General features: G+C 35.8%; 1 protein-coding gene across 1 annotated transcript; it reads right to left on the reverse strand.

Moving 5' to 3' along the window:
- Window positions 1–17,456: 17,456 nt before the first annotated feature.
- Window positions 17,457–101,724, reverse strand: GNAI1 (G protein subunit alpha i1). The gene is made up of 8 exons (XM_090287298.1): window positions 101,410–101,724; window positions 55,767–55,809; window positions 55,527–55,668; window positions 36,650–36,807; window positions 33,167–33,295; window positions 27,566–27,695; window positions 26,353–26,506; window positions 17,457–19,543 (listed from the first exon to the last, which is right to left on the reverse strand). Exons 1-8 carry the CDS (start codon window positions 101,525–101,527, stop codon window positions 19,353–19,355), a joined length of 1,065 nt encoding a protein of 354 aa, XP_090143424.1. The 5' UTR covers window positions 101,528–101,724; the 3' UTR covers window positions 17,457–19,352.
- Window positions 101,725–144,179: the final 42,455 nt, after the last annotated feature.

Below are 144,179 nucleotides of genomic sequence, written 5' to 3' on the forward strand. Positions count from 1 at the left end.
TTTGTTTTTTGGACTTCCATGCAGTTGATTTTCTGGAACTTCTGTTTGTCTCAAGTTTTGAGGTAGTTGTATTCCTTCTTAGCTGTGAAGGGAGATGCAGTGTGTCTGTCTAGGTCTCCATATTGGCTGGAAATCCTATAATTCTCTTGTTTCTTAATATAGGCAATTGTTGCTATAAACTTCCCTCTTAGAACTGCTTTTACTGTAGCCCTTAAGTTTTGACATGTGTTTCCTTTTTTGTCTGTCTCAAGATACTATTTTATTTCCCCTTTAATTTCTTCTTTGATCCATTATTTGTTTAGAAAACATTGTTTAATTTCATGTATTCAGGAGTTTTTATTTTCCTCCTGTTATCGATTCCTATTTCATACCATTGTAGTGAGAGAAGATATTTAGTATTATTTCAGTGTTCCAAGTTTATGTGGACTTATATATGGCCTATCCTAGAATATGTTCACATGTGCTTGAGAAAAATACATACTCTGCTGTTGTCAGATAGGATGTTCTGTGTATATCTGTTAGGTCCATTTGTTTCATAGTGTTGTTAAAACCCACTGTTTATTTATTGTTTGGATGATCTATGCATTGTTCAAAGTGGTGTATTAAAGTTTCCAACTATTATTGTAATGCTGTTTATTTCTCCTTTAAGTTTTTGTTTTATATATTTTGTTTTATATATTTATTTTTTCCAATATTTGGTTCATAAATATTTTTAATTGTTATATCTTTTTGATGGACTGATCCCCTTTAGCATTATATAATTAGCTTCTTTTTTGTTTTTTACCACTGTGACTTTAAAGTCTATCTTTTCTGATATAAGTTTAGCAACTCTGGTATTTTGTTGTTGTTGTTGTTGTTGTTATTATTTGCTTGAAATATTTTTCAGTTTTTCACTCTCCACCAATGTGTATGTGCCTTTAAAGCTCAAGCAAATCTCTTGTAGGCAGTACATTGTTGAATGTTGTTTTTATCTGTTCAGATATTGTCTTTTGATTGGAGAATTAATCCATTTAAGTGAGGATTTACTATTGCCTATTTCTTTATTGCTTCTAACTGTTTTTGTAGATCCATTGCTTCTTATTTCTCATCCTGCTGCCTTTTTTAATGTCTACATATAATATCCGACTTTTTAAAAAGAAAGTTTTAGATAGTATTTATTAAATTTGTGCCTCTTCTTATAATTTTTTGATGTCACAGTGACTAATTTATCTTATTGTTTCAGATTATTAAAGTATTATTCATAATCACATGCAATATTTTCACCCATGTTTGTCCCATCTAAAGATCACATTATAAAGGTTTTACTCTATGAGTTTCATAAAGGTGCCAATGCAAGTACAGCAGCAAAGTCTATTCAGAGCACTTATGGGGATGATGCAGTGACTGAAAGAAGTTGCAGGAGGTGGTTTTCCCATTTCCGAAGTGGGGATTTCAGTTTGAAAAATGAGCCAAAAGAGGGTCATCCAAAAAAACTTGATTCTGAAGTGTTAGAAGCTATTGTCAGAGAAAACCCCACCATTACCTCTAGGAAACTTGCAGAACAATTTAATGTAGCCTATTCAACTGTGCTATGCCAACTGAAAAGAATTGGGAAGGTTTCAGTAGTTGGAAAATGGGTTGCACATGAATTGTCTCCAGAGAATCTGCAACAGCATGTTGCTTGTTGTGAATCATTGCTTTCACGACACCTTCAGGCACCATTTTTAGGTAGGTTTGTTACAGGTGCTGAGAAGTGAATCCTTTACTGTAATGTTAAATGCCACGAATCATTGATAAGTCGAGGAGGAAGAAGAGTTTAACAACCAGCAGGAGGACTTCATCCGAAGAAGATCATGTTGACTGTATGGTGGGATATGGAAGAAATTGTCCATTATGAACTGTTAGACAACAATCAAACAATTACTGCTAATCTTTACTGTGAACAACTTCATCATTTGAAATCAACTTTGAACCAAAAGTGACCCTTCTTAGTCAACAGGAAGGGTGTCATCTTCCATCACTATCATGCTCATCCTCACACAGTTTGACTCACCAAAAATTTTTGAAAGAATTTGGTTGGGAAATTTTACTTCATCCTCCATATTCTCCTGACCTTGCTCCTTCTGATTATCACTTGTTTTGGAGACTACAGAACCATTTTGATGGTCTTAGGCTGACATCAAGAGAAGAGGTTGAAAATGAGTTGGATTCATATTTTCTTCAAAACCTAAAGAATTTTATAAGCATGGCATTTATAAGCTAGTTGACAGATGGAATGAAGTTCTAGAAAGCAAAGGAGGTTATGTTAATGAATAAATATTTTCATAATCATGGGCTTTTTCATTTTTAAAATAGAACTTGAAATAGAACATTATTTTTGCACCAACATTATATTTTGGTATCAGTATGCTTTGACCACTTTATCATGTTCATTTTTGTAATTACTACAGTTTTTCCCTTGTTGATACCATGAGGCTTAAATAAAATATCTTACAATTATGACACCCTATTGTAAATTACCAACTTAAACTTCTATAGTGTTTCTAAGCTTTATACTTTTCCTTCCTGCTCCTCAAATTGTAGGTTATTGTTGTTACAATATATATGTGTTATTATATTTTATACAATGACAAAGTATTGTAACTATGTTTATTTTTACTATACTTGTTTTTCAACTTTTATACTAGAGTTGTAAGTGAATTATGCATTACCATTACCATATTCAAGAATCTACCTTTGACTCCATGTTTATTATTACTTGTGAGTTTACAGTACCTTCTTATGTTTTTATCATGTTAGTTAGTGTCCTTTTACTTCCACTCAAAGAGCTCCATTAGCATTTTCTGTTAGACAGCTCTAGTAATGATGAACTCCCTCAGCTTTTGCTTGTTCAGGAGTCTTTATCTCTTTTTCATTTTAGAAGAATGGCATTGCTAGATATAGAATTTTTAGTTGCAGTTTTTTTTCTTGTAATATTTTGAACATATCATTCTATTCTCTCCTGGCCTAAAAAGATTTTTTCTCAAAATCTGCCCATATTCTCATAAGGTTTCCTTTATAAGTAACTTCTCTCTTTTCTGCTTCCTAAATTCTTTCTTTTTCTTGACTTTTGACAACTTAATTATACTGTGCCTTGGTTTAGCCCTATTCAGGTTCCACCTATCATGGTCCTTTGAGCCTCATGGTTCTGGATGTCCTTTTCTTTCCTCAGGTTTGGGATGTTATTTATCAGCCATTATTGTTTTAAATATACTTTCTACCTCTTTCTCTGTCTCTTCTTGTTTTAGAATTTCCATACTGTGGATTTATATATAATTTTCATAGTGTCCCACAAGTCCCATAGACTTTCTTCATGTTTTTCTTTCTTTTTCCTTTTTGCTCCCCTACCTGGGTAATTTCCCATGTCCTACCTTTGAGGTCACTGATGCTTTTTTCTACGTATCAGGTCTGTTTCTGAAGCTCAAGCAAGTAATTCAGTTCAGTCACTGTATTTTTTAAGTCTTGGATTTCTTTTTGCTTGTTTGTTTGTTGATGGTTTCTATTCTTTGTTAAACTCATATTGTCATACATATTTTCCTAATTTTGTTTAGCTTTGTGTTTTTGTAGTTTACTAAACTTAAGAGCATTATTCTGAATTCTCTGGCAGGTCATAAATTTCTATTTCTTGAGTGAGAGCGATTGGAGCTTTATTAGTTTATTTTGGTGGTGTTATGTTTACCTAATTTTTAGTGATCCTTCATTTTTATATTGATGTCTGTGCATTTGTGTTTAGCAACCTTCTCTTCTAGACTTTACAGGTTCACTTTGTAGAGGAGACAGTTCTTCATCACTGAGCTCAGTTTGGTCTTCTGGGTCTGTCTATTTGTAATGTTCTGGGCAGGTGAGGCATGCTATCAGGATTTACTTTTGGGTGAAACCATTGCCTGAGCTCTGGGGTCAGTGGAAGGATGGGGCAGTGGTTGCTGCTGGCTGAGAACAGTCAGATAGGACTGCTGTCTTTGTTCTCTGCCCAACTGAGGCTGTAGGATGTGTTCTACAGTTACCTAGGTTCTTTTTCTGGTCTACCAGATCATTGGGTGTGGGTATTAATTCGATAGTAGTTGATCATATAAATTAGCTTCCCTGGTGTGGAGGACAACAGAACAGGCTGAAGGGCTTAAATGGCTCATTGTTTGTACCTGAATCAAGCAAAACTGTGCACTGAATGCCCTGACCTGATAGGGCTGCCAGTTTTTCTCTGCAAGTGGGGAAACCCCAAACTGTGCTCTCTGTTCAAGTACCATTGTAAACAGGGATGGTGGATGAGCTAACCAGCTTCCTGTGTGCTCTATTTAAGTTCGTTGGTCAGGAGGGCTGTAGGCTGTATTCACCAATAGGCAGTTCTATAAATTAGTTTCTCTCCTTGGGTTAAGTGGGAGAACTGGCTCCAATCCCAGAAAGGCTCTTGGTTTGCGGTCTTGACTCATGCCCCAAGTTCCCTGGTTAAACAGGGCCACTGGCTTTCCTCTGTGGACAATCAGCTTTCCTTGGCAGAGTCTCAGCTTGAATGTGTTGGGCTACACAGCTTTCCAGGAGTTTCAGTCAGGCTTTCTGGTCAAGGAGGACTGGGAGCTACACTTAGTAATGGGCTGGGTTATGACTCAGTTGCCCTGTCTAGGTGAGGCCCCAGCCTTCAGGTCTTAATTTGAGGGACCTACATCAGGCAGACCTATACCCTGACAAGTTCTATGGTCAGACTGCACCACCATTCTGGCTCTGCAGATGAACAAAGCTGCTGGCTGGGACTTCTACTTGGGCACAGGAAGTAGGACCTTGGTCTCCCGAGATCCAAGTGCTTGTTGTTGCAAGCCCATCCCCCTTCTCTGTCACAATCAGATTCTAGTGGTCAAGCCCTATAGTTTCCCCATAATCTCCCTGGGGAAAAACTGGAATGGGGGCTTTCAAGGAGTGACCCACAAACCAGAGGAACTGGATGTCTACCCTGGATGTTTGTTTCTCACTAGAGGAACTATAGGCTCATGGGAGAGCTCTGAGCATGGGGCTGCACTGGCTTGGAGGAGGGGCAGTGCAGTCAGCGTATAGCTCCTGCTCTTACCTTTCTGACACCGTCCGCCTTGGACTCTGTGGTGCAGTGGGTGCTTCAGCATCATCTCCATATTCTAGGATTTTCTCATTGGAGTCTTTTCCATGAATGGTTGTTAGTTGTTCTTCCTGTGAGGAAGAGCATAGTCGTGTATGACCTATGTCACCATATTTGTGACATCACTGCTGCATTTTTAAAAAATGTCTTTTTTATTAGAGATTAACCACAGTGTCTATTAAGTGGGGCTCACAGCTTTGTTTTTCTTAAGAGGTCAAATGCTTGCCAATTCTCTTTTACAATAATTGAAAGGAAGAGCATTTTTGACAAAGTTTTAAGAAAAAGAGGGATAACATTTAATTAGAAAATGTGGAACATTTATCATCTATGCCTTATTGGATAAACTCTTCTGCCAAAGTTGAGACAAGTCATGTTGAGAAGGAACACTGGGCTGGGGCTGTCAGCTGAGTAAGTGAAGTCTTCTGAGCTTAGTAAGCAGAATAACTATCGATTTTGATTAGCAATACACTTTCGCCAAGTAAAGCCACAAGGCTAAAAGATCAAGTTGGAGTTTAAGAAATTAGGTAGCAAGATTGATGCTGCTGCTTCTTCATGGAAAAATACTGCTCCAGCGTGAACCATGGTATACTTAAGTAAAGGTAAGTATATTCTGCTGGTTTGGTGATATAAGGATTAGAAACAGAAACACTGGAATGAATATAGAACTTGTATTAGTATAATCATAATGATTTAATTTTAATATTTGATTCCTTCAGAATTAGATTTTTTGATATAAAAATATGAATATAAATTTACATGACTCTTAATGCCTTTATTAGACAAAACCATTTAATCAAATGATAATCAAGTTGATATAAAACCTAGTCTTAGTCTTCATAATTTGGGCTCTTCTCAGCTTAAAAAAGAAATTGAGCATATTTCTAAAATGTGTCTTGATAATTTCATCTAATTACAAATGAAATTATCAACATAGTTCAATATATTCAATATTTAATTTTTATTTGATGTATACATTTTACCAAGTAGAAAATTATCATATTTCTCCTGGAAAATTTTATATATGTATAGTCTCATAAGAAGTATAGCTAAAATATGTACATAAATAATAACCTTTCTCACACTGATAATGTTAAACTAATGAACTCAAATCCTGAGGGAAGTTCAAGACTCTAGAAAGCTTAAATTATACAGACAAACAGATATGATTTTATTGAGCCTTAAAGAACAGATGTGATTATATTGTGGTCTTCTGTCTTTATCAAAAACGAGAAGATGAATCTAAGGCCTTGGAATATTTGGCATCCTGTCCTGACTTCAGTTCTGCAAAATATAAAATTCCTGTCCTCCTCCACAGCTCCAGGGAACTACTCTTTCTGAAAAAAGTTTGGAGTCTTTTTTAATGCATGGCTATGCTCAGCCAGTCCCGTGGGAGGTATAGAGGAAGAAAGGAATTTCTCTGGGGGAGTTGAAACATATTAAAAAACAAAATACAACACAATAACAACATAAAAAAACAACAACTAATCTTGTGATTTGGCTGAAGAACACTTAAAGAGATGGGATAATAATTTTCTAGTACCCAGATGGATCTACTCTTACTCCATATATTGGAACTAAAAATAAAGATACAGCTTATTTTAAAAACCAGTTTTAGAGTATTTTTTAAAAAGTATATTGCTCTCTGTTATTACAGCTGACATATTTGAAGTAAGAATAAAATAGCCTTGTACCCCCTCCTCCAATAAAGACCATATTATATCAAATCAAAGTATAGCATTTTAGAACTGAAATAGTCTTCAAATATTTCCTTCTCTAAAACTTGGGAACTTTTCCATTAAATGCAAATAAAATTGTAGAAGAAAAAAAGTATTGTGCTTTTCCAATGGAAATATAATGCAAGATGCTTAAGTATTTTATATATTCTAGTAGCCACAATGTAAAAAGATACAGGTGGAATTTTAAAAATTCCAGTTTAACCCAATAAATCCAAAATATTAGTTTAACATGTACATTCTCATTTTGTGTAAGTCTTGAATTCCTCTTGTGCATTTTATACTAGTAGCTCATCTCTATTTGGACTAGTTACATTTCAAAAGCTCTGTAGTCACATGTAGGTAATGGCTGCTCTGTTAGCACAGCTCTAGTTGGTAAGACAGTGGTTTAACACACAGAGGCTTCTTTACTGAAGGACTTTTCGTAGCCATTGACATGCTGACATACACCAGGCACACTTATTAACATCTGCTTAGGCAACACCATTTGGGATCTGCTGAGCTACAACATGTGGCACTCTCAAGTATAATTTCTGTAAGCCACTGGATTTTGAAAACATAGCTAACAAATGATTTATAGCACTGGATTTTACTGCTATCTCTGCCACTAACATCATAACACAAACTTAACATTTCTTAATGTGTCTGCTCATCTGAAAAAATGAAGATTTTACTGATGCCTAAATTAGAGCATTAGTAAAACACCATGGGAAGAGCCTGACACACTGTAGGCACTCAGGAAATGTATTTTGTATGCATTTTCTCTATATAGTTATAATATTAGAAGGGACATAGTATCTATAATATACTTGAAACTATATGAGAGTTTATGGTTTTGAAAAAACTTCAGTACAATTTTTCAAGGGACTCAAGTTAGTACGATGTTTTTTCAAATCTGCATATGTAGGAGATCAGAGGTGGGGTTCTCAGAAAGAGGAAAGGAAGAACAGGCACTTTATACTGGAGCTAAGCTTTCCTCTTCACTTAAAGTCAGAGAAACTCTTTAATTGTTAGACTTTAGATGAGCTTCCCTTTCGAGAAGAAAAGTACATCGTTAAAATTATTTTGTAACCTACTGTAATAGGGAAGTTAAGAATGAAATGAATTGTACACCTAACCTTGAAAAAAAGTTCTATTTATTAGAGGTTATAAAAAAGCTCTATTTATTATTCATAATTGCCTTATGAAATAGGTTGGTATGGGAAATGGTTCCTTTTATTGATAAGTGCTTACGTTTCTTTTTTTTTTTTTAAGAAAAGAGAAAACATGTTTTACTCCAGCGGAGAGCTGCAAAACGAGTCCTGCATAAATAAGATACATTTTTCCTGGAAAGGGCCACATTTTTAAAAATTGATAATACAGAATTATTTGTTCATTTTTTTCTTAAATGAGAACATTTTTATTCATAGGAAAATAGAATTTTAAAACTGAAAGGACCTCAGACATATATTCCTTCTTCCACTTATATTTTTATTGAGATAAATTTGACATACATTAGCTTCCCCTATATAGCATAGAGATTTGAGATTTGTATATATTAACAAATGATTACCAGAAAAAGCCTATTTAACATCCATCACCATGCATAGTTACAAAATTTTTTATTCTTATGATGAGTTCTATTAAAATTTACTCTCTTGTCAACTTTCAATTATGCTGTACAGTATTATTAACTATAGTCACCATGTTGTACCTTGCATACCTAAGACATTTATTTTATAACTGAAAATTTGTACCTTTTGACTACCTTCACTCATTTTTCCCAATCCCCATCCTGACCTCTGGAAATCATATTTTGTTCTCTTTATAAGTTTGTTATTGCATTATTTTTTAAAGATTCTATATTCAAGTGAGGTCATATGGTATTTGTCTTTCTCTCTCTGACTTATTTCACTTAGCATAATGCCCTCAAGATTTGTATTGTCGTAATTGGAAGGATTTCCTTCTTTTACATGGCTAATAGTCATATGAACTTATACATATACTTATATCACATTTTCTTTATTGACTTTTCCATTGATGGACACATAGGTTACTTTCAAGTTTTGGCTATGATAATGCTAAATAATGCTGCAACAAACATGAGAGTGTAGATGGTTTTTTCCACATCGTGTTTTGTTTCCTGCAAATATATATTTAAAGTGGAATTACTGGATCACATGGTAATTCAACTTAGAAAATTTTAAGGAACTGCCATATTGCTTTTCATGGTAGCTGCACAACTCTACATTCTCACCAACAGTGCATCAAGAGTTTTCTTTTCTTCACAACCTCCCCAACACTTGTTATTTGCCTTTTTCAAAAATTGCCATTTTAACAAGTGTGAGGTTGTACCACAGGAGCTCAGCTCCAGGCAGGTTTACTTTGGATTTGGCAAGACTGACAAATGACAGTGGAGCTTTGGGGAGGGAATTCATACCAAGTTCAGTCTTGTGGCAGCGGATGAGAACAGGAACACAGGATTCATCTTTTAACTCTCCTGGCAGTGGCCGAGAACAGCAATCAAATCTTCTGCCCTGCCTGAACAACGGGGGCTCATATATATGTGAAATTAAGCAAAAGTGGCACATGACCAACTGGAACTGTGAGACAGCATAACACTTGTGCACTAAGGCACTCTTTTACATAATGGTGACCTGGCAAAATACATGCGCATGGAGGCGGGACCCTGCCTATGGTCACCCTGACACAACAGAGGTGATATCTCATTGTGGTTTTGATTTGCATTTCCCTGATGCTTAGTGATGTTGAGCACCTTTTCATGAACCTGTTGGCCATTAATATATCTTTAGAAAAATGTTTATTCAGCAATTCTGCCCATTTTTAAATCACATTGTGTGTATGTGTTTTATTAGTTATTATTTGTATTTTTTACTATTGAGTTGTGTGAACTTTTCAATACATTTTGGATATTAATCCCTTAGCAAATGCCATATTTTTCGCTGCATAAGATGCACTTTTTCCCCCTCAAAGTGGGGGGAAATGTCTGTGTGTCTTATGGAGTGAATATTGCATCACAGACCATGATGTGTATTACCTGACCTGTCAGCAGTGGTGACAGCTGTTAGAAGAGGAAGTGGTGGGCCCACATGAAACCCCTGGGGATGTTTAAGTGTCCCACTTTACTGCTGAATCTCAGGGCATCTGTTCAGTATGAAGATAGCGAAGAAAGTGAAATCAGTGATTGTGAGCAACCGAGCTTCATAAATTTTGACACTAGTGATGATGAGTTCTTGGGGTTCCCAGAAAACTAGAAGAGTACTTGAACCTTGAAGTCTCTCCTCATTTGTTAATGACAGTGATGATGGTTCTTAATACCAGTGTTGACTGCTGTTCATTTTACATGGTTGAAATATTATTCTGGTATATTTTATTAAATATTTTAGTACACCATTTGGTTCAGAGAATTTTTTTTCTTGTTTTCCTCCTCTAAACCTAGGTGCATATTATGGTCAGGTGCGTCTTGTAGTGTGAAAAATATGGTATGTAGTTTCCAAATATTTTCTCCCATTTTATAGATTGCCTTTTCACTTTGTTGATTGTTTTTTTTTTTTTTTTTTTTTTTGCTGTTCAGAAGCCTTAAAATTTGATGTAGTCCTACTTTTTTATTTTTGCTTTTATTGCTTTTGCTTTTAGTGTCATTTCAAAAAATCATCACAAAGATTGCTGTCAAGGAGCTTACCACCTACCTATGTTTTATTCTAGGTATTTTATGGTTTCAGGTCTCATGTTTAAATCTTTAACTCAATTTGAATTAATTTTTGTGTGTCATATAAGAGAATAGTCCAGTTTCATTCTTTTGTATGTGGCTGTTCAGTTTCTCCAACAACACTTACTGAAGAAATAGACCTTTCCCAATTGTATATTCCTGGCTCATTTGTCATGAATTAATCAGCCATATATGCATTGATTTATTTCTGGGCTCTTTGTTCTGTTCCATTGATGTATGTGTCTGTGTTTATGCCAGTACCATACTGTTTTGATTGCTATAGCTTGTAATACAGTTTGAAATCAGGGAGCATGGTGCCTCCGGTTTTTTTTTCTTCTTAAGTTTTCTTTGGTCATTCAGGGTCTTTTGTGGTTTCATACAAATTTTAAGATTCTTCTATTTCTGTGAAAAATTTCATTGGAATTTTGATAGGGATTGTATTGAATCAGTAGATTGCTTTCAGTAGTATATATATTTTAATCTTTATCTGAGGACATGTTTATTGATCTTTTATTTTTTTGAGAGAGAGAGAGAAAGATATTGATGTGAGAGAGAGAAATATTGGTCAGTTGCCTCCCATACACTCCCTGACCTGGGATGGAACCCACAATCTAGTTATATGCCCTGACCAGGATATTGTCCCATATGTAGCTATAAAAGGTGTCCATGGGAGGACATGAGGTCAGGATCTTCCTATACTGCCATCTTGAACCAGAACACAATGCTATTTAATTTAATAAAAATTAAAGCCAAAGTTGCCTGGAAGTAACTTTGACCACTCCATTTTGATTTTCAAAAGCAAAAAAAAAAAAGGGGGGTCAAAGCTGAAATTACTGTTACAGAACAGAAAGACTTCACTTTCCTGGCACTAGCGCAGCCAAACACTAGACATGAGAACTGCAGTGGAGAACTGTTGGCTATTCTATTATGAACGGTGCCACCCAGGAGAATGGAAAGCTCAAAAGCCTGAACTCCCCAATGGCCTGTAGGTTACAGATTATATGGGGTAAAAGTCACAAGACACTGTTGGTTAGGGGTTTGGGTTTTGCTGGGAGATGATTGGTTGGAGGTGAGGCAAGGGTAATGAATAATTTCTTCAAGTCTTGAGGACAGTTTAGATGTCGGTTCCAGGTCTCTCTGGTTTCATAGGAAAGGAGCTAGGGGGTTGTTCCTCTTCTGGGCTCAGGAGCTTAAACATAATTTAGGTCAAGATTATATCTTTAGCCTTCCAGAGGTCCAGACCTTGTGATCATTAGTCAGGTCCTGGCTTCTGTCTTCAGTTGCCTTGATGGTTTCTAATCGATTATGCAGGAGAGAGGTTAGATCTTTCTGAGGGGTATAGACGCAGAGAGAGATGATTTCTAGAGATAGCGTGCAAAGCTAAATTTAATCAAACTCATAAAACCCTTCATTTTCATTACTGTAAAGTTTTCACAGGAAATAATTGAAATTCAACAGTGTATAACAGGAAATTCCAGGTAATCATAGCCAATCTTCACAGTGGCTTATTTTTAAGACTAGTTTTACACTAAAATTGCACAAACATCTGTCAATTTAGTAAAAGTTAACTATTATAGATCTAAATTGATTTTTTTAATCCTGGTAAGAGATATATATATTTAGAGTTTGTGCAGGAATAAAGTAATTTTAAGAATCCTTTTATAAATACTGCAGTGGAAAAGGAATTTCTTCGGTTTTTGATTCTTAGGTTCTCAAGAGTCCTACTTCAGGTTCTTCCTTTAGGTGAAGCACTGTGCAATTCAGGAGAAAACAGCACTTTCTTTTAATAAAAGTTGCTCTATCACCTGCTAAAATAGTAGCTAAAATCTGCTTTGGTTGATTTTCTATGCATCCTTGGCTCCTCACATTTTAAATCAATTACAATGCACTCTTTGTTTAAAGAGCTACTTTGCAATGATAGTGTTCCCGTTTACTTTGTTGGTATAGAGACCCAGGAAGATGGCCAGTAAATCAAAGCTGGAAGGGTTCGAACTTACATATGGTGCTTGAGATTTATCATGTGATAGGACTGTCCCAGTCCCCAGGCCTCCTCAGCCCTGGTCTGCATAATTGCAGCAAATCCATAGTTGTGCATATTTGGGTGTCTCTGGACTTGATGAAAATGTGTTTCATAACTTTGAAAGTAACTAAGACAGTCAGAGTAAATAATGGAAGTCACAACAGACACCAAAGCAAGCAATTATTGGTTAAGAGAAAAATGCCCAAGAAATCAGCCAGTGCAGTTGTGAAATATAAAACTCTCGATATAAAAACATTTTAAATAAAGGGTCTTAAAAAGACTCTTCAAAAGAAAATTTCCAAAACTATCTTCAAAATGGCATAAATTTTCCATATTTTTGTTATGTTTAAATAACCCACAAGGGTCTTGATTAAATGGCACAGATTTTCCTCCTTCACATTTTCCTGTATCAGTATTAATGTGAGACACCCAGAAGCTTTAACTAAAAATTATGATGAATATTTTGTTTTTGAGGCATTTCATCTAAAACTCTTATCAACAACTATTGTTTATGCCTGATTATGATTTAAATACTTAAATCATAGTTTTTATAATCAAGTAACAGTAAAAGTTATTGTTTACCACATGCCAGGCTCACTTCTAAGTGCTTTACATACATTGTGAACTTATTAAATAGCCATTAAGATTAACGATCTGATTATTTCCTAATTTTTCAGATAATGAAAGAGGAGGCAGGGCTATAAACAACTTGTCCAAGGTTACTCAATTAATAACATATTAGAGTCAGAATTTGAATCCAGATTGGACGCCAGAGCCTAAGCCATCACCACTATTTTATACTTCTGTTTGAAATAACATACTAAGAAATGACAATGCAAACAGTTGTAATATTGATTACATTAGTCATTAAACTCATTTACGCAAGACACCATGGGTGGTTCTACAGACAATAGATCATGTAAAAATGTTCATGATAGTTTGTCCCTTATGTAACTTAAAATCTAATATGTTTTTTGGATATAATAGATGCCATATGTATTTTTTAAGTTTTTGTTTATTTTTTTAAATTTATTTTTCTAGTTGAGATATAATTAACCTATAACACTATATTAGTTTTGGGTGTATAACATATTAATCCAATATTATATATTACAAAGTGACCACCACAGCAAATCTAGTTAACATATGTCACCATACATGGTTACAAATTTTTTTTTCTGGTGATGAGAACTTTTAAAATTTACTCTTCCAGAAATCTTCAACTATGCAATACAATACTGTTTGTTAACTGTGGTCACCATGCTGTACATTATATCCCTATGACTTGTTTCATAACTGGATATTGTACCTTTTGACTACCTTTACCTACTTTGCCCATTCCCCAACCCCACCCCAGCAACCACCAATTTGTTCTCAGTACCTATGAGGAACTTTTTAAAAAAAGATTCCACATATAAGTAGGATTATACTATACTCATACTTACTCTTCTCTCTTATTTTACTTAGAAAAATGCCCTCAACATTTCCTTCTTTTTAGGCTATATATATAATATATATATATATAAAATATTATATATTTACGTGTGTGTGTGTGTCTGTGTGTGTATGCATGCATGCACATAGTCTCTGTGGAAAAAGTCCAGCCATTGTGAGAATGGTTTGCATGACATGGATGTAACCTGGCAGCCAAGGAAAGTGGTCTGGAATGTGCATGTGTGAACAATGGCTACTTCACTGTACTAGCCCGTGGGGGCAGTAGTTGCTGTTTGTGGCTATCACATTCAAAATTATTGAGGTAGAACAATTAATCTGCATCAAATTTTGCATTAAGCTTGAACATTCCTCCTCAGAAACTATTCAGATGATTCAGAAGGCAATAGCTATGGGCAACTGGTGATTGGCAGCTTCATCACGACAAAACACTCGCGTATGCATCATGTCTTGTACAGAGTTTTTTGGTGAAATAGCAAGTTGCCCAGGTGACTCAGCCTCTCTACAGTCCAAATTTGGTACCCTGCCACTTCTGGCTTTTCCCAAAACTAATATCACCTTTGAAAGGGAAGAGATTTCAGAACATTGACGAGATTCAGGAAAATATGAGAGGGTAGTTGATGGTGATTGGGAGAACTGTGTGAGGTCCCCAGGTGCCCTTTGAAGGGGACTGAGGCATTATGTCTTATATATAATGTTTCTTGTATCTTGCATCTTCTTTAGTAAATGTCTCTTTTTCATATTACATGGCTGGGTACCTTCTGAATAGACCTTGACTAACATGTTCTTTATCAATTCATCCATTCATGGGCACTTACATTGTTTACATGTCTTGGTTATAAATAATGCTGCAATGAATGGGGATGCAGATATTTTCTCCACATAGAGTTTTTGTTTTCTTTGGATATATTCCAAGAAGTGGAATTACTGGATCATATGGTAGCTCAATTTTAATTTTTTTTAATTTTTTTTTTAATTTTCTGTTTTCTGTAATGGCTGCACCTATTTACATTCCCATCAACAGTGAACAAAGGTTCCCTTTTCTCCACATCCTTGCCAACACTTATTTTTTATCTTTATGATAATAGCCACTCTAACAAGTATGAGGTGATAGTTCTTTGTGGTTTTCATTTATATTTTCCTGCTGATTACTCATGTTGAGCATCTATCTTCTCATGAACCTGTTGGACTTCTGTATGTCTTTGGAAAAATGTCTACTCAGATCCTTTGCTAATTTTTAAATCTAATTATTTTTTTGCTGTTGAGTTTCATGAGTTTTTTAGGTATTTTGGATATTAACCCCTTAGCAGATACATGGTTTGCAAAGATATTCTCCCATTTTGTATGTTGACTTAAAATTTTGTTGAAGATTTCCTTTACTGTGCAGAAGTCTTATTAGTTTAATGTAGTCCTGTTTACTTCTGCTTTTGTTGTTTTTGCTTTAAGTGTCATTCCAAAAAAAGTCATCACCGAGACTGATGTCCAGGAGCTTACTGCCTATGCTTTCTTCTAGGAGTTTTATGGTTTCAGGTCTTTTATTCAAGTCTTTAATCCATTTGAATTTATTTTTAATTCTTTAATTTTTGTATAGAAGATAATGGTCATTTTCCCAACAGTATTCATTGAAGAGGCATTACTTTCCCCATTTTTGTTGTTCGCTCATTCATCACAAACTAATTACCATGTGGCTTTATTTCTGGGTTCTTTATTTCATTCCATTGATGTATATGTCCGATTTTATACCAATATCATACAGTTTTAATTACTATAAACTTACAGTATAGTTTGAAATTAGGGCGCTTACTGCCTCCAGCTTTGTTCTATTTTATCTTTACAGTTGGCACTGAATAACATAACGTGGAGCTTCGGGTTACTGACCTGCATCACCTCCTGTGCAAATACCCAAAACTTAAACCTACTAAATTCCTACTGTTGACCCGAAGCCTTAATGGTCATATAAACAGTCAACCCACATTTTGTATTTTATATGTATTATACTATATTCTTACAAGAAAGTAAGCTAGGGAAAAGAAAATATTAAGAAAGTTATAAGGAAGAGAAAATATAGCATTTATTGAAAAAATCCACATATTAGTAGACACCTGCAGTTCAAACCCACATTGTTCAAAGGTTAACTGTAACCTAAAATAGTATTATGGTTGAGATAAACTGAGAAGGTGGGGTTTGGGATAAATGACGACATTTTCTGGGATTAAAGTAGCATTCTTTGGAGTTTTCCAAGTTATAAGGTCACAAGCCATAGGTTTGAATCCTTGATCTGATCTTTCTCCAGTAAATTATCCTCTCTGAGCCTTTTTTGATCGACCTCACAGTTACTGTTGGTTTTCAGTAAGAACACATGCATTTTACCCAGGACTTTTCAGTAAGAGATTGGACCTAAATAATGACACCAAGCACAAAAGGAGTTTTTTAAACCACCACTAAGATTAAGGCAATTTTAGAAACCAGAACAGCTTTATGAACCTTAGGAATGGGAATGGGGACTATGATCACTTATCTTTGGTTACTTGCCGAGAGACAAAGATGCAGGAGTGGTCAGGCCTGAGCCTGTGGACAGGAAGGTGAGAACTGATTGGCAACCTAAGCAGAACTATGTAGTTCCCAAAAGGGCAGACTGAAGGACAGATGCCACTGGAATCTAAAAAAGATATCACAAACAAGTGCTAATACAAACAATATTAATAAATATGAGTGAACATTCCCCCATGTTCTGGGCATTGTTTTAAGCATATCTCAGGTAGTATATAGTATAATGCTTAGGGGTTATGCACAAAGCACTATTAAGATGTAGTACGGGAGATGAGTGGGGAATGTAGGCCCAGGTGATGAAGAGCCTTCAACAGGAGACTTAGATTTGATTTTGACAAGTCAGAGCCTATGCAAGTTAACACACAGAACATACACAGGCACAATTCTGTATTAGAATAACTATCCTGGATTAGAGAATGGAGAAGTGGGAGGCAGGGGATTTCATTAAGAAACTATTCAAGTCAAAGTTATACAAGGACCTGAACTCAGTAGGTGGTCATGGGGATAGAAAAAAATACAACGAACCAACCTACTACGTGTCTGGCAGTGGAAAACCATAACTGAGAAATGGTGGCTGATTAGACAGAGATGAGGGACTAAGAAGAGTTTCCAGTAGCTAAAAAGCTCCACAGTGAGCAATTAAATGAATGATGGTACTGAGTAGGTAAAATGGCAAAGTCAGGGGGTGAGAAGGAGATAGACAGGCAATTCCAAATGTGACACCACGTCTCACGAGAAAACTGGGGGCAGGAAAAAAGTGAATCTTCTAGAATAGATGAAATTGCACAAAGATAAGACAGATATAAAAAGTAATGAATATACTACAGACTGATACTTATATCCTAATGCAAAAACATGTGTTTAGCCAACAGGTTTATAAAATTTTAAAAATGTAAATTTATTAGGATTTATTAGTAACACAATCACACAGAATAAAATTTAGGAATTCATCAATTACAATCATCAATATGTGCTTTTTTGTGGCTTTTTAAACTGTATTTCCCATGATTCGAATTCAGTATAGTTGAATTTCATACATAGTTTCACAATATGGATATTACAGGTCTTCCATTGGTAAAATTAATGAAAACACAGCTTTCATGAAAGGCACATAAAGAATCTAAACTAACACACTTAAGGAATTTTGCTAATTTTGAATTTCTTTACATTACAAAGAAGAAAAATAAATCCCCAAGATGAAACATATAAATGTAGTTTGTGGTTACCCCCCCCCACACACACACATACACATATTTCAACAAATATACCTCAACAAAATTCAACAAAATGACAGCACATAACTAAACTTAGAAACTACTTATCCATGAAGCTTACTGAAAGGCTTTTTCAAGATGAGTGAAAAAAGGCAAGAAGGGTGGGGAATGCTGTTCATTTCAATGAAACGAGGTCACAAGACACATCATGAATAATCAAAAGAAAAACTACTATTGGAGTTCAACATCTAGCTGATAAGTAATACTTATTTGAGCATACATATAATCACTGACTTTATTAAATACTCTTACTCATTTTCTAAGTGTATTTGCCTGTTTCATCCTCAGAAATAATAGCACAATTTAAAAAGAAATAAGATAAACTCCAGTAAGCAAGAAATTTGAATAATCTAAGGGAAAAAGTAATTTTAATATAGTACGATAATCAAATTTGAAACTTGTTACATATATGAATTAAAGGTTTGCATTATTTAAAGATCCTTCTTGTTATCTTCCAAAGAGCTATCATATATGGTAGGTACCAGGGACTTCCCAAAGGAAATACACAAATGAATGTCTCAAAATTCATTATGCTGACACATTGTTTACCCAAAAATGCTCTCATCATCCACCTAAACTTAGTTATAAATAAAAAGGTATTATTTAAAGTGTATAAAAATTAACCTGGCATCATCTTTAAGGCAATGCCTGAATACCATCCAAATATTAAAATTCAAAGTGAAAACAAAACAACTGAATAAAAATTAAGTATGTATAAGTCTAAGATAGTTTATCCTCAAAATATAAAATTTTAGTTTTTCAAACCCAATCTCTTATAGAATCAGATTAGCATGCAATCTCAAAAGAAAAAATAAAATGCATACAATGTTTAAATAATCCAGAGGCAGATATATTCATCCTCTTTAAGAACAATTCAATAAAGCATTAAATTTAAAGAACAAATCATGTTATTAAAATAGTCTGTGCAATGTTTGTACAAATAACATTTTTATGATTACAAGATTACCAAGATAAGGGTTTCAATGTTCCCTATTATTAATTACTGTACTTAAAAACTTACAGGGCATGAACATAAATAAAGCTGTTTAAAACTGAAAAACATGGTAATAGCCTGTCACTGAGTACAAAGTACTTAATATTTGTTATTTCCAAAGCAATCACACTAGAATTGGAAGTTGCCACTCTTAAAACCTAAAAGCAATGTGGAAACCCATAATGTGGAAAACTGAAGTTATAAATACATGTATACATACATTTGCATATTTACACTTATGCAGAAATTATCAATACACTAGAGCCCAGCTTTAACACTGCCCTTAGTTTCACACTGCAGGATCACCTTTCACATTAAGAAAAGTCCTTTTATTTTTTTTAACTTTCAGTTACAAATAAAACAGAACAGAACAATTTTGGTCAGGTCCAGATGTGTTTGCTGTATACTAACTACATTCTGTGTTGCTGCAAGACTCTAGTCTAGAGAGATCCACATGTAAGTATTTGGTTTGAAAATGCATTTAACCATTCACTGCAAAACTTAGAAGAGACCACAATCTTTTAGATTATTTTTTATGATGACATCTGTTACGGCATCAAAAACAAACTGAACATTCTTAGTATCTGTGGCACATGTGAAGTGGGTGTATATTTCCTTTGTGTCCTTTCTTTTATTGAGATCTTCAAACTGACATTGGATATATGCAGCTGCCTCTTCGTATGTGTTTGAGCCTAAGATGGGAAAAAGAAAAAGAAACAAGTTAAAATGAGTATATAGTTAAGAAAAATGGACCTTAAATATTAAAAGCAGTTTCATACATTTAAGATATTTGGACTCCATAATTGTATTTTTCCTTATAGAATAAGAGAAACTACTTTTTCTAAATGAAAAACACACAATGTGAGCTAATTTTTAATATGTTACCCTTAAAAAAACCCTAAATATTGTTCCTGCTTCAATTTCCAAATGCCAGACACCTCCCCCCACCTTTTCTTATTCCTTGATTCTATCCCAACCACTCAGCTCCCTGATAGTGGCATGCTCTATCAGTCATAGCCTAGTGGTTCATCAAAAAATGCTAGCTGATGCTGACCAGTATTTTTATTCCCTTTTTTATATACACATTGAGCATTTCTCACTTATTTTTCCTTATTAAAAACTGTACAAGGGTCTACAAGGCGGTTTACGGCTATGAGGTTACAAAAAGTGAACGAATGATATGTTCCTGCTTTCAGGTAACCGACTAAAGACTTCTGAGTATAAACATTGCAGAAATTGTTTGGCAGTATCTAAACTAATCACACACATACTCTGTGACCCAGTAGTTCAGTTTCTAGATGCACCCTTGACCTAATTATATATATTCACCAGAAAATACATAAAGACTTTTAATAGCAGAACTTCTAGGTTAGGAAACAACCTAGCTAATAAATTCCAGTATATTCATAAAATGAGCCACTGTACAGTAATGAGAAAAATGAAAGTACTATCGCTACCCACAATAACATGAATGAGTTTCATTAACATACTGTTAATGAAGTAATGTCAGAGACAAAAAGACTATATATATTGTATGATTCAACTAATGTTTAGAAAGCGGTCAAAGAAATTTGATAACCATCAAGATTAATCAATGAGGGTAAGTCATAATAATGGTTACTGTGTGTGTGTGGTGGTAGGGGCATGATGGGGCTTCTGGGAATCTTGAAATGTTCTACATCTTGACCTGAGTGGTGAACATATCAGTATTTTCACTTTTGAAAAATTCAATGAGCTTCACATTAGTGTTGAGTGTTTGTGTGGTCTGTGCATATATATTACTTCATTGGAAACAAAATTATTAAACCTCTTTTGCAATAGTAACAACATCAGTTGCCTGGCTTTCAAGGGCCTTTAATATGCAGTCTGATCAGAGCATCTCCATTCTAGGATCCTCTCTTCCGCATCTGAGGCTCACCCTACAGCATGAGAACTCGATATTCCAACTGCCACCCGTGTTACTGCAGACCTTTTCTCCAATTAGTACACCAGCTGTTTCCATATCTTGGCTACAGTAAACATGCTGTAATAAACATGGGTGTGTAGGTATCTTTTTGAGTTGGTGTTTCATTTTCTCCAGATGAATACCCAAAGGTAGAACTGCTGAATTATGTGGTACTTAATATTTTAATTTTTTGAGAACACCTATAATTTTTCCAAAGTGGAGGCACCCATTTACATCCCCACCAACATAACAACGCACAAGGATTCCCTTTTCTCCATATCCTTGCCAACACTTCTTGTCTTTTTGATAACTGGCATTCTAACAGGTATGAAGTGATAGTCCACTATGATTCTGATTTGCATTTCCCTGATGGTTAGTGATGTTGAGCACCTTTTCATAGACCTGTTGTCCAGATATATGTCTTCTTTGGAAAATACCTATTCAGGTCATATGCTCATTTTTAATTCCTTTAAAAAATTTTTTTTTGTGCTGCTGAGTCATATGAGTTCTTTATAGATTTGGGTAAATAACTCCTTAGCAGATATATGCTTTGCAAATATTTTCTCATTCCATAGTTTATTTTTTCATTTTGTTGACAGTTTCCTTTGCTGTGTGGAAGCCTTTTAGTTTGATGTAGTCCTATCTGTTTGCTTCTGTTGCCTTTGCTCTTGGCATCATTCCAAAAAATCATTACCAAGACTGATGTCAAGGTACTCACCACTTGTGTTTTTTTCCAGGAGTTTTATAATTTCAGTTCTTATGTTCAAGTCTTTCATCCATTTGGAGTTAATCTGTGTGTATAGTGTAAGATAATGTTCCAGTTTTCTTTTGCATGTGGCTGTCCAGTTTTTCCAATGCCATTTATTGAAGAAACTGTCCTTTCCCTGTTGTATATTCTTGGCTCCTCTGTCACAAATTAATTGACTATATATGTGTTGGTTTGTTTCTGGGCTTGCTATTCTGCTCCACTGATCTCTGTGTTTGTTTTAGGCCAATACCATACTGTTTTGATTAGTATAGCTTTGTAATATAGTCTGATATCAGGTGGCATTATGGCTCCAGCTGTGTTCTTTCTCAAGACTGCTTTAGCTAGTCAAATACTCTTGTGGTTCCATGAAAGTTTTAAGATTTTTTATTCTCTTTCTGTGAAAAATTCCATTGGAATTTTGATAGAATTCCATTGAATCTATAGATTGCTTTCAGTAGGATGAACATTTTTTAACAATATTCTCCCAATCTATGAGCATATAATATCTTTCCATTTTATTCATGTCTTCAATTTCTCTCCTCATCATCTTACAGTTTTCAGTGTATAGCTCTTTCATGAACTTGGTTAAATTTATTCCTAGGTATTTTGTTCTATTTGATGCAATGTTAAATGGGGTTGTTTTCTTGATTTCTCTGATAGTTCAATACTAGTATAGAAGTGCAACAGACTTTTGCATATTAATTTTGTATCCTGAAATTTTACTGAATTGTTTATTAGTTCTAGTAGTTTTGTAGTAGTGGAATCTTTCTATTTCTTCATGACTCAGTCTTAGGAGGCTGTACATTTTTAGGAATTTATCCATTTTTTCTAGGTTGTCAAAATACATGTTAACTCTTAAGTTGCTAGCAGACAACCATATACTTTTACAAGTAAAATTTATTTCATTAAATCATAATAAGGTTGGTATTCTGAAATTCTAAAGCAAGTCTCTTGTTTACACAGAAGATAATTCAGCCACCATATAAAAAATTTAGGAACAAGCAAAGTTTTACAGTTGTTCATATGGAAAATAATATAATAAATAATACAAAAAATCCCTCTACGTTCTGTATACCCACAACTATAAATCTACTTTTGCCACACACTGTATGTTTTTGGAAAACAGCTTTCACTGAGTGCCTAGCTCAGTTTCATGTACCTATATGATATCTGTCCAGAAAGTATCTGGGCATGTAATATGAAAAATAGAGATATTTATTGAAGAAGATATAAGAAAAATTGTACATAGGACAATGATGCCTCAGTCCCCTTCAAAGCAGGCACCATGGGACCTCACAGAGTTCTTCCAGAGTCTCTTCCACTGTTGAAAACACTCTGCAAAATCTTTTGTTGGAATTGCCATCAGCTGCCCCATTGTATTTTCCTGAATCTCACTGATGGTCTGAAATCTCTTCCATTTCAACGGTAATTTTAGTTTTGGGAAAAACCAGACGTCACAGGGCACCAAATCTGGGCTGTAGGGAGGCTGAGCCTCCTTGGTGATCTGATGTTTTGCCAAAAATCTCTGCACCAGATGTGATGCATGAGTGGTCATGTTGTCGTGGTAAAGCTACCAATCACCAGTTGCCCATAGCTTGTTTTGCTGTATTGCATCTCTCAACTGATGAAGAACATTGATGTAGTGCTCCTTATTTTTTGCCTGGAGGGGCGTATTCATGATGGACAACACCTTATCAATCAAAAAACAAAGTTAACATGGTCTTGATCTTACTTTGACTTTGCCATTCTTTGGGTGGAGAACCAGAAGACTTCCACTGGAATGACTGGGCCTTCATTTCTGGATCATAGCCATAGACCACAATTCATCTCTGGTTATGGCCTTCTTGAGAAAATCTGGTTCACTGGTAGTGGTTTGAATCAAGTCATTAGCAACTGCAGCATGATATTGCTTCTGTTCTGGTAGTGGAAGCCACAGAATAAATTTTGCAATGACATGTTTGATGCCAAGATCCTGTGTCAAAATCTTGGGCACAGTAGTTTTTGGAATCCCAGATAAGCTTCTAGTTCTTGCACTGTCAGTTGTTGATCTTTGTTGACTGCAGCTTGTATACATTCAACATTCTCAGGTGTTCTGCTTGTTGCAGGCCTTCCAGAACGTGGATCACTTTCAAGAAATTCTTGGTCATCTTTGAAGCATTTGGGCCACACTGTTATTTGCGCTGCACTCACTGCATTATACCAAAAGCCTTCTGAATCATCTGAATAGTTTCTGTGGAGGAATGTTCAGCTTCATACAAAATCTAATGCAGATTCGTTGCTCTACTTGCTCAGTCATTTTGAATGTAATTGCCACACAGTACAAATGCTCACTTAAAACAGTGTTGACCACCCCACTGACTAGTACAGTCAAGTTTTCATTGTTTAGTGATGTACATTCCAGTTCACTCTCCTTGGCTGCCAGGTGACATCAATGATGTGTAAACCATTCTCGTTATATTAATAATGGCTGGATTTTTTCTGACAGACCTCTGGATTTGGTTATATTACTTAATCCCAAGAGCAACGAGAAACATGAATGAACTAATAAGCACATTCTCAATCTGATTTTAAATCTTAAGAACTGAATGGTAAGGATGAGGGTTGGGGGAGAATGTGATATTTTCCAATATGTGATAGAAGTATCCCCAATAGAGCTAAGTACAGATAGATGATAATGTGGTTCAAGAATGGAAAATGGAAGGCTGATGATATAATTCAAAGGGAGATAAAGATTTGAGAAAAACAAAATACACTGAGTTTAGTTTGAGTTTCACATGCTAAACAAGTACATGCTCAACAAACCGTTGGAAATGCAAGTCTGATGCTCTAGAGAAAACTTGAGTTGACAACAGAGTTTAACACGGTGAGAATAAATATGACCATGAAAACACTGAGTGCTAAAAGATTAGAGGTCTGCAGCTGTAATGTGGTGAACTGTCAACATAAAGATAAAAAGAAGAGAAGAGAGAAGCAAATAGGAAATAAACTGAGTGTCTGGAGGCTACATTGAGTTCTTCTATAAAAAGCAATAGTCAAAGGAATTAAAGAGTTGAGGTTGAACCAAGAGGCAACTGAGTCAATAATTAGGGCATGCAATGAAGATTAAATTATTATACTGACACTAGGAATGTGAAGGAATTACATGATATCTTTCTGTTCAGAAATTCTGAGATTAGTGATTCCTATTAACTTGATGATATAAGGAAAATTCTCATGTATACCTGGTAAAGAAAGACGTAACAAGTGTATTCCTTGGCACTCTGAAATCCCTGTAGGTATGTGATATTTATGAATTCATTTGGGTACTCTGGTAATATTAGCACAAAATGACTACTTCATAATAGAAAATGACAAAAATAAACTGAAAGGCAGATGAAAGTAAAGGCAAAACTAAGCCACCTTGATTCTGGATAATTTTAACCTTGGAATTAATACTATAAATAATTTTATTCCTAATAAGCACTGAAAATGTTCTGAATAAGGTGACTTAGAATACTATGACTTTCAAAAATAAAACAAGTTTTAAAATAAGAAACTGAAATTATTTGAAGTATACAAAAAAGAACTGTAATAATTGGTGTGCTTATATTTATTGAAGAACTGCCCCAACTCCCTAGTTCTAATGAGAATTTAATTAAAGTTAGCCTGTGGTTAATGATGCCATAGACTTAGGTCTTGGATTGGACTCTGTTATTTCATTAAGTCCTGGTGTTCTCACCTGTATAAATGGGAAATAAGACTACTTGATATCACAGGGGTGTTTTAGCATAACCAATGAAAAGGCAGTAAATACTTATCAAACAATTTACTCAATACAAGACTAAATTTTTGTTTAAAATCAAACAAATTCTTGAGACTTATTTTAAAATGGGAAGAAGGAAGTGAGGGTGATTTGTATAAATTAGTTAAATTAACCAAACTCTTCAGAATATCTAGATTTAGAGATACTACAAACAAATGGTAAACTTTTTTTTTTAAGGCACAGAGTTTTCTTCATTAGAATCAAATCTTATTCAGATGAAAGCTAAGTTATTCTGTTTTAGTGAGAGAAGTTGTGTGTGTGTTGGGGGATAGATATGTATCTCTACTCCTTGCATCCAGTTTCAATAGCAGCAGTCCAGGAGATGTCCAAAAACTAAACTAAACCATGATACTGTTTTAACCCACTTCTGGTTTTAAAGACATGGTGGTGAGACCCAGGTAAATTCACTGCCTTGCTCAAGATCAAAGAGCTAATTATGGAAAAGCCAGGACTGGATCTCAGGTCTCTTCTTCTCACTGTAGACAACCTTCCATAGTAGTAAAATTAAAGTACCATGGATTTCCTGTGAAACGTTCCCTGACTCCTGAATTGTTAGCTAACTCGCAAATTCCTTGTTCATTTTTCCCCTTATGTTTATTGTTCATGTTGCTTTGTAGTAACATGGTGCACTGCTACTGTTGTGGGAGTACATCTGTCTTTGCGATTGGACAGGGAGCAAGACATGTTTTATTTCTTGTGCAACACATTAATACTTGACACGAGATCTATTAACTAGATGAAGAAATCAATATTGTAAGTTTATGAAGACATTAAGTCATCAAAGAAAATTACTTAACAGCTTTTCCATAAAATGAATGTTATTTTCAATAATCTACTACACACCTCAAGTAACTACTTATGCTTGAATGTAGTTTGATAAGTGATTTCTCTTAAAGGTAAGAATTACTAAGGCATGGGATTCAAATCAACAATTGAAATCTTGCCATAGGGGAACTTTCATTTGGAAATTATTGACTTAACGAGTTATTCACAGAAAGTAAAATACCTCCATATTCTGGATAGCATATAGTGAGAGGGCTCTTTTTGATTTTTTCTTCGAAGAGATCCTTCTTGTTTAGAAAAAGTATAATAGATGTTTCTGTAAACCACTTGTTGTTACATATGCTGTCAAACAACTTCATGCTTTCATGCATTCGATTCTATGTAGAAAAGATAGAATCAATTTGTTATAATGACAATGACTCTGAGGAATATTACTTTAAAAAAATAACAAATGTAACAAAACAGAGCTTAACTGAAAAACAAATACCATACTAGAGAAATAAATTTTTGATATTTAAGAACAGGCACACTTTGATATTAGGCGACATGAGCGTCTACATCACTCATTACTTTTGGTATCCAACCAGTCCTCACCAGGTACCCGCTGCGTCACTGTGCCTGGGAATATCCTGCCACAAGACCTTGCTGTTTAGGCATGCCAAGTGTAAATATTTGAAAAAATCTCATTATTACAGAGTTTACTGAATTTTCCATCAATTGATAAGGAGAGATTTCTAAAGGTAAATAAATTAAACTGAATAAGCGAAAACACAATTAGCCCAGACCCTAAATATAAAGGTATGCTAGGGAAGGAAACCTCCATTCCTGTTTCCTGCCTTCTAGTACCTGCGGTTTCAAAGAGGGCACTAATGTATTTCACAGCGTCAGAATGAGAGCAGTGGGTGCATGATGATGCACTGCACCTACTACTCTGTAACTGCATATAAATCATTTAAAAAATAGAAAACTGACATTCTATCTTTTTGCCAGCTTGTACTAAATTTAAAACAACAGAAATTTAAATTTCTACTTAAAAAGATTTTCCCCAGATTAATGGTATACTGAAATAATCTGAAAATTACATGGTAGTGCAAAGTATAAAATGAATCAAAGATTACTGAGCTGGAGCTGGCAGAAGTTAATAAGTTAAGAAAAAATTTTCATTTTCATTTAGTACGTAGATACTACCAGATATAGAAAATGCACAGCTAAGCATATAGGGCTGAGATGAGATTAATTCTGTTTCTCAGGATTCACCTGTACTTCTGTAGTGTAATTCTGATTTATTATGGAAATAGAAAAGTTAAAGAGCCCAAACTTTCAAATAATTCAGACATTAGCAAGAATGTCTCAGGACTTTTTTCAAAGAAAAACCCCTGGCAACATCATAAGCATCTCATATTTCATGCACTATCTTGAAAAGTGGTTGTACTTGCCATTTCTTCATCTTCAGCTAGAACCAGGTCATAGTCACTCAGCGCCACACAGAAAATGATGGCGGTCACTCCTTCAAAGCAATGAATCCATTTCTTCCGTTCAGACCTCTGTCCTCCCACATCAAACATTCTGCAAGAGGAAGCATAATGAGCTAAACATTACATTAAATGTCCAAAAGCTCTGACTTCTACAATTTCAACAAAAATTGCAGAGAGAATGTGGTATGGGAAGGAAGGATAAAATGACTTTATGGGAGGGAAACAATGTCAGAAATTGGTTTTCACAAATAGTCTGTTTTTTTAAAATTTTTGATTAAAGAGAGGGTTATCTTAAAACAAAACAAAACAAAACCCCCCTAAAATGCCTTAAAAAACAATATATTAACATACAAGAATACTTAGAACAGAACATTAAAACAAACAGGTATTAATGGATGCACTATGTGTAAACACTAAGAATTCACATGAAGCAACTAGGAAATGCAGAGTATAATGATTTGACAATGTCACAAAAATATAAAGGCACAGGACATTGTCTCCTCCTTACACTACAAAATGGTGTTTTCTCTTAGAGACAATAAGCAGGACTTTGATGTGAAGGAGAAACCATTCCAGGTAAGAAAAAGCTGAACAAGCAAGTCATATTTAGAGAGGGGCCAACGGGTTGCGTAAATTAAAAAGTAAAACCAGGAATAAAAAGAAAATGTGAGAAGAAATATAACATAAATGGTAGTCCTAATGAATAGCCTTAAAATTTTGAGTAAAAAAAAAAACAAAACTTTTACACAAAATACAATAGTAGACTATTGTTGATTAGTGTACAGGGCAGCAACGTAATCAAACAGTAGAAATACAATAATTCTTTTTTTCTTGTAAGAGTTTATTAAGTTAAGCAAAAGTTGAAATGCGCACAGGGTATGTTATGCAACCTGGCAATAACCACTTATATAATGGAGACACTACGTAAACTGGTACATTTTTAAAGGCTCCATTTATCTAGATGGTGCACTAATTAAAATAGTCCCTATTTAAGTCTCAGACAGCAAAAAGAATTTTCTCTGCAGAGCAGTACTGGCCTAAAAACTAGTATTGTTAATTTTATCATCATTTAAGTGGCCTTCATTCTATTGGTTTAGCTACTAAATTGTTCATTAGGTTTAAGAACGCTACATAGAAAATGATTCTACCACACGATAAACAAAATGGGTATGATACAAAAAGGAGAGCTGGTAATAAAGATCAAATAAGAACAAAATAAAATTAATTAAAACGATCACACATTTGTTAAACTGCCCAGGAACACAACCTAAAAGAACTTTACCAAAAAGATAATATATTTTAGATGACTTCTCTGATCAAATGTCACATTATTTCCTGACCACTCAATATAAAACAATGAATGTATGTCTCTATTTTTCATATTACATGACTGGATATGTTCTGGACAGACCTCTAAACAACATAAAAATGTGGACATGGCTTGGAATTTGATAATAGGCAGAGGTTGGAAGAATTTGAGTTGGCTGACAGAAAAAGCCCAGATTACCTTGAAAAGATGGCTGGATGGAAACATGGACATTCAAGGTGACTTTAATGAGACTTGTATGAAAGTGAAGAGAATGGCAGAAATACTTCTGTCTTAGAAAATTTATATATGTATAATATCATGAATACAATGTTAGAGAAATATGAATGTTGGAGATATTTTTGATGATTCTCTGAAGGAAATGAGAAACATGTTATTAGACACTGGAGAGAGGGTAATTAATTTTTTTATGTGGCAACAGCTTTGCTTAACTATTTTCTAGTGCTGAGTGTAAGGCAGAACTTGTAAGAGATAAACTTGGATATTTAACCAAGGAAATTTCGAAGCAAAGTGTTCAAGGTACAGCTTTGTTTCTCCTGGGTACTACAGTAAAATGCAAAAGGAAAGAGATAAGCCAAAGAATGAACTATTAAGCAAAGAGGAACCAGACAGACACAGAAGAGAAGGCCATGTGACAAAGGCCAAAAATTGGAGTCATGGGGTTACAGGCTAAGGAACACCAAGGATTACCAAGCCCCACCAGAAGCCAGGAAGAGGCGAGGCAGGTTTCTCTCCTAGAGCCTTCAGAAGGCGCAAAGCCCTGCTGACACTGCCTTCAAATGCCTAGCCCTCCAGAACCAAGGAAGAATCAATTTCTGTTGTTTTATGCTGCCTACTTTGTGGTAATTTGTTACTGCAGCGCTAGGAAACTACATCCCCCCACCTTGTTTATTTTTCACTATAGCAGTTATCATCTCCTGAATATTAAATATTTATTTATCTCATTCCCCCTTAACAATGTAAAGACAAAAGTTTATTTTGGTAATTTTATACTTCCTACACTCTATACACACAAATATTTCATAAATATTTATTTCATATACATTTGTTGAATAAATAAATGAACTGTGTCTACAGAATATTTAAAAAACACTTCCAAATAATAATAGACTAACTTTACCATATTAAAGATCCAGGTCTTCCAGTTACGCTATGGGAATATTAAATATTAAAGAGCTTTAACTTGAAAATTAGGTCATCTGACAACAGAATTTTCTTCAATTTACTTAAATTAGAAATAAATGAGGGTCATTCACACACTGGTCATAAAGAAAGGACCTTTCCTCTAAGTCAGTGCTTGTCAAACTTGAGTGAGTGCACAGTAGAAATACTGCTGGATGATGTCAATGCTGCTCATCTGAGGGCCGTACTCTGAAAGTCACCAGTCTAATTCTTAAGCAAGGAGCAAAAAATGACTAAGAACTGATACTACAAATGATAGGACTGTGCACAGAGCATTATTCATTGTTTCACACATACATTAAAATTACCTTCAAATTTCAAACTTCCGATTTAAAAAACATTAACGCCAGAACAAAATTATAGTACGTTCTTCATATGAAAATATGAGACTTCTGATCAGCATCAAACAGGGCTTGAAGTTGAGTTTTCTTTGGAGTCTTTTTTAGGAGTGGTGTAAGGTGTAAGGAAATACTGGAGATCTTGAGATGTGCTTGCTGGCTTATCCTCAGACTGTGATCTGATACCACTAGGACTGAGACTGACTGGTACAGAGCTAGTTGGCCATATATGGATATCAACCCAAAATATGACACTGGAATCCAAAATCTATTATACATTTATATTATTATAGAAAATAAATAGGAATTTGTCTTATATCATGATGATCATTTTATAGTAGAACGGAAGCTTTAATTCTATATTTGGCAAAAATATCCTAGTAAAATAAACCTATTCTTTAAAGCAAAATAATCCATGTATGCCTAGTCACAGAGGTGATAAGATAAATTTTTAAACAATAATATCTTCTTAGTGTTTCATTTTGAATTTAATTCCAATCATTCTACAAAAGAAGTGACATTTAAATTTTACATCAGCAGTTAAAATCTGACAATGGTTTACAACACAAAACACACAAAATGATAAACACACTCAAGAGTTCCCAGTAGAATTACTTTAAGTACATTTCTGTCCTCATTCTTCTGAGACTCATTTAACATATAAAAAGCAAATCTGGAACCATATGTTAGCAATGATAGTAATTTAAAAGAATTTTCAATTCCAAAATAAGACCAAGTTTATCTGAAGTTCTGGACAAACCTATGTTTAAGTCAGCAAGTGAAAACAATAACTAAACACACCCTGGGACATTCTACCTCATCCGAGGAGACTACACAGAGCAAGATAAATGGACTTCCTGGAGGGATCAGGGTGAGAGACAACTGGATTCCAGTACATGCCTGATACTAAAATGACAACTGAGAAACTCATGCTAGCAGGGAAAAGCATGGTCTGAAGTGAATGTTTAAGGTGAATCTAACCAGATTGAAAGGAATTTATAGTTAAGACTGCCTCAAGTACCAAATGACTGACTTAGCATTTACCACTCCCATTTCTCATCATTTATACAGCTCTCACTTCTACAACATTCTATTTATAGGAATTAACTCATTTTATACTTAAACCTCTCACAATGGGCAAGATGGTAACACTCTGTCAAGAATCTTAACCTAGTTTACCCACTTACCTAATAGGAGCCTAAGTCTAGAATTCCTTCTTGCCAACTCAAAACCCATGCATTTTTCTCCTTGAGCTACATGGTTAGATTAAAACCATTATTTGAACATAATTTAAAGTTTGCTACAGAGTATGGTGTTTAAATTGAGATAAATAAAAAGCAAAAAAATTAAAAATCTAAGATGCACTAGGTTTTAAAAAACAAATCTTAAAGCCTCTTTCTAACAGTGAACTTCTTTATAATTACAATTACTTCATAATTTAAAAATAAATATGACAATACTTCACAGATAAGACATTTCAAATTATTTAAAATAACATTTTAATATTCCTGAGTTCGGTCATGTAATATTATAGAAATAGTAAGCAGACCAAGAGAAGGTAATGAATTCAATAAATGATAATGGCAGCAAGAAAAATATCTACTGACAGCTTCTAAAATAGAAAAACAGAAAAAAATGAAAATAAAAGCAGATGCAAAGCCGTACCATGCACAAAGTTTACAAGGTCAGATAAACTAATTATGATTTGTATCTCTGTTTAAGAAGCTGCTATGGAAAACTGAAGTTAAATTTTAGTTTTCTGGAAAACTCAATTATATGAGCCATTGAATGTGGTATAAATTAATGACAAATGATAATAACAAATGTATTTAAAATATTAGAGGGAATCAAAGGTATAGTTGCATATATTTAACTGTGTTTCCCACAACTTGTAATTTTCAACATCCTTAAGAGGTGAGCTGATGATTATTGTTTTGTTTATCTTTGACTTGGAACCTTTTTATAAGATGCTTTCAGAAATTCTGCTTTATTATCATTACTATTTTAGACCATTAGAGTTAAATGAAGTAAAGTCCAGCAGTTTTTTACATACTTTGAAAATTGTTATTGAAAAAAGAAAAATACAGCTCCATAAATTTGAATGTAATGTTTACCTAAACTTCCCTGAGCCTGGTTCATTATAAAATAAGTAAACTAGACAAAATGAGCTCCAAGATCCCTCAATTTCTGAAGGCCAATACAATTCGGTGCCTTTCTGCTTGGACGTCAGTAAGTTAATAATCAGTACACTCTAAATAAACATTTTTCAATCACATCAGGTTGCACGAATAAAAATTTTCAATAAAAATGTTTAAGAGGTTCTCTTCATTTTTAATATTTCCATAAATAAACATATCCTACCAGTAAAACTATCTCTTTCTAACCTAAAAACTGATGGCAGAAATTTCCCCAAATTACAGTATTATAATAGTATTTTCTATTTAGGAAAAAAAGACAAAAGCTATTTTTATTTAAATCACTGTGAAAAATATAAGCAAAAGGAATTTGCAAGGCTATTTGTTCTCTAATAAAAATAAATATTCCTAAAAATGTTTCTTGCCCTCTTTCATCCCAAAATTCTTTTGTGCAATCATCTCAGGAAAATTTTTTATAATTTCCAACTCTCAGTTTTTTAAAACTTTTATAATTATACCCTTTTCCTAAACAATGTGTTTTATATCTTCATTATAAATCATATGGTTTGAAGCTACTCACTTAAAGTGAAGATCTTTGAAAGTAAAATGGGTTTCAACAATTCCTGTTGTTTTCACTCGAGTTCTGAGAACATCTTGTTGAGTTGGGATGTAATTTGGTTGAGCTATTCTGTCCAAGTCATTCAAATAGCTGCAAACATAAACAATAAAACAATATGTTAATAGTTAATACAGTCAATAAAGATCATCTAGATCAGAGTAAAACATTTTGACACATGCAATATCGAAGTTACTGGACGTTTTCATATTTCTAGGTAATGATGTAATACAACATTAAATTAGTTTATATCTTACACAACTCCCATTGAAATGGACATGTTTATATTTTCTAGCCACAAAACTCTTCTAATATGTTTTGAATGTTATGCACTTTGTTCCTGGAGGACAGTAATTAGTAATTCTTGTTGGGAAAGAAAACAGACTAATAATAACTTCTTTAAAAACACCTAAAATAAATGCACACTATGTGTTTGTCTTTAAAAATTCTTCATTTCATTTTTTTTTGATGCAGTGCTGTGTTTACATTCCAGACATTACTGTTTTGTTGAGGATTTAGAAAGTTAGTTTCAGAAACGATACAGTGAGGAAACCTCTGGCCAAAGGCTAAATTCGATGTTGTTCCTTTTCGATCAGCCTTCAGTTACATACAGAAAAGCACTAGACATATCTGAATTGTACTGGCTTTCTAAATCAATATCCAAATTTTACTTACTGATTTTAATCACTCATTCAACACTCTCGGCCAACAATGTTAAATACATTGAGATAAAAATGTGGTGGTGTCATACCATGCAATTATTTTGTATAATTTGTAGTACAGTCCATGTTATATTCATGGATAGTGAGGGGTATGAATAGAAATCTGAATGGTAGGACAGAAAAAAGGAATGTCGTTCACATCGGGACCCGCAGAAAACAGTACAGGGCAGGAATAGTCACATCTTGTTTCTCAGAAAGTAAGGCCACTAATAGGCTATGCACAACCTAAAATGGGAAGTCTGGAATTAATCCTAAGGTCAGCTGAATGTGGAGAGTATCCCTGCAGTGTTCTGCAATAACTAGGACAGAACGTGAAAGACAATTTAGAAAATAAGTTTAGGTACAGATGACAGGCACCAACTATTGCCACTTTAATTGACGTTATCCTCTGAATCTGTTCCTAGCCATGCAGAATGGGGGTCTTTCAAACAAAAAGAGCTCAACAAATGTTTGATTTATTGGGGATGGACCTGAAAAACTATCCAAACACTGAATTAGTAACTAAAAATGCTTTAGACAGTTAAATACATGTATCTGTTGTTGACATACAAGAATACAGAGAGCAATAATAGCTAGAATTATCTGTATTGTATTTACTTAATTTAGAAGAATCTTATTATCTTTTATTGCATTGGTGATAATCCCCTAGTACATTATTTGATTTTTCAATCCCACATACATAATGCTATACCTTATTGTAGAAAAAGCTGATTTAATAAACAAGCTAAACAGTCCATGGCAAGATTTTAATTGTCCCTATGAAATACGGCTCTACTCTTATTTAAAATTTTCTCTGATGGTTCATAAATACATTTACTTGTTTAGAATTGCTGAAATTCTAATAGTTTCTAAAAATAACACACATTTGTATTTCAACAAGACAAAAACAGACACCGTGAAAAATTCCAATTGTTTTAAATGTTCATAAATTTAAAGTGTAAATTGGTGGTTAGTCTTAAATGGGCAACTTTGCAGTGTTCCCCCCATCTCCAGCCATAAACTCAGAAATAAAAATGCCCTGGAATCACTATGAAGAAAAAAATTTCTACGACTTTCTCCATTCTTGAAAAATGACTCTATTATTGCCATCTTAAGGTCAGAGCTACCAGGAATGAAATAACGGGGAGCCAAAGCAATATATTTTTCTCCACATATGTCTAAGCACTGTATACATGAGAGGATCTTGGTGAATAGACTGAGGGTCCAGGAAGACCACCACAGCTGGGGATACATATTTGAACCTCTGTCCCCTAAGTTACTGAAATAGCTCCTCTTGCTGGGCTCAGCTCAGAGCAATCTTGTCACCTTAACAGCGATTCCCATTTAGATTCTTCTTCAGGTACTTGTGGTGCCAAAGCAATATGGTCTGAGAGTTGTGTTCTTGCTCTAAGTAATTTTCTTTCCATTTCTTTTCGCTTCTGTAAAGTTTGGTTTATTAATTCATTCACTACTAAAAAGGGCACATTGAGTGATGACTATGTGTCAGGCAATGGAGATAAGAACGCTGAGCAAGAACAGACTTTCCTGAATTTACAGTATAGTGGCAGAGACAGAAAATAATCAAGTGGTCTAAATATAAGTAAAAATTAGATGAATTAAAAAAATGTAAAATCTGTGAGTGCTATGAAAGAAAATATATTGTATTATAGTACATAAACCAAGGAGGCAAGGATCTACTCAGTGATTCAAGGCCTATTTCTTATTAGAAGTCACACCAATTGGAGAGATGAGCTACATATTTGATAAGAAATGTTATCATTCACACTAAATCTTTCATGTAACACACACTGAGTACTCTGATGTGCAATAAATGATGTGCTACATAATAAGCACTGTCATGTTTTTCCCTGTGGCAAAATGTGTATATTTACGCAGATCCTTTAATGCCTGTTATCATCGCTCTAATCCACACTTGTGTCCCTGAGAGTCAATAGCTCTGTCAAGAAAATGGAGCAAACTTGGAAAGTAAAGTGAGTGCATAGCGCATGTTTTAAGGCCAGTTAATGCTACTCATACCTGATATTTTTGAGTATGTGTGCCAGTTATGTAAACAGATGATATTTTATTCTATGTAGATAACCAAGCAGAATGCTCCCTCACAACTTGCTTTACAAACTTTCTGGGCCACCATCTGGAAAATCAGGGCATATTTTTCTTCCAAAAAGCTACTTAAGGTATCGGTAAGCAACATGTAATGCACAAGGGCACAAACAATTCGCAATTTTCAAGTGTAGAGGTATTTCACTCAGTGAGAAAATATCTTTGAATCACCATGTGTCCCTTCAAAAGGGGTGCATGTTTTCAAGGTGTCTCTCACTGGACAAGTCACTCTTCTTTGGTACCATTAGTATAACAAAAATAACCCAAATCAGTTACTTTCCACTTTGGCTAATCCCAGGCAAAGTAGAGATACACACACATTCAGAATGAACTTTGGGAAGTTCGAATTACTTTCTTGGAAATATACTGGAAACAGTCCCATTCTACATGTTTCAATTAAGAGTTGTAAACATAAGTCTCTTGAGATACTTTTGAACACAAAAGAAGTAACAACATTGCTATCTACAAATATACAGAAAAGAAAGTTTTAAAACATTGTCATTCTGAGTATCTTGAATTGTATAAGAATGTGTCAGCCATTTCTGCAATAAAATTGACTCGGAGGTATATTTGACCTGCAAGTAATTATTCATGGTAGTTTAGTTCTGAAGTTATGATTACTTACTATGCTGCAGAATCATTAAGCTGGTACTCTCGGGATCTGTTGAAACAGGCTTGTACACCACTATCTTTCCACAATCTCTTTATAACTCCAGCCAGTTCTGCAGTCATAAAACCTTCTTCGGCAGCTCCAGCAAGCACAAAGAGTTGACGGGCATCATCCTGAACATTCAAAGTTTATTAAAAAAAAAAAAAAAAGGTAAACAAGGCTATTTTACAGATTAAAAAGTACAAAGGGATCATTATAGATGACAAAAAGTGCAACAATTAATTTATTTAGTTTTTTATATTTTTATTTGATTTTAAAGAGAGAGGAAAGGAAAGAGAGAGAAACATCAATTTGTTGTCCCAGTTATTTATGCATTTATTGGTTGATCCTTGCATGCACCCTGACTAGAGATGGAAGGTGCAACTTCGGCGTATCAGGATGATGCTCTAACCTGCTGAGCAACCTGACCAGGACAAGGATAAAGTTTTCTTCTCTCTCTCTCTCCCTCTCTCTCTCTCTAAAACACCATTTTAAAAAGTTGGCTGCTCCAAAACAACATAATCTTAAATCATGAGAGTACATTTTGTGGTCTTTGTGATAGCTATCAAGGCATTAGGGAGCTGGAAGAATGACTGCCCTTACAGTTATTCACCAACTATCTCCTGACAGTCTGTTGCACACTAAAGAGTATCACTTTTGAGAAAAGAGAAGAAGAATGTATGCTTTGCCACCCCCTCCCAAAAATGTGTCTTATCTAAGAAATATATTAAAACTGTTAGAGGTTATTTTAAGATAGAATCTATATAATGTTAGCTTTATGATATTCCTTATATAAGAAAAATAAGTTCAGAGAAGGGAGAAACTGGCATGGAATAAGCAAGGATAATTTCATAGAATGATTTGAGATTTTCAGAAGACATTCAAGCATGTATACAGTAGTCTCCCTTATCTGCAGTTTCAGTTACCAGCAGTCAACTGTGGCTTGAAAACATTAAAATTTTCCCGTCCACTGACATCATCATGGCTCCATGATCCAGGATCATCTTAAGTAGATGATCCTCCTGAAATATCATCAACAGGTCAGCAGTAGCCTAAAGCCACCTCACAATGCTCACATTATTCGCCTCACTTCATTTCAGCACACAGGCATTTTATCATTTCGCACCATCACAAGAAGGGTGAGTACAGTACAATAAGATTTTGAGAGGCAGAAAGAGACTATATTCACATAACTTTTATTACTATATGTTATTATAATTGTTCTATTTTATTATGAATTATTGTTGTCAATCTCTTACTGTGCCTAATTTACAAGTTAAACTTTATCTCAGGTATGTATGTATAGGAAAAAACATAGTGTATATAGGGTTCGGTTCTATCCATGATTGCAGGTATCCACTGCGAGGGGGTCTTAAAAAGTCTCCCCCATAGATAAGAGAAGACTACTGTACATTAAAATAAATGGGCTAGGAGGTAGGGGTAGGTGTTCACTAATGCAGGTATAGGAAATAAACACAGCTTTGGAAAACAAATAATCATGATGCATATAGAAACAGAATGAAAAATAATTTAAATAAAGGAATACTAGATATAAAGTTAAATAAATGTCCTTAAATTTTGAGATTACAAATATGCACAGTATTCATTATTCACAGGTAATCAACTACACTAGGCCCATGCTATCCAAAAGTAATATAGCACGAGCCACTGATGAAATCCTAAGTTTTGTAGTAGTCACATTTCAAAATGTAAAAAAAGTTGAATTTGATATTATTTTATTTAACCTATACATAAAATATCATTTCAACATGTTGTCAATATAAAATCATTGAGAAAATTCATACCTTTTATACATATCTAGTCTTCAAAATCTGATGTTTATTTTATAGACAGCACATCTCAATTTAGACTAGATACTTTTCAGATACTCAATAGCCACATGTGAGTAGCAGCTATCATGCTGGATAACATGACTATAGTCTTCGGGTAATAACATAGTTAATCTAAAAATAGGGGAGATGTGAAGTTGCTACCTTCACAGAGATTCTCTTTAGCCTGAGACTTGTAGCTTTCTCTCTATATATAACTGGGTGGATGATACTTACTTTTTTTAAGGGACATTTTTTCAAAGTATTATAGTAAATGTTTATAAAGTGATAGCATGCATTATTCTAGGTATATAGAAGAGAAGAATTTGGTGGCACAGACTATCAAAGGATACTAACTGACAATATAAATTCATTTTGTTGCCAATTTGTGATACATTTTCAGATGGAACCATCATGAAAAATAATTGTCTCTCAGCATGGGAACATATTAGTAGAGCATATGTTTCACTTTTTAGTAAATCATAAGAGAAATGCATGTAAGCAACACATGTTATGTAATAAACTCCAACATAACATGGTTTCAAGCCATTCTTAGCACTATTTACTAATTCCAGTAAACAATTATTCACTTTCCCTAATAATTACCTAAAATGAGAAATTTCTAAATTTGGTGGTTTTTATTAAACATCAAACATACTTTTCTCCATCTATTTTAGAAAATTACTTTTCACTTAGTAAGTTTTTAAAGGAGCTTTCATTATGATATGTTTTATTCAATTGCAATAAAATTTCTTGATAGAAAAGACTAATATCCTCTGGTATGGGTTATAAAATCACATTCTCTTCACACTCCGTAGGAGGAAGCCAAAATAAAAGACATGAGAAACTTAGTAAGCTATATTTATGAACTAGGCTTTCTGTGACATTCAAAAATGTCTCTTCTTCATGAAGTGTAAAATATTCTCTTTCCCTTAAAAAACTAATTAGAAACATTCATTTCCATGTAATTAGCAGGACATTTAGATATTTGTAGATGAGTGTAAAAGTAATAAATTTAAGCAGGAAAGTATTTCAGAAATTATTCTACATAATTTTTGATTTTGTATGAAAAGTAATGGACGACAGGGTGGGGAATGACTGTGGGGGCAGACAGAGCAGGGCAAAGGGGGAAAATTGGGACAACTGTAATAAAATAACAGTAAAACATTAAATAAAACCAACCCCAAAACACAGAGAGGTTAGGCAACTCATTTAAAGTTCCACAGCTAATTAGCAATCCAATCACACATATTAGTCAATGATTAGTAAGTGGCTATGGCCTAAGACAGGATAAATTTTAAAACTGCAGAATGTGGACAGTGATTCTATTTTGCCATAAAATGAAGTCTTTTCAAGATTCGTGTAAAATAATGTTACTTAGAAATACTTACAAAGATAAACAAGAGTATACCAGGGCAGTGTGGCATAGGGTAGAAAAAGGATAGGGGTTATTGAAGAAAAGCACATGAATTTAGTCCGAAGGGCTACAGGTTAGTAAAGCTGTTTATAGGGACTTACTTGTGATATTAAAAAGACAGACATGTTACTTGCCAGGCAACTGTGAGTAGCAAGAAGAACCCTTGGATGCATCCAAGTTAATGTCTTCAAATTACTAAGAACTAAATGAAAATAAGGCTCTTTAGAGAATATAAGTTCCAGTTTATATAATGGCATGCTTTGGTAATTCAGCAAAAGAGATATAAAATGCTAGCATGTCAAGAGACATAATATGGCCTCTATTCCCACTGATGGTCAGTGGGAATACTGTATGTATTTAGTGACAGCACATTTTCTTTGAGGCTGTTACACACTTTATAAGAATTCAGAAGAGTATGACCAGGATGGAGAAGAGACTGAGGGATCATGATTGGCTGTCTTCTGACATATTAAGTAAAGATCAATAAAGGTAAGAAAGAGCCAACTTCTGTTTAGAAACAGAGCAGAAAAAGGAGAATGCTTAGGGCAAAATACATCAGATTTCAATTCCATAAGAACAATTAACAATGAAAGCTATCCAAAATAAAGGAGGAGGAGTGAGAGAGAGCAGTTTTTAAGCACAGGCTAAATGATTCTTTACTATAATACAGCAGACAGATTTATGAATGAGATTAAGAGTTTAAATAGAAAACACCAGAAAGCACTTCTATAATAAAAACTAAAAAATATGATGATGGAATCTGAAAAATAGTGATACCCCTGAATTTTTGGACACAAGGATAATATGTTGATATTATGATTGCTATATGTATGGGAATCTTTCTTTCTTTTTCTTTTTCTTTTATTTTTTTTTTTGAATCTTTCATTTTAATGGTTGAGGTCAATTACCTCATTAATAGCATTTGCCAATAATCCTGGACAGCATATATGAAAACTATTTACATATTTCATCTACCATGATTCTATAGCATATAAAAGCTCCTACAGATTGAAGACAGCTATCTGCTTTCCTCAAAGTTAGTGTACCCTTAAGTATATCCTGAGAACTTTAGTAGAGTTGCCATTTCATGGTGACAATCCCAGACTTTAAAGAATTGCTTTACCTAAGGCATGTGTAGGTATAAAATGTTTTTCTCTAAAGCCACAAATGTAATCGAAGTAAAAATGACTGAGGCAAGGAAACAGGAAGCCATTTTTCTTTTTTCCTACAGCATTGCTTAAAAGGGGTGAAAAGCCTAAAACTAAAATAATCTACTTTAATTTTAACTAAATTGAAGATGGCAAAAATTCTAATTAAATTGCAGTGAGTATGAGCTTCATTATGTCAGGAAGAAAAATTATGATAAATGTGTTACTCAAATACCACTTTTATGCATATATTTGTGAATCTTATAAATGTATATTTTTATTTTCAAATTAAGATAAACAATGTTGAAGCATTCTTTATATGGACAATTGAATCTGCTGTTAAAAGATACAGAAATGTGATAATCAGTACATGAATTGCACAAAATAGAAAAATACTGTGCTAGAGGTACATATTACAGTTCAAATGAAAGTTAGTATCACTTTAGCACATGCATCAATCAATATTTTTTAGAATCAAAAACAATATAATCCTATGTCATCTTAGTTCTCAAACATAATCCAGAACACAAAACCAAACACTTACCTGGAAACATAAGTAAAAACAACTAGAAATATTTTGAAAAAGAATATCAGAGAAGGAGGACTAAAATTATCAACATTCAAAGCCTACAATGTGTAGAATAGTCTGATATTCATTTAGTTCAATAGGGAAAAAATCCTAAGTTTAAATTTACTATGATGATAAAGGTGACAAGGTAAATTAGTAAAAAAGAATATGACTATTCAAAAAACCTTAATAATCAGATAGCCATCTGAAGAAAATAATAATGTAGACCATTATTCCATACATACAACAAGTTTCAGAGGGATTAAAGAACAAACACAAGAAATGTTAAAATTCACTTCCCTAAAATACTTTTAAAACAGCATATTTGGTAACTCTCTGGTTGAGAGATTTTCTAAATTTAAACATAATCATAGAAATAATAGAAGATTTAAACAATAAAAACAATAAATTACAGGCAAGCAAAATGCAAGAGAACATATAAATTAGTGGGGAAAAGGCTAATACATATGTACATACAAACAGGCAAATAGATAATTGAAGCACCAAGGCTCCAATAGGTAAATGAATAAGCAATAAAATAGAGCACTAACACAAAAAAAACAAAATATAGTCAATAAGGATATGAAAAACTAGACAACTGTACTAAAACTTGAAAATATAAGTTAAATTGAAATAAAATTTCTTAATAAAATACCCAGTATTTATTAAATGTAACACTCCTAAATGTTGACTACTTAAGAGTGCTAAGAAAAGGCCCTGTCCTAAACTACTGCTGGGAAGGTAAATCGCTGCAACCCTTCTAAAAAGCAGTCTAGAAAATCTGGCAGCCAGACATAAACTAACTGAAGAATTAAATCACAAAATTAGAGGAACAGAAAAGTAGCCATGATGCTGAGGCACTGGGGAGAACAGTAGCTTGCATCAACTCAAGGCAAGGTTTTCCTGCTCCTTAGAGCCTGAGTTATTCCATGTAAGTACTTGTGAAACTATTTGTGATTAAGGACCAATCTTGTGTTTTGATTTATTTTCTTTTGTTTCCAAACTATTTCAAAACTAACAGTATTAGAAAAATAAAATTTAAATGAAAAAGTATAAACCTATTTCCTTAAATTATCAGAGTTAACATATAAATTTCTCTGTCAGTGCTAGAAATCTGTCTGAATACTTACTTTTCACTTCTGCGCTCACCTTGTGCTTAAGGACAGAAACTGGGCCATATTTTGAGCAACATTGTTTTAAGCAATACTGTGCCTTAGACATATTAACATATCCATACGTAAGTCTTTCCTAGTTTCACATTTTTAGAAACAACAATCTAATTTATCAATGCATTATCATCCAGAGATTTAATACACCAATTCTGAGAAAGTTTTGAAAGGGTATTAGGCAAAGAAATTGATTGCTCCAAGTCATGCTTAAAAACAATTTTGTTTCCTCTCATTTTAAATGACGAATGTGTAATATGCTTTGCAGATCTGGTAACTGCCAAATATTAAACAAATCACAGCAAATTAGTCAGCATCTCTTAAAATTTTACTTTTTAGACAATTCCCACCCAATTAACCTACATATTAAGATATAATTTCAATCAAGATACCAACTGGCTTTTTGTGTGTTTTGTCTCAACAGAGATGTGGGGAAGCTGATCCTCAAGTTCATCTGAAATAGAAATGCATAGTAACCTTGATATTTTGCTAAAAGAACAACAATGGGATACATGCTCTTTCCCTATGGAATATCAATAAATTACAAGAAGCAACAAAAACTAAAATAATGTGATTCTGACAAAAATAATAATAGTGGTATAGTTACTACAAATAACCGCACTGGCAGCAACAAACATTTATTGAGCATCTAGTATGACCCAAGACATGTAGTAAAATTTGATGTTCATTATGTCATTACTCTTCACAACCTTCCAAGGTAGATGTTATTATTTCCATCTTATTATGATGAAACAAACTTACAGAGGACAAGTAATTTAATAAATAAATGAATGATCTGGGAAAGAAAAGAATATATCAATAGGAAAAACAAAACAAAACAGTGGAGCCCAGAAATACACCCAATTTAATGCTAATGGTCACATTTTCACATCACTAAGCAATAGAGTATATAATAAACGGTTGTAAAGCAAGAGATGAATAGATTATAAAATATACTTAGATCCCATGATTTCACTTACCAAGAAACACAAATAACATTTTCATGTGGGTGAAGATATAAATCTAAATAAATAAAACTAAACATTCTAGAAAAATAAGAGTAGTTTTAAAATAATTTTAAGTTGAAGTATATCTGCCTAAGAAGACACAACATAGTCTGAATCAATTGCAAAAAATTAAGAGTTCTATAACAAAAAAAGTACTATTTCAAAAAAGTAAAAGAAATATATTGAGAAAAATATATGCAAAATATAAGAAGGATTAATATCCCTAATATTTATAAAGAAACAGAGAGGGAAGATGGCGGAGGAGTGAGGGGAGGCTGCGTTTTCAGGCTCCCGAGACCCGTCTGCAGTTTGGGCTAATTGCAGACAGAACATCTCAGTGAGCAGCTGGACACTGGCAGGAGTCAAGCCAATGCACTTCTGGATTAGAGAAAATCCATCTGGGAACAACCTGTTTAGTGAGGATAGTGGAGGAAAAGGGGACGAAACGGGATTCCTGACTGGGGCGGCTGCCCGAGCTGTGGCTGGAAGTACACAAAGGCTTTTTGGCGACCACAGGCTACCCCGGAGAGGAGTCGGGAGGAGAGCGGATCTCTGCCCGCTGGCAGAGACGGGACTTGACCAAGTGGCATTGGCGCTGAAGGACAGGAGACAGCGTGCTGCCGGGCAAGTGAGAGCATAACTTTCCTTTATATTTTTCTATAGTGGACGGTGGAGAGGGGAGGAAAGTTTGGGGGTGGTAGGCCATACTTGAGGAGTGCAGGTGCAGAGGCGCGCTCATCCACTCCCCAACCCTACCCTTGGGTCGCAGGGGGTGCACATAGGGAAGTGCTCTCACTCACTGGCCCAGGTGCGCGGGGCCATGAGTCCAGGCGTCCCTCGGACACTCCCCAATGGACATAAGATCAGTGCCCCAACGGGCACAGGGAGGGTCCACTGAACACGCAGAGGACCGTGCGCAGACACCCCTACCCAGCTCCCGTGGGCGCTGGGCCCCAGGCCGGAAAGCAGACCACTAGCGCAGGCTCTGTTCGTGCCTGCCCAGACTGGGTGAGGGAAGGTGGGAGGCTGCGGCACAGGAACAGCGGGCGGCAGCGACTCACAGATGCTCACTTCCACTGTGCACAAGTGTCCCGGGCCCCGCCCTAAGAGGCGAGAGACCAACTCCTGGAGCTCGGCTCAGCGGGACTAAGGGCACGAGCATGCGAGTGCGAAAACACCTCAGCCCAGGGACAATAGGCGCCAATCTTGGGGCAAGTTCTCGGGCTGCCCGCGCGTGTGCAGGGACTCGCTCAGGGACACCTCGGAGCGAACGCAATGCGGAAACACCTCGGCCCGGCAACAATAGGCGCCAACCGCAGGGCAAACTCTTGGGCGCCCTGCCCGTGCAGGGGCTCGCTTGCAAGGACACCTCAACTGGCTCCAGCGGGCAGCAAGGGAACGTGCTGTGCCGGCAACCGCGGGCGCACACCAGTGCTACAAGAAACAAGAACCTCTGAACTGCCACACTAGAACAACTGCAAACGCAGAAAAAGAAGGCGACACACCAAGGCTAAAACGGAGTAAAAACATCCCCCCCCCTTTTTTTTTTTCAATTTTTTTCTCTCTTTCTTCTTTCTTTCTTCTTTCTTTTCTTTCTTTCTTCTTTCCTTTCTTCTCTTTTCTTGGAGGTTTTTTTTTTTTTCCCTCCCCTTCCAGAAAGAAAAACAAACTTTATCTCTAACGTGTTGCATATAAGCTCTCCTTCTCATCCTTTCTCTTTAATCGTTATTTGTTTGTGTGTCTAGTTTAGCCCCCTATCACTCTAAATAATAGAATATAATTACTATATAAACCCAATATAATACAATCCCACTTTCTTACTATATTATGCATTTTCCATCCTTTTCTTCTATTTTTATTAACATACAATGTAAATATTACCTACTGGCTTGCACAGTCTCAACTATTATTAATCTATCACCCCCTCTATGAAAAATTATATTTTTCCTCGCCCAAAACAACTCTTATCTATTCTTCTTATAGTATAAAAGCTCTAATCTCTTTACATTTATATTAATACGGGCTCGTTGGCTGACAATAGCGGGATAGAGAGTGGGGGATATTTTTTGAAGGTGTGGGTCTCCTGCCTGGGCTGTGTGTTTATGTCTTTAACAGCATATCCACAAAAGAACTCAAGACAAAGTGGATAGAGTGACTCTCAACCAACTAGCCAGAAGGAAGATCCTACCAAAGAACATCTGAAATATAACCAAACAGCATAAACAAAGGACATAAAGGGTAACTCAAGAACATCAGGCTCAGGATATCAAAGAGACTGCACCACTGAAACCCCCAGATCTCCGATAAAGATTCTCACACCACAAAGGAGGGAAGTCAAAGCAGACCACCCCCCCAAAAACAAACAAACAAACAAATAAATAAATAAATAAAAACAAAAAGAATCCAACATGGTAAGATGCAAAAATAACCCCTCAATGAAGAGAAAAGAGGAATCCTCAGAAAGAGAGATAGATGAAACAGACATAGCCCAAATGTCAGACATGGAATTCAAAACAATGGTGGTAAAGAAGCTCAATATACTTGACATCCTTAAAAACAACTATGACAATCTCCAAGGAAGTTACCAGCAGCTCCAAGAAAATTACAGGGAACTTGCAGAGAACTACACCAGCATAAAAAAAGACATAGAAACTGTTAACAAGAACCAGGAAGAACTTAAGAATGCAATCTCTGAACTGAAAAACACAGTAGAATCAGTCAAAAACAGACTAAACAACGCAGAGGATCGGATTAGTGAGTTAGAAGATACTGTAGAGAAAAACTCCCAGACAATACAGCAAAATGAAAAAAGATTGAAAAAATATGAACAAGATGTAAGGGATTACAGAATAGCATGATAAGAAATAATATCAGGATCATAGGAATTAGAGAGGGAGAAGAAAAGGAGCATGGAATTGAAAAACTGATAGGAGAAATAGTGACAGAAAATTTTCCGAACCTGATGAGAGAAAAAGTTATACAAGTTCAGGAAGCACAGAGAGTTCCAATGAAGAGGAACCCCCAAAAACCCACTCCAAGGCACATCATAATTAAAATGGCAACATTTCAAGACAAAGAGAGAATCCTAAAAGCAGCAAGAGAAAAACAGCAAATAACATACAAGGGAGCTCCAATAAGGCTATCAACTGATTTCTCAACAGAAACATTACAAGCCAGAAGGGAATGGTCAAAAATATTTCAAGCAATGAAAAACAAAGGCCTACAACCAAGAATACTCTACCCAGCAAGGCTCTCATTCAAAATGGAAGGTGAAATAAGGAGTTTCTCAGACAAAGGAAGACTGAAAGAATACATCTCCACCAAACCAGCATTGCAAGAGATGCTAAAGGGAGTGTTCTAAGAAAAAGAAGAACAAGAGAGGAGAGGAACAGAGGTACAAAGGGCAATGAATAAATACACATCAATAATAACCTTAAATGTAAATGGATTAAATGCTCCCATTGAAAAACATAGGGTAACGGAATGGATAAGAAAACAGGACCCACATATTTGCTGTCTACAAGAAACACATCTGAAAACAAAAGATTTACACAGACTGAAAGTAAAGGGATATAAAAAAATATTCCAAGCAAACGGAGCGGAAAAAAAAGCCAGGGTAGCAGTCCTCATATCAGACAAAACGGATTACAAAGCAAGGGCAATAAAAAGAGACAAAGAAGGACATTTCATAATACTTAAAGGAACAATCCATCAAGAAGATATGACTTTGATAAACATATATGCACCCAACATAGGAGCACCCAAATACATAAAGCAAATACTAGAAGACCACAAGAAGGATATCAACAACACCACACTCATAGTAGGGGACTTCAACACTCCATTATCAACAATAGACAGATCATCCAAGCAAAGAAACACCAAGGATATACAGGCATTGAACAACACACTAAACCACATGGATCTAACTGATATATATGGAACTTTCCACCCCAAAGAAGCAAAATATGTATTCTTTTCAAATGCATATGGGACATTTTCAGAGATAGACCACATGATAGGACACAAAACAAGCCTCAACAAATTCAGGAAAATTGAAATCATATCAAGCATCTTTTCAGATCACAATGCCTTGAAACTAGAAATCAACCTCAGAGGAAAAAATCAAAGACACCCAAACACATGGAGATTGAATAACATGCTATTAAATAATGAATGGGTTAAAAATGACATCAAAGAAGAAATCAAGAAATTTTTAGAAACTAATGATAATGAGCACACAACAGCCCCAAACCTGTGGGACACAGCAAAAGAAGTTCTAAGAGGGAAGTTCATAGCAATACAGGCATATCTGAAAAGGATAGAAGAATCAAAATAAAAAACCTAACCATAAAGCTACAAGAACTAGAACAACAACAACAAACAAAGCCTAGGGCAAGAAGAAGGAACGAAATAATCAAGATCAGAGCAGAACTAAATGACATAGAGACTAAACAAACAATCCAAAAGATCAACAAAACTAGGAGCTGGTTCTTCGAAAAAATAAACAAAATCGACAAGCCTCTAGCCAGTTTAATCAAGAAAAAAAGAGAGAAGACACAAATAAACAAAATCAGAAATGAAAGAGGAGAAATCACGACTGATACCACAGAAATACAAATGATAGTTAGAAATTACTACAGACAACTGTATGGCAAGAAATTTGACAATCTAGAACAAATGGACAAATTTCTAGAAACATACAACCTTCCAAAACTGAATCAAGAAGAAGTGGAAAGTCTCAACAGACCAATAACAAAGAAGAAAATTGAAACAGTAATCCAAAATCTCCCTGCACACAAAAGCCCTGGACCGGATGGCTTCACAGGCGAATTCTACAAAACATTCAGGGAAGAACTAACTCCTATCCTCCTCAAACTGTTCCAAAAAATCCAGGAAGAGGGGAAAATCTCAAACTCTTTCTATGAAGCCAGTATTATCCTAATCCCCAAACCAGGTCAAGATACAACAAAGAAAGAAAACTACAGGCCAATATCACTGATGAACATCAATGCTAAAATCCTCAATAAAATATTAGCAAACAAGATCCAGCAATATATAAAAAAGATCATACATCATGATCAAGTGGGCTTCATTCCAGGGATGCAAGGATGGTTTAATATTTGCAAATCAATAAATATAATACATCACCTAAACAAAATGAAAGACAAAAATCACATGATCATATCAATAGATGCAGAAAAAGCATTTGATAAAGTACAACACCCATTTATGATGAAAACACTCAGCAAAATGGGAATAGAGGGAGCATACCTTAACATAATTAAGGCTATATATGAGAAGCCTGAGGCCAACATCATACTCAATGGACAAAAACTGAAAGCATTCCCCCTGAATTCAGGAACTAGACAAAGCTGTCCACTCTCTCCACTCCTTTTCAACATAGTGTTGGAAGTCCTAGTCACAGCAATCAGACAAGAAAAAGAAATAAAAGGCATCCACATTGGGAAAGAGGAAGTAAAACTTTCATTATATGCAGATGACATGATAGTATACCTAGAAAATCCTATAAACTCCACTAAAAGACTACTCGATATAATAAGTGAATTTGGCAAAATTGCAGGGTACAAAATAAATATACAGAAATCCAAGGCATTTCTGTACACCAACAATAAAATATCAGAGACAGAGACAAAAAAGAAAATACCATTTACTATAGCAACAAGAAAAATAAAGTACCTAGGAGTAAACTTAACCAAAGAGATAAAAGACCTGTACTCTGAAAATTACATAACAGTGAAGAAAGAAATTAAGAAGATACAAATAAATGAAAGCAAATACCATGTTCTTGGATGGGAAGAATCAACATCATCAAAATGGCCATACTACCCAAAGCAATTTACAGATTCAATGCAATCCCTATTAAAATACCAATGACATATTTCACAGACCTAGAACAAATACTCCATAAATTCATATGGAACCAAAAAAGACCCCAAATAGCAAAAGCAATCTTGAGACAGAAGAACACAGCAGGAGGAATCACAACACCAGATATCAAACAATACTACAAAGCCACTGTGATCAAAACAGTCTGGTACTGGGATAAGAACAGACATACAGATCAGTGGAACAGAATAGAGAGTCCAGAAATAAACCCAGGCCTCTATGGTCAACTAATATTTGATAAAGGAGGAAGGAACATAAAATGGAGTGAGAAGAGCCTCTTTAACAAATGGTGCTGGGAGAACTGGATAGGGACCTGCAAAAAAATGAAACTAGACCACCAACTTACACCACACACGAGAATAAACTCAAGATGGATCAAAGACTTAAATGTAAGCCGTGACACCATAAAAGTCCTAGAGGAAAACATAGGCAAGAAAATATCAGATATCTCACATAACAATTTCTTCACGGATACATCTCCTAAAGCAAGAGAAATAAGGGAAAAAAATAAGTAAATGGGATTACATCAAACTGAAGAGTTTCTGCTCAGCAAAAGAAAACATCAGCAAGATGAAAAGGAAACCAACCATATGGGAAAACATATTTGCCAATGACATCACAGACAGGGGACTGATTTCCAAAATATATAAAGAGCTTATACGACTCAACATCAAGAAAACAAACCCAATTAAAAAATGGGCAAAGGACCTGAACAAACACTTCTCCGAAGAGGACCTACAGAAGGTCCATAGACACATGAAAAAATGCTCAACATCATTAGCCATCAGGGAGATGCAAATAAAAACCACAATGAGATACCATTTGACACCAGTGAGAATGGCCATCATCAACAAATCAACAAACAACAAGTGCTGGCGAGTACGTGGAGAAACAGGAACCCTACTGCACTGTTGGTGGGAATGCAGACTGGTGCAGCCACTATGGAGAACAGTATGGAATTACCTCAAAAGATTAAAAACGGGGGGACTTCCGGTCAAGATGGAGGCTTAGACGGACACGCTAGGTCTCCCTCTACAACTACAGTGGAATACAACTACTTCAAAACAAAGGATAACTAGAAATTCCAGAAAATAAAGCTACACGGAAGCCCAACATATGAAGTTATAAACCAGCGGTGCCATTTGGGCAGGTAAGAGTTAAAGAAGGCAAAGCTGTTTGCGGAGCGGCGGGGCGGGGCGGCGAAAAATCCTGGAGGCAATCAAGCCCCTGGCGTGCCCGACTCCGGCGCTGGGGAGCAGCCGCAGCATCGCCTTGAACAGTGAGGCCCAGGGGGGCGGGAGGACGGATCCCGGTCTCCTAGCTGAATAACTGTGTGAATTCATCTTGGACCCCCGCCCCCACAGAAAGCACCACAGGGCTGCGAAATAGGTCGCGGACAGGCAGGCGACTCCGATCAAGCCCCTGGCGTGCCCGACTCCGGCGTTGGGGAGCAGCCGCAGCATCGCCTTGAACAGTGAGGCCCAGGGGGGCGGGAGGACGGATCCCGGTCTCCTAGCTGAATAACTGTGTGAATCCATCTTGGACCCCCGCCCCCACAGAAAGCACCACAGGGCTGCGAAATAGGTCGCGGACGGGCAGGCGCCGGCGGTCGCTGATTTGTGACGCCTACGCAGGCACTGCCCCCTGCCCCCGACAGCCGGCCCAGGAAAACAAAACGCATCTGTCAAAATGTGGCAGACAAATATAGAGATCCCGGTGACACAACTCACCAGACAGCAGATAGAGAACCTGACAGATGAACAGATAAGAAACCTGTCAGAGGCTCAGTTCTGGGCCATTGTTATCAGGTGGCTTACAGAATTCACAAAAGAGCAGGAAAAAGATATGAAAGAAGCGAAAAACTTTCATAACGAAAGGAACAAAACCACATACGAGACAGATGGTGAGGAATCCAGAGTCCATTTCAACAAACTGGAATATGGAGAAGGAACAAGCAGTCAACCAATGCAGCGAGAGGAAATGGCAAACAACAATGAGAGGATCAGAAACCTCTGGGACAGCTATAAAAGGCCCAACATAAGAATCATTGGTTTGCCAGAGAATGAGGAAGATGAACTAGAACTTGAAAAATTGAGTGAAAATATAATAAAGGAGAACTTCCCAGACTTGGGGAAGGGAATAGACTTGCAGGTCCAGGAAGCAAGGAGAGTTCCCAAGAGACTGGACCCAGGGAGAACCACTCCAAGACACATTATAATCAAAATGTCAAAAATTAAAGATAAAGAGAGAATCTTAAAAGCAGCAAGAGAGAAGAAAAGAATTATGTACAAAGGGGTCCCAATTAGACTATCAGCTGACTTCTCAAGCGAAACCCTACAGACAAGAAGGGACTGGCAAGAAATATTCAAAGTAATGAAAATCCAAAACCTACAACCACGAATACTCTATCCAGTGAAATTGTCATTCAGAATAGAAGGACAGAGAAAGTGTTTCCAGGACAAAATAAAACTGAAAGAGTTCATTAGATCCAAACCACTGTTATATGAGAAGTTAAAGGGACTGGTTTAAAAAACAGAAGCTAGGGAGATGAAACAAAGGCAAACGAAACAGGCAACGAGAGTGGAAAAGGAACTGTGGGTAAGGGAAACATAGTGGGGGGAGGCCAACAGGGAGGGGGAGTGGGGAGAGGGAGGGAGATGATATAGGAATTGGGGATCATGGTAGGAGGGAATGGAATAGACGGAGAGAGGTTGGGAGGAACTGTAAGCACAACTAATGGATATAATCTAAAAGGGGGGGACAACTGGAGGGAGGGGGCCACCGGGTGGAGGGGAGCAGAGGGAAGGGAAAGTGGCACAAATGTAATATTTTAATCAATAAAACACATTAAATCTAAAAAAAAAAAAAAAAAAGATTAAAAACGGAACTGCCTTTTGAACCAGCAACTCCACTACTAGGATTATACCCGAAGAATCTTGAAACACCAATTCAAAAGAACTTATGCACCCCTATGTTCATTGCAGCACTATTTACAATAGCTAAGTGCTGGAAACAGCCTAAATGCCTCTGGAGATGAGTGGATCAAAAAGCTGTGGTACATTTACACAATGGAATACTATGTAGCAGAAAGAAAGAAGGAACTCCTGCCATTTGCAACAACATGGATGGAACTAGAGAGAATTATGCTTAGTGAAATAAGCCAGGCAAAGAAAGAAAAATACCATATGATATCATCTAATACAGGAAACTAAAGAACAACACAAACAAAGGAACTAAATAGAGCAAAGAGCAGAATAGCAGTCAATAGGGGGGAGGGGAGAGGGAGAGAAGGGGGATAAGTAAGGGAAGGGTTTAGTCAAAGAACCCGTATAAATGACTCATGGATATGGACAACGGGGAGGGATATGATTGCGGGAGAGAGATTGGGGGAGAGAAATTGGGGAAAAGGGGACAACTGTAATTGAAAAACCGAAAATAAAAAATAATAACAAAAAAATAAAAATAAAAAGAAACAATGTAACATAACAACTAATTTAACAGACTTGAGTGAAGATTAAGAGGAGTTCATAAAAGAAATACAAAAAGAAAAAGAGATTCCCTACTTCACTAAAAATCAGGAAAAAAAAAGTAAAAGAAATTTTTCTCTCATGAGATACTAAAAATTAAAATTTTGATAATACGTAAGTTGGTGAGACTCAGTAGACACTGATGCACAATTTCTAGGAAAGACTATTCACATTTCTTTTCTTCTAAAAGCAAGTATGTGGTACGTATCAAAATAAAATATCAGGTTATCCTTCAGCTCAAAGATAATACTCCAGGAATTAATACTTTATAAATGGAAATATATTCACCCTTTGAATGTAGTGTCTCTTATTTGTAGTATGCTTTTCCCCTGTTTTTGTCTAGAAAATTCTCACCCATTTCATTACCAAGCTCCAATGTCCTTTCTTTATGTCCAGGCCATGTTTAATTCGTCTTGGTATTTCTTAGCACAATTCCAAGAGCGTAATAGTATTTGAAAGCTTATGTAGAGGCAAGTCAAGAAAAGACAGAGTAGACTGTTCAAAATCAAAGTGGGAGCACAAATATTTACATGAAGTAATTAATAACTATGGCTAGAGTACACAGAATAGGCTGAAAAGGTAAACAGTTATTAGGGTACAGCTAGAGTCTAGAAAGAGTTGTGTTTTTTTCCCTAAAAAGATGAAAATGACAACATTCTTTGAGAGAAAAATAAAAAATAAGATTTCATAAAAAACTGCTTGCATTGACCTTTCATTACATCCTGGAGACTACAAAACCTTTCTCTCTAATTGCATGTAATATATGAAGGCAGAATACTATATATGTGAATTTGATAAAAGACTTAAATTATCATAATTGGAATTCTTATAAAGTAGAACTTATATAAATCCTTTGACTTTCATCTATAGGTGGTTGTGTTCTGTGTAAGACTAAGAGCTCCAAAAGCATTTGTTGAATGAATATATGATAAAAGTTACAGACTGAATGGATAGTAGATAAGGCAAAAAAATCTTAATATGATCGAATCTTGTTTTTTCAGAAATGACAATGTAGAAGAATGTTATGAATTATTATTAAGAGTAATCTTGAAATTCTACTTGAAAATTTTAATTCATTACACTGTTCTTAAATGTTTGTTTAGAAGGAAAAGCTTAGAAAATTAATATGGCCCCATAACCTATAAATAAATATTAGGTTAATTTATAAATAATAAACCATATTTATTTTGTAGATTTCTCTAATGTATATTTTCTAATGTTGCCTTCATTCATTTCTCCTATTTAGCAGTAATTGGAGCCTCTATGTGAAAAAAAATCAAGCAGACATTAAGAAGACAAAAAAAAGTTTTAGCCTCTATTCAAAATGTCTTTACAGTATTAGTAGGGAGGTGGCACACACACTCGTGTTGAATACATAAAAATACAAAAGAACTATAAGAAAGTAATAACACATCTATTTTGTACAAAAAATTAAAAATTTAGCTGGAGATTCAGTTAAAAGTTTGTGAGAAGGTCAAGTTTCACACTAGTTATTAAAAATAAAAAATCACTGAAGAAGAAACTACACTCAAAAATTGAAACTTGACATAAACAGATGAAGCAAGCAAACAGGGTGGGTGAAAGGAAGAAAAGGGGGTGTCGCATGCATTAGCCCAGGGCTGCTGGGCTGATCCGGCAGCACAGGCACAGGGCCCAGGTCACCACTGACTCGCGGCCATCTTTCTATCACGTACTCTCCTGGGTTCCAGTTTCTTGACTGATACACTGAGGGAGTGGAACTCCTTAGGTCCTGGTCCTTAGCTTTGACATTCTGATATGTGTTTCCCAATAGCCCATACTTTCCTATTCTAAAGACATGCAAACTGTCACTCCGTTTTCATTATATGAGATTAAACTGCTTTCTTGTCTGGGCATGAATACAAATAATTAGATCATTTCAGCATTCCCAGTTATAGAAAACAAATTGTGAAGAAGAGTGCCAGTGTAGGCTGTTTACTAAACTCAGTAATAATGACTAAAAATTGTTATGGAGATACGTAGAAACGCACTGTGATATGATACACAGAAAATATGGCAATGGTTCGAGTTGTCCAAATCATCTGATGGATAAGGAGAATATTCCAGCTATACAGGGAAGATTACACATCCATGTATTCTTATTTCACTCACTTCTAAAGTGTCTGACTTCTCTCACTATCCTTCTGATTCCTTTTATAAAAATGTCCTGAGATAGCTGATAAACCTGTTGTGTGGAATGGTATTATTATGCAAGTTGTTCTTTTTACTCATCAGGCCTGCTCCAAAGAATTTAGGAACTTACCGCCCGAGCTGAGTCACCAAAGTCTATCTTCAACCTCCCCATGGCCCTAATGATAGCAATGATTGACTGAATGGTGTTACTGTAGACCACTGCCTTGTATTGTTTACATTCCTCTTCCGAATAACCAGCTTCATGGATAATTCTAACGAGACAAAATGAAAAAGAAAACACTTACTTCTTTTGATGGAAGGTTACGTTTAAACAGAAAAGAACAAATATAATGTTTTAAAATCTACTTACTTCATTTGCTTCACAATTGTACTTTTTCCAGATTCACCAGCACCTAAAAAAAAGTAAAATAGTATAAAATAAGGGAATTTTACCTTCATCATATGTATATCTGACTCCCAACACAGACACACACATGCACACACATATTTTATTTCTTTTTCTGTCTCTTACAGTTGAGTTTTGTTTTATATCAAAACTATTTTTGTTGTTTTCCAAACACAAAGACAAATTCTCAAAAATAAATCCCATCTGTTTATTGCTTCATAATACTTAAATAAATAAAACTCAGCTGAGAAAAAAGCTTTCATTGTTGTCTGCATATATTCTCCAAATAATTAAAAATTTCAATCTTCTACAACTTAAATTGAAGCATTATAAATTAGTATTTTCAGGATTTTGAGCTCCCAATTGGAAGATGTTTTAACTGTTCGGCCAGTTACCATAATTTAACCTTTGCATCTTGTGATGTAGATGGCAGTGACGCCAAGAAGTCACACAAAATTTTTAAAAATATTATATGTTAAAATACCCACAGATCATGCAATGTATGTTCAACCACTATTATTCAACAACTGACACACAGCCCACATGACGTGCTGCACCAGGGGCAATAGTATACGCAGGACAGAAATTCTCCCCCTATATTTTTCTATCTTCTTTGTCACTCAAGTGACAAGAGTTCCTTAAGCCATTCTCAAGGTTCTTCACTCTCTACATCTCCAGGGTCTCAGCACAATTTGACTCGCTACCAGTATGTCACTATAACATGAAATATTACTAATGAAATATCCTTTATAAAGTAGAGCCCTCTTATCCTTCACACTTAACAGTTGCTGGTATCTTTATATGAATTAGATTAATTATTTTTAGGTTCATGCTGATTGGCAGATATTGAGAATATCTGCACATAGGACATAAAACAAGACACAACAAGTCTACTGTTTAGCTCAGAGATTTTCAACTAGTGTGCCACAAGAATTTTAAAACATGCAATACCTGACTATTTAAGTCGGGTACAAATCTCTTTTTCCTTACATTGTCAAATAAAAAAATAACTACACCCAACCCAACAATAGCCATCCAATATAAATGAATCACAATTACACCTATTTTTGTCATATCGATAAAAAATGTAATATATACTTTTGGTTGTCTCAGAATTTTAGTAATTAGTTTATGTGTGCCATGAGATTAAAAAGGTTGAAAATCACCAGTTCAATTTCATGTAGTCTTTGGCCAGAGCTACAGACATGGACATAACTATTACTATTTGACAGACAGAGCTCAGGATTTTCATTGTTTGGACCATATTCCCATTTTCCCAGCTATGCCTACAGTGCTTTATGCTCCCAGCTTTGCTGAACACAACTTAAGAGTTCCACACTGATCATGCCACAAATCTTCAAAACTTCCCTTATCAAAATCTAACTTGTTCTTCTTCCTCTTGCCACCCTTGTGATCCTCTATCAACCATCAAACTTATCTCCATCAACCTCTCCTGACCCACTCCTCATGTGATCCCCATTGCCTTTCTGCACATATTTCTATTTGAATTAACTTGTGCTAGACACACAATCAATCAACCAAAAATGTATCTGAATCTATTAAAGCTATTTATGGGCTTCAGTCTCTTTGCCCCTTCCCCTGCTCCAGCTACACACAGACACACACATACCCCCAAATCATCAGAGGAATTGAGAACAGGTCTAGTTATATATCCTATTTGAAATTCTGGGTGAAAAATGCTGCTTAAATTTTACTTTTGATAGGTACTCAAAAATTTTCCCAAGATATGAGCATAATAAATAGAAAAGCAGGAGCTGAGAAAGCAATGGGGGCATTCTTCATTTACAGACAGCTTTGAATCTTTCAGGGCATCTTCCAATGAAAATAATTCCAAACTAAACAACCCGTTACTTATTAATCAACAACAGTGTACTGGCTCTGTGAAAAGAACAATTGTAGGCATTATGGCTCACACATTTCTCCTTTGAGTTGTCCACCCAACTAACACACCTAGGCAGTTTCCAGCAGGGCTACCTTCAAGAATGTCCTGTGGGTTTCTAGAGCACTGTAAATTGAGTCAGCAGCAGCCATGCTGTGATAACAGAACATTCTAGATTCCAGTATCCATACACAGAGGTGGTGATTCCATAGGCATAGTGAACATCAATGAACAGCAAGTCACCCATGGTCCATTCTGGCAATAAAACAACTCAAAGGCCTGGAGGAAGACTTACTACATGAGATCAGCTAGTAAGGATTGAGAGCCATACAAGAGGAAAAAATCAGAAATAGTTAAGAACATGGTTATCACCAGTTAAACTACATAAAGCACAGATAACTTTTTAAATCTTAATGAGAAAAAAATCCAAAATTTTCCTAGTGTTAGACATTACCTTTAAATTCAAATTCACTTCATATCTCTTAGAATAACTGGTGCCACGAGACACTAAGCTTACTTTGCCATAAGCACCTGGTCCAGCGGTTCTCAACCTGTGGATCGCAACCCCTTTGGGGGGGTCGAACGACCCTTTCACAGGGGTCACCTAAGACCATCGGAAAACACATATATAATTACATATTGTTTTTGTGATTTATTACTATGCTTTAATTATGTTCAATTTGTAACAATGAAAACACATCCTGCATATCAGATATTTACATTACGATTCATAACAGTAGCAAAATTACAGTTATGAAGTATCAATGAAAATAATTTTATGGTTGGGAGTCACCACAACATGAGGGGACTGTATTAAAGGGTCGCGGCATTAGGAAGGTTGAGAACCACTGATCTAGTCGAAGGCTTGTAATTCAAAAATCCTGAAATCTGTTTAATATTAAAGCATGGAGATAGCTTTCTTATTAATTGGATTTATACCTAATTTCTTGCTAGTCACAGAGTACTAGCAAGATGAGATGAGATTCCTTTCTGTCTCTGAAATCTTTAGTAAACTACCTAGATGCACACCATACTCTGGTTCAATGCTTATTCAATAGTGAAAGTGTTTTCTTCCACTATTATCTCTATAAAGAGAATTTCTGGGTTGGGAGAAGATTTTGTTTCTATTTATAATTCCTAGCAGGGGTAAGAAACTAAAAATATTCTTTATTTAACTACAAGAAGCTCTGAACTTATAGTTAAATGAATATACAGGATGGGGCAAAAATAGGTTTACAGTTAATATGGAAAATACAATAATTAATAAATAATACAAGAATAAACTCTGTGTTTCACATACTTAAAACTGTATACCTACTTTTGCTCCACTCTGTATACATAATTATAGGATATATCTGACATCCTGGGATATAAGAATAATGTAATGACTGTAAACACCAGAATCCATATCCTCCAAATGACCCACTTTTTCCAACATTAACTTCCCATTAAAAAAAACTATCATCTGAGCCATTTATGCCTGAGAAAGGTATCATACTATTAGATGGAGCAAAAATGGATGCACACACAGGCTACTCAAGAAAGGTAGGACTGAACAAAGGAGAATTATGGGCTCTTTCCTGGAAGCCCAAAGAAATCACATACATCAGCTAACTAAACAGAGAAATCAATGTTTCTACAAGTCAAGTCTATAGATTCACAAGGCGAGGGTGAGGGAGGATAGAGGACTGAAGTCCACAAGCATATTCTTGGGGGTCTACAGGTTTTCTGCAAGAATTATTAATTCATTGTTATTACTTGTATAATGATAAATAATTTAAGAAATTCTGAGTCACTTAAAAGAATCCTCCATATGGCTGAACAGAGCCTTTTAGGGTCTATACTTGAATTTGTGTTTACAGGTACCTAAGACACTTAAGTACTAAATATCGTACCTTTCTTGGGAACTCATCCATCCACCACTGTATCTGGTTTGGGTGTCAATCACTGGACTTCTCACCACCAAAGAAGGGGTCCTGTATTTCCAGCTGGCCAATGTAATGTGTATGTCATATGGGATAAAATTCTTTATGCTTATAGATCTTATATAAACCATCAAACAAAACATTTTACATATTTATATATATATCTAAAACTTATAAAATAATCACTTTGAATATGGTGATTCCCCCCAAAAAGGCCTTTTGTGTGAAAGAAAAATCACAGCATTAAAAGGGTGATGTGAAATCTGCCCCACAGAAGCCATCTTCTATGATTACGTCATGAAAGACACCATTTAAGGAAGGAGCCAGAACAGAAGGAACCAGCACTGAAAGACTGACAGAAAGCTAGGATGACAGAAGCCTGATGGCACTACTTGAAATCGTGCACAGGGAGAACACAGTAATTTCCCATCCAAAGTGGAACACTTTTGAGAGTTAAGAGGGGGTACAAGCCAAAACCAGGCCTGACCTGGGCAAAGCAGGAATTTTATCACTCTTCATAATCAAAGACAATTACGCCTTGATTTCCAAGCAATGAGAGTCAGTTACAAGTTTGTTTTCTGTGACTTGGATCCAAAAAGAGTTTGCATTAACCCTGTGCCAAGCAGTATTACTTCAATTATTTTGAGTTAATGAGGGAAAAACAAAGGAGGTTAATGATGCATTGGGGCCAAGTGATGGTCAAAAAATAATCACTGTGTGGTTTACAAAAGTTATAGAAGATAGGGAAAAAAAATGTGGAAAAATTACATATAGCCCAGTGTAAAAGAGGTACATGTACTAAATCCAAAACAATTATACAGCAAGTGTAATTTATTATAACTAATGTAATTATTTATATTAAATTAATATTAATTTTACTTTTAAATTTATATATTTATATATACAGGGTGTGGCAAAAGGAGGTTTACAGTTGTTCCTGTGGAAAGTAATACAATGAGTAAATAGTAATACAAAAAATAAACTGTATTGCACATACAACTGTAAATTACTTTGCCCCACCTTATAAAGTGATAAAACTGTTTTGTTTTATAGTTTACATAAACCCTGTAAACATGAGAAATTTTGCTCCCAATGACAGTTACATGCATTTATGAAAATAATATAGTCATACAGGAGGAGAATGTTCTTCATTAAGGAACCATACAATGCTTCGTCTAAAACTTAAGTCTGTTCTTATGTTTTTTGCTCAGCTGTTTATGATCTATGACTAGCAAATAATTAACATATACAAATTGTTCAACTTTTCCTGTGATGACTTACAATTTTACATGGGTCTCTCTTACGTTTCTGAACACATGTGCGCAGAGGCGCTGAATGACTGCCTTTGTTCTCAACCATCTTTTCAAGGATGTTTCAATAGAGAAGAAACAGTCTTGGAAGACAAAGACAATGTCTCCCTTTGGAGCGGAGGGCAGGTCTGTTTACTGTCCAGTATAATAAAAATGATGTATTCTCTGGGACAAAGATCAGGCACGCTTACTGCACATTATAAAAAAAATTGGGGATCCCTAAGTTAAGGGTTCCTCTATTGCAACATTACCCACTGCTTGCATAGCCATCACCTGGCCCTCACTTTCTTGCCATTAGGGACAGGGCCTCAGTAAATCACCATAATAAATGCTGATTCTCTAGAAACTGCAATTATTGTAATATAGTCCTTTTCGTCTTTGAACCAGAAATCTCATGTCCTCTGACAGCAACCATGAAATTGTTTTAGGTTAAGTTGTTAACTTGTACGTACGTAAAGCCTCACACATGGTATAGTTCATGACATGCTGTTCTGTTCAATTTATAATTAAGTCCCAAATTTCTGGTGACTAAGGACACTTCCAGCCATTGTCTCTATACCTGTACCCAATCTTTTTATTTCTTCCCCCAAATGGCAGTTCAAATAGTTTTGTCCAGTAAATCCAAAGAAACAGAGGAGTGGTTCTCAAAGTATAATGTAAGGACCAGCAGTAATAGCAACACAAAAAATGTACATCATCAGGCCCCACCCAGAACTTACTGAATAAGAAATACTTGGGACTAGAACACAGCAATCTGTGCTTTAACAATCCCTCCAGGTGATTCTGATGAGAACTAGAGATTGAGAACCACTGAGGTAGGAGAAAAGTCAACTCTTTTTTCTTGATTATTGATCAGAATAATTATAATCACTTTGTTGTTGATTAGCTATAAAAACAACATATTACTTTTACGAAATAATTATATTTCCCTCCTTCCCAAAAAAAGTGAGACAGGTAACACTGTTTTCCATTTCTGCAAATATCTTATTGAAAGTCAGTTGGATTCTCACATCTACTCTGCATTTAATATGGTGCAATATATTACTTTGGTTAAAGTATATGAAGAAAATCCAGTTTCACATAATTATGTAGTTAGGATAACAGAGATCATTTCAATAGCATTTACAGATAATTATGAATAGAATTCTTTGATTCTACAACAAAATTTGAAGAGTAGCTTAAAGTTTGGTTATAATACATTTTTATAAACTTTTCATACTTTTGACATTTAAAATCCATTGGTCTATCTTGTATTTGAAATGGATCTTTGACTCATGTTTGATATGGAAATTAGTTTACTAAGCTATGCAGAATTGAATGTTGACGTAATTTCAATATAGAAAAAAAACTTCCTTTTAATATTACCTATAATTACATCACAGAAGAGGCTTTAGGTCTTGGGAGGAATGTAAAGCTCCCAGTATTAGGAATAAGTTTTTAAAACCCCTCAATTTATTTATTCGTTCTTTTTTTTGTTTTTTTGTACAAAAGCTCATATTTTATTATGTGCAACAAACACGGTCAACTGTTTTTCTTGAAGCGACAGACTAATTCCGCCAAATCCTCAGGTTGTACTAACCATAATTTACCTACCCATCATTCTTTCAAGTAAAAATGGTAGTATTTCAGAAAAAGAGCAACTAGTTCAATTCACAACTCAACCACTCAACTGCTTTTCCTCAAGATAACCGGCATACTTTGACATAGAGAAGTAATTAGGCTGTACTTTCCATTTGGTCACATAGAATGCTTAAGTGATCCAGATTTAATAAAAATAATGACTTGGACAACTTCAGCCTTTTAAAATCACAAGCGCATAGAAGCAAAGAACACAATAAGAACTAGTACAACTGGGTGCTACTGACTTGACTCAGCAGTTTGACCCATTATAGGGTACCATCAGAGGGAGTAACGTCATAATAGAAAAGGCAAATACCTTTGTATTATTATGAAAATGGTTATGAGGGAAGAAAGCCCTTGGTTTTTATCACTATAACATGCCCAAAGTTTATTGCTACACTTAGAAGGTAGCATAAGAGCAATAAACATTTATTCACTGGCTGATGACAGAAGGAAGGGAGGGAGTGAGGACCATGAAGAAAGTTTAAGAAAATGTATGTGAATATTTATAAGAACTGTGGAAGGAGAATTCTGTTAACAACCGCGAGAAATAAAGAGAAAGTGTGGTGAAAGCTTGTGACTGCCCATAAAACAGGTTCTCTCCTTCTTCTACTGCAGGAAGAGCAGTGGCTGGGAACATGGCACCTCGGGAATACATTTCTCACCCTCTCTTGCTGCTGGGTGTAAAGCCGCGTGCCCACATTTCTCATCAATGCGGCCTTGGATTATCTCACTCCTGCTACTTCGTGTGAATTGCAAAATAGGTGTGCCTGTGATTTTGTTCCAACAATTCCCAGGAGATGTGGGATGGGACAATGAGAAGGTAAGAACTAGGGTCCCTGAATGCCCATGAGGGGCAGGCAGCTCAGCACTCTTTTATATTAGATTTGTTACACGGGAGAAATAAAGTTATCTGCTTTAGGCCACAGTCAGGTTAGGTTTCTTTGACACAGAGCTTGGCCTTTATGCTGACATTTTTTAAATGTTGTACATATAAGCAAAACAAACTAAAAAGTGCCCAAACCTAAAAATGTTTTTAAAAATCACCATAAATAAAGTGGAAAGACAAACTACAGAAGAGGCAAAAATATTAGTAATTAATGATTATCAGAGTGTAAATTTATTTAATTCATAATGAATTAGGACTAATTGACAATAAAAATACCAATATTCTAAATGGCAAAAGATACAAACATAATTTATAAAGAAAAGCAAATGTATTTAGTATTTGAAACTATATATCTAAAATACAGTTGTTGCCTGTATAAAATGGCATAGTGTTTCCACGTGATCTACATTTGCATACAGGCTACAGCAGGGTGTGCCATACAATACTTCAATCATATGGATTCAGCATAGTGCTCAGTGCATGGGAAATCTAAGTTCTGCTCTGTGGAACTTTCTGGAAATTTTTTTATTTTTCAAATATTCGATCCACAGTGGTTGACTTCATGAACATGAAACCTGCAGGTACAAAGGACTAACTATACACATATATTCATGCAAAAAGTAAATATGAAATATACTGAAAATAAAGTGTTTACATCTGAATTATATACTTTTATGCCTTAAGCATCTCTGTAATTTCCAATTTTTTTTCATTCTACACAAGTTTTATGTAAAATAATACAATTTATTTAGAAATCTTTGGCCATATCTCCCCTATGATTAAAGTTGAATGAAATGATCTTTAATCTCATTTGCTTCAACCCATTTTCTCATCTCATTACTCATTCTAATCACATTCTAATCACAGCAAATTACCATATTTTTCGCTCTATAAGACACACTTTTTCCCCCCCAAAAGTGGGGGGAAACGTCTGTGTGTCTTATGGAGCAAATATTGAGGCAATGACCGTCAGGTATATTACCTGACCTGTCAGCAGTGGCAACAGCTGTTAGAAGAGGAAGTGGTGGGCCCATGCGAAACACCTGGGGACGATTAAATGTCCCACTTTACTGCTGAATCTCAGGGCATCTAGTCAGTTGCCATCCCCCTCTGCCGATCACCCGGGACCTTGGGAGAGTGAAGAGAACCGCCTGACACTCCCAGCTACAATCGCTGACCTGTCGAATCAGCTGAGGCTAATAACGGGTATGAGGCACAGTGCCAACTGCCAACCGTCTTTGACATTGGGTGGGCTCTGTGTCAGTAGAGCCACCTCCAATCACTAATCACTGTGTCTTAAGCTCTGCCAATCACAAGAGGCAGATGGATGGAGCCGAAGTAACATGTTCTCAGGTGGCTACTGGCTTCATCAGATGCTACAGCTGTCTCATCTACCTCCATACTGTTTCCAGAGCATATCAGATTTCTGTGTGAGGAGGCCAGCAATAACTGGGTGAGCAGCCATAAATGCTGAAGTTTGTAGTATATAAAGGGAGTTATGGTGGGGTCACTATTCTAGTAGTAACACAGGCGCTGAGGGGATTAAGGGGTATCAGTAGCCATAACAGGCACTGGGGGTAGTCCGCCAGAACCTGTACTAGGATAGTGATAGTCTCAGTGACTGTTACAACTAGTGACACCTTTTAACTCCCTCAATGTCTGTTATTAAAGGCCCCCATAAATTCTGACACTAGTAATGATGAGTTCTTGTGGTTTCCAGAAAATTAGAAGAGTACTTGAACCTTAAAGACTCTCTTCATTTGTTAATGACAGTGATGATGGTTCTTAATACTGCTGTTGACTGCTGTTCACTTTACATGGTTGAAATGTTATTCTTTTATATTTTATTGAATACTTTAGTACACCATTTGGTTCAGAATTCTTATTTTCTTGTTTTCCTTCTTTAAACCTAGTTGCGTCTTCTGGTCAGGTGCGTTTTATAGTGCAAAAAAATATAGTACTTTCACTCCCCAGAGTTTCATGATCATTCTTGCCTCATTCCTCTCCCCTTACCTTCTCCCAAGTGGAGCCCCTTATCAACATGGGCACTAAAAAGGACCATGCCATGCTTAGGCAGGAGAACTTCTGGGGTTCAAATTTTTCCAACCAACACACCTCCAATTTTCAGGGACTGATTTGACCACTACACAGGTGGGACAACCAGTTAGACCATAAGCATACAGAGACTTAGGTAGTAAGAGATTCCGAGATCGGCACTTAGAGGCAACTCAAGCAGGCTGGCTCAAGCAAGCCATGAGATAAAACACCACAGACATCAACTGTAATGCCAGCAGCACCCATGTGACAGCCATCACCTCCAAGGCCGGAGGAGGCAGAGCACATCACATCTAAGGGAGTAGACTCTGTCACCACCACAAGGAGTTCAGTAAGTCATTCCTCCCTCCCCCCTTCCATCCTCCCACGGTCCCCTGCATCGATTAGGGAGAACAGCAGTAGGGAAGAATAGCAAGCAAGAAACATTTTTATCTGAATACTACATAAAAAGGCTGTTTAAATGACCAGATTGGACCAAGGCTTTAGCAATATTTTATCATTTAGAACATTTTGTAATTTTCCCTACTAAACAGCAGGTAGAGACCCAGCAGGAGGTAGGTTAATTTTAGGCTAAATTAAAATAAAAATAGTGTAGATTAACTCTTGTAACCCTCCCTGTTAATATGTAAGCAGTGGTTTCTAAGCATATTTAAAAAGAGGCATGGATGTTATAATTCCCCTATCAAGCACCCCAAATTTTACATACTATCTCCATAGTCTGCTCCAAGGAATTATCAAACCAGACATGGATGTCCATGTGTTTCAGAACTGATGTGGGCTGATGTTATTCTCTCACTACTTTAAATATTTTCCTTCAGGAAATCTCACATATCGATTGATTCCACTATACTCCATAAGGCTTTTCATTTCTTTCCCTTGCTGTCTACCTTTAAGTTAAAAAAGCTTTAAAAAATGAAATGTTATGCCAATCAACATATACAAAATAAAAGAGTTGGGTTTGTGTTTTGTTATTTAGTTTTGTTTTCCTTCCCAAAACAAAGTTGGGTGCCTGAGAAAGACTCAAAAAGCAAGCTTCTAAAAAAGGCTATTTAATGAGATAAGTGTGAGACATTATTAAACAAAGAGGAGAATGTTTTAAAATTTGTAAAAATTCTTCATTCATATTCGTTTGCAGGTATCTTTAGCTTCTCACGTGAAAGAAAGAGAAACTAGAGATTAGAGGTACATTATGAATATGCAAAAAAAGGCAACTCTGAACTAGTAAATTATAGTAAAAAAAAGAAATCCCTGATCCTATATCAAAAGATTGCTAAATAAAATTATACTTATACATTTTCAACTAAAAGAAAATATTCAAGGTATGTATGCAATATTTCTTTTAGGATTATCCCATTAGGTAGTTTTTAACAGATAAATTCTGATCCCATCAGTACAGAGGAAATTTACCCCTGCATGCCAGCATATTCAAAACATATTCAACCTCCCAATTTTTATACCTCTCCAAGAACTATTTTTCCAAAATCTTTACATGAGTATCAACTCATTATTGCAAACGTTTTAGCATGGCGTTCCAAAGATTCTAGGATGTGGGCCCAAATGCATTTTATCTCTCTTCTTTTCCATACCTGCAAGCATTCCCCAGCCATGTAAATATGCAAATTACCTATCTAATCTAGCAATTTGCAACCTTTTTCATCTCATGACACACATAAGCTAATTTCTAAAATTCTGCGGCATACCAAAAAAAATATATATTTTTTGCTGGTCTGACAAAAATAGGTATAATTTTGATTCATTCACACTTGCCAGTTATTGTTGTGTTGGCTGTTGTCATTTTTTTTTTCTTTTAATTTGACAATTGAGGAAAGAGGTCAGTGCCCCTGACTAAATAGTCAGGTATTGCATGTTTTAAAAATTCTTGCTACATACCAGTTGAAAATCACTGATCTAATCCATACAGCCAGAATTCTAACGTTTCTCTACCAACAACTATGTTAGGCAATCAAATCAAAGTTAAAGACATGGGTCTTGATTCTACAAACAGTATCCAAAAATATAAGGAGACACGGAAATGAACAATCACACTTCTTTCACTTAAAAACTATGTAAGAAGTACCCACTGTATGGCAAGCACAACACTACACACTGGGGACAGAGTGAGTGAGAGTAAGAGTTATCGCCCCTGGTCTCACCAGGGGGAGGAACAGGTGGCAGGAAACACTTCAGATTGGGTGTAAAACATGCAGACAGTTCACTTAAAATATCAACACCTGCTGCTAATGTATCTTTAAAAAGTAATGTACTAATGAAAAGGAGAAAGTGCCAGTAAATGGTGACAGAAAAGTTAATACAAATACAAAAGGTGTACAAGACATAAAACGCCAGCGTTCAAGAACTACAGACCTCTTATACTTTCCATCAGTTCACTAACACTGAAACACCCTATTTAACTACTCTTTTAGGAAGGATATTGGTAAGTGGGATTATGCCCAGAAGGGTGGCACAGAGGACTCATCAACTACAAATACCCTACTTCATTTGAAGAAAGGCTGAGTGAGGGAGGAATGTTAATGAAAGAAAAAAACTAGGAGAAAAAAAGAATGTCTAATAAATAATTGAAGTGCCCTCACACAGGAAGAGAGGTTATACTGTGTGACACTCAAGGTTGAATTAAGATCAATAACAAATCCCACAGAAGCAAATTTGGCTCACCAAAAGGAAAAAAATCTATTAATAATCCAATGCCAGAATCTATAAAACATCATCTGTTAATAGGACTGTTATTCCCCAAGTCCTCTGCTGTAGCAGGTATATATATAGTTTCAATAGATGTCATTTTACATCAGGAAGTAAGTTAAAAAGAAATGGGGTGGCAACACTCCATTTCCCATAGTTAACTATACTTTACCATACAACTGACATTTTGTTAAGGAAAGATCTCTTATTAGGTGCTCTTACCACAATAAAAGGGGGTAGTGAGGGGGGAGAGGAACAGGGGGAGAAGGGAAGGAAGGAGGTGGAGGGGAGGGAGGGTGGGAGGAAATGGGGCAAATACAGAACTCTGGATTATGCTACTAAAAATCATTAAATTTATCTGTATTATCCTGACTCAAGAAGTTGTGTGAAAATGTATGTTTCCTATAAACAATAATAAAAAACTAATGAATTCATACATTCTGGCCATAGGCAGTTTATGCACAGAGTCCAAGTCCCATGAAGATCAATTCAAGACAGGTCTTCACTGGTTTTCTCATCAGCTCTCTTCACCAAACAAGAGTGAGTCCAAAAACAGTAAGTAATGGGGAAGCTTTAACTAAATCCATGCATTTCTTCATGCAAAATTTACACACAAATACCTACAGTTTATAAAGAAGAAAATAGGAAACAATTTTTGAGTAAAAATCAAGTAAATCGAGTTTTCACAAGTAAAGAGAAAATTATCTACTAAAAATGGGGATCAAATAATGCATCAAATTGCTCATGATTGGCTAGGACATGATAAAACAGGTAATTGGGACACTAATCAGAAAAAAAAAATTATGTAAGCAAAGAGGCTCCATGTCATGAGTTCCTTAAAAAGAAGAGGAACTGTTTGGTCCTAATTTGAGAAAACTTTAGTTTCAAGTAAAACTAGTTGCTCTACGACTATGGAACTGGAAACAGTAAACTTCTCAAATGCCACTGGGATTTTTTTTCAAAATATCTTTATTAAAGCCCTATTACATTTTCTATAAGATGTGTAAATTTCAGTGATGTTAAATATATTTATCTTAGAATTTACGAAATACATTTCTCCTTGATTCAGCCTCACTAATGGACCTAAATGCCAGGGTAGGACTTCCATTAGGGATTTTAAAACTTAAGTATATTACACAATGTACTTAAGTTTTAGAAGTTAAGAAGACTTTTAGGTTTCTTCAGATATATTCCCAGAAGTGGAATCACTGGGTCATAAGGCAGCTCCATTTTTAATTGTTTGAGTAATTATAAATTGCTTTCCACAATGACTGCATCAATCTGCATTCACACCAATAGTGCCTGAAGGTTCCCTCTTTTCCACATCCTTGCCATTGTTTGTTGATTATTTTGATGATAGCCATTCTGACAGGTGTGAGTGAGGTCGTATTTCATTGTGGGTTTAATTTGCAATTCTACCCAAAAAACTAATCAAGTGAATACATGCATCCCTATGTTCACTGCAGCACTATTTATAATAGCCAAGATGTAGGAGCAGCCCAAGTATCCATCAGTAGATGAGTGGATTAAAAAGCTGTGGTACATTCATACAATGGAATACTATTTGGCTGTAAAAAAAGGACAGTACGGATGGTTCTGGAGAGCATTATGCTAAATGATATAAGCCAGTCAGAGAAAAAGTACCATATGATTTTGCTTATATGTGGAATCTAATAAACAAAATAAACTAATAAATGAATTAGAAATAGACACATAGATACAAAGAACAGACTGCTGGCTGTCAGAGGGGAATGGGATTGAAGAACTGGGTGAAAAAGGTGAAGGGAGTAAGCAAAAAACAAAACAAAACCTCACAGACACAGATAACAGTATGGTGGTGATCAGAGGGATAGGGGGTGGGGGGAGGGGGAAAGGATAAAGGAGGAATAATTGGTGACGGAAGAAAACTTGACTTGAGGTGATGAACACATGATACACTATAAAGGTGATGCGTTATAGAACTGTACTCCTAAAACCCATATAATTTTATTAACCAGTTATCCCAATAAATTAAAAAAATATATACGAGGGAGAGGAAGGAAAGGGGAAGGGGAAGGGAAGGGAAAGAAGAAAAGAAAGAGTTAAGAAGACTTAATAAGCCTGAAAAGCAACTCACCATCTATAGTCATTTGGGAAGTGCAAATCAAAACAATATTAAAATACTATACTTTACACTTACTAGGATGGCTAGAATCAAAATTTCAGATATTGAGGGGTACAGCATATTTGAGGGGATAATGGAAATGTCCTAAAACTGATTATTGGTAATGACTGCACTACAATGTGAATATACTAAAAAAACTTTGAAATGTGTATACTTTAAATGGGAAAATTGTATGGCTGGTGAATTATATCCCAATAAAAAATGTCTTAAAAAGTAAATAAAAATTTGGTAATCAATAATTATAATTTAAAAAGTAATTTAACTATAAGTTTTGAAAACCTGATTACAGATACTGCATTTACCTCCTTCCCATGAAAGCATCCTGAATCCCTGACTAACACTTGGTTCCTTGCTCAGATAAGACCAAACCTTTCTAAATGGAACTTTCATTCCACTTCTCCTTCTATTGTGTAGAATTTCTGATTGCAGTTTGCTGAAAACCAGAGATTTTTATCTAAAACAGAAGTCCGAAGAGTTTGTACCTAGCTGATAGGTAGTGCTATGAGACAATAATGTATTTCTACTACTTGAGTGGGATTCTAGTACCAGCAAAATATTCCCTCAGGAGGAAATTCTAGCCTGTATAGGTCTTTAGACTTGCAAAGGTTAAAAGCTTCTCAGTCTTTCACATAATCATTTTAGGCTCCATTACAGAGAGCCAAGAGGGCTACTGCTTTGGCAGGTGGATGGAAAAAGCCACCCCAAGCACTAGGTATAGGACATGGGATCTTCCTAACATTGTTATCTCTCAAGTCATGTTTCTTGCTCCCTGTTTTAAATCCAGGAATGTTTTTAAAGAGAAAAATTAATTTTAAATTCTGAAAAATAAAATAGTGGAAATAAAAAAATCAGGTAAAGAAATATGAAAAGAGGAGAATGAGAAAACTATTATTTAAAGTATTTAAAATAGATAAGCTGAAACCAATAAACTGATACAGAATAACAACAATAAACAAAGCACATGAACTACACAAGCCTGTAAACATAAGAAAAAAAAGATAGTCCATCTCACTAATCATCCAAAAACAAAAAACAAAAAACAAAGGTAATAAAATATTTTTAGTCAAACGGGTTGGTAAATTGTAAGAAATGGTGTGGGAGTGTGCGTGCACGGACAGACTGTTACTGAGAGTAGAGTAGTTACAACCCTTCAGATGGCAACGGACAATATATTTCAAAAGCCTTGAACAATATGCTAAATCCAAAAAGTATGATTTTTTTAGAGTTCTGTGCTAAAACATTTATATATTTTAACAGTACAGAAACAAATTATGATAAAGCCATATGAATATATTTTATATAAGCATTAAAACTGTGATTGCTCTGCATGATTCAACACAAAAAAAGGTACAGGATACATTATGTGAAAAAGCAGGCTGTATGAATAGATTAAATATATGCATATGAATATACACATATACAATCATTAATCAGTATCTGGAAGGATATATTCCAAATTGTTACCTGTCCTTGAGGCTAGGATTATGAGTATGTTTTCATTTTCTAATTATATTTACTTTTTTTGTAAGTTCTTTTTATATTATTCATCTTTATAATAAAAATAATCCTACAAAGAAAACCAAGTAAATAATATAACCAAGTCTGCAAGTGCAAAAAGCGATAAGCCATATGATGATTAAAAATAAGAAAGGTTAAAAAAGAGAAAACTACAATAATTTTAAACAATTGAAAAATAAAATGTGCATATTTAAGAATAAAAATGACTAAAACACAAATTAGAAAATAAGTAAAATACTTTAAAAAGTTAAATATCTATTATATTAGGTATCTACATGGAAAAGAAATAAGTTGGATGCTTACCTTACACTATCTACAAAAATTAACTCTAAATGCATCAAGGACCTAAACATAAGGGATACAAGTACGAAACCCTAGAAGAAAACACAGGAGGAAAGCTTCATGGCATTGAGTTTGGCAATGATTTCTTGGATATGACATCAAAACACAAGCAGCAGCAGCAGTAACAACAACAACAAAAACTTAACTGGACTCATCAAAATTTAAAACTAGTGACACAAAAAATAGAAATGAAAGGCAACTCACAGAAGGGAAAAATACTTTCAAATTATATAACTGATCAGAAATTAATATCCAAAATATATACAGAACTCCAACAACTCAACAAAAGACAAATAACCCAATTAAAAACTGGACAACGGACTTAAATAGAGATTTCTCAAAAGAAGATATACAAATGATCAACAAGCACATGAACACATGTTCAACATCAATAAATCATTAGGAAAATGCAAATAAAAACTTCCTTGAGTTACCACTTCTCACTCATTAAGATGGCTACTATTAAAAAAAAAAACCATAAATAACAAAGTTGGAAAGAATGTGGAGAAATTGAAACCCTTGTACACTGTTGATGGGCATGTGAAATGGTACAGCCACTATGGAAAACAGTACAGCAGTTTAAAATTTAAAAAACAGAATTTTTATTCTAAAAATTAAAATTAAAAATAGAATTACCATATGATTCAGCAATTCCACTTCTGGAAATATACCAAAAAAACAAAAACAAAAAAACAACAACACTGAAAACAAAGTCTCTAAGAGATATATATATACCCATATTCACAGCAGCTTTAGTAACAGTAGACAAAAATGAAAACAACTGAAAAGCCTATCAATAGATGAATGGAGAGACAAACTGTGGAACATACAATGGAATATTATTCAGCCTTATAAAGGAAGGAAATTCTGATATAAGCAACAACATGAACAGACCTTGAGGACAGTATGCTAAGCAAAATGAGCCAGACATAAAAGAAAAATATTGTATGAGGTGTACAGAGTAGACACATTTATAGAGACAGAAAGTAGAATGGTGGTTGCCCGGGGCTGGAAATGGGGAGTAACTGTTCATTGGTACAGAATTTCAGTTCGGAGTTCAAGTTCCAATGCTAGATAGTGGTAACGGTTGAACAACAATGTGAACACACTTAACACCACTGAACTGTACACTTAAAATGATTAAAATGGTAAATTCTATACTATGTCTATTTTACCACAGTAAAAAAAAGAAATAGAAGTGTATCTGGTGTTTGTATGCATGGGTGCTTCTTCCTAATGAATATCGCAGTAATCTTAAAATAAAATCTAGTAAATTAGTGAAAAGGGGTTAAATACACATCTAGAGCACATTTCACAAGCACAGGTTCATGTAAGTTTTTTGACCTGACCTAGTTCCTAGGGCTTCCAGTTGCTGGTGAAGTCCCACTGGAGTCGGCACTGGGCAAGGACTCTCAGAAAGGATGCAGCCAGAAACGTAGGAGAACACATTGGCTGTTGGAGGGCTGGGTGTCCTGCTGCGACACACACAATCCTATCAATGAAGTGCTGTCCCATGTTCTGCACAATTTTCTAAACACTTCCCAATATCCCTGTTGTTAAAAAAATGCTTGTAATCTGAGTCTAAAATTTCATAAATACAAAGACCTTTTTCCATGGCTTTAATATATACTGATTTCCCCCCCAGGAATGCATCTACTGCATACATGGAGAGAAGAATGTATCTTGATCATTTAGAAATTTCAGAAAAGATGAGCTCCATTTCTGACAATCCCATTTTCAGTAGCACACCTAGTTGACATGTGCAGCAAACTACAAATTATTGTACATATAGAAACAACTATCTAATTTTCATAGCAACCTTTTACATACTGAAAAGCATATTATAAACTATTTCCTTTTATTTCTTTTAGTACATTACAGTTAGGGTGTTATACTGATTTTTATTTTAATCAAAATTATATGCATTTTTACATTCAATATTATTTTGTATTGGTTTCAAGTGTACAGAACTGTTTTTCCTACATATACAAAGACAGGTTATTATTTACAAATTTGGCTTCAGGATATTATTATGGGGCACATTAAAATTATTTGCTATAAAAGAGGGCATTGGGTCTTATAAGGATGGAAACCCTTGTTCTGGGGCTTGTAAAATAAGGATCTTTTATCCTTTGCCAGATACATGACTCCATCTGCAATTCAGAAACTCAGACCTCTACCTCAAGTATATATGTCTCTTGCTGTACATTATAGATATTTCCCACAGAAGGCCAAGCATTGCAAGGTCTCCTTTCCATCCATCTATGGCAATGTTCAGAGGCTAGATGCCCACCAGCCACAGATATGGAATGACAAAGGTCATCCCTACATTGGCTGCAAGGTTGGACAAAACTCAACTTCAAGTTTCTTTCCAACTCCCAAAAGTCTATGAAACTACCAATGGTCCTCAGATGCCTTTATGTTATGGAACACCCAGGTAAACAGCAATCCACAGCCCACTCACTCATGGCTATTTATAGTGAAGCCATCCACCTCATCAGCTCTCACAGGCAACATGGTGCCCTAGGTGATACGCCCCAAAGATGACAATAAACCTGTCATGACAAGCCTTACAGATGTCGTCAACTTACAAATCTGAAGACTGAAAGGAAAAAGCACCTGAAACCTGCTTGAGAAACTACAGCAGTATCACTTTTAAGAATCACAGATAGAGCATTATCTGTAGATAAAGATCCATCTCCATCCACAACCTGTGACATTAGAAATAGTGAGGGAAATGAAACTAAAAACTTCATAAATTTATATACATAATTATGTATATATATTTATACATGTATATAAGTATATATACATGTATAAACATATACAAATCAAAACTCCACAGTTTAAAAGGACTAAAATTAAATCAAAATATATAAAGTTAAAGAAACAATTAGTATGAGAACTCAATATGAGTAATCATAAAGTCAACCTAGAATACTAAATTAATATCCATATGCAAATATTCACAATGGAATTATCTGTGAGACTCTTCACTTCCTCCAACAGTGCTCTACACATAATCATTTATAGTTAAGCAAATGCAAAATGTGTTTTTACTACTAACACTATGATTATAAGAACAATGCATCAATTCATTTAAGAAAAATGATCTAAATAGAATGCACCTTTAAATAATTTGTAAGTCCTGTTTTTCCCAATGAGCAAGTTATTATCCAACTCAATTTACTGAAAGATCTGCATTTCTATGATCACAAGTACCTGCTTCTACATAATGTTTCCTCTCACGTAAGCATGAAGGTTCCCCCCAGAGCAAGAGCTGAATATTTTCATTCTTACCTGCTCAGTGCCCATTATAACATCCAATGAACAGCAGTAAGCACCATATCTGTTTTTGTTAATGCATAAAACAGTTACCTGGAATAGTTTTTACTATGTGACAAGTACAATACTAAGCATTTCTCATTCATTTTTTCATCAATCTTAATAAGCATTGTGTTATTACTATGTTACATAATAAATGGTGAAACTGAGGCTAACCAAAGATTAAACAAATTGCCCAAGGTCACACCATTTATAATCAGAGATACAGAAGTCAAAGGTTTTATACTAATTTACATTCTGTCTTTAATTCTCAGTAAATTATAAAGTGATAGAGATCAAAGGGGATGACCCTGTTCAAATGGTGAAGTAACTGTTAGAGATATATACACATATTTACTTAAATATTTTAATTATATCAATGATTTACTTCATTTCCAAATCAGGAAAAAATTAGGTATGAAGTCCCCTAATAGTTTTTATTCTTTGGGATATGTAATATGACCTGCTTAATTGTATTCTAGTTTTGAAAAAGTACTTTAGTGAAAAATACCTGCAGTCATAGAATAAATTAGCTAAAAGAACTACTAGTAATGAAATATTTGAAAGAGAAAGTAAATGCATATTCAATTTTATGACAGGGAAAAATACTGCCAAAACTATTAAACTAAAAAATGATTGTCATTAAACATTATTTATCAAGTATCTTCTATCATTAAAATTACTGAAATATATGAAGAATTTGTTTTATATAAACATATATAGAGTTTTATTTTTATACAGAACAGAATACTAAACTGCAAAGTCACTTTTCCATTAGCAGATTCATGATGAGATGTTAACAGCACTTTAAATGACAGAAGAGAAAGAATAAGAGTGACTCTAATTTAACCTATCTGTAGATGTGAGGTAAGATTTGTGAAAAGACATAATCACTCAACAAAAAAGGACTTCTAAAGGTCATCTAGTAGCTCTGTTAGCCTTTGGGAGCACTGTAAGACCACGTAAGCCACTGCTGAGAGATGAAAACCTTTTATTTTTAGACTTTAGAGGGGAGTAAGAAAATCCAACTTCCTCTACAAAGTCCTTCCAGAGATAAACAATATTTAGAATCATAATATTCCTATTTATATTATATACAAATCCTCAACTAGTCCACTTTAAATCCATTTCCTCTTGCTTGGTCTTTGTGGAATATGCAAAACAGTTGGTCATTGTAAATACATCCTCGCATATTTTATAAATTCTTCAGCTTTCTATTTTTATATAACTAAGATGCCATCTTCAGCTTTTCTCATAAGCTTTATTTTCTATCCTCTTATAAATCTTTCTCTCTGATGCCTCTCCATTATTCTTGTAAGTCCAAGTAAAGAAGTAGGTGATACACTAATGCTCTGAAATGTCAACCAGCTATTATTAAGTCTTCATTTTTGCTTCTCCAATTGCCGATATTTTTGTAAAGTCATCCAATGAAAACTGAGAATGTTAGAGAAGAGATGGGCAAGGAACAGTGGGAAAATTAGGTAAGCATAAAATCAATTTATGACGATTTTGAAGACAATTCATTAAGAGGTAAATCGTGAGCACTCAGAAACTAAATCACTGTCATGAAAGAGTAGCACAAGTTCACTAAAAAAGGCCAGTCTGGTTTTGCTATGCTTGTTAGAGAAAAGGGCATGACTATCCCTGAGATCTAAAGTAGCTTAATATCAGCAAGGCTTTAACAATATGTTTCATAACATTCTATGCTCAATAGAAAATACAATGCTGGACTCCAGTTCATTTAGATGGACTTGTATCTGGTATCTATTGATGAATTACTATCATTGTGTGAATAATGTGCTACAAAATGCATACTGCAATCACGAGGTGGGCAAAACGACAGAAGAAAAACCACTATTTCTAAATATTTCAAAACTCAGTAATAATGGACAAGAACAAATTATCTTTACATATGTTAAAATAGATGAAAGATAGAGAACTTAGACTCGAAATATCCAATTTCTCAATTATGTGTTACTGATTTGCCCTAAGCAGTTACATAATGAATTTCAGTGGAATAGAATTTAAAAAACATAAAACAGAATGATGGAGAATTTACCCTAAACAGATCTTAATACTGAGGACATGTAGAGCTCAAGCCACTGGGTATTGTGCAAATATATCTGGGTTTTGTAAATAGGTATTGCCACCCTCCCCCCAAAAGGGATACTAGCATGCTAAGGCATCTGGGAGTAATGTGTTAAAGGTAATTGCAGAACTAACATCATTGAAGTTAAATTAAAGAATGAAGAATTGTAGGGTAATGACCATTCTGTATTTCAAATATCTAAAACCCTTTCAGATGCTCTATTAAAAAAAAAAAAAAAAAAAAAAAAAAAAACAGACACATAAACAGCCAGAGGGAAATAAATACAAGGACCACAGAGACAAATACAATCAAGCTGTTACAGCCTCCCTTGGGTAGTCTCAGTAAGTCAGCTATGAGTCTCCCTTGAAGCTATAGTCAGTACTTGGCCACAATACTTAAAATAAACCCAGCTTCACAAATTATTGTTTTAAGTGTAACAAAGGTTTTGTGGGAAGACAAGGAATAAGTCTTATATCACACCATACAGACCAGAAACGAACAGTATTACCCTCATGCATCCATCTTCCTTCCCTGAACCTCACCTGGCTCTCTTCCATTCTCCTCCCACATGATGTCGCAAAAACTATCAACCATGCTCAGCCACACTAAATCCTAGGATGTAGCTGAATAAGGACCATTTATTATTTCTACCAGGTATCTTAAACATTTCTCCCTCAAGCTCTAGGAGCTGTTAAAAGTATTCATTCAACCCAAGAAGAATTTCTTTCTAGGTGGAGAGATTTCCTACTGCTACTAAAATGATAGCTCCAAGAGGAAAACCTCTTTGAAAACATGAAACTGAAGAGAAGAGAATTCTGCTCATTTTGCTTGTGCATCACCTACTTTGGAAGATGTAGTTCTTTTCCTGCTGTCTATTGTACTATCCTGAGCACACAGGCGTATACCCTCAGTTTGAGTCACATACGAAAAGTAAGTTTCCCATATATAAAATGGGTATAATAATACAAAAACTTCCTCAATGAGTTGCTGTAGAATTTAATTAAATTTTTTAAAGAACCAGGCAAATAACCTGGCACATTAGCAGACCCTCAGCAACTATTAACAAAATAAGATACTTACAGATCCCTTAGGACAGTGCCTGGCAAATAGTAAGCACTGTACAAGTATCTGTTAATAAATAAAACAATTAGGCTCCTTTCCAGTGACTTTCAACCATGCTATACAATTCTGTGATCCAGTAGGAATGTGGCAGGGGTCATTTCAGCTTTCTGAAAATGAGGGTGGGCTAAGGGACATAAAAAGTCTCTTTAGACTCAACTTCCTATCAGTCTATGATTCAGAGTATTTTGGATTGCAGAATTCGCATTTTAGAAACAAACATAAACTGCCTTAACAAATAGTAACATTATAGATTAACTTGTATTTTTAAATTTAATGAGAACCAGAGAATTTATACTGCACAACCATAATGACTCTTAAAAACATATGACATTTAAAGAAATTCTTTCTCGCTGGCACAAACATAATTAAGGAGTGGAAAATTTCACTAGTAAACAGCTGACATTCTTAAACTCTCATTCTCTAAATCAATGTCTTCTAAAAATTTTCTCTTTTATCATCAAGCTGTACTCAACTAACTTCTCAAATACTTCTTAAAACATACTGTTGCTGATTTAAGATCTAATTTCTTGGAGGTTAGGGGGTGGAGGGACTGAGCAAAAAGGAAAAAGGACTCATGGACATGGACATCAGTGTGGTGACTGCTGGGGAAAAGGGATATAAGGGACTAAAAGGAAATGTAAAAACATGCAATGAAGACTAAATTAAAAAACATGAAGTGCAGGCTTAAGTCATAATATATCAATAATTACATTAAATACAAACAGCCCAAGTCCAACAATTAATAGACAGAGACTGGCAGAGTGGATTATAAAGCATGAAAAAAAAGAGATCTATTTTCCTTCTCACCATAAACTAATCTCCAACTAGTGTGCCTTCATAATGTAGACACAGTTTCTTCCCACCTCTCATGTACCTGACCAGTAAAACAATGCCTAACAAGGTTATGAGAATCAAATGAAGTACTAATGCAACAATACTTTATAAATTGCAAAATACCACATATGAATGAAGTTCTTGCAAACTGTATCCTTGGAATACTAATATTTTGAAGAATTCCAATAGGTGTTCTCTGAATACCAGGCTACACAGTATAATAAGGTGTGTACTATACTTTCTTTTTGAGGTTACACAATGCACATTAGCATATTAGAGATTCAGAAGTGCCCTACATTAAAAAATCTTTCAACTTTAACTCAGCACTTCTTCACTGTAATTAACTGGGGAGACATTTCACTTGATTTATGGAAATTCAGTATTCTGGAGAAAACTGTTTGCAAGATATACTACATGAGATCAACTAGTATGTTAGCTATCAAAATATTTGTTCTGAAAAATTGTATTAATAAATGGAAAATATATAAAAATATATATCCTTAAGAAATAGTCAAATTGTTTTACAAAGATATCATTTTTATCAGATTTTTCACATTGCTTTTAAAAATGTAATGCACTATAACGATTCGAGGTAATATTATTCTTCTTAAAAATATTAACTGGTAAAATCACTCCAGATAAAACATTGGCAGATAACTTAAAACCATGATTTACAAACGGGTATCACAAGTATTTATTTTTAAACAGTAATGAAAATCTTTGAGGCCCACAACCAAAAGGGGCTGGAAGCTGTCTGATCAATTTCCAAACACTGTACTTTCTCCTGGACACTTATTTATTCCATGATAGAGAGAGCAGAATAAATCCTACTTATATGCAAACCACCTGTCTAAAACACAAAGTTGAGCACAAACCTGGTCTTACAGAGTAAGACTTTTTTAACCTGAAAAATTCTTAAAAGATTACCTAGTTCATTCCTCTCACTTTTCCTAATAATCAAACTGAGGTCAGGAGACCCACCGAAAGGTTGGGCTCTGTGCACTGTTGTGTTTCTAATCTACAAGTTGCTGACTGTCACATGCTCACACTGGGTGCAAACAGTTCTAATGTGTCCCCCCCAACATTTAAAAAAATGGTCTGCAGTAAGCTAATCTAAAAGAGGGCTACCTATAATTGATAAAAGTCACTTGTGAGGTATTGGTGGGATCCTTTAAAAGAGAAGCAATCATCTACCAGGAAGGCTGCAGGAAAATGATCTGCAACAGAGCTGCCTCTAAGCACGGATCTGTGAAGTCAAGTAATAGAAGGGACTCATTTATGTACTCACAGTTAATGAGTGATCTAACCAACCTAGGGAGGCCAACATTAGCTACCATGTAATGAGCATCTAGTCTGTGCCCAGCACTTGACACCTATCTAATCCTCACAACAATCTCTATGAGACACGTTTTCTGCCAATTTCACCGATGAGGAGATTCAATTCCCCAGAAATTTAGAAATGTGCCATGGTCATCCCACTAGCTGAAGTGTTGAAGTGAAATTCAAACTGAATTCTGTCTGCTGGAAGACCAAAATTTTGTAGCATAGAAAAGTGAAACAGAGAAAACCTACCTAGAGGTAACCACAACTGAAGATTCTTGGCCATCCGAATAGGAAACAAAGCATTTTCAAAATATTAACAGTTAGGTGAAAAAGAAGACAGTAAATAGAAATGTCTCAAGTGTCTTCTATGGGCCACCCACTGAGTGTTATTGCTTGAACTTGAGCTGTGATCATTTATAAGTTAGGCTTTTGTAGGCATTTGGAGACAATATTTCAAAGGAAATAGGAGGGTGAGGAAGAATCAATCCACACAGTCTGGCTCAAAAACAAAGGACTAGCCTCAGAGCTGTGGTTGTTAGTTAGCATGGTGCCACTCAGCCAACCCATCTGGACTTGTGCCAAAATAGGGCACAAGGGCACTGCAATAAACAAGCAAATAAAACCTAAAAAGAACTATTTCACCAAAGTCTCTGGGGGAATGTGAAAACACATGGCACAGGAGACTTTGTGGGGCCATGAGACAGAAACAGCAAACTCAAGTCTGTGCACCAACAACCCAACGTATCAGGGGTGGGCAGTGAGTAGTGGCATCAGTTAGGCCACTTATGCCCTCAACAGCTTTGGAAGACATCACCACTGTGAGCCACAGCAAGGGTGGAGGGAGGGGGCAAAGACAGCTAAGAGATTCTCCCTGACGAATCCCAGGATGGACTGGGAGGAATCTGAAAGAGATGGATTAACAAGGCTGGCAAGAGTAGCTTGATGCATACTGAGAAAATAAGTGTCTTCTCATTTGCACTGTGACTTTATTTAAAAAGCACATTCTTTGGTAAAGAAAAATGTAATTAAAAATCTAGAAATGTTTTCAAATATTAGCATACTGATTAAGCATTCAAACGCCTTGCTAAGAGTTTTAGAAATAGGAAAAATAAAACATGATTTCATTTCAGTACTCAAAAGTCCTCCTTTAGAATAAGTGTACTTACATACTTGGGGGTTTGTTTCCCCTTACAGAAGGATACCTTAAATCTGTCACTCACCACTATATCTAGGGTACAAGAATCTTCTCTTTCCTTGTTTTCTTTCACTTCTTCCAACGGGATGCACGGTAGATGATAAACACACAGTAAGAGCTTACTGAATACAACATATTTACTCAAGACAAGGGGTAAAGTGTTTGGGAGAATCACGGAAACGAATATGGCATCCTCCACAACAAAGGCCTGCTCCAGCAGCTCTTTCTTTTTAACGTCAACAGGAAGACAGTCAGACCTGACTGCTCATGTATACATTCGCTTTCTAATAGTCTGTTCGGTGACACACTAAATTTTTTTCTTAAACATCGACCTGCATAGCTCTGTTATCATTCTTTCTGAATGCCACTGTCACTTGAAATTTCAAAATCTCAACTATAATCACTGATCTTTAATAATAAAGACACCAGCCTACTCACTGACTTTGACACTTTAATGATTAAGAGAGCAAAGTCTTGAAAGCCAGACTACATAAAATATATTTAAAGAAAGTAAGCACATAGGAGTTTTGTTTAAGTATAATGAAATCATTTGATTTCAGAATAAAAATAACACACTTAAAACCATAACTGAAATCACTAAAGCTTTACAAACCTGGCTTAAAAAAAATCATTCTTATATTTTATACACGTATTGTCTGACAGAAATACAGAATTAGAAATTATCTGAAATTAATAATGCTATCAAAGAAAAGTTTGCTTCCTTTTAAAAAACTTAATTATAATTAAAATAGCCAAAAACCCAAAAGAATTCATGTGTTTGATTAATATCAACTCTAAATGGCCTGTCTTTATTCATGTAAGGAGACTCTATTAAAAGCATTGACCTTCTCCTTTTACCAAGAAAAGTTTAGTAATTCAAAAGTTGCATAATCCCACTTAGAGAGTCAATAATTTTGAAAATTCTCCATGCTTTAATTAGAAATACAACATTTACAGACAATCCACTTAAAAATGAATTTAAGGGAAAAATAAAATCAAGAATAACCAACTTATTATTTTATTGTTTCTATAACATGTAAAAGAAATTTTTGCTACAGTGATTATTTCTCACTGAAGATAAAACTGTATTTTATTAAAAAATAACCTACTTTAAATTTTTTTATCTGTAACCTAATAAATTGTAAATCCATGTCTGTCATAATTAGACCCCCTCCACATACAATTATGGAGCACAGCTCAGAAAGCTACTCCTAAGGCCAAATGCTCTCATTACAATCACTGAAATCTAAATCCTTACAACTTGGAGAAAATACCATTTTCAAGAGATAGTAGTTATTGTTTTCTCTTAAATGTAAATGTAGCCATTATTTGCTTTACCTATAAATAAAGCAAGCAAAAACCTAAAAGTGATTTAATATTTGAGCTGTGTTATTTGTCAACCAAGAACCTAAATAAAGTCACTCCAGTAAAGAAAATAAATTATGGTAGAAGGTTGTCTATTTAAATATCCATATAAAAAACAAAAGACCAAAATAACTCCAGCCTGGAATTAATGTATACACAAGAAGTCACAGAACCAGGTTCTGTCACCCTATCCCTGCCATTCTTTCCAAGGCAAAGTCCCAAAGGTCTGGGGACGACTAGGGCTTATTTCAAAGTCCCTGTGCACTGAGTTCAGTACCAGCTTTCTGTACCAAATACAAAATTCACCATAATTGCACACAGGCTTAAAAATACACCCTTAACAAAACATCCACAATCCAGAACTCAAACTGTAACTATAAAAATAACAATTAAAGATGGGCCCCTCTAATTTCTTTCCTAAAAATATCAGTCTAGTAAGTATATAAACCTTATTTCCATAGACTAATGTAAGCTGACTACCTGAAATATTTCTAGCAATTATACTAAAGGAAACAAAATAGAAGTCACAAAAGATTAAGGAAGCTAGACAATCTTCTAAATGCAAGAAAGAAATGTATTACTTTCAGTTCACTAAAATTCTTTTCCTCTCTTACCTGGCCAAGACACAAAGGATATATCTCCTTTTGATGGTTTCTGGAGTAATATATCTAGGGCCCTATTTCAGAATGTTAAGAACATTAATTAATATGATCCCTCAAAGTAAACTGGCTAGAAACACTTCTTTGTATAGTTCACAATATTTCAGCATTTTAAATGGAACAAACACCCTATCCCAAGCACCTCTGACTTGGTTTGTAATCATCTCACTGTTTTTCTTGTACAGTATCAAAGCAAAATAACCCCCAACATAGTCTTACTTAGCATGGAGAAATGGAAAGGTTTCAATTCCAATTCAATAATTAAACATCAGTGTTCTAATACATTTAGAAAGTTATTAGAAAAATATAAGCATTAACTACAACTTACCAATTGTTAAGATACACATTTTATAACCAAAACTTTAAACCATGGTTGTAAAACCATGTATTATGTACATAACAAAGAAAAAAAATAAATTCAAAGTTAAAATGAGTATTTTAATTTTTATTGAAGAGTACATTAGACATGACAAACTTGATTAATCTGCCCTCTTTATCACGTAGGGCCAGTGTGTCATCATCATGCAGGGCCAGCCAGCTTGTCAATGACAAGAATATTTTTACATTGTGACATATTATTGAAAAGTTATTATTTTAATTACCTTGTCCAATGAGAAAGTCATTGATGTAGAAAAAAGGCTTTCCAAAATATAACAGTCCACATTTTTTTCCTTTGGTAAATATGGTTTAGTAAGTATAATTAACTCTTTCTTCAAAGATTCAGGGTACTTAATTACATGAGGTTTTTACATAATAAATTTCTTTTTTCATGTGAAATACTTCAGCCCTAGATACAGAAGATATGAGATGAGAATGAATCTCTACTAATCCCAGGTTATATAACCTGAAGTTGGCTCTTCTTACTCAATTTAAAAAAAAATACTAACACTATTTTAACATATATGTATGGCTTTTGTTTCCCCTTAAAAATCCAGTTAAAATACCTTATTATGTATATCAGTTAACATTGGTGTTTTGTTACTTTTATTAATATTTTCAATATGAGATATAATTCTTAATTAATTTATTCAATCAATATTTACTGAATGTCTACTGTTTACCAGATGCTTTGATTTTAGAGGTGACGTGGGTGATTGTAGGTAAATTAGGAAAAGTGCAGCATACATGGCAGGTTGATCTGTTAGGCAACCCAAAACCATTAGGCCACAGGGGGTAAACTAAGAGGATCAACATGCTCTTAATGTCTAAAGCTAAGGTAATTATATTGAATCTCTCTTCCTAAACCAAATTTTTCCAACTACATCTCTTAAGAAGAAATGGGGACAATCATAGGTTCTCTACCAAGTTTTAGTTTCTTAGCAACCAGCTTAAAATCAACATGCCAAACACAAAACGTTGGTCCTCTTCATTCCCACTTTTGACACTTTAAGTAAGTTTTACATCCACAGGCTAGAGTAGTAGATTTGCTCCTTATTTCATTGACAGCATTACTCAGGTTTATTTCTAAGATTTTACTTATTTATCTTTAGAAAGAGGGGAAGGGAGGGAGAGAAACATCAATGTGAGAAACATCAATCAGTTGCCTCTCACATGCGCAGATGGAACCTGCAACCCAGGCACATGCCCTCACCGGGAATCAAACTGCTGACCCTTCACTTTGTGGGACAACACCCAACCAACTGAACCACACAGGTCAGGGAATAATCATTCAGTTTTGAGAATAAGTTAGTTTAGTTAAATTGTTAAATCTTATTTCAGGAACTGGTGACGTATATGTACTCCCAACAGGGAAAAATACCCTTTAATTTCATAAATACAAACGCTACATGAAATAACATAAGGATAGATGCTCACTTTAGATCCAAGCATGAGGAAGTATTGACAGGCAGTATACCGAGAGAGTTAAGAGCCTGGACTTAGATGAGGAGTTATAAAAGATCAAGCCATTTATTAGTTGTATATCCTTGGGCAAATCATGTATTATTTTCTACTTGGTAACATGAGATTAATATTGCCTACCTTAGTTCCAAGGACATAGAGCCCACAAAAAAGAAATGGGAGAGGTAATAAAAGGAGAAAGAAGAACATAAATATAAAAGTAGAGAAATCAACTCAAAATAAACAGACCAACCTAATATTCTTGCTTGTGCTCATGAAGAGCCAAAGGGCCAAATATTTAACAGCTCTAAACTTTAAACTGCCTCCCTATGTAAGTTCAAATTCCACCCCCAGCATTTATCTTTCCCATAAATGATGTTTCCTTTTGCTTTATTTTGCCACTAAACTTCTTGAGGGAAGGCAGGATCCATGTCTGATGCATGCTGGATCCACACACTTGACACAGCCCATAGCAGAGAGTAGCTAATATGCACTGAATGATACCTGCATTTTTTCCACATATAAAATTAGGCTACTTGGTGGGAACATTATTGAGCCTTATAACTCATCATATCACAAATGACGCCTCAATGACACATTTATTCCAATGAAGGCGGGAACCACAGGAATGAGGGTTTTGCAATAACTCAATTAGCGCAAACGGAGGAGAGACTTGAGGCAGCTCTGACATTTGGTACTATAGGCATGCCAGATGTAGAAGCCGTCCATACCTGACTCATATTACAATCACCACAGAACAAGTTATGCTAGTGAGAACTGTACAGTTTGCAATTTTTTTGGCTTTGTGGTTGCTTGGGAGTAAGAAACATGATTTTTACACCTAATCAGTGTTTGCATAATTGTATATATTTAAGCGATACTGCAATATATTTATTTAAATCGATACTAAGACTCTACAAAAACTGTTTCCTCTTTATTAAGGATCCAAGTATTATTCAATTATGATAAAAACTGTTCCTCATGAACTTACCAAGGGCAGGACTGAAAACAGATGAGAATGGAAGCGTATTCCTGGAAAGAGAAATGGCATGAGCAGGGGTACCATGGAAACTATGGAAAGGCAGGGTGAAAGCCAAACCACAGAGGCTCTTGAATACCATACAGGGTGATACTCTGTAAAAATGGGAACTACTGGAGATTTCTGAGCAGTTACTGATAAGATCAAAGCTGTCATTCAGAAGATTAATTTAGAATGAAGAGCAGAAAGTGTGTAGGTAGGCAGACCAGGTAGGAGGTCACTGCAAGAGACGTGACTGCGTGACAACTGAAGAAAGGGCGTGATGGACAAGGCTTGGGAAATAACCAGATGTGAAAGCACAGCAAAGAACCCTAAATTGACATGAATTAGCCTATAATAACAAAACTTCTGTTTACTTATGAAATATTTCAGTCATACAAAAATATCTAGAAAAAAGAGAATAAACATCTGGTGTTAAGCACCCTGATACCTCTCTCCCTCATCCACTTGTCTCCCTTCTCAGAAATAATCAGCACTTTGAATTGAAAATTTATCCTCCCCACACACTTCTTTCTACTTTTGCTACGTATATTTGGACCTATAAACATCTGGTATAGTTTTGAAGACTTTTGTTAATTTTATATGAATGTGTCACAGAGCATTATCATTCTGCAACCTGCATATTTAACTTAACATTATCACTGAGATTTAGCATTAACATCTGGGGAAAGCAATCAACCTGTACACACCATAAGCCTTAAAACATTTCAAACCTTTACCCCAGGAATTTAAGGAAATAATGGAATACAAACAGTAAGATATACATAAAATATGACCATCACAGCATTATATCAATTATAAAACTGGAAAAATCTCAATTTTCAACATTGGTGTGATTAAATAATGGCAGATCGATAAAGTGGATTATTATGTAGCCACTAAATTTGAAATTTACAGAAAATGTTTAATGATAGCTAAACATTTAAGCCAAAAAAAGTACAGTTACATACATAGACAGTATCATGTCAACTATTCAAAATGCATAGAGAAAAAAAACTTAAAAGATTTATTTTCTCAAATGTCCAAAGTACACACAATTTATAACTAGAGAATCAATATTAGAAAATTAAATACTAAAACAAAAGAGAGCAAATTCTATATTTTGTTCCTATAATAAAATAACGCTGCATAACTAAAGATACCTGTCACATTGAGATGTTAGTAATATTTTGTCTATCAGTCTCAAGACTGAACGACCCAAAAGACGAGACAATGAACATAAATATGTCATCATTGATGGAATAGTTTAATAAAAAGCTATTTCTTTGTTGTTTAAAAGGCAATAAATACACCATTTTCTGAAACCAGATATATAAAGGATTTAGAACATATTTTGTTTGTTTGTTTGTTTTTTGTTTTTTTAACAGTCTCACAGTCCCTTCTCTGGTTTTTCTGAGGAGCCAGCTCAGTGACCCTGCACTACTCTCCCATCACAGCTACTGGAACCAGACAGGAGCGCGTACCTGATCAAAAGGCAGCAAAAGACAGCCAGGTCTTCACCTGCAGAAGCACTAGGATTCTATAGCCTTGGGCAAAAGTGAGATGGGCAGATCAAATTTGTCTGATTTTGGAAAACTAATTAAAGCATTTGAAGCAGTGAGCAGTGTGAACTGAGCTTAAATCTCATGACGGCTGGATGTAATCACTGCAGCGGTAACATGCAGCTCCAAGTCTTGGTTCTTGACCCAACAGCTTCAGTGTCTGCCTCAGGTTTCCTCTAGCTGTCTCTGTAATAATGCCCACCTGGCTAGAGCTAGCTTGGGGAGTATCCCTTCCTAGTACAGAAAGAGCTCGCCCCTAAAAGCACAAGTGCTCTTCATGTACTTAGCATTATTTACCATATCTATCAGCACAGAGGCCAATTTACTTTTATAACAGAATAGATAAAAAAATTAATATAAAATTAGAGAAACAGAGTAACCAATAAAAGAAAAACAATTGTGAATATTTTATGCCCAAGAAAGTTGCAAAATATGTCTTTATTAAGTTTCTATTCTTAAGCTATAACAGTAGATTGCATTAAAGTATGAAACAATCTTGGATCTATATTACAAATGATTGTGAGTAGAATAAATATATTCAGAAGATTACTATAATAACAAATGCTCTGATTGAATGCTTCAATTTAGGGCACAAGCATATCAAGTTTTTGATACTTATAGTAAACTAAACCTTGAAAATGCAACAAATGTGAATGAGATACGCATTATTAAAAACCAACCTTTCCTCAGTCACAGACAACATATACAGGAAAAAAATGACAAGTAAGTTACACCTCTATTTTACACAAAATGTTCTATCAAATAAGCTGGGGATCTTGGTTGCAAACTTACCCACACATTATTTATTAATGAAAGCTATCATAAATCTAAATACCTAATCTTATCTTCCAGAAATCCAGACATACCATTATGACAAATAAATTCTGTACTACTACATAACTGTAAAAATATTAAAGGCCAACTCTCAACTTATTCCCGTATGTATATGGATCCATCGTAAAAATTTCTCATGGCATTTTCTACCTCTATTCAGAAAAAAACAAGTTGCTCATCTGACAGACTTATTCTAATACTTAAATTCTCTGATGTTTTCTTTTTGTTTTTTTTTTAATAACATTTACTCACAGATAAACAAAAACTTCCACATACACTTAAATATATCGTCCAAAATCTACACAAGTCGATGAATTATAAAGCATAAGTCTTACTAATTCTCTAAAGGTAACTACTATTAAAATCTGTTAAAGAGTTTCATAATTTTCAGAATCACTGTTTTATACTAGTTACTTTTATATTAGAGCCTAAGTTATTTCAGATGTGACTGCTAAAACTACAATGGACCACATTTTTTGGTTGATAAGTTTTCAGAATATTAGTTCTGAAATACTAAGCATCACCATGTGCACAGTATAAATTACTGTGCAGCTCATTACTTTTTCTTTGCCCTGAAAGGTTTTAAATAGCTTTTGGCAAAAAGCAATAAAATTCAACCTGATGTATAAAATGCAATCATTCAAAACAAAGTTAAAATGATCTACTACAAAGGCATACTAAGACAAACGGGAGAGAGAAGAAACCCAGAATCCATTTTTATACTTAAACTTATAACTAAACAAGCCAAAATAACCATATTGTTTTTATTTAATGGTTACATGCTTAAAGAACATCTTTTCTACTTTAATTAATATCAGCTTCCCTAAGATTGTTCCATTCCCAGATACCTAGATAATGCAGACCATAGGACTGGCATTCTACAAATAGTTGTTGAATGAACTTACACATGTTTCATAAGAACCAGATGTCATAACTAACTTAAAGTAAATCCAAGCGGCAAATGATAGTACAATGAAAGCGGAAGTTATGGAACATTTATGCTATATTTAATCACAAGATAAGGCACTTGTCAGTAACAATTAATGTGAAGGATAGGTTCCTAAGATCAGAAATTGCTTTAAAGGCAATGGAAATTCTGTTATATGTGCATATAGATTAGAACTGAGGTTATATAAAAATAGTATGATCAATTATTTCAAGTCCAATAACTATAAACTTTCTCAGAGTTTGCAATCACTTTTTATTTACTTCTGACAAAGGAATTTCATCATGAACATTACCAGAGGAAAACGGTCATAATAAGGTCATATTCAACATAACCTTAATAATCATGCCATCAAAAGAAGAAATTCACTTAAAAAATTCTTGCTAAACACACAGAAGATTCATTATCACCAATTATAGTTTTTGATCTCTCTCCAGGAAGCACATGTTTCCATGCAAGATAATATCAAATTGTTTTTCTCAAAATGCACTATAAAACAAGGCTCCAGATTAACACAGAAGTTTAACTATTAAATAATAAGAGTGGTAAGTATTATACATGTGTGTACATAAATGCAAATGTATAAAATATAATGAGTACTTACTCTCTGCAAGACACTTTTAAATACTTTATGGATAAGGTTGTGGGAGGCTCCATGAATGTAACAAAGATGGACAGTTCTTGAAAGATGCTCATGAAATGGATAAATGAACAAGATCCAGGAAGATCTTTAGGAGTCCAAGATTAGACTTCTCAAAGTATGGACTGGACTGTGGATTGTCAGCAAAGACATCTCCTGAGAGCTTTGAGACATGCAACCTTAGGCCCCGCCCAGACCTACAGAATGAGCATCTGCATTTGAAAAGATCCCGACTTATTTCTATGCATTCTAAAATTTAGGAAGAGCTGCTTTAGGAAAGTAAGATAGCACACATGAAACATCAAGAAGATACACTAAAGACAATTGTGAGAAAAGCCTAACTTCAGAGCAGGAATGTAAAGACAACAGAGAATGTAATGCAAGGAAAAGTCTGAAAATTATTGTGTTTTTATCTTTTGCATTAACATGAATAATGGAAGAAGAGGCAGACTCGGTGCATTAGTGCCATCCAGATAGAAATGGATGAGCACAATAAGTGGCTTACTTTTCAGGCATCCCATGGTGGAGCTCTAAACCTGGGAGCCACAGGATAATCAGTTTCCTGCTAGAAACTGCAGAAGGCACATGAAGATAAGGGAGGCATGGACTCACACTCTCCTCTCCGCCTTGTGCCAATGTTTCAGAGGCAAATGGTATATCAAAGAAGATGAAGAGATTGCTAAAGACGTGTGGCAGGGGGCTATTTGGGATCTTTGGAGAAGAAAGTTACCTTGGCAGCAACACATCTAGACATCTCCTGGTGGAGAAGGGAGGGAGAGGAAAGAGTGAGCCCATCTCTCCCCAGCACCATGGCACCACTGCAGAACAGATGCAACATATACTTTTCCACATGCTGAAGGTGACCAGAAAAGGCAGAACATTCAAGGTAGCTGAGAGCCTGGCTACCCATACCAGCTCTGCAGCAAAAGGCTGCCTGGGAAATTGGGAGGTGAACGGCATCCAGGAGAGATAAAGGAGGGTCAAGCAGTAGAAGATATGATCCTCCCTATGACCAAAATGAGACACAATGGACCAAGAAGGATATTTACACTTAAGCTGTGGATGCCAGCAGACAAGAAACACGCTGGCCACAGGGACAAGGGCACAATGGAAGTCAATGAGAGCGTCCAGAGCAGTGCTGAGAGACCATCCCCACCACCCACTCACCCATACCTCCCACGTACCTCTCATCCTAAGTACAGACCACATTTAAAGAGGGTATCGACAGTGTTGCCTGGATTTTACTATTTTTAATGCTGGGCATGATGTGAGAACGTTTATGAATCAAGACATGGGAATCTTTAAAGAAGTGAGAAGATGGCAGAGAGAATCAGCATGGATAGAAAGGTCCTGGAGGCAAGGCAGGATGAATGAGTGGAACAAGTGCAGTGTTGGCCTTGAGTTAGGGGAGCGCAATCTCGTCAGTTCTGACAACTTCACTGACCAGCATTAAGAAGACTTTTTACCATCACAACAGGTCCCTTGCATACATTTCCTGATCTGGTTGCTGATGGCATTGATGTGTTCAGTTTGTAAAAACGGAGTGGATCAATTTTAAATTATATATAAATAAATGTAATTCTTGAAATTAGATCACTTTAGAACTACCAATAAGAAGGCGGTTTTCTTCTAACTCCTGTTATATTATGTTGATCTTAAGTGTGGTTTTTACTTACAGGTTCCATGCCTCTTAAATACCATGAAAGACTGTAAAATAAAAGGCATCTGCCCAAAGCAAGAAAAAATATGTAGATTAGGTAAGTAAATTACTGAAAAAAAATCCTGAAATGTTCCTTAGAAAGGCAAGGTAAACAGAAGGAAGTCTAGATAATTCAAGGCTAAGTCTTAAGGGACTCCTTTGAAACATTATTAAAAGTCATAAATACTACCACAGATTCAATCCTTAGTTGTAAAGATTACGAACCACTTCTCAAGAGATGTTGTTTCTCTTTTAAAAGTAAATTCATGGTAATTTTAGAGTTTTATTAAGAATCTCTATGTCATCAGTACAGGGAATTTCAAAACAGTTTTAAAATTTGTAGAAAATAATCACAAATTCCCCTGAGAAATGACACATTCATTTGAATTAACTCAAATACTGTTTCATAATTTCATAATTTACACTAACAGCTTTATTGTATTTTCACACAAAAAGGAGTTTGCATACAATTATTGCATATATTTAAAAATGGGTAATAAAATAGAGAATCACTTTTACATCATCTGTAAAGTTCTGCAGTTACTTAAAATTCACTCTGTATAGGATTTGTAACATAACACAGATATTTACCCGATCTAATCCCAGTGAGGAGACTGCTAACAGAAATCCAAGTCCCATAAGGAAGCTGTGGTAGTATTAGAAACTAGTATTAAATTGATTTTTATTTATTTAAGTCTCTGCTATGTAACACACTGTTTGCTAAGAAGAGCCAAAAAAAGGATGTCTATGACCATAAATGGATCAAACTGCAAGGAGACAGAGAGGGAGGGCTGACCCCAAAGAGTCTCTAAAGTATTTATAATAACAGCTTGTATTTAGTAAGAACTTATGTGCCATGTTCTGTTTCTAAGTATGTTACATGGACTAGCTTACTTTGTCCCCTAGCCCTATGAGGTAGGCACATTTATTATCTGACATTTATAGAAAAGAAAACTGAAGCTTAAAGAACTGGGATAACTTGTCTAAAGTCTCAAGGAAAACATTTTGCTGCCCGAGTTCTGGGTCAACTGCCTTTCCCTCTCTGGAGGGTCTCCTTGCAAAGCTAAATACATCTTGGAGGAATAAAATTCCTTATATGTAGAGAATGTAAGAAAGCTAAATTCACAGGTAGCACGTATAACTCCTGAACTGTAAGTTACCATGCGATGCAGAGTTTACGGTCAATCAGGATCGAAAAACAAGCTCAGAAATATATGAAGGAAATGACAGATTTATAACCACAGAAATTTCTGAGAGGACTGCTACCTCCACCTTCATCCCACAAGGTCAACAGTTAAGTCCTCAATCTTAAAACTCACCTCCTTATTATCCATTGTAATACCATTTCCTTCCTATTTGCCATTATAATTATTTTCATGTATATATTTTATTTCCCTAGTAGATAGTGAATTCTCTTAAGGATCTAGTAAAACTAAGGTATAACCTGACACCAAGGACATAAAACACCCTTTACAAATGCCACCAATGGTAACTATTACCACATATGAACAAGCAAGACATAAAGAACAGACTGTGGTAAGTAAGCTTCAAAGCACCCTGCTATCTCCCAAAATCCAGAGTTACTCACATCATCCTGTGTGACAGATATGACTGTGAGAATGTATTTAATGCCTCATTGTATGCATTTTAAGAAAGCAGTCAAATAACATGTGAAGGAGCAATGCAACAATCCTGTTGAAAACAATGTGTCAGGATATTCATATATAAAAATCACATTTTCACTCTACTATTTAATTTACCAAGAGTCACCATATTTTTCTGATCATGCCATAAGGATTTGGCCTTCCAAATTAATTTCATTTATTAGAACTGTGATAGGAGTAATGTTGTAGGCTCTGGTTACTATAACCAGCAAGATATAAGAGAGATAAATGGGAAGATATTGGGCCAAAATTCACTAAAATTACCCAAGCCACAAAAATTTCCCCTTTAAAGAACTACTAGTCAAAATTAATATTCAATCATTTATGAAAGGACTATTAGGTGATAAACAAGTTGGACAGATCTATGTTCTTAAGGCACCAATCCCATAGAGCAATAGACAATAAAAATGTAAACACACAAGATGATTTCAAAATGGTGTAATTATGAAGGGAAAAAAGGAAGACTAATTTAGACTGGATGGTCCAGAAAAACTTCATTTAAGAGGAAGCAAACCAAGGAAAGTTTCATTCTTTCACACTACGTCTAAAGTGCAACATCATGGGTTCAATATAAAGCACCAGAAACTGGTAATTTTGCTCTTACTATGACAGTCACACAAATTACAAAGGATTGAAGAATATAAAATTACATTCATCCGTTCTCTGAAGTTATATATGAGATATCAGTAAGCATATCTGGAAGTGCTGTACTGCTGCAGCAAACATAAACTGTGAAAATGACTTTGGAGTTAGGCAATGGGCAGAGGCTTAAAAAATGCTGAGGAGCATGACAGAAAAACCCTAGGGTGCCTTGACATACTCTTAGAGATACAGATGTTAACATCTGTCTTGGCGAGAGCTCCAAAGGAAGTGAGGAACATGGTAGAGAAAACATATTTAATCTTAGAAAACGCCTCAATTGTCATGAACAGATAGGCAGTGGATAGGTGCGTGAACTTGAAATGTGCTACTAGTGAGGATTTGGATGGAAAAGAGGAACATGTGATTAGAAACTAGAGGAAAGATGTTAATTATAAACAGTGGAAGCAATCTTAAGTGAATTATGTCCTGCAGTTATGTGGAGAACTTCTAAGGTATGAACCTGAATATCTAAATGAAGAGATTTCCTGGCAAATTGTAGAAGGTGCAACCTGTGTTTTTCTTGCTGGTTATACTAAAATGTGAGAGAAAAAGATTAATTAAGAGAGAACAAAATGAAACAATGCTGTCAGGTCACCATAATCCTACAGTCAAGAAACAGGCTGATAAAATGACTCAGCTGCAAACAAGTGCTACCTTTCATTAAAAAGAAAGAAAGACTCCTAGGGTAGAGTCCAGTGCCCAGAAAGTGGAGCAGACAGTCACTGAGGATTATTCCTAGGCCTGACGACTCCTTTTTCCTTCCACTTTCCCACCTTTTGAACTGGAATGTCTACACTGATGTCCTCTACCTGTCCCACCATTATATTCTAGAAGCAGATAATGTGTTTTCTAGTTTCATAGGGTCACCAATAAAAAGAAATTTTGTCCCAGTATGGATTATACCCAGAATCTCAACCATACCTGAGTAAGATCATGAGATCTGGATGAGATTTTGGACATTAACATCATGCTGTCATGGACTGAGATTTATGGAGATGTTGAGACAGGATAAATGCATTTTACATGCAGGACAGACAATCTTTGGGATCTAGAAGGGCAGACTGTGGTAGGCAGAATAACAGCCCCCAAAGACGTCCATGTGCCACTCTCTAGAACCTGTTGCCCTACATGGCGAAAGGGACTTTGCAGATGTGATTAGAGATAAAGATCATGAGACGAGATTGTTATACTGGATTACCTGGGTGCGCCCAATGTAATCACAGGTCCTTATAAGTGAATGAGGAAGGCGGAAGAGTGATGCTACATGAAAAAGACTCCATCAGCTACTGCTGGCCTTGAAGATGGAGAAAGGTCCCATGAGCCAATGAAAGCTGGTAGCCTCCAGTTAGAGGCTGGCAAAGGCAAAGGAATGGATTCTCCTCTAGGACCTCAAGAAGAAAATAAACCCTGCTGACATCTTGATTTTAACCCTGTGAAACAGATTTTGAACTTCTGGCCTCCAGAAATATAATAAAAATACATCTAATGTTATTTTAAACCACTAAGTTTATGATCCTGGACACTCATTTTTTTAAAAATTATTTTTGCCCTATTTCTGCTAAGGTTTTTAATTAGTATGTAACATGTTATGACAGAAAGCAGCCTAAGCACTACAAGATTAAATACAATTCACCTTCCTTCGTACAGCTCAAATGCCATCTGGAATCTGAGCTTCACCAGTGTTACACTCTGGGAAGTTACACATTGAGTAACTGCATTCCAGAACTTGTGATCAAGAAATATGTGACCTAGAAATGTGACAAATACATTCAGGTCCTCGTATGTGAACCTGTGGTATCTTGAATTTTCCAAAGTAGTGAGATGTATAATAAAATAAAAATCAAGATTTTGATTGAATATTCAATTTTTCTTTAAAAAATTATAGCAATCTTCTTCAGGTTTAAGTAATACCTCCCACTAAATACTATAAAATAGGCATCATATTTCCTAATCTCTTCCACTAAAATCTATAAAATAAGCATTATATTTCCTATCACTGACAAATTCAATAAAACTCATGCTCTTTATTTATGTTTAAAAGAGGCCAAAATATAAAAATTAGAAAATGAGATTTATCATAACAAAAAATGTTTTTAAGGAATAACACTCCAATGGCAACAAAGTAAAACCTCCTCCAAAAAAAAAAAAAAAAAAAATTCACTGTCGTTTCTTTAATTTATCTAAGTTATTAAATAATGTAATGACTGTTAAATATCTTATAACCATGAATAAAAATTCTAAAATCAAACAATTTGCTTTTAGATACCATGTGCTTATTTTGTTCACAAATCATCACTACTCCTTTTTTGTTTACATTGTTTGTCTGTATGGCTATTTATTCTCATGGACACTGACAATAGATAAGTATGAAGTGTATATTGCAGGTAAATCCTAATCCCACACAAGATATGATCCTAAACAATTAAGAAATAATTATGCATATGACAAAATAAATGGGTCGTTAGGAACGCAGGATGATTTATTACTAAGATTCTGCCCCTAAAGTACTCACACTAGCTGGGGAAATAAGCAGGGCATAATGCTAACCAACACTAGGAACCAGAGTGAAAATATGCTTTATCATATGACAACCATTCCTGTTTGGAGCGAGAGAATGCCCTGAGGAAAAATGTACAAGGACAGAGGGAAGCCAGGCCTAGAAGAAAGATTTTATTCTACAGGCAACAGAGAAGTCAACAAAGATTCCTGAGCAAGGAATTCGCATGGTACCTAATGGCAAGAAGAAGAGCTATAAGAGAAGACCAGAAGCAGGAAAGCCTACAGAAAAATAAACCCTATTAAAACATTTTAAAACTGCCCATTGCTTCTGTCAAAGTAATTGCTAGTTGCTAATACAAGACAGGTAAGTGAGCAAGAAGCACAAAACCCATGCTGAAATACCAGGTCCATTTATTCAAGGTAACAAGCTTTCTGACATCTAAGTGCTGAGCCAATTCTAAAGAAATAGCTAAAGTAATGAAAAATCCAAAAGTTCTGCAATACCAGAATTTCTCAACTAAGGAAGTCATAGGGCAAATTTAAAGGGAGCAAAAAAGGATTAATGTTGTAGCTTCTCAAACAGCTGGTTGATGGTAGCAATGGAAAAATACTCACCAAGCAGAAGAAATCTAATCCCTCATATTTTCCCTCCACCTATAATATTTAATTAAGCCAAGCTAAAGAAGGAAAATATGGGTGTGAATTTTTATTTGGGATGTATTTGTTTGTTTTTGGAGGGTTTTGTATGAGTGGTGCAGTGAATGAAAATAAAAACTCAAAGCTTTAGAGTGAAATGACTTATGAATAATTAATTCATGAAAATTTTACTCTAATCCCTTATATCTTTAAAAATTATATACTAATATTTAATAAGTATCCATATGTGCAATACAGCCTCACTGAAATAACAGTCTAGGCCTACTAATACTGTCCTTAGAAGCATGATAAATGCTTAACATCCTCAAAGATATAACAAAAGTTTATTTGAGAAAATTAGCCATATATAATAGAAATAAAACTGTCCTTATTAAAGTAACTTTCTCTGTTTAAGAATGTTATTCTAATACTAAAGTCTGCAAACTAAACCTGAAAATCTGAAACAGCCAAACCCTGACCTAATTTCCTTTAGGTCAATGATTAGACTAGGTCCTCTCTTTATTAAGGCCTAATTCATTGCTCCTAATAAGAATAGTGAAATACCTCTGGTTTTTTAAAAAATTATAATAAACAGTACCAAAATCTTCTTACTAATATTGTGCATCTCATACCTGAATCTCTCAACCCAGATATCTAAAAACACAACAGAGGTCTTAAGAAAGTATTCGATATAACTATTTAATACATTGTTTTAAGTGTACTTTGGAGGCTTTCTGCCTTAAGCTTTAAAAAATTCATTTGATGAGAAAAACAAAATAACTGAAGAGAAAAAAGACCTAATGTAAGTGAAATTGACATTGGTTATAAGTTACCTAGAAACCATTTTATATCTCTAGTTGATTCACCTGCTCTGCTTTATAGGGAATGATTTCACTGAGCTACTTAAACACTTTAAACATCCATAAAAGAACCAAAGGTCAAACTAGGGGGAAAAATGTTTTCAAACATTCCAAGAATTAAGATTTATAAAATAAGTAAGCCATCATTCCGTTTATAGGAAACAGAGTATTGGAATTCTGGGCAAAAAGAGTAGAGTAGGAGTAAGAGAAGGAAGGAAGGAGGGTGGGAGGGAGGGGTGGTGCTGGGCCAACAAGACAATTTCTATAGAGAGATGTAGGGAAAAGCAAAAGATTAAAGCTAGAAATGACAGCTGAAGGAATTCAGTTACTAAAGATTTTTGAAAACCATTTTGAAATCTTTCTAACATTATTGATATGGAGAAATGAAAATTCCATAATTTCTTCTAAATATGACTCTACCACACCTTTCTCATAATTCTCACTATAAATGTTGTAGAGATGCAACTTTTTGTTTTACATTACACATTCAACTATATTTAATTGTTAATCTAGAACAGTGGTTCTCTCCCCGAGGTTAACTTTTGCTCACAGGGTACATTTTGGGGACATCTGCAGACATGCTGAGGGTCACAGGTTGAGGGGGATGATGTTGGCATCTAATGGGCTGGAGGCCAAAGATACTGCTACACCAACTACAAAGCACAAGACAGCCTGCAAAACAAAGAATTATCCTGCAAAAAATGCCCATAGTGCTAAGGTTAAGAAACGCTGATCTCTTCTGAATGCGAGCAAAAACCAAGTCCTTGGACCTTTGTCCGAGTCATCTCTCTCTAACAGACATCTTAGTAAAGCATAAAACATTTGAGGACTCACTTTCAACTACTTTAAACATGGTGGACAGCTGGCTCAAACTAAGTCACACTACAGTACACTGAAACAATATTATCAGAGCTGGAGTGCAGAAATGCAGGAAAAGAACTTTTTAATCCTTTTGCTTCATTTTTGACTCAAGTACCTTTAATTCATAAAAGGAGCACCTACATGTACCATACCAACATGTTTCTTTTCTATGCTCAATGCATTAAAAATACAGTGACCCTGGCAAAATATAGTATTTCTCGTTAATGTAAAAACTTTGGTAAACAGTATTAACTGACAAAGGCTTACATTGGGGGCGAGAGTAAAGACAGACACCCAGGTCTTTAAAATGCAAAGTTATTTCACAGCTTGCTTGCTAAATGACTCAGATCATTATTACTTTTAGTCATGCCAAGTTTGCTGCTTCCAAGACTACAAGTAATGGAGAAAAAAACCCACCATTTTTCCTGCAGTCATCAAACCAATGAAATAGAAGCTTTCTAAACAGGTTTGTGCACTATTTCTTTTTTATTATGACTTATAAAAAATAAAAGCAATCTCTGGGAGTGCAAATGATTCCAGGAAATCTTGCATCTACCTAAATACCTACTGGGTTTGTGGGGGGAAACAAGCAAACAAAAGAAAACCTTAACTCGGATATCTACAACCCTTGTGCTGTGAATATTTTCCTAACGTATTCCTCAGTCAAAACCCTAGCTTACTCTTTTAATGTTATCTCCCTTGAAACCACCGGAAAAGTCCTCCACACAGCGTTTCGCCACAAAAACAATACTAAGAACAAACAAGATCTTTGGCGTTGTAACTGGCAAATCTCATTCATCAGAAACTCAGGCAGAGAGAGGGGAGAGCATCCAGTTGCCCAGCGAGACCCTTTCCTACCTTCATATGGGTTTTCACCACTCGAGTATCGTACTGGAGCAAGTGTTACACCCAACTTTGGAGATGTCCATTTCCCCAAAGTAATAAACATCAAGCACCCACCGTAGCCTACTTCCTTAAGCAAATGTAATCAAGTAAATACAATCAGTGCTCCTCTAAAACTTACTGAGTCGCCAAAGGAAGTTTACAAAGACACATTTCAATCCTATGGAGGCCCCAAAATGGTGCACGAATTTCAGAAAACGTGACACTCTTGGAATGGGAAAACCACAACCGCAACACCGACACCTTGTAGGAAGGATTTCGGGAGAGGGGGCGCTTTTATTTTCTTGTCGTGAATTCCCTTTCATCTTTATAAAGCTGAGCTAACTTCAAAGAAAAGGGGTTACTTTCGATCCGCTCCTCGGCTCCCCGCGAGGGTCCACACCTAGGAACGAGTGAAGCTCCCGCCCCATCGCCAGCAAGTGCTCACCCATTGGGGGAGGGGAGGGAGAGGAACAGGGAGAGGGGCACCGCCTTGGCTCTGCACAGCACCATACAAGCTCTCGCCCCAAAATCATCCGGACGCTACAGGACATATCCTCAGAGTCTTTGCATGTCCCCTTCAGGTTTCCCAACGCCGAGGGGCCCGCTGCGACCACCGCGCCCAGTACAGCGGCCCGATCCCAGGCTCCTGGGGCGCCCCCGCCCGCCCCAGCGTCCAGCTCGGCCCCCTCACCGAGTAGTAGCAGCTTGACCTCCCGCGCCGCCTTCTCGCCATCCTCGCGGAGGTTCCGGTCTATCATCTTACTCCGCTCCACCGCCGCCTTGTCCTCGGCGCTCAGCGTACAGCCCATTGTGCCAGGAGCGAGAGCTAGCCGCCGCTCCCTACAAGTCCGACGCGCAGTCTTGAAACAGGTGAATTTCCTCCCTGGACACGGGCTTTCGAATACCTCGCTAATCTGGCCACACCACCCCCACCCACTTCCTAAACAGAGAGAGAAAATCGAAAGAGCGAGCGGCACTGTGTGTTTCTTCCCTACGGCCGGGCTCCGCTCCTGAGGTTCCCGGGCTCCCAGAAGTCTTAGGTTTGGAGGCTCTGGGTACTGCCACTGCCACCTTCCCACCGTGGCCGCGCAGCAGCTTCAAGAAGCCCGACGGAGCTCTGCGTCCGCGCCACTGCAGCCCCGCCTCTGCCTGCCCCGCCTCTGCCTGCCCCGCCCTCCGCCGCGGGACCACTCCCAGAGCGCGCCCCGCGCGCACGTGCCCTCGGACAGCTCCCCCTCAGCGGGCGCGCACCCGCACTGCCGCTGACCACTGAGCAGCGCAGCCTGCGAGGGCCAGACACCCCCTGGAGGGCCCGCCACCCCTGCGCAGCCTTTGGCAGCGCCCTCATGAGCACCAAACTGCCCAGTGAGCTCCACTTCTTGGCTCCCTCCGCGAGAATAGGATAATTTTCTCCCGTTTACTCACACCCAGGGATCTGTCGGGACCTGCTTGCCCCTTTCCCTTTGGGGTGCAGGAGGGAGAGTTGCCAAAGTTGGGAGCGGAAAAGAGCCAGTCCTGGGCGTTTGAGCATGCCCAGCTCCGCTCCGGCAGCCACGCAAAGGTTTTCGAAATGTCGAACGCTTCTCCACTGGCCTTTGGGACTGTGGGAAATAAGAGAGTGCTGAGAAGAATGGAACCGTGTCCAAAGCAAAGATAGGAATAGTGGGAAACAGAAAGGTCTGGAGAGGGGGATAGGTCAAATTCCGTCCTTCCTTCCTTCCCTCCCTCCTTCCTTCCTCCCTTCCTTCCTTCCCTCCGTTTTTCTTTACTTCCGTGTACGCTACCCTCCTTCCATCCTCACGTTTCTTTTCATAATTAGATAACATTTTGAGGGATTTTCTCATAACCTAAGAATATGTGAGACAAAGACTCAGAGAGTGTATTTTAAAATGACACCAGGACTAAAACACCCTCAGAAACAAATCTCCACACCAAAAGTGTCCTCCTCTGGGGCAGCATGTACACTTCCAAGCCAAGTTTTGATCCAGTATTTATGACCATATTAGTAAAACATAGGCCACTGAGCATGTCATTCATTTTTTCAGACCTTAGCTTTTGTGCCCGTAAAATGAGATGCAGTTGACCACACTATCCTCCATCCTTCTAGCTCTAAATGATCTGGTGGAGATAAGCTCTGGGGGCTGCAGAGGCATTTCACCCAACGGCAAATGGATGAGCATTTAAGGTCTGGTCTCTGCCTGTCAGTTGCGCTACACCTGTCCTGTACAAGTCATCACAGGAAATGATTGTAGAAGATGGAGCTGGTAGTAAAGAAAAACATTTTATTTGATGTATTAAAAATTAGGAAATTGCTCTTTGGTTTAAATCTGGACATCTTATTTTCTAAAAACTATAAAAACTCAGTTTGAGTTTTCCCATGAAGGTAAAGCTGAGCTGATGTGGGTCACTTAAACCACGCCTGTTGCCCTTTGGTATCCTAACAACAGAAAGAAGCAAGCTTTAAATAGTACACAATCACCTTCTACTCTCTTTGCATTTCTTGGAACTGGAAATGCTGGTATTCATCAGAAGCTCTATATTAAAATTGATAAAGTGAACTTGCAACATTGTGTTTGTGTATTAACCATTTTGAATTACCTGTTTTTGTGAGTTTTTCCTATGAGCTTCAGGCTATGTAGAGTGTGGGACCCACAATTGCTGGAAAAGAGGAAGAAAGTAGTCCTGACTGAGTGCTGGTGGAAATGTTTACAAAACATGAGTTTTGGAGGACAGAGGGTATCACACACTACCCTTCTTTCATTTGAAAAGCTTGTCAAGTAGATGAGGAGTGAAAGTATAATACATTAGTAAATAGGAAATAAAAATTAGCTTTATATGAAGCTAAATTTCTGAAAGGATGCAGAGTAATGGTGTGATCAGTATGTGGGGAAATTCCAAGAGAAGAAAGTTTTAAAAAAAACTTTTGAAGTAAGTCATGACTGGGGATTGGTGGGGAGTTTCAAGGTGTATGTATCAGCTCGCACTGCTGTAGATTGTATGCTTAAACAACAGGAATGTATTTCTCACAGTTCTGAAGGCTAGGAAGTCCCAAGTCAAAGTACTACCGCATTCAGTTCCCGAGTAAGGACTACCTGGCTTGAAGATGGCCATTTTCTTGTTGTTCCTTAACATGTGGAGAGAAAGAGCTCTGCCTAGTCTCTCATCCTCGTATTATAAGGACACTGATTCCATGATGGGGGACCCACCTTCATGACCTCAACCAAACCTAATTACCTCTCAAAGTCACCACCTCCAAATACCATCATATTAGGGTTAGGGCTACATATGAATTTGGCGGGGTACACAAATATGCAGTCCATAACAGGGTATATTTTGTTTGAGAAAAAAAAAAGAAAAAAACAACCCACAACTACAAGGGTTCCTATGAAAAGTCCATGCTAGAGAAAACAATTGTTTTGTAATTGAAATGTAGTTTGTGAAGAATGATAGAAAATGTAGGACAAAGGTGGCACTTTATACAATGGGTACTAAATGATCCTTGCATTCTCTTGAGCAAAGTAACAAGTGTTTAAAATATATATCTTACCCAACAAAACAAATGAGTTACCAGCAAGTGGATTCTGTTAGTAACCCAATTATGAGGTGGTAAGAGTCACTCAAATTAATAATTTACATAATTATGATGTTGTAAATGTGATTCAACAACCCTGTCAAGAAAGTGGAGCAGATATTATCCACTCATCTATTTTATAGATAGTGAAATTGAAATCCAGAAATTAAAGTAATCTACTTCAAATTACTGTTTAATTCTCTTCTGTCCATATTTTTAATGACTATATTGAGATATAATTCATTCAATTAAAATGTATAATTCAATGACCTTTAGTATATTTACAGAGTTGTACAACCATCATGACAATCAATTCTAGAACATTTTCATCACCCCAAAGAGACTCATATCTCATAGCCATTTTCCCCCAATCTTTCCAGCCCCTCACCTCTTAGTCCTAAGCAATCACTAATCTTCTCTGTGTCTGTGTAGATTTGCCCATTCTGGACATTTAATATAAAAGGAAATATATATAATGTGGTCTTTTGTGACTTACTTCTTCACTTAGAATGATGGTTTCAAGGTTCATCCATGTTGTAGCATATATAAATACTTCATATTTTTATTGCTGAATAATACTGAGTATCATATGTTAGAGAATTAGGGACATATGTTAAAAGACAAACTGGGACACATTCAGCTGAGAGCATCTAGGTCTTAAAGTAACTCCAAACTGTGTCATAAGGAATAACAATAAAATGGGGACATTTAATATAGGAATAAGAAGATACGAGGTGACATGATAGCTATTTTCAAATGACTTAAGAGATATAAATCAGAGGGAATAGAAATTATCTGTCTGGATTCAAGGAAGTAGATTTAGAAGTATTGGAATAAATCTATAGCAAGCAAATTTTACCTTGCTGTGAGGAAAAACTGTGCAAATCCTGCCAAAGGAAATAAGAAATCCCAAAAATACATTTATTCTTGGCTAAGATATAAAAATCTAGACTGGATGACCACATATTGGGGAAAAAAATCTAGAGATAGATGAATTTTTAGAATCCTTTTCAACCTTGAGAGTCTATATTTTTCAGAAGTCAATGGGATAGTGTCAGAACTGAAATTAAAATTCAGAAATTCCTCCTGGCCTTCAAATGTATTCCTATCTTTCTTCCATCAAATAAGCAAGCACAAGTGGGAAAGGAGAGTGTCTCTGAGATGTGTTGGTTTAGTGTGTCAATGGATTAGTGTGGTGATGAGGAGAAACCATAGAAGACAGAATTAGCAACCTGCCAAGTACACACACACACACACACACACACACACACGCACATGGCAAGAGAGAATGATATCGTAACAGTAGTGTGTATTTTTGGTTGGCTCAGTTGGGAGCAAATGTGGCAGACACATGGGCCCCTCTTTATTGTCTACATTGAGGTTTTTGCTTTCTACATGAGGAAAGTGTTTGGTTTGGGAGAGGCTAGGAGTAATTAGAAGAATAGAGAGCCCAGCATGGTGTCTGTACCATTCTATAATTATAGATATAAGGGCCCCAATCAAAAAATTTTGTGAAATTCTGGGAGAATTTTGAAAAACAAAAATCCATTGAATTATTACTGAGAGACCTTATAGAACAAGCAGCACTCTTTGAGTGGGACAGATAATGTAGAGGCCATTGTCTCTGCATGGAACATACCACCACGCAGGCACCAGAGCACTGATGGACTGAAAGCATGTAGAGACAGAACTTTGGGCATGAACATTTGCATCTTCCTGGTGGGCATTGAACCACTGACAATACTCAATCTCCTTCAAGTAGCTTCCAGACAGGGTCCATAACTAAGGGAAACTGGAAAAGAAGAAAAATAATGTAGGATATTAAGCAGTGACTTCAACCAACAGACTGGTTTGTGAGCACATGTAAATTTGATGCCACGTTGGTGGACTCTCAGAAGTATTTGGGGAACATTTTAAAAGGCTTAATTTTCTGCTAAAGTGAGTAGTTCTTGAAGTCATTGTTGATGAGGCTGGGGGACATTGAAGAATATAATAATATGTGAATAAAGGCCTGCGAGCTAAGTGTCGGTGGTTCGATCTTCCAGTCAGGGCACATCAGAGAAGGAAAACTCTGACTCCAAAAAACCTCCGCTGCCTTGCGGCATACCTCTTCAGGGGAAAGGCTAAGGGAGTAAACCCCGACAGAAAATCCGGAGCCAGAGTCCCTAAGGCGGTTTGACGTTGTAGTCAACACCGGCAACTCCTGCGGCGCACCTGAAGCCAAGCTGTATTGACTCCGTCTTTCCCTTGAACCCTTCAACTGCGAAGAGAGGGGGAGTCTGCTGCATGGGCAACAGCAGACCCTCCATATCACCCTGCCCAGGCTCTGTAGCTTCAGATTCACTGGAGAGGACACTCCAGCGTCATCGCAAGATGTCGATTCAACACGGGAGGAGACAGATACCGTGTCACTCCCGAGTCGGACTGCACAGCCATTCTCGGCGGTGCAGATAGGCTCTTAAGAAGCTACACTATCGTCTCTCGAGACGGACGGCTGCCGACGACGAATAAAGGAGAGAGAGGTTTAAGAAAAAAAGGTAATATATGATTTAAAATGCATCAGAAAATATCCCCTGGTACAAGTATAATAAAAAAAGAATTGGCAATAACCTATGAGGGGGACAAAAAAAAGGAATTATCTTCTGGAGGGTGGGCCCCTTGTAGTACAGTCTTCTCATTCTAGGTGACTGTTCTAGGAACCCATTTGTATCAGTGTACCAGCTGGTGTTGTTGTGAGAGTCTGCATTGAGCTTCAGTGAATTTCGTTTTTTTGAAGACTTTTTCAGTGCCTTTGCCCATTTCATAATGGGTGATACAAGTGCACCTGCCCACACTGTGCTGAGTGTTCAACAATTTTTTACCAGAAACAGCATGACTCCCATGCCCCACCTCTCCTATTCACCCAATCTCACCCCAAGTGACTTTTTTTTTGTTTCCCCAAATGAAAAAAAGTCCTCAGAAGGAAACATTTTGCTGATGTGGAAGAAGTGAAACAAAAAATGGCAGAAGCACTAAAAGACATCAAAATCAAAGAGTTCAAAAATGGTTTTGAGGAGTGGAAAAAAATCTCAATAGGTGTATTGTATCAAATGGAGAGTATTTTGAAGGTGACTGAAGTTTAAACATGTAAAAATAAATACACACTTTTAAATAAATAAATTCTAGTAATCAGATATCCTTACAGCAATTCAAACCTCTGTTTTCATCTGCATATTTGTCATTGAAAGTTCCTTAGCCTCTCTCTGTAAAAGTGAGTATATTGCGGTAGATTATCTGCAAGGTCCCAATAATTCTGAATTCCCGTGAGCCTGTCATTTCAATGAGAGGTGGTTGGCAAATTACACCAAAGCATTTCGACCGTACTGTTATGAATGGAAGCCATATCATGTAAATGCTGAGAATGCATAGTTTAATGAGGAAGCTTTCAAGAATTGTAACTATGAAGAATGGTAGCTGTATGAGCTGGTAGATGGAGAGATGAGTTTGGGACTCTTTTTATTGTTCATATTTGCTGTAGCTCTTCTCAAGCATTATGCAGGGTGGAAAGAGGAATCATTATGATACAAAAGAAAGAGCATGGCTGCCCCACTTTCTGACCTCTACTTCTGATTTTTCCATCTCACTCCCCCTGATACCTCATCAGCATTAATTCTTCAGTTCCACAGAGACATTCCATTCACTGACGATATGTCTTTTCTCTGTCATGTGCTAATTTCTCATCTTCCACAACTCATGTTTCATCTTCCACCAGGATAATCATTCCTTCGCATACGCCCTCAAAACACTCCCAGTGTTGTATTCAACAGGAAAAATCTTAAATTTAGTCAAGTCAAAACTTGGCCTCTCTGTGTCTGAATGTGTACAACTGAACTTGATTGGAGGGAAACACAGTAATGAGCAACTCTATCCTTCCATTTGCCCAGGCCAAAAACCTGAAATCATCTTGGATTCCATCCCTTCCCTCAAACCCTATATATCCATTTGCCAAGAAATCCTGTTAACACTGCCTTCAAATATATTCAGAATTTGGACAAATATCACTATCCACTGATATACTCTAGATCACAATAGCTTGCTTTCTGTCCCTCTGCTTCTGTCACTATCCCCTACTATTTTCTACCTAGCCACCAGTTATTTTAAAATGTGAATCAGATACTGTCACTCCTGTACTCAGAACTGTCTATTCATTTTCAATTTTATCCAGAGGAAATTTCCATTAAAGTTCTTATGCTGACATACAAGGACAACTGATTTATTAAGTTCACATCTTTCATCTCTTTTATTATTTCCTATCATTCTCCTTACTCTCTGTGGTTTGGCCTCACATCAGTTCTTTAGACTTGCAAACACCCTCCATCATTGGACCTCTGCACTCATGTTCACCCTGCCTAGGACACTCTTCTGCCAGATATCTTCTTATTTCCTTCCCTTTTATCCAAATCTCTGTTTAAATGTCACTTTATAAGGGAGATATTATTCCTTCACCCCGTGCTTATCACCATTCATTCCCTTACTATGCACTAACTACCATTTCTTTATAACTCTTAACACATAACACATATTTTTGTGTTTGTTTATTACCTGTCTTTCACCACTTGAATATGAATTCAGAAGAGCAGACACTCTGTCTCTTTTGTTTACTGCTTTATCTCCAATCACTAGAGCAGTAAATACTCATAATCAATGAAAAAAGGGGAGGAGCTGGATTTAGAGTATAGATCTTATCTTCTATAATTGAAGACCTGTCATGAGCCAGCTGGGAATAAGATCTATTGCATTGGGCTAGGGATGGCAGGAGAGAGTTGTTAAATAAATAGGTAAGTGGATGAATTAAATAGGATACATTTTAAAATAGTTGTAAGTGTCTTAAAGATAATGTAACACACTGTTTTACAAGAGTGCACTAGATCAAGTCTTCTGAAAAGCAGACAGATACCAAGACAGAATTAGACATGCAAGAAACTTATTGGGGTAAGTGCTTATGAATGATAAAGGAGAGCGGGGAGCAGGAGGAGTTGGGGGAAAACCTTCAAATTGGATGTAGCTCTGACACCTGGGGAAGGAGAGAAAAAAAGAGGAAAGATTGGTTATGAGGAGCCTCAGATTATGGTGCAACTCTAAGAAAATCTTGGCCAGGCAGACAGGGATACCTTCCCCCACCTCCTAGAAATTTGCTCATTAGAGGACTCCTGCCTTGGGCAGAAGTGGCCTGGGTCTAATACCTCCCACCCCCACCCCTTGCTCAGTCATGGACTCTGAGCAGCCTTGGAATAGTAAGGCCTCAGGACTACGTGTGAACATTGAGTGGATCTAAAGGTGGGGCAATTGGAAGCATTTAGCCAACTATACTTCTCTGAGTGATATACCTTCATAGCCCCAATCTGTCTGATACACCTAACCTCAACGGGGAGTTTCTCTGAGGGAAGAATTAAGGACTTTCAACTGAGTGTTTAAGGAGCTCACTCTGTGGAGGAGAAGGTTTTGAGCTGAGAAATGGAAGATAAGTAGAAGCCAGATTTGGGGGAAGAGGATTCCTATCTCTCTCACTCACAAAGTGCAAGAGCAAAGTCCCTGGGATAGAAATGAGGTTTGGCCTAGTCAAAGAACCCAAAGTTCAGTTTGACTGAAGCCTAAGCATGAAGACGAGAGAGGTGGGACAAAAAAGAGATGGGGGCTGCAAGGTAGGCAGGAGCCAGATCCCATAGAGCTGTGCAGGACAGACTATGGTAGTCAGCATTGGCATTTTTAGCCTCATTTTCTCCTTGAAAACTGGATATATCAGTAGAAACGTTGTGATAATTAAATAACATTATGCATAACACACTTCCTAGCATATTGTGTGCTCATGATATATTTTTGTGACGTCTATCTGCCTTGTCTTTTCACGATTCTCCAGCTTCCCACTTTTCATTTTGAGAATAAGCTAAAGAATGATGTTCTAATAAAGGATCAAGCAAACCTTGGGCCAAGCCTGAAGCATAGACTAGCTTCTCAAGGAAAGAGCTACCTGGCTTTATTAAAGTCCATGTGATTTTTTACTACATTGGATTAAATAGCTATATTGACCCCTCCCCCTCAGTTTGTGCTTCCTGCTGGCTCAGCTGTTTTTCTTTCTCTGTAGCTCTCTGTTTAAGCTGAGAAACTGACATGTGTGTTACTTGTTCAGCTCAGCAGGAACTGCAACAGCAGGATTGATTGATCTAGGACTGGGGATAGAAGCCAGGCCAAAGGGATTCAGGGAAGCATTGAGTGCTTTCCTGTGTTAATTACAGTTATTGGCAATATTATTCTAAATAATGGTACTAATGAGTTTAGCAAGCATTTGGTGACTATCAAGATCTTATTAGGCTATGTGTGGATTAGGAGCTAAAAGGGGCAAAATATGTTATATATTAAGTTCTTAAGAACCCTTTGTAAGAGTTCAAGGTCATCAGATTTGGGGGGGAATCACATATGAGGAGCTTTAAGATATGAAATTATTTGGATTTTCCATATACCCAACCACAGCAGTATGCCATGTGGAGAGTCAATCAGTCAAATGCTGAAGATCAGATCTGAGATCTGTGAGAAATTTGACTGGGCTAAAATACATTCAGGGCAGAAAATCTCTGGTCACCTTTCCTTGCCTGGCTTATCCCTGTCCCCTTGCTCCAAGCTTATTGGTACTCTCCCCATACTAATTCAGCAGTCCAGAGACCTGAACAGAAATGGGTTCCAGTACATTGATTCTTCAAGGCAGTCTCCAGGAGTCCATGAGCTCCTTGCCTACCCTGCTTCTAATCTTTATGAGGTAGGCAAATGCAGGCAGGGCCTCTGCAGAGTTTCTCTCTACCATTTGGTGCACCAGGATGGGTAAATGGGCTCCCACTTAGGGCAAACTGTTTTCACCAGCAAGCCTGAGCATGTTGGCCCACAAATTGTTAATGTGTGTTCACTGAGAGGTGCTGCTTAATTCTCATGCTCCAGCCACAAGTTCATCCTCATCCTGTATAAAGCTCCACTTTGGATGTCAGGATGCACAGCTACTGACAGAGTGGTGCCTTCATTCACAAGGTCCTCCTGTCCCTTTTCCAACATGTCTTTGGGAACTCCTGAATGAGGAGTGTTTCAATCAGCAGGGTACTTTCCAAGCATTTCTTGATCCTAGAAAGTAAAATTTAAAACAATTATCAAAGCTTTACCCTTATTCTCTAACATTTCTCAAAGCAGAGATGACTAATTGATCTATACTAAATTAAACCACTAACAATTGCTTTTCAACAACAATAAATTTATGTTAAGAACAATAGCTGAAGAGTCAGCTTCCATAAGATTATTGAGGCTCCTAAAGAAAGATTATTGAGACTCATAATATAAAGTGGCTAATTGAAGAACATTTTGGAAAACATTGAAAAGGAAAATGTAGCAAAAGAAGTATTGTCATTGCAGTATGGTTAGTGTTTATTTTGATAGTGATTTTATTGTCCTGAATTTATACACAAGTATAAATGGAATGAGTTTAGGTTTTTTTTAATTGGGATATAATTCACTTTTAAAACTTACCATTTTAAAGTGTAAAATTCAATGGTTTTTAATATACTTGAAAGATTGTACAACCATTACCACTAATTCCAAGACATTTTTATCACTCCAAAAAAGAAACCCCGTACCCTTCAGCAGCCATTCTCAATTCTCCACTCACCCCAGCCTTTGGCAACTACTGTTTTACTTTCTCTCTGTATGGACTTGCCCATTCTAGACATTTCATATAAATGGAATAATACAACATATGGTCTTTGTGTCTGGCTTCTTTAATTTAGCATTATGTTTTTAAGTTTCATCCATGTTTAGCTTGTATCAGTACTTTTTTAGTTGCTGAATAATATCATTCCATTTTATGGGTAGGCCAAATTTTGTCTTTCCATTTACCAGTTGGTGGACGTTTATATTGTTTCCACTTTGGAGCTATTGTAAATAGTGCTGATAGGAACTTTCAAGGGCAAGTATTTGGCTGAATACCTGTTTTCATTTATCTTGGGTGAGTATATACCTAGAAGTGGAATTTCTGGGTCACATGGTAAATCTACATGTACCTTTCTTGAGGAACTGTTAAGCTATTTTCAAAACAGGCTGTACCATTAGATTCTCACCACTGTATGAGGGTGGATGTGGTTAGTCCTAGATTTTTAAATATTCAGTTTTGCAGCTGAAACCAGATCAGACTTTGTGTGACACTGCAATTTCAGAGTACAAAAAAAAACAAAAATCAAGAGCACTGTGAACTGCATGGTCCTTCATTACAATTTAGTCTTTTTCTCTCATAATTTTAAGATTTTCTTAGATCATACTATTCTTACTCATAAGCAAAGGGCTATTACCTATCATACTGTTGGTCAGAGTGGAATTCGACAAATACATGGGTAAGTAAAAGTAAGTTTACAGTTATGAGTATGCAAAACACAGAGTTTATTCTTGTATTATTATTTATTATTTTCCATATGAACTACAGTAAACCTACTTTTGCTCACACCTGTATATGTTAAATGAATGGATAAATGAACAGAAGATAATCTTAGTGGTTTCAGTAAAAGCATTTCATTAAGAGAAATGCCTCGTTCTTGCCACAAGCTATGCTACCACTCTTCTGTTATTGTCATAACAGTTGAAGGAAATAAATGCAACACAGTAACATGAGCCCAGGAGTGAGAAGACATACAGGCTTTAGTTCCATTCTGAGACTAATATGCTGTTAAGATCCTAAGTAAATTATTGTCTTCACTTCCTTCATCTGTCAAATGGTAATGATATCTGTTTTAATTACATGACAAGTTATTAGGTGGATCATAGGAAATAATGCATTTATAGCTGAGTCAGCTGCTGCTTCCCTGCCCTTGAGATCCTGAAGGGTGGAAGTATGCTCTGCCTCTGCTACTACTTTCATACATTTTTCCTTTGTTTTGTACTGAATCAGTTCAGGCATACTCCATTTTCTCTGTCTCTGTCTCTGTCCTTGTTTCTGTCTCTGTCTGTCTCTGCCTCTGTTGCATCTCACTCACATAATGTCTACAGAGTGGTCATATAACCCAAGTTACTCAGAAACAGTGGAAAATTACACACTAAGTACTTTCTTCTTAAAGTTTTTTTTGGGGGGGAGGGTGGGAAGGGGTGAAGAGGACACCCTTTTTACAAGTTCTTTACTCCATGCAGCTTTGATGCACAGCATTTCTTAGTCTTTGCCTCCTGGTCTCCTTTCTCTTTCTTTTTTGTATTCAGTCCTCCTAGGATCAAAATCCAATGCCTTTCATCTTCTGAAGCAAAGCATCCTTAAGCACTCTTTTATTTGTGGCACCCACATCCTCAAGATCTCACTTCTGTTTCAAAGAGCTGGTCAAGGTGTTTCTCCCCCCTCAATTGCAATAGTTCCATTGGTTGGAGAAAATATTATGTCTGTTAATACCTTATTATTTTTATTATTCACATGTGAAAGTGCTTAGTAAATTAAGGAGAGTAGTAGATACTTAAGAAATTTTATTTCCAACAACACCTTATCAAGAGAGAAAAAAAGGTCTCTTTTTCCAACCTACTGAGAATAGCAGTACTCACCAAAGAGCCTTTTTGTTTATCTTGGCCTTGGTCATTCATCACAATACAGATGATGAATGGTCAAGATAACCAGATTCCCTATGAATTGAGAGTTGGAAATGAAAGAGATATCAGTATCTTTACATGGCTGGATCTGTAAAATATATGCTCTTAATCCATGGGGTAGCAACATTTTTATTCTAGGAGAAGAAGAAGAAATTGATCTTTAGATATATTTTTTAAATGCTTCAGGCAAATAGAGAAAAAATAGAAAAGAAAAGAGAGGAAAAGTTGCTGGTTCTAGCCTTTTCTGAGACCTTGATGTGCTTCTGGTACCAGGAGATACTTTTATATTCTTACAATGCAATCCTTTCTCACAGTTTGCCCCTCTTAAGCTATTTTGAGTTAATTTCTATAGTTTGCAATCATAGGATTCCTAAAAAAAGAAATATTTACAAAATGAGGGCTTGTTATTGTTATTACTATTAAAATTTTTCTAAGCTTTTTAGAAATATCTGTTTGTTTTCAAAATTTATTTATGGTTTAGCTAGTTTGATTCTCATGACAACCCTTTGTCTTAGGTAGTATGAGATTTATGGTCCTTATATTATATGTGAGAAAATTGACCTGCAGAGAGATTAATCGACATACCCTTGGTAAATATTCAGTAAGTGGCAGAGCCAGAAAGAGAGGACAGAGATTCTGGGTGCTGCTTCTATGACACTACTGAAATGATGTAGGGAGGAGTGAATGTCCAAAGTATTTTTATAAATAATGTAACTTTTAGAAATTTAACAATGCTTAGATCCTCTTATTATCTATTTAGATAGTTTGAAATTGTAGAATTTTAATGTGAAACACAGAAGGCAAAACCTTTGGTGATGAAACGAACAAAGGAAAAAGCCTCAACTGCACTTAATTAACTTAAGGAATTTGATATTCAACAACAAAAGTCATATGATTTTATTTGTAAAGTAGCATACCTGGTTTAAGCTTTAAAAGGCTTTTTCCCCCTAGAAGTTCTAAGTAAGTATTTAATCTTTCATTCCCATATAATACCACTAAATATTCCCTCTTCTGGATCTGTAATTTCCTCTATATTAAACTTGAATTTTTTGCTGTCTAGGAACCCACAGTGGCCTGAGAACACTGGGATATGTAATTCACACAGTGCTGAAACACACTGAGCATACAGTGTACTCAAAATACTTAGAAAAGCAAGATAGTCCTACTCTGTTCATTTCCCCTATTCTGGAGTGTATTGTAAATTCTCTGGAGACAACTTTATTATAGATTTTGAACACCTGGAGTGGATCTAACAGGTTGGAGCACAGAGCATAAAGGCCTTCCTGAGCTTTTCTAAGAATAATTTCATTTCATATTCTTCTGCAAAACCCTGCAGCTGGCCTAGATGGGTGAACATCAGAATAGAGATAACATACACTTTCTCAGGAGGGCAGGTCCTGATTACCTGTCCACATAGGCTCTTTGTCTTCCGAGGTTGTACTCAGGACATCTCCTCTGAGACAGGCAAAATGACGGACATGGGCCAGAGCTTTCAGCCCTTACACCCATGACCTTGTAGTCTATATTTTTATTTATTTTATCTATTTTTAAAATATTTTATTTATTTATTTATTGAAGGGAAGAAAGGGAGAAAGAGAAGGAGAGATACTTCAATGTGTGGTTGCCTCTTGCACACCCCCAGTCAGGGATGTGGCCCTCAACCCAGGCATGTGCCCTGACTAGGAATTGAACTGGTGATCCTTTGATTCATAGGCTGTCACTCAATCCACTAAGCCATACCAGCCAAGGCATATTCTATACTTTTAAATAGCAGTATTCCATTTATAAAATTATAAATTACTCTCAGAGAGGTAAAATCATTATATAACATATTTTTCCAAAAAATTAGAACTGATTTAAATATATTTTTAAAATATAGTTGATAGGAATCTTTATATGTTATTTACTTTCTCTGTTAATGAACAGAATGTATAAAACATATTAGATATCTTGTGTATTATCCTAGAAATATTCTTCTTTTACAACAATATGTGTAGAAGTTGGGTAGGATCATTTGGACCAAACATTTTTAGACAGCTCTGATGTCCCTGATTTGAGTCACTCTATCTTCTGTTCATCACTGAAAAGTCTTCTTTCCACCACTTATGCTCCTCTTGAAATACCACTGTGACTTACTTTCCAGCCTGTTCTTTCACCTTTAAACACAATAATCTGTTATTGCTTTGCTCTTCATTATTCTTATTACTTTAATGATTCTATAAAAATTTTCTCAGGTCTTCTCTAATTTTAAAATTTGGCATATAACTGGCATTTATAACCATCCCTTACAAATAAAAATATCCTTTAGTGTGTTTCCCCTAGCATTTCACATAAAAGTGAAAATTTAAAAACCATTTAAATGTTCAGTAATATAGAATGCAGTATATCTAATATTCCTCGGGCTGAAATACTGAACAATCCTTCAAAAAATGCTAAATATACCAAAATGGCTATTATTAAGAAATTAAGAAATAATCAGCACCGGTGTGGATGTGTAGAAAAGAGAACCCTAATTCACCCCTCATGGGAATGTAGACTCATGCAGCCACTATGGAAAACAGTATGGAATTTCCTCAAAAAAATTAAAATTTGAACTACCTTTTGACCCAGTGATACTGATGGGAATATATCCTAAGAACCCTAAAGCACCAATTTAAAAGTGCATATGCACCTTGTGTTCATAGCAGCACTATTTACATTAGCAAAGAATTGGAAACAGATTAAGTGCCCATCAGCAAATGAGTGGACTAAAAAACTGTGGTACATTTACAAAATGGAATACTACATAGCAGAAAAGAATTCCTACGTTTTTCAACAGCATAGATGGAACTAGAGACTATTATGCTAACTGAAATAAGCCGGTCAGTGAAAGACAAATACCATATAATCTCACTTGTAAGAGGAACCTAAGGAATAAAATAAACAAATGAAAAAAATAGAAGAGATATAGAATCATAGAATAGATTGACAGCTCTAAGAGGGGAGAAGGGAGGTGAAGACACTTTTGAAGAGGATGAAGAGATTAGTCAAAGAACATATATGAAAGACCTATGGACATGGACAATGCGGTGGGGATTGACTATGGAAGTGGGGGGCGGGATGGGCAGAAGAGGGTGAAGGGGAACAAAATGGGACAACTATAACAGCATAAACAATAAAATACATGAAATATATATCTGTATTTACTAAATTCAAAGGATGTTTGTATAATATCACTAAGTCATGAAATAGTTTATAGAAGATTATGATTTATATGTAACCTCATATATATGTGTATGTATAATATATATGTATAAGTATAGACGTGCTACTCAATAAAAATATAAGCCACTTATGTAATTTAAATTTTATTACAGCCACCAGAGGAAAAATAAAAATAATAAATTAAATTTAAAAATATAATTTACTTAATTCATTACATCCAAAATATTTCAACATGTCATCCTTTCACATTTTTTATACCATGTCTTTAAAATATAGTGTATATTTTACATTTATAGTACATCTCAATTCAGACATTTTATTCTCAATAAAGCAAAATGTGTTCATACCAACCAATAAAGTGGTATTTGAAATTAAAGTGGTAAAGCAGTTTTATACTGCTTTAATTTTATTAAAAATGAATAAGTAAATAAGTAATCCAAAAACTCAATTCTTCATTTACAATAGTCACAAGTGCTCAATAACCATATGTAGATGGCATTGGAAAAAAATCTGAAAATTGTGTAATAAAATATTAATTGAGGTTTTATTTGGTTGATAGGACAGCTGTCAATCTTAGATTATTTTATATATATTTGATAAGATTTCTGCAAGTACATACAATTGTGTTGTAACTTTTTAAAAAAGGAAAAAGAGTTTCCCTCTAAACTTAATATATTTGTTTTATTATTATTCTCTCAGGTGTGTTGTGCTCCATGTCTTATTGGATTATTTACATAGTTGACTTTGAACAACATGGGTTTTCACTGCATGGATCCACTAATAAGCAGATTTTTTTCAAAAAATACTGTAAATGTTTTTTCTTCTCTTTATGATTTTCTTAACATTTTCTTTCACTAGCTTACTTTATTGTAAGAATACAGCATACAATACATATAACACAAAAAATATGTGTTGATCAACTGTTATCTGTAAGGCTTCTGGTCACCAGAAATCAAAAGTCTTCCTGAATTTTCAGCTGTGCAGGGTGTCAGCACTCCCACCGCCTGCATTGCTCACCTGTGTTTTCTGAAAGTTTTAGACAATTGAGGGTATTGGATCACTTAATTTGGGTTACATTGCGACACCATCCCATTCCATAACCCTTGGCCTTTTTCATATAAAAATATACTTTATAAATATTCTATTCATTTAGTCATACATTTATTTAACAATTACCTATTACCAAGTGCTATATAGAGCACATACCAGCCTAGGCCTAGGGGGAAAAAAAACTGATTTAGAGACCCAGTGTCAATGTTCTCCAGGAGCTTTCATTCAAATGGACATTCAAATGAATATATAGAGAACAAGAAACAAAATAGGATGATTCAGGTGGTGACAGTGTAGGGTAAAATAAACAGAGTGAAATGATAAAGAGTCGTAGGCAGAGGCCACTTTAAATGGTATGATGGAGGGGAGATTTCTTCAAAAAAGAGATATTAGAACTGAACTATAAATGGTGAGAATGAGCCAGGTGAAGCATAGAAGTAGAAGGGAGATAATTTGAAACAAAGAAAGGTAACATGGATATTGGAAGAACAGAATGAAGATCAGGTAGCTGCAGCATGGAGTGTAAGCAAGAGGTGATATGGAGGACCTGTGTTTGCTGGGGTAAATGCGAGCTTGGTCATGGAAAGACATGAAGGGGAATGATTAGAGGAGAATAAACAGAGAAGCGATATAATATTTTAAAAGATCACTCTTGCCACAACTTGCAGAATGAGAGAACTGTTCATCAGAGCAGGGATTATAATTAAGAAGCTTTTGCGATATTTTAGAAAACACAGGAAGATAACTTAGAACAGAGCAGATGTAGTCCAAAATTAGAACCAACATCTTTTAGATAAATTCAAGAAATATTTTTAAATTAGACCAACAAGACTTGATAATCAATTGGATGTCATGATTGATGGTGTGAAACAGAAAGGAATCAAGTGTGATTTTTAGTGTGTGTGTGTGTTTTTTTTTTCCCTTGGGTAACAAGTAGAGCCACTGCATAATATAGGAAAACAGGGAGAGAATTAGGTTAGTGGAAAGAATAATCAGCTACTTTTAACATTTCCACTCAGATAGGCACATGAGTATTAGAGGTAGAATTCATGAGTTAGAATTCAGACCTAGGAAATAAGTCTGATATAGAGAAACAGATTTAGGATATAAGAGCAGAGGAATGCAATCTAAAGCTATTAGAAAGAAAAGATAACCTGGGAAGATGCGGATAATAAAGAAGAGGAGGTGAACAAATCTTGGGGCAGAAGTAGAAGGAGGAACGAAAATGAAGATAAATTTGAGAAGATAGTGAGGTAAGAGCAAAAGTCCAAAACTATTAAGTCAAGGAATCCAGGAGAGCTTTCCAGAAGATCAGCATTGTCAATGTGTGGAATACCATCAAGAGGCCAAGCAGGTTAAACAGAAAAATTCCTATTGGAATTGGCAACTCTGAGGTAGTTGGTGATCTTGAAAAGGAAAGAGTTAGTGAAAAGGGAGATAAAGTCAAATAGGTGTAGTTTGATGGATGAATTGGAGAAATGAATTTGAAAAGAGTAAGTAAAGCAAGTAAATAAAGAGTGTTTGCTCCCTGGCTAGGTAGCTCAGTTGGTTAGAATGTCATCTGGATATACCAAGGTTGTGAATTTGATCCCTGGTCAGGCCACATAGAAGAATTAACCAATGAATGCATAAATAAGTAAAACCACAAATCAATATGCCTCTCTCAAAAATCAATAAATAAAAATTAAAAATAAAGAACATTTGTTAGAAAGAGGGGCAGAAAAATAGTAGCTAGAGGAGTTGATAGGTTAAGGGAGGGATTTAAAAATGGAAATACTGTAGTAGAGAATATCTGTATGCTGATGGAATTATTCCAGTAGGGAAGAAGAGGCTGGTGATGAACAAATGAAGATATTGAGGAGGTAGGAGAGAGGAGGCAAGTTGAGGAAGTGAAGTCCTTGAAAAAGCAAGAGGGGATGCAATCCAGAGCATATAAGAATAGATTTGATAGGATAGGTAGTTCCTTTGTACAAGTAGGAGTACAGTGAAAATGAATAGATTTGCTGCCGGGAATGTGAAGGAATTTCCCTGTAGTCAATTTTCTCAGTGAACAATGAACTGGGGTGGGTGAACATTGGCTGAGAGTTAAAAGATTAGGGGAGAGGGAGACAAGAGTCAAGTAAAGAACAGCATCCGGCACCAGTGAACCTAGCTGGAGTGGGAAATGGACCTTCTCACCAGAAGCATAATATGATGTTTTCATTGTAGTATTTTAATGTTATAACATATAGGTTACTTTTCAAGACATGAAAGATAAATGTATCAAGTAATATAACTGATATATTTTCAAAGGTTCAGGAAAATAAAGTCCCATGTAAATTTTAGAATTAGCTTCTTAATAATGGTTTAACTTTAACTGATTTTGTTTCCATTTAGTTCACTTTTGACAATCTGAGAAGTGTTTGATTATTTACAGTTACTGACACCTGTCCAGCCTAAATATCTATCTTCTATAAATAATAATGTTTAAATACAGTCTCTCACATATAATGAGAAGTATTAGAATTACCATATAGGAGAGCCTATAAATTCAAACATTATATTGTTGAGAAAGTCTACATTACATTTTCCAAAGGATTTCCCAAAATATATGCATGCACACATGTAACAATTTCTTTACAAATATTCAAATAAATAAGATAAATTAAACCACTGAATAATCTGAGGTCTTGAAGGATAGAAATCACAAAAACATAGATTTTAGGAACCATAATAAGATTACATAAAGAACTTAATACATCCTAAAGCAATATCTAGTGTCTTACTAAACATATCAGATGAATAAAATTAACCAGGTTAAAATTTAAAATAGTCTTTTTTAAAACTCTTTAAAATGCCAAACTGCCCTTGCTTTATATGTTGTATTTGTACATTCTCAAGTGGGATATTATGGATATTATATGGGCTATAATTTTAGTATATGTCTGTGTTTGTACATGACAAAAAAGTGTTATTTTTTTTCATGAGCATATAATAAATAGTCAATAGAGAATGCATATATATTAATTTTTAATTTTCTTAGTACACTGAATTTCAATGGGTTTATCTTTTAGTTGAATTATGCATTATGTTTTCTGGGTAAATAAAATTATAGAAATATCTTGATACTGTCTCACTAGAATCTTAATTGATTTGCCTACATCTCACACAAAATTAATATGTAACAATAGTATTTTTCTTTCTTGTTTATTACCGTGTTGCTACTTTACAACCATTTTCCTGATAAATGATGACAGAAGATGGAAATATAAAGAGTATATCTTACAAATGCATCCCTGATTATTTTAATTTAAATATTAATGCTTCAATAAAAATGAAATATCTTAGACAAATGATAAGTAGGAATCAACGAGACCATTTCCAACGAAGCTGGGACACACACACACACACACACACACACACACACATCTTGGAGCAATTGGCTCCTAATTGAATTGATCCTCCTTCAATCCATTCTTCTTTGCATTCCAAGCATTTCTCCAAAAAGAAAGAAAGAAGAAAAGGAAGAATCAGAAAGGCAAATAGAAATAAAATGTCTCTTGTACTGATCAGATAAAAACTTGCTCTGAACCCAGAAAATCATATTTCTATTCTGTGGGTTTAGTATATTCTTATGGTAAAGGGCTATGTATTAGTTTTTCAGGTTTGATAGCAGCAGCCACTATAATCATCCATCTAATGTCTGTAGCTTATAATAACTTTCTGATTATAATATTGCTTCCCACATGTATTTGCCCCAGGAAGAGAATGTGCTGATCAGCAAACATGAGAATCCTTTCTTTTTTGATAATAGAATTCTTATTTTGAAATAACAAATTGCTTTTCTAGTTCTATGAACAGTCAAATGAAAACATTTTGAATGTATTTTCCTTTTGGATATTTATTTTTTGTTATAGTCTATTCTAGAAAGGATAGTGATTGTCTCTAATTTAGCACCAATTCATTCATTCAATAAATCTTTGTAAAGGACTCATTATGTGAAGGCAGAAAACCTAGTAATACAGTTAGTTAGTCATTTGTCAAAATAGAACCAAGTCCTGTGTACTTTTCACTCTATTACAGGTCCTTTAGATTTTGAAATCTTTTCAAGTCATTCGATGAAAATGAACAGTATGCTCCATCACTTGAATACTTAAATAATTTTACATTTGGTTCAGTGACACATTGACTATCATTAAAATTATCATTTAAAACGATAAAGAAATTAACCTGAAAAATATATCAATAATAATCACTTGATATATTTTCTTTTACTTTTCCAACCTAGAGTATTATGCAAATAAACTCTATTTCCACCCAATTCTGGACTATGCCTATTTGTTTAAAGTGACTCATTCAGTGGCCAATTGTAATATGTTGATTCTAAAAGAAAACCCAAGATATGGAAAAGTAAAGTACTATGAAATTGATTTATAGTTTTTTTTCACACCACCTAGGACTTTTAAAGATTCCCACACATTAGGTTTTTAATCCCTTGAGTATTTCAGCTCAGATTCTAATGTGCACGCAAATTATCTAAGGATCTTGTTAAATGAAGTTATCATTTAGCAATTCTGGGGTGGAGGTGAAATTCTCCATTTCTGACAAACTTCTTAGAGACATGTATACTGCTGATCCAGGGATACATTTGAGCACTAACACTCTAGAAGACAGACCAAGATACTAATAACCTGTAATGTTTCATAAAGAGAATTCTTACAGATAAAAGCATGCACATTGTAATAAATAATCTTGGTAATATAAACTGATGGATCCTTAGGGTCCAAGCAGTGGGCCAAAGATTGCCTGGGAGGCAGACCACAGAAATAAGTATTTTGTTTTAAAAACTGAAAGTTTACCTAAATTACTGCAAACTGGTAAGTTAATCATGCTATGTATTATCAGAAATTTAGGTATGTACAACTGTATTAATCAACGTAAGTGATAAATTTGTAACTTATCTAGGTTTCTTAGATGTAAACACAAAACTCGGTTTGTCTAGCATGCTTATGGAAATTTTCTTACATGGAAAATACTCAAAATCCTAGAACATAGTCTCCTATGTGTATGCTCTTAATCTATTACAAACAATTTAACAAATTATGATTAATACTTGTTACTTTTCCCCTTTGTTTCATTATTGTATATTTAAAAGAAAATGTCTATTGTGCAACATAAATGTTTGAAAATGTTTCCTATTTAAAAAGAAATTAAAATCTATATATAAGTACAAAATATTCAGGCCAAGATGGAGGCCTACACAGAAATGCTGGGTCTCCCTCCACAACTAAGAGGGAATACAACTACTTCAAAACTAGAGACAACCAGAAGTTCCAGAAAATCAAGCTGCATGGAAGACCAACAAACAAAGGTATGAAGAAGAACTACTCATCCAGACAAGTAGGAAGGGCAGAGCCAGGGCAAAGAGGATGCAGTGTGGTGGTGATGGCAGTGACAGCAATGGCAGGACAGTGGAAAGTGCAGTCACATGTTTTAAACAGTGGGGAGGGAGACCTGGGGAGCATTCCTAGCTCCTGACCAGACCTAGCAGCTCATAGTCCAGTGCCAGGAAAAATCAAGTCTCATTGCTTCTGACTGTGCAAACCAGTAGGGGTTGGGATGGAGAAAGAAACTGCCAGTCTCTCAGTAGAGACCACTTATTTAAAGGGCCCCCAAAGTCCTAGAACATTTGCAGACCCACCCACTCTGGGAATGACAGCCAGAACAACAGCTAGAGAGGTGCCAGTCCCACACGGAAGTGGGAGAAGTGCCTGGAAAAAGGGCAAGTGCTGAGCAAGAGGCATTGTTCCCTCTCAGATCCCTCCCCCACATACATTGCCACAACATGTTGAAATGGGTTGCCTGTACTGACGAATACCTAACAACATAACAGGAGCAACAGCTCTACCTAAGACACAGAGGTGAACAAACAAAGAAGCTTGTCAAGATGAGGAGACAGAGCAGTATGGTCCAAAAGAGGGAAGAGATCAAGGTTCCAGTGGGAGTACTAAGCAGTGAGGAGATAGCCAACCTAACAAAGGAGGAGACAGCTAACCTAATAGAGGCAAAGTTCAAAACAATGGTGATAAAGATGCTCACAGGCTTGACAGATATGCTTGAGTATGGCAAATGCATAAGAGAAGATGTGAAGGCTATGCTAAATGAAACAAAGGAAAACCCACACAAAACCAATTGTGAAGGGAAGGAAACAAGGGTTCAAATCAACGATTTGGAACATAAGGAAGAAAAAAAACAGTCAACCAGTACAGAATGAGGAAACAAGAATTGAAAAAAATGAGGAGAGGCTAGGAACCTCTGGGACAACTTTAAATGTGTCAACATCCAAATTATAGGGGGCCAGAGGGAGAAGAGGAAGAGCAAGAAATGGAAAGCTTATGTGAAAAAATGATGAAGGAAAACTTCCCAAATTTGGCAAAGGAAATAGACATACAAGTCCAGGAACACAAAGAGTCCCTAACAAGCTAGACCCAAATAGACAACACTAAAACACATCATCATTAATATGCCAAAGCTTCAAGATAAAGAGAGAATCTTAAAAGCAGCAAGAGAAAAACAGAGTTACCTACAAAGGGTGCCTATAAGACTATCAGCTGATTTCTCAAAGGAAACTTTGCAGGCAAGAAGGGATTAGCAAGAAGTATTCAATGTGATGAAAAGCAAGGACCTACAACCAAGATTACTCTTTCCAGCAAAGCTATTATTTATAATGGAAGGGCAGAAAAAGTGCTTCCCAGACAAGGTAAAGCTAAAGAAGCTCATCATCACCAGCTATTATTATATGAAATGTCAAAGGGGCTTACTTAAGAAAAAGAAGATCAAAATTATGAACATTAAAATGACAACAAATTCACAACTATCAACAACTCATTCTAAAAAATAAACAAAATGCAACTAAGCAAACTAGAATAGTAACATAATCATAGGTATAGGGATCATTTGGAGGGTTATCAGCTGGGAGGTGGAAGAGGGAGAAATGGGGAAATGGTGCAGGGATCAAGAAGCATAATTGAAAAATAGAAAATAGACAGGGGTAACTTAAGAATAACATAGGAAAGGGTGAAACCAAAGAACATATATGCATGACCCATGGACACGAACTAAGGAGGGTAGAATTGCTGGAAGGAAGGGGGCTACTGGCAGAAGGGAGCAAAGGGGAAAAAAATTGAAACTATTGTAACAACATAATCAATAAAATATACTTAAACAAACAAAAAAACAACAGTTATTCTATATCTATGGTAATCAAAAACCTCAATTTCTTTCTGAGTTTTGAATTACAGCAATCTCATTACATGAGCACAATAAACGTTTTTAAGTGTGGTTAGGATCATTTCCATGATTTTTATATTTTTTATTTTCTTTAGTCCTCTTCAACCTGCTGTCATGCTGTAATCTGGAAAATGAAAATCCATTCAAAAATAAAATATCCTTGGTAGGAAATGTAAAAGCCAAAGAGACAGGCACCACACCTAATGCAGCTTTGTTCTTTCATCGTTAACCCAGTGGGCAGGAAGAAAAGCATCACACGGTAGTTCACCATAAGGGCAGGGTTGATTAGTTTGCTAGAAGTAGACATCCTCTGCATCCACATTTAGATTGGCTCACACTAAGTACTGTGTGATTTCACTGGAAGTAGAATGAGCTACAAGTATCTATGAACCTAAACTGACTACAGAAATTGTACCTGTGACATTGCTGTCCTTTTTTGAGTACAATGCTCCTTAAGACATAATGACAAAAGCAAAGAGAAATGTAGCAAATATTAACAATACTAACATACTTAAAAATGTTTCCCTTGAATTTATGTGCTTAACAATATCTCTATGTTGTTTTTTTTCCACACAAGAATTTTATCCTGTGTCCCTTGGCATTCTAGCAAACATTTGTGTCATGTTCAATTATGAGTGTGTCCATTTAATTGAGAGGATTGAATAAATTATATGTTTAGCTGAGGAAAGCACTTTCTTTTCCAAATAAGCTGATTCACATATAATACTTCATTAAGTTACTTATCTATTTTTTACTGATTTTAAAATTTGTATCAGAAATTTTCACTGGATGTACAGGCACTACATACTTACTACTTACAAGGGTTTTTCCCCCTAAAACAAGGCAGTGCTACCAGATGGAGTCAAATAAAATTTCCATGCAGCTTTTTCTCTTACACCCTGAAAAGCAAGCACTTAGACCACTGAAGCAAAGTGTGCCCCATAAAGCCACATCCTCAGTGGATGCCTTTCAGAGGAAGCGCTTATTTTTTAAATCGAAACAGGATACTTAGAGCCTTCAGAGAGAAAATAGCAGAACTTACCAGTCTCTTAGCATCTGAAACCACAGTCTGTACCTGTCACTTATTGTTTTGTAAAGAACTAAAAATAAAAGATTGATGGACTGTGTGAAATCCATTATTTCTGTTAATGGCCCACTAAGAAGCCACGTGTTTAGGACACTTGATGTTACTCAATGATTCTCTCCCCATGTTGTTTTAGAGCACTTGTTTATGCTTTTTCCCCCAATTTTGACTTTGAAGTAAAATAATTTTAGCTTATTAAATTTAATTTCTTTCTATAAATACAGCCAGCGCATGATTTTGCTTTGTAACTGCACAGAAAATCAAGAGTTCTCAATTTCCTGTCCCTCCCCACTTAACTCTGAAAACAAAGCTGCATCTACGTCATGCTTTTTTTTTCTTGTCTCAGGGGCTATGTTTACCTCCACAGCTACTGGTAATTTATATTGTTTTCTGGCTATGAGTCCCCCCTCCTGCTCAAGAAAACATCTTCATTAGTTATTTTCCTTCTCCCTTTCTCTCCTTCCTCTTTCTCTTCCTTCCTTTCTCTCTCGCTCTCTCTTTTCTTTCCTTTCTTTCTTTCCTTTCTTTCTTTCTTTCTTTCTTTCTTTCTTTCTTTCTTTCTTTCTTTCTTTCTTTCTTTCTTTCTTTCTTTCTTTCTTTCCTTTCTTTCTTTCTTTCTTCCTTTCTTTCTTCCTTCCTTTCTTTCTTTCTTTCTTTCTTTCTTTCTTTCTTTCTTTCTTTCTTTCTTTCTTTCTTTCTTTCTTTCTTTCTTTCTTTCTCTTTCTTTCATTTCTTTCTTTCTTTCTTTCTTTCTTTCTTTCTTTCTTTCTTTCTTTCTTTCTTTCTTTCTTTCTTTCTTTCTTTCCTTTCTTTCTTTCTTTCTTCCTTTCTTTCTTCCTTCCTTTCTTTCTTTCTTTCTTTCTTTCTTTCTTTCTTTCTTTCTTTCTTTCTTTCTTTCTTTCTTTCTCTTTCTTTCATTTCTTTCTTTCTTTCTTTCTTTCTTTCTTTCTTTCTTTCTTTCTTTCTTTCTTTCTTTCTTTCTTTCTTTCTTTCTTTCTTTCTTTCTTTCTTCCTTCCTTCATTTCTTTCTTCCTTCCTTTCTTCCTTCCTTTCTTCCTTTCTTTCTTCCTTTCTTCCTTTCTTTCATCTACCATCTATCATATATCTATTACCTATCTATCTTCTATTGCTTCCTTATCTTTAACTCTCCATCCCTATCTCTGTCTCATCTGTATCTTTCCCTCTCACTTGCTCTTTCCTTTCAGATCTTCTTTTTGAATATAAACACTCCTAGTCTCTTGTTCTGAAAATAAGATCCAATAACTGCCCCCTCTCTTTCCTTCCTTCCAAAACCAAAATTTCTTGATAGAGCAGAGTACTCTCCACTCTATTTCCTCACCTCTCATTCAATCAAGTTTGGTTTCCGCTCAAAGAACTTATTGTGGCACCAAATATGTCAAGAATGCCTCCTACGCAAGAGTTTCCAGACAGTACATATTTTACTTGGAGTCTGTGGCCTTTAATAGAGGTGACTCTTCTTTTGTTGAACACATGCCTTCCTTGACTTATCTTTTTTTTTTTTCTGCTACATTTCCTTCTTTCTCTCCCTAGTCTTGAACCAAAAATATTTAAATAAAATTCTATGCAGAGCTGAAGAAATTCTTAGGTATAAAAGAAAATTGAATGCCTATCTGATTGTACAGAGAAAGACATCAAATTGTCCAGACCATAAAACTACATATGAAAAGTAGTTATTCTCTACAGTTTTAGTTAGCTAAATGTATAAAACTATAATTGTAATTTGGTTATCAGCATAGGAAAAACTGCTTTGTTCTCTGCATTTATCACTGGGACAATGAGGAGGAAGGGACAACAAATATTGCCTTCTCTAACAGCGTGTGATTTGGGGGAATAGGTGTTAGATTCTGCACTGCCTGGGTTTTCTGTTTCTCTAAAAGGAAGGTTTAAAAGATACTAATCTGAGACAAGTCTTTAAAATGCCACTTAAACTTTTTTGTACTAAATTTTACATTCATTGTAATGGGGAAAGATATATGAATTTCCTCGGGCTGCTGTAACAAAGTACCAAAAACTGGGGGAGTTATAAGAATATGTTTATTCCTTAAATCAAGGGGTCAGCAGGGTCATGCTCCCTCTGAAGCTTTTAGGGAAGAATCCTCCCTTCTCTCTTACAGGCTGGTGGTCACTGCCCATCCTTGCTGGTTCCTGGCTCTTATGTGTAATGCTCCAATTTCTGCTTCTGTCTTTACAAACCTTCTTTCTGTGTGTTTGTCTCTGAGAGAAAATTTCCCTCTTCTTATAAGGACACCAGCCATATTGGATTTAGGACCCACTCTAATCCAGTAATGACCTCATCTCAAGTTGATCACATCACATGCTTCCAAATGCGGCCACATTTGTAGATTGTAGAAGGATATATTGTGACTGTAAATTGCGTGTGTGTGTGTGTATGTGTGTGTGTGTTTTCAAGAATCATCCTTGATATTGCTAAATGTGATTTTAAAAAACAATTTTATAAAATAATGGTATTAGGTCCTTCTGTGGCTCCTTATATTTTTTCAAAGCTGATACTGTCAGTTTACCAAAGTAAAATAATTTTGCTTTTCAGGGTGGTTACCTGCAGAGAATGCTGCCGTAATCTTTTCCCACTTGTTCCAGAGAAGGGGAGTTAATTTCAGGAGAGCCAAGGAAGAAACATGGACATCTGCCAGTCCTTGAAGTGGATGTGAAAGAACACCAGATTCAGCCTCCTTCCCAAACAATGGTAGCTCCCTTTACATGATTATGTGTGTTTTTCTCTTGTATAATTACCTCAACTCCATTCACATTTTTCTTTTTTATGTTTGTTTGTTTGTTTTGTCTTTTTAAATTGTCCCTTGCACTGTGTTTACTTCATTAGTCTGATTCTGACATTCTAACTCTGCTCTGAACCTGACTGGCCTTTGCTAGCTTTGGGCACACACTTGGCAAAGGAGGCAAGAACCAGAGGGGCAGAGTTGATCTCTCTAATTCTTGCCCAATTCAGCTCCTCTGACATGTATAACTACCAGGCAATATTGACAACATCCAGTAAGGTCAATGCTATATCTTCCAGCCTACACCTGTCCCTAGTTTTGTGAGGGCATAAAAAATCCTCCATATTCATGCTCGTTGGTGGGGGAGCTCCAGGGATACCCACCCAGATAACCAGACGTTTATTGTAAGTTGTACTCTGAAACTATAGCAAGTATCAAACAAACAAAAGTCATATAGAGGACGTTTTTATTTTTTTAACCAAGTATTTTAGATTTATTGGGGTGGCATCGGTTAATAAAATTGTATAGACTTCAGGCTCGCAGTTCTATAACACATCACCTGTAGATTATATTGTGTGCTCACCACCCCAGGTCAAGTCTCCTTCTAACACCATTTATTACCTCTTTACCCTCTTCTACCTCCTCCCACCCTCTTGCCCCTGGCAATCACCATACTATTGTCTGTGTCCATGAGTCTTTCTTTCTTTCTTTCTTTTTTTTTTTTTTCTTAATTCTTTCACCCCTCTGGTCCAGCCCCCAAGCTCTGCACCTCTGACAGCTGTCAGTCTGTTCTCTAAAATCCTCCATACTCATTCTGTTTGGTGGAGGAGCTGCTGGGATAACCAGGTATTTATAGTAAGATACACTGTGAAAATATAGCAGCTATCAAACAAACAAAAGTCATAGAGGAGGATGTTTTTAAAAGAATGTTGAAGTTCATTTAAAAGAAGTGGAAACAAGGGGATATATGTATGGTCCAATTGGTTCTTGGGTTTGCAGGTTTAGTCATTCTACAGATTTATCTATTCTATGACAAAGTCATAATTGTATCAGGTTTGGCTCAGTGGATTGAGCGTCGGCCTGCGAGCTAAGTGTCGCTGGTTCGATCTTCCAGTCAGGGCACATCAGAGAAGGAAAACTCTGACTCCAAAAAACCTCCGCTGCCTTGCGGCATACCTCTTCAGGGGAAAGGCTAAGGGAGTAAACCCCGACAGAAAATCTGGAGCCGGAGTCCCTAAGGCGGTTTGACGTTGTAGTCAACACCGGCAACTCCTGCGGCGCACCTGAAGCCAAGCTGTATTGACTCTGTCTTTCCCTTGGATCCTTCAGCTGCGAAGAGAGGGGGGGTCTGCTGCATGGGCAACAGCAGACCCTCCATATCACCCTGCCCAGGCTCTGTAGCTTCAGCTTCACTGGAGAGGACACTCCAGCATCATCGCAAGATGTCGATTCAACACAGGAGGAGACAGATACCGTGTCACTCCCGAGTCGGACTGCACAGCCATTCTCGGCGGTACAGATAGACTCTTAAGAAGCTACACCATCGTCTCTCGAGACGGACGGCTGCCGACGACTCAGAGGTTATTAGGATCTTGGAAATTATTTCATAAGAACCACCAGAGATAAAGAAAATCAAATGTAAAAGTTTTCATTTTCCATTTCTGAAAATATCTTCTCAATCCAAGTCACAGCTTGGGGAGGTAAGTAACCCCCAAAGGGTGAAAAACAGTTTATTCAGTGGAATTAATTATGGGACAAGAGATAGCAAAGCCAGATCTCCTTCACATTCTAGTTTATTAAGAAATAAAGCTGCTAAATAATCATTTTAATTGGGCTCATCAGGAATTTTCATGTTATTCAGATAAAAGAAGGTTTAGACAACATTGTGACAGACCGTCACTTTGCCAAGATTATATTGCTTGTATGTACATAATAGACAGAGTTGCAGTGAGGAATGTTCAGTGCTTTCAGGAAACAATGTCATCAAACTATTATATCCTAATTCAGCTATTTACTTCTGTTAGTCAAGGAAACCATGTAGATGGTATGAAGATAGAATGACAAAATCAACTCACTGTTTCTCTTATAGATTCCATGAAATTAGGATATTTGTGCTATAACAATATTACTTTGAATATTTAAAACATTAAGTTAGTTATGAGCGCTTAATAGTCAACATCAGTTCTGGGAAAACTTTAGTCACTTTAAAAGATACTTGATAGGTATCTTACAGTTGGGTGTTAGCTGGCATGGCAGGTGGCATACAAGGTGACTGCCAGCAATCTGTAACTCCTGATAGGTATGCCATTGTGCAATCGCTTCCCCTTGATGGTGGGCTGGACTTAATGACGCACATCTAATGATTAAGATATGAAAGAAATAATGGTATGTCACTTCTGAAATTTGGTTATAAATAGACTGTGGCTTCTTTCCTGGGTGCTGAATCTCTCTCCTATTACTCTCTCTCAGGGGAGCAAGCTACCATATTATGAGCAATACTCTGCAGAGGCCTTATGGTGATAAACTGGAGTCTGGCCAACAGGCAGAGAGAAATTGCAGCTTGCAAACAGCATGTAAATTAACATGGAAGTGTACTCTTCATCCCCAGTTGAGTTCTGTTTGACTGAAACCCTGGCTAACAGATGAACTCAAACTCCTGTGCCAGAACCACCCACCTAAACTACTCCCAGATTCCTCAGAAACTGAGATAACAATAAATATTTATTATTTTTAATTTGCTAACTTTGGGGTGATATGTCATTAGCAATAGATAACTAAAAAAGTGCCTTGACAATTTATCTTGGATATTTAAAAAAAAATAGATGACAGTTTATTAGACAGTTCTTTTAATAAGATTATGTCTTATTTGTAACATTAGTGGCTATGATTATTTTGTTAGGTATGAAAAACCCTTACTCTATTTAACTGAAAAATACCTTGGCCCTCAGAGTTGTTTGGAAAATAGAAAAACTCATCTCTTTACAACTTTCTACCAAATTTTCACAGGTATTGAAATACCATGTATAAGACTTGGGGAACAAATAGTCCTTAAAACTCAGCATATAAATAAGTAAAGAGTCTTCTTTGGGTTAGCTGTTTACTTCTGAAGATAGTATCATCCTCTTTAATTTTGATGCTGGTCCATTTACAACCAATTTTGGGTCAATGCCAATTGATGGATTAAAGACAGTTGCTTTACAGAAATTTTCTTACATTAACTTATATGTGATTTCATTTCTATCTTTCTCTAAGCAATCAGGTAGGAAAAGGAAGTATTTTAGAACCAAGCAATTTGCCATAATATAAAATTGCTTATGGAGCCAACTTATTATGTATATTCCAGTCACTTAAGTTTTTACTTCATTAACCCCTTAATTATTGATCTAAGATAGTATAACTCTAATTGCCAAAGATTTGTATTGATAATAGTAAATTTTTCATTTTATTACTTCTTTCAAATATTGTATCACATTTATTTTGGTGTGGGTTTCACTAATCACAGGAAGAAATATGCTCATTGTAGAACTATAATATGTCAATACTGTATCCCAATTCAAAATGTAACTTCGTACAAAAGAAAGAATTATGGAGGTCAATGATATCATTTAATAAATTTTTTTTTCACAAAACAGTGGCACCTGCTGGCCTATTCTAATCGTCCTCCTAGCTATTTCTAACCTGTCTGCTATTAGTTTGAATCTGGAATTAGTTGCCTACAGCTGGTTCAATTGTTAGTTCAATTTTCTAGGATCTGCTGCTTTACATATTCAAACTTTCACAATATTAAATTGACCTTTTATTTAGCAGTTGTGTACTTAGTGTGATGTACACAATGCTATTCTTCTTAAAGTTATTTTAATGTAGATCTTCATGTGTAGATGGTGCTGTTACTGCTATTAAAATAGATAAATTACCTTTGAAGAATCAAACAAAAGGCTACCTTAGAACAAAAGGTTATAAAATGTGATTCACCTTTGGAAGTAATAAAATTTGTTTTCTTTTTTACATTTCTAGAGCAGAAAAGTATGATCAAAGATATTTTATTACTACTTGGTATTAATAGTATATGAATATTCTTTTATCTATTGCCTGTCTGTAAACCTGACCACAACATATAATTGTTTTTAACTTTCTAAAATACTGCTCGTTAGAAGAAAGAACTTGACATTATTATGACCAAGTATGGTGTGCACCAATTAGGTTGAGGAAAGGCAAGTAAAATACTTCTTTTATATGTAAATAAATTATAACAATTGAGTGTTTTTATATCATAGTTGTACTTTCTTTTTAAGTATATTCTATTGATTATGTTGTTACAGTAGTCCCATTTTTTTTTTTGCCTTTGCTCCCTTCTGCCCATTACATCACTTCCCTCCAGCAATTTCACCCCCGCCCCCTTAGTTCATATTCATGGGTCATGCATATAAGCTCTTTGGCTTCACCCTTTCCTATATTATTCTTAACTTACCCCTGTCTATTTTGTACCAAACAATTATACTTCTTAATCCCTGTACAATTTCCCCATTTCTCCCCCTTTCCCCTCCCAGCTGATAACTCTCCAAATGATCCCCATATCTATGATTCTGTTCCTATTCTGGTTTGCTTAGTTGGATTTTGTGTTTACTTTTTAGATTCAGTTGTTGATAGTCATGAGTTTGTTGACATTTTAGTGTTCCTAGTTTTGATCTTCTTTTTCTTAAGTAAGTCCCTTTGATATTTCATATAGTAATGGCTTGGTGATTATGAGCTCCTTTAACTTTATCTTGTCTGTGAAGCACTTCAATTGCCCTTCCATTCTAAGTGATAGCTTTGCTGGATAGAGTAATCTTGTTTGTAAGTTCTTGCTTTTCATCACATTGAATACTTCTTGCCAGTCCCTTCTTGCCTGCAAAGTTTCTTTTGAGAAATCATCTGGGAGTCTTATAGGCACCCCTTTGTAGGTAACTTTCTGCTTTTCTCTTGCTGCTTTTAAGATTCTCTCTTTATCTTGAAGCTTTGGCATTTTAATTATAATGTGTGTCTTGGTGTGGACCTCTTTGGATTTAGCTTGTTTGGGAATCTCTGTGCTTCCTGGACTTGTATGTCTATTTCTTTCTCAAAATTTGGGGAGTTTTACTTCATTATTTTCTTACTTAAGTTTTCAATTTCTTGCTCTTCCTCTTTTCCTTCTGGATCCCCTGGATGTTGGCACATTTAAAATTGTCCCAGAGTTTCCTAAGCCTCCCCTCATTTTTTTTCAATTTTTGTTTCCTCATTCTGTACTGGTTGACTGTTTTTTTCTTCCTTATGTTCCAAACCATTGATTTGAACACTGATTTCCTTCCCTTCATCATTGGTTTTGTGTGGATTTTCATTTGTTTTATTTAGCATAGCCTTCACTTCTTCCCTTAGTGTTTGCCATATTTAAGCATACCTGTCAAACCTTTGAGCATCTTTATCACCAGTGTTTTGACTCTCTCCTCATCTGTTAGGTTGGCTATCTCCTCGTTGCTGGAACCCACTGGAACCTTGATCCATTCCCCCTTTTGAGCCATACTTCTCTGTCCCCTTATATAGACAGGCTCCTGTGTTTGTTTGCCTCTGTGACTTCAGTAGAGCTGTTGTACCTGTGATGTTGTAAGGGGAGGAGCCTTAGGTATTCATCAGTATAGGGTGACCCATTTCATCACGTTGTGGCGCTGTATGTGGGGAAGGAGTCTGGGAGGAAACAATGTCAGTTGCTCAGCACTTGCCCCTTTTCCACGCACTTCTGTAGGGGACCTGCGCCTCTCTAGCTGTTGCCCTGGCTGTTCTTCCCAGAGTGGGTGGGTCTGCGGACTTTTTAGGACCATGGAGGCCCTTTAAACAAATGGACTCTGCTGAGAGACTGGCAGTTTCTTCCTCTGCCCCAACACCCTCCCTGGTTTGCATAGTCAGAAACAATGAAGCTCTGTTTTCCCTGACGCTGAAACTGTGAGCTGTGCACTCTGGTCTAGAGCTTGGAGCACCCCCCGAGGTGTCCCTCTCGACTTTTAAAACATGTGACTGTGCTTTTCTGCCGGCCTGCTGCTGCTACCACACCATGTCCTCTCTGCCCCAGCACCGACCCTCCTACCTCTCTGGATGAGTATTTCTTCTTTATATCTTTGTTTGTTTGACTTCCATGCAGCTTGATTTTCCAGAACTTCTGGTTGTCTTTAGTTTTGAGGTTGTTGTATCCCTTCTTAGTTGTGGAGGGAGATTCAGCGTGTCTGTCTAGGCCTCCATCTTGGCCAGAAGTTTTATACTTTTTTATATAAACTTATTTATCTGCATAATATAACCAACAAAATATCACATGAAACTGTTTTATATATAAGAATTTCATTTTTATTTGAGAACATGTTGTTTACTCACATGAACATTACATGTGAAAGTATCACCCATTTTATCTAGTTTATCACATAGATAGATCTATTACTGTGCTCTAACTCTAAAAATTATTTTAAATAATTCTGACTGGAAATAAAATCAGAAGAGTGTTGACAGTAATTGTTAAGTTAAGTGAATTTATATTCACACCTAGTTTCATATATTGTATAAAATAAGGAGGTCGTATATAATATTCTCTTTCTTGACCTGAAGGCAGGTTATAATTGGTATAAGTTAATTGAGATCTATACTTATGATTTGTATATGCCTATTATGCATAATATTCATAGTACATATAGATAAAATTTACATTAAAATACTAGGGGAAGCAGAGATCATTAGAAAGTTTTTTAGTTTAAATTTTTTATTATTAAAATACAGTATAGTTGTCATATAATATTATATCAGTTTCAGGTGTATAACATAATAATTCAACATTTATACATTTTATGAAGTGATCACCAGAATAAGTCTAGTAACCATCACTGTACAAAATTATTATGATATTATTGACTATATTGCCTATGCTTTATATTACATCCCTGTGACTTAGTTATTTTGACATTGTAAGCAGTATTTGAAACTTTCAGGCCTAATATAATACTTTTTAATTGAAAGAATTCTTACAATCTCTTTTAAAAATTAATATCAAATGTTCTTTATCAGTATAATTTAAACATATTTATTTATTTTTATATTTTCCTTATAGGTAATAACTCAATTATTTATATGGAAAATAACTTGTAGATCTTTTAACATTAACCTATTCCTAGAATTTAAAATTACAACACTCATTTAGTTAATACCACATTGTAACCAGAGTTTGAGGTTTTAAATTACTTAGGTAAGTGCATTTATTCTTGAAGTAACTTTAGGGCAAATAACATTACCATTCAGTAGTAGCTACAAGAAGACTTAATGCCAAAATAAGGGTTTTTTTTTTGCTGATCTTTTATTCTATTTTTTACAGTTTATTTTGTATTGTATTTTTTCCATTACCATTTATCCCCCTTATAGTCTCTTTCACTGCCACCCATATCTCTCTTGCCCACAACCCTGCAATCACCAGACTGTTTTCCATGTCCATAAGTCCTTTTCTTTAAACATACTTTATTGATTATGCTATTAGAGTTGTCCCTATTTTTCCCCCTTTACCACACTCCACCTGGTACACTTCATTCTCTCCAGCAATCTCCCCCACCTTGGTTCATGCCCATGAATCATGCATATAAGTTCTTTGGCTTCTCCATTTCCTTTACTATTCTTAACACCTCACTGTCTATTCTGTACCTAGCAATTTGTACTTCTTAATCACTGTTCCTTTTCTCCCATTCTCCCCTTTTCCCCTCCCACCTGATAACCCCTCAAATGATCTCAACATCTATGATTCTGTTTCTGTTCTGCTTGTTTGCTTAATTTATTTTTTAGATTCAATTGTTGACAGCTGTGAATTTCTTGACATTTTAATGTTCATAATTTTGATCTTCTTATTAAATAAGTCCCTGTAGCATTTTATATAATAATGACTTGGTGATAATGGACTCCTTTAGCTTTATCTTGTCTGAAGTACTTTATTTACCCTTCAATTCTTAATGATAGTTTTGCTGGACAGAGTAATCTAGGTTCTAGACCTTTACTTTTCATCACTTTGAATACTTCTTGTCAGTCCCTTCTAAACTGCAAAGTTTCTTTTAAGAAATCAGCTGATAGTTATGGGAACTCCTTTGTAGCTTTTAAGATTCTCTCATTATCTTTAACCTTTGACATTTTGATGCGGCCCTTTTGGGGTCCGACTTATTTGGGACTCTCTGTGCTTCCTAGACTTGTATGTCTATTTCTTTCACCAAACCAGGGAAGTTTCTTTTCATTATTTTTTCAAATAAGTTTTTGATTTCTTTCTCTTCTCCTTCTGGCAGCCCTATGATTAGAATGTTAGCACATCTGAAGTTGTCCCAGAGGTTCCTTAGCCTGTCCTTACTTATTTATTTATTTATTGGATTCTTTTTTCTTCTTGACATTCTGATTCAATGTTTTTTCTTCCTTATGTTTGAAGTCATTGATTTGATTCTCAGTTTCATCCACTCCACTGTTGGGTCATTGTAAATTTTTCTTTATTTCACTTAGTGTAATCTTCATTTTGCCTGTTTGTATGTGTGTGTGTGTGTGTGTGTGTGTGTGTGTGCGCTGTTGAATTATGTGATGAGTTCCTTGAGCATCCTAATAACCAGTGTTTTGAACTCTGCATCTGATAGATTGATTATCTACATTTTGTTTAGTTCTTTTTTTCTTGAGTTTTGTTCTGTTCTCTTATTTGGGCCATATTTCTTTGTCTCCTCATTTTGGTAGCCTCCTTGTGTTTCTGTGTATTAGGTAGAGCTGTTTTGACTCACTGTCTTAGTAGTGTGGCCTATTATAGAAAAGCACTCTGGTAAGATGGATGGGGCAGAGCCTTAAGTAATTGCCATGGCAGGGCAACCCATGCGAACCAGGTTGATGCAGTCTCTGATATGGTGTCCTGCTCTGTGACAGTGTGGGTGGGGGAAGCTCAGAATGGGGACAGTGCCATTGCTTGGCCTCTGGAGTTTTGTCTGGGAGGAAGCTGCCCGTTGGCATGCACCTTGAGCCAGACATTTCAGTTTCTCCCTGTATGCCACTGGTGCCCTTCCAGCTGCTGCCCCTGTGCTGAGTTCAGAGGGAGTAAGTCTGCTTAAGTCCCAAGTTTGTTTCAGGTCCTTTAAGAGGAGACTCCCAAGAATCCAGAAGTTTCTTCTGTCACCCCAACACCCACTGGTTTTCACAGCTAGAAATTATGGGGGCTTATCTTCCTGGCACTGGAACTCTGGGCTGGGTGGTCTGGTATGGGGCTGGGATCCCTCATTCCCTATGTATCCTTTCCAATTTTTATCCACCACATGTGTTTGTGGGACTGCCTGTTCCACATCTCCACCCCTCCTACCTGTCTGGATGAATTGACTTCTTTAATTCCTTGGTAGTTGGACTTTCATCTAGCTTGAGAAGGTGAGCCATGTTAACTTATGCCTCCATCTTACATAAGTTCTTTTTCTTTTTCTTTTTTGCTTGATCCTGCCCCAGAGCTATTAGCCTGCTCTCTATCTCTGAGTCTGTCTCTATTTTGCCTGTTAGTTTATTCAGTTTATTCATTAGATTCCACATACAAGTGAAATCATATGGTACTTGTCTTTCTCTGACTGGCTTATTTAACTTAGTATAATGTTCTCCCAGTCCATCCATGCTGTCACAAATTTTCTTCTTTTCTTTTACAGATGAGTAGTATTCCATGTGTCAATGTACCATAGTTGTTTTATCCACTCATCTACTGATGGACAGTTGGGCTGCTTCCAATTTTGGCTATTGTAAATAATGCTTCAATGAACATAGGGGTGCATATATTCCACTTCTGGGAATTTATCCCAAGAAACCTGAAATAGTAATTTTGAAAGAATATATGCAACAAAATAAATGTTCTAACAGTAATATTTTATTTGCAAATCTGTGTAGGTATTACAACTTATTTACATAAAAGTATTCTTCTATTCAGTTGGTATCAAAAATAGTAGAACCCCAAACTGAAAGAATCCTTGCTGAAGGAGTTCAAACTGAAAACTATGAGAAAAAACATTATGATTACATATTAAAAAATCATATAAAAAGATGTTTGACATTGCTAATCATCAGAGAAATGCAAATCAAAACAACAATGAGATGTCACCCCACACCTGCCAGAATGGCTACTATCAAAAAGTCAACAAATAACAAGTGTTGGTGAGGATGTGGAGAAAAGGGAACCATTGTGCACTGTTGTTAGGAATGTAAATTGGTATAGTCATTGTGGAAAATAGCATGTTTCCTCAAAAAAATTTTAAAAAATAGAACTACCATATGACCCAACAATTAGAAGTCTAGGGAAATGAAAGAATCACTTACATGGATATTGCAATCAAAAAAATTTGACAGGAGTAATGTTGGAAGGCATGACAGTGATCAAAAGAGTGAATGATCCTCATTCTGACTCGATAAGAGGGAATGACCTGACATTGGGAATTATAGATGACTGCAGCAAAGACATAAACTGAGGACACAAGTTTGAAAGCAGAGTGCTTTCAGAGACAAAAAATGGAAAATGGCTGCAAGCGGCAAAGAGGAGCAAGGAGCATACCTATCACTTCTCTAAGCCCATTTTAAGAAGAAAGTGGAAAAGAAATTAGCCATCGTTTGAGAAGATTACATATTAATAAGGAAGATCCTTAGGGGAGAAACAGGTTTCCATTAAAGCATGATAGTAAACTGAGGGTTCACAGAGATATTGAGGTTATAAAAGAAATTGTTAATAACCTACCATGAGTTTCAGTGGATGCAGTGAAAAGAGATGGGAAGACTGGAATATGGGGTCAGAATAGGCACCAGGCATCATTATAACCCAGATAATCTAGGAATTTTTTTTTTTTCTGGTGATTGACATCCACAGGTATAAGAGGATTAATGAATTTAGTCTTAATATTTCCAAAGCTGAGAATGGTGGCTAGACTGTGAGTAGAAGGTGTGGGATGTGTGAGAGATCTTATGAGCAATACAACTATTTCTGGGCTCCCACTTTTCCTCTGCCATAGAAGCATGGATTTCTACAGATTAGATCTTACTTCCAGCACAATCTATCCCTTTTGTCTTCTGTAGAAGAGAGCCTCCAGTCTGGCAGTGAAGCAGTCCTGCCTTGGGCACAAGGCATCCACCATCCTTTGACCACTGTTAAAGGCAAACTACAGAGGAAAGGTCTTCCTTCAAGCTCACAAGCTCCTTCTTGATTTGTCCTTTGCACGGGCCCATGCAAAGAACACAGCACTCACAAAAGAACCAGGAACTTGTTTGCATTATGAATTAAGAAGCTTTACCTTTTCTCTATCTCATGCAGTTGTTTTCATAAGCAAAAGTCTAGGAAGTTGGGCAGCAGCTCTCTTTTCTTAACATTCCTTAGAGATCTTCATTGTGGTTTTAGGAATGTGCACTACAATACAATTATGATTTAGTAAAAATTCAAATTATTTTATAGAATTTATTATACCAGGATGTATTTTAATTTCAATGAGTTTTGAATGAATTTTAATAAATATGGATTCAATGTTCACCTTTGGAATTGATATTAAACACCCATTATATACTAGTCACTGGGCCACATGCTGGGATATACTCAAGGAACTCACAGTCTAATAAGAGAAATTCCACTTTAAAAGATAATATCATTTCCCCTATGATGCAATGGAGAATGTACAAGGGTCTATGAGGGTAAAGAAGTAAGAGAGGTGACTCAGTATGAGATGCTTTAGGGAAATCTATAACAATGGTTATCACACTATTTTTGCTCCAACTCATTTGAAGGATGCAACATGTTCTCTTCCTATGGCAGTACTTTTCTATGACAATGGTCCTCAGGTAAGTGTGTGGGGGATGGTTGTGTCATCCTATAGGCAATGATTCAGGATATCCAAATGGAGAGGGGCATAGATAGTTGGAAAAGTTTCCATCACTTAGATGATTAGTCTCTACTCCAGAGACACTTTTCTCTCACCCTGTTAGAGTACTGCCTTGTAGGGTAAGTAGTTTTAGTTAGAATTGGAAAATTTCATTTGAGGGTATGGTTTGGGAAAAATAGGAAAAGCTGAGGTACAGTGCACAGATTGGGATGGAGCTATGGTAAGATATGAGATGGGGGAAACAGACAGAGAATAGAATATAATATGCCTTAAGTTGTATGGTAAAAATGTTTGGATATATTTGTCTGAAGGTATCAGAAACTATTGATAATTTTAAAACTATGATATGATATAGTCAGGCATAAATTTAAAAAAAAAAACACATCCTAGTTATAAAAAATGAATTGGAGAATTACTGGAAATTGGAAGACTAATTGAAGAAATTGCCAATCCATGCAAGCAATAATGAAGGACTAACCCAAGGTAGTGGTAATAGAGATGAAGAAGAAGGAATGGCTTTGAAAACATATAGGAAGGAGATTAAGGTCTTGGTGAATTGGGTGTGTGGTCAACGAAGAAAGAGGCAGGAAAAATTAGTATGTTTTGAAGGTCTACTATATATTTCATGGTAGGTACTTTTATATATGTTAACATTTACTTCCACAAATCTGATAATTTAGTGCTGCCCTATTTTGACAGAAGAGAGACTTGGAAATCAAAAAAATAATTTTTTTGTATGCCAAAGATAACTAAATGAACAGTGGAAGAGCTAGAGTTACTCTTGGCTGGTTGGATTCAAAACACATGCTTTTCCCATATCATAATTCCTCCAATATTACAAGAGTAACAGCAGGACTATAAAATTTCTGGTTTGACCAGTAAGATAAATATTAAGGCCATTAATTAAAGTATGCAATATTGGGTGGAGGTAAGATGATATATGCAGTTTTGCATATGACAAGTTTGAGGTTTATGTGACTTATCTAATTAGATATACACAGAAAGCATTTATACATGCAACTCCAAAAATCAGAAGATATGTATTATGGATGTAGATAGATAGCAAGAGTCATTCATTTTAGGTTTCTATAGGGAATGAAATGATAAGAGAAAAGGACCTAGACAGAAATTTGGAGAATAACAATCTTTAACAGAAGCAAAATAACCCACAAAGGAGATCAAGACTAATCAAATAAGCAGGAGGACAATCAAAATAAATTCTTTTTCACAATTAGTAATAGATCATAGAGTTTCATGAGGATTTAATAGTTAACAGGAAAATGTAGCAGTATGTTTAAAAACTAAGGATTGTTATACTTTCCTTGGCATTGGAAATTAGGTCATAGAGGCCCTAGTAAGAAGCAGTTCTTTGGAATGGTGGAGGCAAAAAAGAGTATTGGAACTTATTAGGACTACTCTTTCAAAAAGAGTAAACAGCACAGAAAACAATTGGATGATATATAGGTATGTGGTATCTTTATATATCACACAGTAGGACTACTTATCAGATATCATGTTTCCATAACTCATAGAAATATATTCGAGAAATATATTCAATAAACCAGGAACTAAAAATATTCAAGAAACCAGAGAAAAAAAAAGACAGGCACCCAACAGAAAAATGGTCAAAGAAGAAGAGCTAGTGATTTAGAAAAAAGGAAGTACAAATTGAAATGTAAAAAATCATGCTTAATCTTATTGATAAGCAAAATATTGCAAGTAAACTACAAGTTTCTCATTGTTGGCAGAAAAGAATAACTCAACATTGACATGTAGGTTAGTGTAACTTTCCTGAAGGGCAGTTGGGCAATCTGTATGGTAACATAAATTTCCAAATGTAAATTTACACTGATTCAGATATTTAATTTTTAGGAATTTAAAAAATATATATAAACATATGCACATAGTTGTGAACAAATATTTAGTTATGGAATTTTAGCTATTGTATGCTATTTATGTTAGCAAAACTGTTATAATTAGAATATGACTTTTATATGCCAATAGTATTAATTATTAATGCTGATAAATTAATGCTGATTTTATAGTGCTAATACATTGATGGATCTAAGCATTGATTGTCAAAGGCTGCTAACATCAGAAAAGACAATCCAATCTGTTGTACCACTTGCGGGCAGCACAACCACACCACCTATGAAACATTATTGCCACGACATGGAACCTGAATCTGAGCAAAATTCTAGGTCTAGAAACCTATTTATAGGAAATATAGCTGATATAAGAACATGTTAAATGGCACCCATCATAATACAACCAGCAAGTTGCAAGACATGAGAAATACTATAGATTCATTGACCTATTTTACCATTTTACTTTTTCCAATAAATAAATTGCAGGAATATAAAGAAGAGATGAAGAAGAAGAATCTATTAAAGGAGACTTTATGATTATTTGCAATATATGGATTTATTTGGATGTTGAATTGAACAATTCAGAGCAAAAGAGAAGGAAAGAGGGAAAGTGAGAGATAGAATATATAAGACTTTTAAGTACTGCTTAGATATTTGATATTTGATGATCAGAAAGAATTATTTTAAATTTTTTGAGGTGTGATAATTGTATTGTGGTTATGTTAAAAAGGTGTTTATTTTTTAAAGGTAAAGTGGAGATAATTAACATGTGTTGATAATTATTATTAAAATTTGGGTCATGGGTGATTCATTGTACCAATCTTGCTTAACAACAACAACAACCCTTAATATTTAACAATTTGATTAAATAATTTATGGTCTATTTATGAGAGGAAACAATAAGCAGCCATTAAACTGTTCTTCATATTATATATTATATAGAATGTTCCAAAATATTCAGGCATTCAAAATGTTCATAAAATATTAACAAATGCAAAAAGGTTACAAAGCACCATGGAGAAACTTATCCCATTTAAATGCATAGAATGAAAATAAAGACTCCCAAATTAGCAGTAATTATCTCTAGAAGAAAAAAAAGCTTGATTATAAAAGAGAAAGTCATATAGAGGTAAATATAGAGACATGGGTCATTTCA

This window comes from Furipterus horrens, unplaced genomic scaffold (assembly GCF_987537825.1).
Source record: "Furipterus horrens unplaced genomic scaffold, mFurHor1.1.pri manual_scaffold_9, whole genome shotgun sequence".
Classification (NCBI taxonomy): domain Eukaryota; kingdom Metazoa; phylum Chordata; class Mammalia; order Chiroptera; family Furipteridae; genus Furipterus; species Furipterus horrens.

What these genes read in the sequence shown, in the direction of transcription:
- GNAI1 (XM_090287298.1), bottom strand. Translation starts at nt 101,527, where the DNA reads ATGGGCTGTACGCTGAGCGCCGAGGACAAGGCGGCGGTGGAGCGGAGT. An exon ending in TTGGTGACTCAGCTCGGGCG is followed by an intron (nt 36,808 to 55,526) that starts GTAAGTTCCTAA and finishes TTGAATGTTCAG; the next exon opens with GATGATGCCCGTCAACTCTT. An exon ending in CTTAATGATTCTGCAGCATA is followed by an intron (nt 33,296 to 36,649) that starts GTAAGTAATCAT and finishes TTATGTTTGCAG; the next exon opens with CTATTTGAATGACTTGGACA.